Source organism: Tenrec ecaudatus, chromosome X (genome assembly GCF_050624435.1).
Source record: "Tenrec ecaudatus isolate mTenEca1 chromosome X, mTenEca1.hap1, whole genome shotgun sequence".
Classification (NCBI taxonomy): Eukaryota; Metazoa; Chordata; class Mammalia; order Afrosoricida; family Tenrecidae; genus Tenrec; species Tenrec ecaudatus.
In genome coordinates this window covers 5356651-5499980 of record NC_134548.1, presented here as the reverse complement: position 1 = coordinate 5499980, position 143330 = coordinate 5356651, and the positions used below count along the sequence as shown (strand labels likewise).

Sequence of the window (143330 nt, the reverse complement as noted above, 5' to 3'; positions counted from 1 at the left end):
GGTGGAGTCTAGCCTGTTAGTCAGGTTGCAGCTTGAGGACCTCATTTGGAGGCAGGAAGGGAGATAAATTTCAGCTGAACAGTCACATGGAGCTATGCTGATGGCAGACAGAGCCCTGGAGCTGGGGGAACCATGTGGAGATGCATATCCATGCTGAGATGCTTCCATCACAGGATCCATAAGACTTTCCACCCACTGGCCTTTGATCTTCCTGCATTCAGCATCATTGCATGGCTATGTGAGTCTAAAGAGGAATTTATGGGCTAATATTGACATAGGGGTTAATATCTGACTTATGGACTTGATCTGGACTGGGCTGGGATGTTTTCTTAATGTACAATTGCCCTTTTATATAAAACTCTTTTATACACACAAAAAAAACTATTGGGGGAAATAAAATAAACTAGGTATTTCTTTTAATAGAGTTTCCAATTAAAACCAGAAAAATCAAACACAATATTCTATAGTTGGGAGTAGGAGCTGCGGGTGTGCACTCAGCAAATTCATGTGGAAGCTTCATCCCCTTAGAGCAGGAGGCCATCGGAAATGTTTTCTGAGGCCCTCAAGGTCATCAAATATGTGCAAATTGGCAACAATTTCTCATTAAAAATCCATAAACTATGTAGGTTCCTTTCTCTTTCCAAGAACTGTGATAGCATGGTGATTGGTGACCTGCGCTTTCTTCTCTATGCCAGTTTTGATCATGAATTCTCACCTTTATCAGAAAATGAAAGTATTTAAGAAATAATTTGTGTAAGTAACTTCATAAACAGCCCCATCAGTTGCTGATGTGGGACACTGGGGTCATTTCAACTCCTAGCCACCCAATTTGACAAAGCAGACCTGGGCCACAGAGCTGTGCTCTTTCTGGGAGCCAGTCACAGAATCTTTTGTCCAGGGTAGCAGCTGGTGTCTTGGAACCGCCCACTTAACCATTGAGGCACCAGAGCTCCTTAAATAGAAAATAACCGCTTTCATCGCAGGCACATGCATTCTCCTACGGTTCCACAGGGTGGCAGCATAATAGCAGACGGAATACTTTCCAACTAGTTCTGCTGGTCTGTGGGCGTGTGCTGTGCTCCTGTGGTGACATGGGAGAATGATGCATAATGCATGATTGGCGCAGAATCATTTCCGAAGCCCAGGTGTGGTTGTTACATATTGGTAATTAAAGATTGTGGCGCAATGGTTAAGCAATGCGTTATTAACCTAAATATGGCAATCAAACTCACCCAGCTGGGAGATTACAGCTACTCTGTCACATGTAGTTGCCTTGAGTTGAAATTAATTCGATGACGCTCAACAGCCACAAATGAGGCAATTTATTGCAAACAAAGAAGTGTCCACAGGAAAGCACACCTGCCTGTGTGATCCAAAGATGACAGCAATAAAATCCAAATAGGATGAAGGGGAAAGTGTCAGAGGTTACACTGTGAACGCTCCATTCGGAGAAGCCTTAGAAGACGGTGGGAGCTCCAAGTCCATCTGCAGGTTGCTGCTCAGATTGGGCCTCTGGTAGCTCCGGGGACTTGAACCAGACAAACTTGACTATGGCGAATCGAACCATGGTATAATATGATACTTGGTCAATTGATCTCTCTCTTGACCCAACCTGAATTTGCTCTAGGCGCAAATAGTTCTTGATTGTTCCGTGGGAGACCAACCTCCACAACGGGATGGGTCCTAGGGGTGGTTGTGTCACTGAAAGGTAAATTAAAGAGACACCAGACAAGGCATGCAAGGGCTCACCTCTTCCATGAACACCAGAACCAGAGCGCGAGGGTGTGCATTCTCTTAACAAGCTTAGATAATCTTTATTTTTAAAAAGCGTTTGATTGGGGGCTCCTACAGCTCTTATCACAATCCATCCACAGAAGGAGTGGATGCATAGAGACAGTAACTAACTCACTGTTTATCAGGAAGGGGGGGGGAAGGACAAGGTGTAGGGGGAGGGAATCCGTGAATGCCGGAGGTGGGAGGCAGCTTTAGAGCTGACTGTGATGATGCATATACAACTCTTTAGAATCAGATCCTCCTCCCCTTCCCAGGTGCCTCTGCCTCTCTCCCACCCCCTGCCTGGTCTCCTGCCAAGGGAACTGCAGCACAGGAATAGCAGCCGGTCTGCAGGCATTTCCCCAGGCTGATCTTTCAGCCTCACAGGTTTCCCCCCCACCCCCACCCCATCCTCTTGGTGAACTCCTACTCTATCTTCAAGGTCTGCTCTACTACTGCTCCCCACAACTTCAAGCTCCAGGGATAGTCAGCTGCTCCCTTCTTGTGTTCTCACACCTGTCACCCTGTCCACATTGTGTTCTCTCAGATAAAATGCCCTTCTCTGGCATCCTCACCAAGTTCCTATCTATACCGCAGAGCCCACCCCTCATACTCCCTTCACCCAGAGCAGACTTTCCTGTAAATGGAGGGTAGAGCAGGCAGGCAGAGAACACTCACCAGGTAGCTGAAAGCACAGGCCATCAGTCTGAACACATATTAACCAAATGAGAATGCATCTGATTTAGGGACAGGGGGTTGTTCCTCCCATGTCTGCAAAGCCCCCCATAAAGGAGGTTGCACTGAAATCAGGCAGCCATTAGATGCCCAAACTGAGCATATTTGTACTCAAGCCCCTGAGCCAGGTGGGAGGCACACCTGGGCGGTTCAAACTAGGCTCAGACTTGTGGCATCACCCAGGTGAGCTCAACCCAGCCAATAGGGTCAACCACTACCTTCAATCACGCCTTCCCTCAGCCAGGGGGGTGGGCCAGAATAAAGGCAGGAAGCACACTCTGGGAAACTCTCTTACCCTGCTCCTGGTCAGAGGCAGGGGAAGGGGAAGGGATACCCATGAGCCCGTTCTGGGCCTACTTGGGGCCCACATGCTCTCAGCCTCTAGGGTTCTTGGGCTTCTGGTCTCCTGGGATTCCCCCCCCCCAAAGATTTGCATGGGTGGGTGCTCGTTTCCAAGTGGTTTTTCAGGCCCAGTTGTGAATTCCTGTGAGACTGTAAAACCTGACAGGTACCCTGTCCTTCATCGAAACCCACTTGGATTACAAAACGGGCAAGGGTGTGCATTCTTTCATCATGAAAAGCTGAGAACCAAGGTATCGCCCCCTCAAGAAACCTCACAGATCCACAGGATAAACCGCCATTCACCTTGTTGCTGCTGTTAGGCACCAAGTCAGTTCCGATTTACAGCGCCCCTGTACACGACACGACAAAGTCCCACCCTCACAAATGTTGGCATGTTTGAGCACATTGTTGCAGCCACGGTGTCCATCCACCTTGTTGAAGGTCTTCCTCTTATTCAGTGCCCCCTACTTGACCAAGCATGATGTGCTTCTCCAGGGCCTGGTCTCTCCTGACCACACGTCCAAAGTATGTGAAATGAAGACTCTCCATGCTTGCTTTCAAAACACAAGTCACCACAGTGACCGAAAATTTACAGAAAAACCTTGTCCTTTGTCTGGAGTCTTAAAGGCTTGAACGTAAACAAGCGGCCATCTAGCTCAGAAACAACAAAGCCCACATGAAAGAAGCACGCCAGCCTGTGCGATCACGAGGTGCCAAAGGGATCAGGTTCCAGGCATCAAAGAACAAAAACTCATATCATGGTGTTCTCACCTCCATGATATGATTGCCAGAAACAAATGGGTGCATAAACAAATGTAGCGAAGAAAGTGGATGGTGCCCGGCTTAGCAAAAGATATCGCACCTGGGGTCTTAAAGGCTTGAAGGTAAACAAGCGATCATCTAGCTGAGAAGCAACAAAGCCCACATGGAAGAAGCACACCAGTCTGTGTGATCATGAGGTGTCAAAGGGATCAGGGATCAGGCATCATCAGAACAAAAAGTCTTATCATAGTGAATGAGGGGGTGAGTGCAGAGTGGAGACTCAAAGCCCATTTGTAGGCCACTGACATCCCCTTACAGAAGGGTCTCAGGGAGGAGACAAGCCAGTCGGGGTGCAATGTAGCAACGATGAAACATACAAATTTCCTCTAGTTCTTAAATGCTCCCCCCCCACCCCACTATCATGATCCCAATTCTACCTTCATCCTTGCTTCCAAAACACAAGACCAGAGAATGTACACTGGTACAGATAGGAACTGGAAACACAGGGAATCCAGGGCGGATGATCCCTTCAGGACCAGTGGTGTGAGTGGTGATACTGGGATGGTAGAGGGAAGCTGGGTTGGAAAGGGGGAACAGATTACAGGGATCTACATGTGATCTCCTCCCTGGGGAATGGACAACAGAAAAGTGGGTGAAGGGAGACTTCGGACAGGGCAAGATACGACAAAATAATAATGTATAAATTATCAAGGATTCATGAGGGAGGGGGAGTGGGGAGGCAGGGGAAAAATGAGGAGCTGATGCCAGGGGCTTAGGTGGAGAGCAAATGTTTTGAGAATGATGAGGGCAATGTATGTACAAATGTGCTTTACACAATTGATGTATGGATGGATTGTGATATGAGTTGTATGAGCCCGTAATAAAACAATTTTAAAAAAAGAACTATAAAGAAAGATAGAAAGAATAAAACCTATTTTTTCTTAACCCCCCCCCCAAAAAAAAACCTTGTTCCTTGTTAGGTCACCAGAGTCGGGCCTAAGGGGGCTGTCTCCCCAGTGCCTGCAGAGGGCCACAACAAAGGGGTTGGGAAGAAGTCAGGCACCCATTAAACATCTATGGAAAGATCCAAACTGAACGTGCTCAGATACAAGCCCCTTAGGCCCAGGTGGGAGGTCCACCTGGGTGAAAAGACTAGGCACAGCCATGTGACATCAACCAAATGTGCTTCAAGTCAGCCAATGACATCAGTCACTACCTTCAAGCATGCCTCCCCAGCCGGAAGAGCTAAGAGTCTGCCACAGCAAGGCCAAGCCTCTTTGACTCCTCACTTGTTCAGGTGTGCTCTTACAGGTCTCAGGTCAGAGGGCAGTGCCCCTGCCCCCAGGTTCTGGGGGCTGAGCTCTCTCTCAGGACTTGTTCACTGGGCGCTCTTTTGGGATTTCCTGCTCTTGGGCCCTGGAATTTTCTGTGAAGGCCTGAAACTCCCCTTTGCCTCATTAATGTCACTTGGATTACAGACGTGCATCTGCGACATGAATTCTTTCAGCGTTGTGAAGCACAAACCGGGTCTCTCACTCCAGAAACCTAACATCCTCACCTTGTAAGCCAGGTTAGATGATCAAGATACGTTTGATGCAAAAGGGAAGAATAGGGAAAAAATTGCCTAATGAATAATTTGTTTGTGCAAATAACAAACAGCCATCAATTATAGTTGTGCCTTTGAGTCGAATCCAAGTGAGGGCTATCCAAAGTAAAGAGTCAGTCTTGCCCCGAGTGCTGAATTCTTTCTGGACCAGATCACCATGTCTTTTGTCCTGAGGAGCAGCTGGTGGTTTAGAACCGCCAACGTAATCATTGAGCCACCAGGACCCTTAGAACAAAAAAGAGCTGAATTCATCTCCACCCAAGTGCATTCTCCTATTTTTTCACAGGATGGCAGCATCCTTTCAGACACAATGTTTTCCAACTCTTTTCGCTATATGATGTGTTTTTCCTGCCCTCTTGTGGACACAGAAAGGAATGCTTCGTGATGAAAGAAAACAGATCAATTCCAGATGTTGTTGTTTTTAATATGGGAAAAAAAACAGGTTTTGTACTCCAGTAGAGGAAATCGATTGCATACCACCCAGCAGCAACCCCCGATTCAGTCTATTGGTGTATTGAAATGTACATTGCCAATTTTTTACGGAAAACGATTAAATACTACCCACTCCCCCTTGAGCATTAGACACAAGGGACAGCAATTGCTGTACCCTGCACATCTGTCTGGGCCAATACATCTTGGTATTTTGTTTTGCTTCATACAACTTCACTACACTACATAAAACTTGTGATTTATAGCACTCCATACATGGCAACAATATAAAGCAGGAGGATTCTGTTTGTCTGCTCTAGACAAAGATTGTGCTACAATGTACTAACTCTAGCTGAAGTACATAAGGAAGTATACAATGACGGCAGAAAAAGCACTAGGCCCAGATGCCTTCAATTGTATGCGCACAGGAATCCCGAGGGAACGTGTTCAGTAGCAGACCTAGGCTTCGTAGGTGAGGATTAGCCCAGGGATGTCCCATTTTGAGTGCTAATGCTAATGGCCATCAGCAGAGTGGTTTGGACCCATCATCGACAGTCACTTGAGCTTGGCTTTTATTAGGAACCTACCCCAGTGGGTTAACTTCTTGCTGCTGGGCTCATTCCGACCCCTGCTCTGTGGGGTTTGTTGACTGTAATCTTTACAGAATCGCCAGGACTTTTTCTGTAGTGCCACTGATGTGTTCCAACCAGGGGTGGGTAAACACACACACACACACACACACACACACAGAAAAAATTGTAATTAGGACAGGATGTGACGAAGGCAGGGACAGTGGTTCAGGTTATGCAAGAACAGAAACACAAGTCTGTTGGAGGAGTGTAATTTGATCCTATCAGACCTTCTTGGCTTTAAGCAGGCTCTGGAGGGCCCAGTGGGGTTCCTCAGTTCAGGTGGGATTTATCTAGTACATATTATTGGTATTTTGCAGAAAATAGTGACATCCATCTCCACACACGAAGCAGTCTCCTATTTCAGCTGCAATATTTTGAAACTATTTTGCTCTTGAGGAGCCCTGGTGGCATAGTGGTCCCACTGATCCGCAAGGTTGGCAGTTCAAAACCACCAGCCGCTCCGAGGGAGAAAGACAAGGCGTTCTACTCCAGTACCCAGTTACAGTCCCGGAAATGCACAGGGGCAGTTCTACCCTGTCCTATAGGGTCGCTATGAGTTGGCACAAGAAGGCAGTGGATTTGGGTTTGTTTTTTGGTCTTTTGCTACTATTTGTGCGAAGGCTGCCCTCTAATGCAGAAATAGAAGAATGCTTCATGAAAGGGTAGCGCTTGTTTGTGCAGTAGTGAAGAATGTTGCTGCTAATAGAAGTCACAGGGTCAAACACATCAGCCACTGTGAGGGAGAAAGAGGTGACTGACTGCTCCCGGCAAGGTTCACTACCTTGGAAACCCTCTGGGATAGTTCAACTCTCTCTTATAGTGTCAGAAGTTAGTCCCTGAAACAGAATGCCAAATTTTGACCTTTTATTAATTCCCTACCTTGAGGATGATGCTTAAGAAGCGCTAACACAGCCCATCAGTGTAGTAGATGCGTGGTGCTGGATCCACACAGTAGAAGAAACTGGACACTTAAGAAAGTGGACACTTATTAGCTGTATGATTTGGCTGGGGGGCATGTAAATAAGGTGTAGAGACTCCTAAAGGAGGAATTGGCCAGTTTTTCCATCTCAGTAGGCTTAAAATGAGCCATCTCAGAGGTGGAAGGGGGGACTTGACGACCACCACAAAAAAAGAGCTAGGAGTGGACTCAGTTCTCAGGGTCCCTATGCTGAGAACCTCCTACACCCAGGAGAGAGTGGGGAGAGGCCGGGAACTGTAACAGCAGTAATAGCTAGAGACAGTGAGAAGCAGTGGCCGAGAAACAGCAGCAACAGATGCCAGAGAATCAGGAGGCCAGGAAGAGATGGCACAGTGGGCTTCCCGGCCCACATAGCCAGAAAGCTGAGACTCTTCCAGCAAGAGGCGTGCTAGCAGCGCCTGACTTTCCAACCCACAGATGGAGAGAAAGTCTTGCAACTGAGGCTTACTGATCAAGTGACAGGCCTCTGGACACGTGTTGGTGGAGCTAAAAGAGCTTTCTAACACTTGTCTGAGCAGCACAGAGGCCAGAGAGAGGTGCGCCTCCAGGCACAGCCGAGAAGAGGCTATCCTGATGAAAGAGCAATATCCTGCTTCATCCCGGATCCTGAATTGTAATGAGTTATTTCCCTAATAAGGCCCGTAACTGTGAGTATGGTCTATGAGTTCTGGGAGGCCACACCAATGAATTCCTGAACCCAGCAAAGCTGTAGAGAGGATGACTGGGGTCAGGGTGGGTGAGAGGCTGGAGAGGAGGAGCTTCTGCCTTCTGCCCCACAGGTAGCAGCCTGAAGCTGCTGCTGCTATCTCATCCACCGTGTGACATTAGAGACGGCCAGACACCTTCACCAGACAATTCTTCCACCTGGCTCCCTTCAAACACAGCATCCACGGGGACCTACGTGGAGCACGGTTGCACTCTGCTGCACATTAGAGTGTCATGACTTGGAGTGCCACTGGACACATTTTGATGTCCCTTCTTTACATTGTATCTCCACCAGCATTTTTGTAGGAGCGTGCTCAAATAAACACCAACGTTGGACAAACTGCAGCGAAACTTGAGCCATCACCATCTAGAGGTTCCCGTTAATATGATTATTTCACCCTGACCCCCAGATCTATCCAGCCCTGGTGATGCGGTGGGCTAAGCACTTGGACTTTGGTCACTCCCAGAGAGCAAGAGGAGACCCTTTGCTCGTGTCATGACACACAGCCGTAGATACCATGCAGAGGAGTTCAACTTTGTGCCACAGAGTCGCTCTGAATCTGAAGCCAATGTCTTCATCCATCCCTCCCTCTGTCCATCCACCCCCTTCATCTCCACTTTCAAGCCTGGCAGTCCACTCGCCCTCTGTTAATGCCCAAATATGTGATCTTTTCTTAAGACTCTTCTCCCTCCTCCACCCCTTGCCCGACCCTGGCTGGGGTCTCCTCTTTTTCTCTTGTTCTTGGACAGTGAATGAGGCCCTTCCTGGACCCTCTGGTGGCCTTTCACAGCTGAGCTCAGTGACTTGTGTTTCGTGCCTGACTCCTAGAAGGGGTGTCTTCCCCCCATCCCCACCAGCCCTCCAAGTCCTTGGCCAGGCACAGAGCAGGTCTGTAGTAAGGCTTTCTTTCTCCATGGACATATGGGGTTGACCCCTACTCCCTGCAGAGAGGACTGTTCGGAGCATTGTAAGAAGGTAGACTGCCACCCTGACATGTACCCACTAGATGCCAGTAGCATCCCTGCTCCAGATGTGACAAACAAAAATGTCCCCAGACACCACTAGTGTCCCCTGGCTCTCAGGTGACAGTGAGGGAAGGAAGGAAACGTGTCGGAGTCGGTTCTGGGGATGATTCTGACAAAGCACCAGGGCACGCATGCTCCCGTGGCTCTGACCAGATTCATCAGAGAGCAAAAGTCCTCGCCAGCCAGTCTCTCCCAGCAATGACAAAACAAGCTCCCCCACCACACACACACACACACACACACACACACACACACACACACACACACACAATGAGCATCTGATGGGATGTCTGCCTTCTACATACCGTCCACCTTCCCAGTACAGCTGTTCCCTACAGAGCTCTCTGTACCGGCTCTGTGGGTCAATGACACCTATTGGTAGAGCTAAAAGAGAGTATTGACACTGGCCCGCCCGAGAGAGTGTCAACATGCCACCGAAACCACTTCCACCAAAGCCATTCACAGCCCATCCCCAGGCTTCTCCGGCTTCCCTGACACTTCTCCCCTCCGGGCTCCCCACCTTCCCCAAACAGCAGGACCCCAGGTACCTGGCACTGTAGGGACACTACATTCCTCCTTGATCCCATGTATCCAAGGGCTCATGGGAAGAATTTAGAACACAGCTCTGTCTGGGGCCAAGTCTGGGCCCTTCGAGCTCTCACACTGCGCTAACAAGCCCTCAGAATGGCTTCCTGGCCGCAGGTGCCCACCTGCACCCCTCCCTGCTCTTGATGCAGTGTCACTTCTTGACACCAGAGGCCCCATCTCTACGGCTGCCAGAAGACTAATCCAGTCCTGGTGCTCGGCTTCCTCTGCAGAAACAAACCTGCCAATGGTCAGGTCACTTTTATCTCCCTTTTGCGTTTCATCTGCTGCTCCCACCACCTGCCCTCCCACTCCTTGCATTCCAGTCTCCTGGCATCGGCACATCGATCCAGAAGCCTCCCTGGCTCTTGTTCACCAGCCCTGGCAGCCCGCTCTGACCTCCATCGGTATCACATTTGCCTTCCCTGGGTCTCCGTCCGCACCTGCCCATCAGAGCTGTTGAACCAATATCAGTTGCTGGAAGGACGAACAGCAACTGGGGCATTTTTAAAACCAGGAGTCATTCTAAGCATTTGAGCGATGGGGTCATATTGAGCAGCCTGCCTTTCAAAATGCTTTCTGGCTTTTGAAGAAACATAGTCTATGATTCCATTTTAATGATTAGTACCTCTCTTTCTACCTTAACCCCCAAACCCCAGCATAATCGAAGGGCAATGGCTAGGAAAATTGGACCCAAATATTGGTATGTTATGGTTCATTCTTACAGCTTCTGCCCCCTTTGAAGCAAAAGTCACAAGGTCAGCTGGCTGACCATTTCTAGGTGTTCTCCAGGTTGCAGTTCCCAGTGGGGAAGAAAAAAAAGCAAGAAGAAAGGGGAGTGACCTGTGGTCAGGACCCCCTGGGGATGTGTCTTCCTACTGGGGATAGCAGTGGTTTGATATCATTGTGCACGGATTTTCCCTGAGTCTGAGGCCCACTAAACAGCAGCTAATGAACAACACATACCAAAAGCATGCCAAAAAAAAAAGTTAAACTTGAAAGAACTGAATCGAAATCATAATAGGCCAGGACCCCCATAAGATAATAGCAATCTGTTTAAAGTGGTCACTGGTACTTGGATATAAGTCCTATTCAAAACTTTCCCAGCACTAATTAAAGGGCCTGTGTCATTGTGGGTCATGGTGAACAACCCACAGTAGACCACCACAGAGGATGGAATTGCCCTTGATCTCTTCTTGCCAAGTGAAGTCTTTGAGAGGCAGCGAGTACGAAGGGCTCTGAGAGGAACTGGGACGCTCGAGGGGGCTACACACACGATGCAGTCACGGTGGCTTGACAAGAATTCCTGGCTAGATCTTTAGCATGGAAGTGAGCTTTGCCTGCCTCTGAGTCTGGATTTGAACCATGTCTCTAACAAGGCATGGAGAGAGCTAGGGCTTCTGACTCACATAGGGCTGGTCAAATGACTGAGCCGCCTGGGGAGCCTAGACTATCCTTGCTCCGGGGATGGCTTCTCAAAGCATCCTTGGGGCAGGGGAGATGAGGGCCTGGCTCATGGCATGTGGTCTTTTTGTTACCTGCTCTACGTAATTTTCCTTCTCCTGGGCTTGAGGCCAGGCAGAGCCACTAGCAAAGTGGGACATCAGTTCACAGCTATGCTTGTCATAAAGAATGTTGTAATCTCAATCCTGCAATGACCCAATTTTCACTTGTGGCAAACAAATTAATGAAGAGACAAATATGGGTGTGTTCAGAGCCCTGACCATGGCTCTCAAATGCCAGGGCCCCTTGAACATCGAAGCACACATATAATACAATCATTTATTCAACTGGCGATCAGCCTGACACAAAAGGAAAACTATGGTAAGGCCCCAGTTATATGAAATATGAGGGAGCTTCAAAAAGTTCCTGGAAAAAAATTCCATGATCTTTCCACTACATTTTTCTTTTTTTAAATCATTTTATTGGGGGCTCATACAACTCTTATCACAATCCATACATACATCCACTGTGTCAAGCACATTTGTACATTTGTTGCCATCATCATTCTCAAAACATTTGCTTTCTTTTTGAGCCCTTGATATCAGCTTCTCAATTTCCCCCTCCCTCCCCACTCCCCCTCCCTCCTGAACCCTTCATAATTCATAGATTAGTATTTTGTCATATCTTACACTGTGCAACGTCTCCTTTCACCCACTTTTCTGTTGTCAATCCCCCAGGGAGGAGGTTATATGTAGATCCTTGTAATTGGTTTCACCTTTCTACCCCACCTTCGCTCCGCCCTCCCGGTATCGCCATTCTCAGCATTGGTCCTGAAGGGATCATCCGTCCTGGATTCCCTGTGTTTCCAGTTTCTCTGTGTACCAGAGTACATCCTCTGGTCTGGTCCAGATTTGTAAGGTAGAATTGGGATCATGATGGGGGGAGGAAGCCTTTAATAACTAGAAGAAAGTTGTATGTTTCATCGTTGCTACATCGCACTCTGACGGGCTCGTCTCCTCCCTGCGACCCTTCTGTAAGGGGGTGTCCAGTTGCTTGCAGATGGGCTTTGGGTCTCCACTCCGCACTTACTCTCATTTACAATGAAATGATTTTTGTTCTTTGATGCCTCATCCCTGATCCCTTGGACACCTCGTGATCACACAGGCTGGTGTGCTTCTTCCATGTGGGCTTTGTTGCTTCTCAGCTAGATGACCACTTGTTTATCTTCAAGCCTTTAAGACCCCAGACACTATCTCTTTTGACAGCCAGGCACCATCAGCTTTCCTCACCACATTTGCTTATCCACTACATTTTCTATGAACTTTTATTAGAAGACCCTTTGTAGCTAGGAAATACAAATGCATAGAAATAGAAAGCAGATTAGAGATTCTGGGATAGAGGGTCAGGGAGAAGGTAGTGATTGCTTAAGGACGGCTGAGTTTCTCTTGGGTGGTGAAAAGTTTGGAAACAAATTGTGGTGATTGTTTGCAAAACATGGTGAGTGATTTCATGCCACTTGGAAATGTCTAAAGTTGGACATTTTAGATGGTTTCCAGAATATGAAATCCAGAATTATGACATCTATAGAGACCGTCACTGGATGAATGGTTTCTTGGGGGTACATCAGGGGAGGTTGGAGGGACATGGGGAGCTAATAACAATGAGCACAAGAAGGAAGCAAATGTTCTAGTGGTGGTGATGATACAACTCTTCTCGATATGCTTGAACGATGGAACTGAATAGTTCAAAATTAAATAAAATACCAACTATAAATGAATACAATTTAAACTGTATGCCATATCTGTTTGTTTCCACAATGAAATGCAACCACAACATACATGACCGATTGGGTTCCAACCTCAGCCAAGAATGCTTATGTTGTATCCTATCTTGGGCCTCACTGACATTCCTGTTTGTCCTCTGCATTGGAGTGAAGGCTTGGGGCATCCTTTACAAGCTACAGATAGAATCATACCTGCATGTCCTTTTGTCAGCAGAGGTCCACCTATGCGCCAAGAATTAAGACTGGCTGTGCAGTAATGCCACCCTCCACGTGCTGCCTCCTCCCAGCAGTTGGAGAATGAGTCTTTTCTTTTCTCTTTTCTCTGGGAGAAAGAGATGGTGTGTGTGTGTGTGTGTGTGTGTGTGTGTGTGTGTGTGTGTGTGTGTGATCGAGAGAGAGAGAGAGAGAGAGAGAGAGAGAGAGAGAGAGAGAGAGAGAGAGAGAGAATGAGAGAGAGAGAGAGAGAGAGAGAGAGATCCCATCAAGTGCTTCACTCTAGAAGTGAAAGGAGACAGAACTCTACTTGATCCCGGTGACTAAGCCAGTGAGGGGTGAGGTTGGAGGTGCAATGATAGTTCCTTCCATGGATTTCTCATGGACCCTTACCCTCAAACCCAATGGGAATGAGAGGAGTCCACTGGTGACTCTGACCTCCATTCCACTGCTAATGGGCTCCCTGATGGGGTCAAAGTCAATGTCAGCCTCTATCTGGGGAGGAAGGGTGTTGGCATGATGCCCAGGGTACCGGAGAGCTCTACTACTTCTTGTAACATTGTCAAGACTCTTAGACCCCCTGATCCCGAGTTCCTCCAACAATTTTTCCTAAGTAGGACTTGCAGGCACTGTAGACCATCTTGGAGCTTCCAAAGAGTCTTGGTACAGCCAATCCTTTTGCAATCTAAAGTCTCAAATAATATTAGAAGTGCCAGGTAGGTAAACGCCAACAATATTTGTTGTCTACTTGCTTCTGACTCGTGGCAACCCCATGTCCCAGACTGTAGAACTGAGGTCCACAGGGTTTACTTGATTATAATCTTTATGGAAGCAGCTCACCTGGTCTTTCTCCCTGGAGTCACTGGCTGGGTTCGAACAAGCGATCTTTAGCTTAGTAGTCGAGTACAACTCACTTGCACCAAGACCCTTCAGCTGGTGTTAGTTCAGGGTTGTGTGTGAGATGCGAGGGATACCTACACCAGACACGCAAAGGAGATGTGTGTATGCTCCCCCCATTTTCACCACCGGTTTTAAAGGAGAAGAATGGTCTGCTTTGGAAGAATTCACAGAGTAGACCAGGGTGTGTGAACAAACCCAGATATTCTGGAAAAGGACAAAAAATGTGACAAAAGAGGAGTGAGCCCTACAGAAGTACAACCAGGGGGTGGGATGGCTTTCGAAGCATCTTTTGGAGAAGGTGTCATTTGAGAGAGGCTTCTGGAATGGAAGGGGGTTCTTGGAAGCTTTCCCCTTGCCTTTGGTCATGATGAGCCTGCCTCGGAGCTGGAGAGACCAATCATTTGTCTCTGTCTAAATTGAGGGTGATCCCAATCTCTGGTCTTAATGGAAGGGAGGGTGCTTGGCGGTGTCTTGTGGAGGCAGGGTTAGGCATGATGAAAGCACATACCAAAGCCTGGAAGAAACAGGCTGGCAGAGCACAGCACAGGAGGAAAAGGGGCCAGAGGGACCATGTTAAACCACCTTTCAAAACCCTCATGCCTACCAACTCCACATATATATGCGTGATTTACTTCTTGAGAATACAATCACAAAAGTGACAGCCTTTTGCAAAGAAAAAACTAGACTCCCTTCAACAAACAGCCTTGGGATCTGCCCCAGCCTGTGGGGCCGCCCACCTGGCTCTGTGGTGGCTGCAGGTCTCCCATCCATGCTCCTGGTATGCATGTGTCTGCATGAATCACGGGGGAGCAATCGCAGCCCAGTTACTGAGGACCTTGATGTAATAAGCAGCCACATTCTGATTAGGCAAGGAGGGCGTGAACGCAGGCTTGTAACTAGACCGGTGCAATGCAGCTACTACTTCCAGTTTCCCATCTGACGAGCTGGCCCCGATGCTCCTGAGAGCAACTCTGTTATTCAGATTCACCTGGAAGCGGGGAGCAACATGAGGACCAGGATACTCTGCTTCATCCAGTATGCGGGGCTCCTGGTGGCCGTGGCTGGCCATGTGTGTTCCTTGGTCACTCTCTTCCTGCCCCAGTGGCTGACTTTTTCCTCGGAGTTTCTGGAGAAGGAGACATTCATGTTGGGCCTGTGGGAAGCCTGTGTGACTCAGGATCCCGGTGAGAGCGTATGCAAGGCCTACATCAACCTCCTGGAAATTTCCACTGACATCCAGATGGCCCGAGTCCTCATGTGCCTCGCAGGGGCTATTGGGACGTTTGGATTCCTGACCATCATTCCTGGACTGACCTGTCTGAGGTACTGGGGCCATCTGGGGAGTCCTTTTGATCGAAGTATGAACATCGCAGGGGGAGCTTTTTTTTTCCTTGCTGGCCTCACCACATTAGTGCCCGTGTCCTACATGGCTCATGTCACTGTGCAGAAGTTCTTGACTCCCAAGTTCACAACCTATGCACCTCGGTGGAAATGCGGCAGCGCTATGTTTTGTGGTTGGACTGGTGGCTCTTTGCTGGTGATGGGAGGCCTTTTTCTGATCGTGTCACAGCTCTATGACAACAGACTGTCTGAAAACCCCACCTCGTTTTCTCCTAAAATGGACATGCGAAGAAAAGTGCATTTGGATAAAGAAGATGATATAATTTGTGTCTCCTCGAAAGATACGTTGAAGTCCTAACCCCCCTGTACCTGAGACTACAACCTTGCTGGGGGGAAATGGGGCCTTTCTTTGAAGATATGAGCAGTTAGATCATATCAGAGTCGGGTGAGTCCCACTGGGAATTCCTCCTGAGGGGCTGTTTTATTAAAGGGTAGAACAGATGTGGAGTCACATATATAAATCAGAGGGAGCCTAGAAACTCCGAGGTTCTCAGATCCCATAAAACACAAAGACGCATCTTCCTCTAGAGCTGATAGAGAACGAGGCACTGCCAACACCCTGAATTTGAACCTCTAGCCTCCAGAATTGTGAGAAAATAAATTTCTGTTCTTTAAAGCCACCCCATTTGGTAGTGCTTTGTTCTGGCAGCACTAGGGGACAAAGACGGTAAATGCTGTTTACAAACGGAGCATGGGCCCTAGAACTTTCTTAAGAAGGTCTCTAATGCAGGACTGCTTTTCCTTGTCTTACAGAACTTGAACTTCGTTCTCGCCTTTGTTTTCCCCCAGGTTCGCTTTATTTTCCTCTGCCGTTGCCCTTCGGTACGGAACTAAAAAGTTTCCTTCAGGGGGTTAAGGTACACGGGATTTTCCCCATTTCAGAATCAACTATCCTAGCTTGGTGGGAAAACATCCTCTGAATTGTGCCAGAAGGCTGGCAGCACCCAGGCCATCTGCGGGCCGTGCGCCTACATGCGCTGGGGCATGCGCGAGTGCGCATGCGCCACAACTTGACCCAGGGACTTGTACCTGAGGAAGATCAGGCCCTGGCGGCGGCTGAGCCGAGGAGCGCGCACAAAAGCTATTGCCAGCAAAAGTGGTCCCCTGAAGAGTTGGAGTTTAAAATGGCATCGTCATTCAGCAGGTGCTCAGAATGAGTGAGTTTTCATAGAAGTGGGTAAGTTCTAGATCAGTGGTTGGTTCTCAACCTTCATAACGCCGCGGCACTTGAATACCGTTCCTCGTGTGGTGGTGACCCCCACAACCAGAAAATGATTTTCATTGCTACTGCATAACTGCCATTTTGCTACTTTGAAGAATCGGGAGACCCCTGTGAAAGGATCGTTCGACCCCCAAAGGGGTAGCGACCCACAGGTTGAGAACCACTGTTCTAGATAGCGCATTGGTTCGAAAGTGTAGTTCCCAGATCAACAGCATCCGCCTTTCTTGAAGACTTGTTGGTAGCACAAATTCTCAAGTCCCAATCCAGGCTTGCTGGCATCCAGCAGTGTTTCATATGAATACATATGGGCACTATCTATATTAACCTCAGAGCCCAGGAGTCACTTAGGGGACAATTCGTGGGACTGATCCTTCCCTTGCAGCCGCTGTGTGAAGCTTATTCATCCCCATGCTGTGACTTGTAACCCTTCCTTCCAACAGTTTCACTTGTGTCATTTCGCACCACAGACAGAGCCGATTAAGTCAGTCTTTGCAGCCAGGAGGGGACTTGCCCTATTCTAACATAACTCCTGGAACCCAGCTGGGCTTCTATTAGAAACAAATGATAAATGTCAGTTAACTAGCTTATAAGTAAGAAGTAGGTGCATATATAACGGCATAGATCACATTTGCCAACTCAACTTTTGCAGAGTTGCTAATAGCAAGGTCAGCAGTTCGAATCACCAGTTACTCCTTGGGAGAAAGATGAGGCTTTCACTCCTGTAGAGAGGAAAGATTTAATCTCTGAAACCCATAAGGGAAGTTCTGCCCTGTCCTGTAGGGCTGCCGTAAGTCAGACTGCACTCCATGGCAGGGCGTCGGGTTCGGGTTTGATGTTTTATGAAGTCTTCCAAGGGATTCAGATGCACACTTAAGTTTAAGAAGCACCGCTTCACAGACACTTGGCCCAGATTTCCCTGAAAGCCATGCTGTTGGTTGCCTGTATCACTATGAGAGATGATTTTCAGGAGGATGCTTGGGAGAGACAAGGGAGAAGAGGGAAGCACATACAGGTGAGAGGAACTTGGCAGGGACATGCTTGGACAGCAGATCCTCCTGCAGCCTGAGAGCTGCTGATGCTTTGGGGCTTTTCTCCGCCCTCTATGACAAGGCCATTACAATCCCCATGATCACCATCACAGACCAAGACAAAGTCGAAATCTAATTAGCTGGGTTATTTCTAGATGACTGCTGCTTATTTTTTTTGGCGTTGTATTTTGTTTAAGTTTATAATAACTCGCTTAACCTACCTGAGTGTTTTGCAGCCATGCACTCATTTATTCCTGCAGGCAATACGAGGTGATGGCCTGTCGAGTGCCTTGTGTCCACCGTCCCACCCTGCTCTTCAGCTGATTCTCTGACCCAAGGGAGACCAATGGAGTTCTTTGTCATGATTTTTGAACTGAGCCGCTGGGATTGGGGGACTGAGTGACCTTGCTAGTAGAGCTTGGTGGAAGCCATTGCACTTCTAATGCCCAGGCCTACGGATCATCATGGGATTGTCCCATCACATTTGTCGCAGAGATTGTTTTGTTGTTGAGAATACACGCAGCGGAAGACCCCCCACCCCCACCCCCCAACTCACTGCTTTCTACAGGTGGAGCTTCTTTCAGGTTAAAACTACATACACATTCTGGAATTAGAGAGCGATAGTTGTTGTGTGTTGTGTGGATATTCTAAAACCACCGGGTTGTTCCTCCTGCCAGACCTGACAATCCCGTGATGGGGGTGAGTCACGTGGCGTGTCATTCATGACCGGCCCTACAGGGTAGAGTAGACCACTCCTTAGGGTTTCTGAAACAGCAAACCTTTCCGGGTGCAGACGCAAAACTCACTGCCAGCGAGTCTGTTCTGGCTCATCGGGACCTCGAGGACAGGGTGGCAGTGCCGTGTGGGTTTCTGAGCCCGTGACTCTTGATGAGCGCAGCATAGCGCCCTCTTTCTACCTAGGAGTGGCTGGTGGGCTTGAACCACCCGCCCAGCAGTTAGCAGCCCAGCGCTCAACATGCCGTGCCACCAGCACTCCTGGAGTCTAAACCAGCTCCATGGCTGTGGGGTGGTTGTTGTTCACTGAAACCAAAGTTGGTGGGGCCCTCACTGCTGCCATGCAGACCATAGGCGCTAGCTGTGATAGACATCGGAAGCCACTTGTACCATAGAGATGGTGCCGGGGAGGCTGAGGACACTGAGTGAGCTAGGGAAGCACTTCATGAGATGTTGCCATTCTGAATCCCAGGAGGAGGAGTATCCCTGGTCCCAGGGTATGTACAGCACCCTGCCATAGGGCGGTTGGATGCACGGCGTTCTAGGGAGGAATGGGTCATATTCTTCCCAGTGTTCACCAGTGTTCCCTGGTGGGAACCGAGAAGTAACTGTAACTTTCTGGGAAACCATGATCGTCAAGGGGCTTGCTGACAGCAGAGACGGGTCAGAGCCCGCTGACCCACAGCAGCGGAGGGGCGGGGCATATGGCTGCATAACCAGCACAGGTCTGAGAGCAAACCAGACCCTTGGCCCTGTGTTCCTGCAGGTCAGAGCGCAAAGGGTCTGGGCCCTGTGTTCCTGCAGGTCTGAGCACAAAGGACCTGGGCCCTGTGTTCCTTTTCCTTCTGTTGCTTCAGAAGATGTGCACAAGGCCCTGGAGGGACTCATACTTACCTACGACTATGATCAACATGTTTGGTTCCAAGAAAGCTCTAGCTGACGGTTACATAAGTGATAAGGATGTTTCAAGGAGGCAATGGTAAGACTGACCCGGGGTGGGGCAGGATGTGTATGCAGTTTGCTTGTGCAGAAAGTCTGAGTGGAAAAATAAAGAAACTTGTGTCTTATGTGTAACCCACAGTATTCTTGTTAAAACTCTTTATCCGAGCTTTTTTTTTTAATGGTTTAACATAGATTCCACATTTAATTCTTTTTTTCCTGACATTTTTATTGGCACGTAGTTGACAGATCATACATTTCAATAGTTCAATCGTTCAATCATATGAAGTAGAATTGGAGAACAATTACCACATCAATTGTAGAGCACCCCCCGCTATGATTCAATCGCCTTTCAAATGACTTATGTAATCACGATCCTTTCCAGTGCTCCTTGCCCCCTCTCCCCGCTTTTTGGAACTTGTCAGTACTTGATATTTTACCATGTGTTGGCCCAGCTCTGGCTGTTGTGAAGCCAGCGATACAGTTATCTTGGGGATAACCGGCCCTTTGGCTCCTCACCTCAGTGTTTCTTCATTGGCTTTTGTCACACCAGACCACAGACCCAGCATTTGGGGGCACCTCAGGTGGGACTCACTACTTAAGTGTGATGAAGCCAGCTGTCTGTCCCTGCAGTCTGCTGCTGAGTTCACCTGTCCCAAGGGGACCATTTTGCCTCTGAGCACTGGGGGGCCGCCTCTAGAGGAGCAATCGAGTTATAACACAGCAGAACCCGTGCACACTTCACTCCCACTCTAAGGAGAGAGCGTTTGCTTCTGCACCATAGACAAGGAGCCCTCCCTGGTAGGGGGAAGGGTACAAACTGGGCTGCTAACTACAAGGTCAGCAGTTCGAAACTCCTCGGGAGAAAGATGGGACTTTCTACTCCCGTAAAGAGTTTCAGTCACAGGAACACACGGAAGGAGTTCTACCCTGTCCGACAGGGAGTGAGACCACAGATAATAAATGCACCTGCTCCACCAGGGTCCTCAGACTAAACTGATAGCACTGTTTATTTATGTTAGCGAACCCGTAATTACATTCCAGGTCTACTTAGACCAATTGGTGTTATAAAAGGAAAGGCTAATTAAGTTATTTAATTCAATCAACCAATGAATGCACTAAGTCCAGACACAGAAAATAACCAGAGAGTTTATTTGCCACTTTCTTCCTAAAGCGATTTTGCCCTAGATCACTTAGCCCAGGAAGGCCCTGGTTGCCATGGACTACCAAACCAAACAGGCACTTCCTGCTGTGGCTTAAGCGTGCAGCTGGCTGTCCCAGGACACGTTGGAAGAGAGCAAAATGAGGCCGCTGGCCGCATCAGCAGAGAGCCCAGAGCCGCCATCCGAGAGGCCGTTCCCACCTCCTGAGTGTCGGGCAGGAAGGGCAGGGAGACAGAGCATGGGAAGCCAGACCTTTGCTCGCTGAGCATGGAGAAGAAATTCCAGGCCACCAAGACTGCGGTGCAGGAGCTGGCAGTCAGGTACAGAACCCCTGAGACCACGAATGGACTTCAGGTGGCCGCCCTATGAAGAGGCCCCAAGTACACACTCTTAATCGCCAAGGTGATGAAAGCTTTCCCACACGGTCCCAGGCTGGTGGCCACCAGCAGGAGGTTTGGGGAGACTTGGATATCAAGAGGGAGAAAGGTTCTGCTCTAGCAGAAACGGGGGCAACAGATGTCCCTGTTGCTGTTCCGATAGTACAAAGAGACTCCCCACATTCCCACACAGGCCAGGTTTGGAGTGATGCAGGGTGCCCGGCAGTCCATGTGGCACAGTTGCCATTCAGTGGGACGCTTGGCTTTCTTGGAGAGGAACCATCCAATAGTGACAGCAATGAAGGCTGCTACGTGGCAGTTGGCGCATTTGATCAGCAATGTCATCAGCGGTGCTTGCACGCCCCCTGAGTGTATATAAGCCTTGGTTGGTAATATATTCTCTTTCTCTGGGCGGATCTGGCTGCTGAAGTCATGATGGTCCCAGAGGAGAGCAATCACATGCTTTATCTCTTCTGCGGTCTCTTTAATTTTGCCCCTCAATTACACAACCATCCCTTTGACCCATTCAATTGTGGGGGCTAGAACCCCACAATTTGGCACCCCAAACAGGGCCAAAGGAAGGTCTCCTGGAGGAGAAATTATCCCGTGCAATGGTTGCATAACCCCATTGGAAGTGGAGTGAATCAGGTTAATTGTTTGAAGTAAGGATCTGGTTCAGGGATAAATAATCATCTGGTTCGCAGATAAGTAATAATAATAACAGTAATAGCAATAACTATAATATAAGTATTTTAAAGAGGATGGTGGGGCGAGGTAAAGGTAAAACTGAAACTTATGTTACTGCACTCATCCACTCACTGAAAAAACAGAGAGTAAAAGTAACAAGCAAAAAGATGCAAGGTTTTCTACAAGTAATAAAAAAAAAGTGTGATCCAAGGTTCCCAGAAGAAAGAACTTTAGATCTAGGAACCTGGGAAGAAGTAGATGCAACTTAAAGAAAGCACACGGAGAGGAGCAGAGTATTCTGCTAGAGACCTGGTCTCTGTAGGCTCAAGTTAAGGTAGTTTTAGAACCTGTACAGACAGAGCAGGAGAGGAAAGAGAAGCATTAACGTAAGGACAAGTTGGAAATAAACTACCTAGCATTGCAGAAGCAGGCAAAGTGATCCAAAATGAGTATGCGACAGTTGAGACGGTTTTGGAAAAATCTGAAGAAATTAAGACTGTTTTAGTAGGTAGCCTCTTGACAAATGCCTCCGCCTCCCCCTGAGGAACGCAACTCCGAGAGGCCTGAAAGGCCTGACCCAAAGGGAGTAGCTAAGAGCAAGGAAGACACTAAGCCTGACAGAGCACTTTTACTTTCAAAGGTAAAAAGAGGTACTGCAGAAAATTTAGAAACCAGACCAGCTTTCCCTGTTCCGGTAATAGAAAGACCACCCAATGCAGACAGGTGCCTTCCCCTTTAAGCTGCTGAAGGACATCAAACAGGCAGTGGTAAGCTATGGGCTGACTTCCCTTTCATAATCAGCATGATTAAATCTCTAGCTGAAGCTTAATGTCTGATCCCCAAAGATTGGAATGCATTGAGTAAAGCATGCCTCTCTACTCTGGACTCCTTGAAATACCGGGTCTGGTTGACCGAAGGAGCTGAGACACGGGCTTGCAGGAACATACAGCAGGGCATACCATCAGGGTTAGGTCAGTTAATGGGGAGTGGGAATTTCATCACAGTGGAAGCACAATTGCAGGTTACTGAACAAACATTTTCATAGATATGAGATGTTTGTGTGCAGGCTTGGGGGAAAAAATAATACCATCAAGAGGCAGACGGCCCGGTTACACTGCAGTGAAGCAAAAGAATGATGATGCAATGTGCAAAAATGAGGGGGACTGGAGGTAGCAGACAATCTCATTCTTATTCTAGCCTATGAAAACTCGAACTCCTCCTGTCAACCTGCTGTCTGCCCATTCAGGGAGCAGAGTTCACTCCTTGATTATCTCAGAAAATGCAGGAATGTAAGGAATGGATGAATATAAGCCGGACCTCCTAGCCTTCGCTATGGATAGCCAACTACAGCAAGCCTAGGGGGAAATGCTTTAGCCATGGGAAAGTCGCTCCTTTTCAAAGTGAATGCTGGCAGCACCCACCAAACAGCTGGGAAACTAAGAGCAGCCAGGGCCGGGACTAGGGTGGGGGCCAGGGCCAGGTTCCAGAGAACCTGGACTGTGCCCTGTTGTAAGAACAGAGCTCATTGGGCAAATCAATGTCACTCAGGATTCAACAGTGAGGGAATCCTGTTGATGAGCACTTCCCAGAGTGGAAACCTGTGGAGAGGGGTGCTCCAAACCCCACCCAACAAGCCAGAGGGACTACTCTATTCCTCCCCAGCCTAGCACACAATGCATAGGAGTCCAGTTAGCCTTATCACTCAATCACACTGGGGCGGGGTGGGGAGGAATAGCTTTTCAATTGATTTAAACAGCCAAGAAGAATTTCAGCTTATCCCAGGTGGCTCACCAGAAATTATTAAGACTGGAATTTGCGGTATGCTACCTAAAGAAGCCATAGGGCTTTTATTTGGGAAAATGAACCTAAATTCTCAGGGTGTTCAGGTTGTTACTGGAGTCATCGATTAGGCTTATAAAGGGGAAATTGAGGCGGTGGTTAAGTCTGATGTAACATGGGTTATAAAAAAAAGGAGACTGCATAGGAAAATTACTCTTAATACCCCATGTCCTGGTTAACAGAAACAGCATCAATCAGGAAAAAAAAGCCTGGGAATTCAGGGCCACCCTTGGGTCATGGGATAATCTGGAATGCTATCATGGATAAACAAGAGCACCCATTGATGGAGTTAATAATTGAAGGAAAAATAATTTCAGGGCTTTTAGATTCAGAAGCTGACTCTTCAGTTATGAGCCATCAACAGTACCAAAAGCTTGGCCACTGACCTAACATTGCTATGGGGGATATAGGAGAAGTTGACCAAGAGAAGGTGTGGCAAAGTGGCAAGATCCTACATTGTACAGGGGCTGAAGGCCAGACAGGGGTAATTAAACCACTGGAAACTCTTACCCCGATTACCTTGTAGGGAAGATATCTTCTACAGCAATGGGAAGCTAGATGATATATAGCTCTGCACAAATCTGCAGTGCAGAATATTATGAAGAATATGGATTATAAGGAAAATGGCCTTGGGAAAAATGAACAGGGAGATCCTTCCCAAATCGAAGTCACCCCCCCCCCCCCAATTGCTATGGTTTGGGATATCTAACTTTCTATTTGAGACTGCTGTTGTGTGACCTGTACCCATTAAACTAACTTGGAAATCAATTTATTCCATTTGGATAGAACAGTGGTTTCTTAATAGTGAGAAGTTGCAGGCGCTACATAATTTAGTTCAAGAACAGCTGAGAGAAGATCATATAGCAGAGACTCAGCCCCTGGAATTCCCCTGTATTTGTAATTAGAAAGAACTCAGGCAAATGGAGGATGCATGTAGACTTAAGATGTATTACTTCTACTATTCAGCCTATGGGGATACTGCAGCCGGGTCTTCTTTCACCTAGCATGATTCAAAAAAATTGGAATATGATTGTGATAGGTTTAATGGATTGCTTTTTACACTATTCCATTAGATCCTTATGATCATGAAAGATTTGCTTTCACCATCCCAGCATTAACCCATAAAGCTTCTAATAAGAGGTACCATCTTAAAACTCTGGCTCAAGGCATGCTTAACAGTTCTATGAGTGGAGACCCAAAGCCCATTTGTAGACAATTGGACATTCCCTTACAGAAGGGTCACAAGGGAGAGACGAGTCAGTCGGTGTGCAGTATAGCACCAAAGAAACATACGACTTTCCTCTAGTTGTTTACTGTTTCCACTCCACCCACTATCAAGACCCTAATGCTACCTTAGAAATCTTGGGTAGACCAGCGGATGTACACTGGTACAGATCAGAGCTGGAAACACAGGGAATCCAGGACAGATAAACCCCTCAGGACCAATAATGAGAGTAGCAACACCTGGAGTGTAAGGGGAAGGTGGGGGAAGAAAGGGGAAACCGATTACAATGACCCACATATAACCCCTTCTCGGGGATAAGGACAAAAGAAAAGTGGGTGAAGGCAGGCATCGGTTAGTGTAAGACATGGAAAAAAAATCTAAATTATGAAGGGTTCATGAGGGAGGGAGGGGTGGGGAGGGAGGGAAAAATGAGGAGCTGATACCAAGGGCTCAAGTAGAAAGCAAATGTTTTGAGAATGATGATGGCATCAAATGTACAAATATTCCGGGCGGACATGGGAGAGGGAGAGTTGGGGGGAAAGGAAGTGGTGTTAACAAACCCAGGGACAAGGGAACAACAAGTGATCCAAATCGGTGGTGATGATGGTGTAGGTGGCCTGGTAGAGCATGATCAAGTGTAATGTAACCGAGAGGAAATATTGAAACCCAAATGAAGGCTGAACATGATAATAGGACAAGAGGAAAGTAAAATGAAATAAAGAAAAGAGCTAGGAGGCAAAGGACATTTATTGAGGTCTAAATAAAGGCATGTACATTTTAAATATATGAGGATATGAAAGTAGGTCTATGTGTATATATGTATAGGTTCAGTATTAAGGGTAGCAGATGGACATTGGGCCTCCACTCAAGTACTCCCTCAATGCAAGAATACTTTGTTCTATTAAACTGGCATTCCATGATGCTCACCTTTCCGACACTATCGTTGAAGACAAAGTGGGTGCATAAGCAAATATGGTGAAGAAAGCTGATGGTGCCCGGCTAGCAAAAGACATAGCGTCTGGTGTCTTAAAGGATTGAAGGTAAACAAGCGGCCATCTAGCTCAGAAGCAACAAAGCCCACATGGAAGCCGCACACCAGGCTGTGTGATCACGAGGTGCTGAAAGGATCAGTTATCAGGCATCAAAGAACAAAAATCATATCATTGAGAGCACACCTCCATGATACGATCGCTGAGGGCAAATGGGTGCATAAGCAAATGCAGTGAAGAAAGCTGATGATGGCCGGCTATCAAAAGATACATCATGTGGGGTCTTAACGGCTTAAAGGTAAACAAGCGGCCATCTAGCTGAGAAGCAACAAAGCCCACATGGAAGAAGCACACCAGCTTGTGCAATCATGAGGTGTCAAAGGGATCAGGGATCAGGTATCAGCAGAACAAAAAATCATATCACAGTCAATAAGGGGGACTGCAGAGTGGAGACTCAAAACCCAGCTGTAGGCAATTGGACATCCCCTTACACAGGGAGGAGACAAGTCAATTAGAGTACAGTGTAGTAACTATGAAATATACAACTTTACTCTAGTTCCTAAATGCTCCCTCCCCCTGCCCTCCACTATCATGATCGCAATTCTACCTTACAAATCTGGCTAGACCAGAGGATGTACATAGGTACAGATAGGAACTGGAAACATAGGGAATCCGATGAATGATCCCTTCAGAACCAGCAGTAAGAGTGGTGATACTGGGAAGGGGAAAGGGTGGGGTGGAAATCAATTACATGAATCTACATATAACCTCCTCCCTGGGAGATGGACAACAGAAAAGTGGGTGGCGGGAGATGTCAGACAGTGTAAGATAAGACAAAATAATAATTTATAAATCATCAAGGTTCATAAGGGAGCGGGTAGCGGGGAGGGAGGGAAAAATGAGGAGCTGATACCAAGGGCTCAAGTAGAAAGAAAATGTTTTGAGAATGATGATGGCCACAAATGTACAAATGTACTTGACACCATGGATGTATGTATGGATTGTGACAAGAGGTGTATGAGCCCCATTAGAATGATTATTTTAAAGTGCTTGACACAATGGATAGATGTACGGATTGTGATGAGTTGTATGAGCCCCCAATAAAATTATTTAAATGAAAACACTTTTAAGGCTTAATAAATGTTCTATTTAAATTAAAAAAAATGGGGCCCTCTAAATGAGGCGTCAGCCAAGTTCACATGAACAAGCACACCAGTCTGTGTGATCCAGGATTGTAAGTAATAAAGCCAAATCCTGATGGGGGACAGTATTAGAGCTTGAATTGTGAACACCCAGTTTGCAGAAAGCCATGGGTGAGGGCGGAAGTCCCTAATCCATTTGCCGTGTCAACATATGGACGGGGTCTCTGACCACATTCCAGGCTGTGACTAGCCGTACTGCTGGACAGCGCACAGTGCCCAGTGGATTGTGGCAGATGCACTTAGTTCAAATGCAGCACCTGATGATAGCAGGAGAGGTTTAAGAAAAATGGGGTGGGGTGGGGGGGTTGTTGTCAATAACTCTAAGTCCAAAAACAGAGAATATGTTTTAACGTTGATTGTGGTGAAGATTGCTCTACTCTCTTTTCTTCTAGTCCTTTAACTTGGAATTTTATCATTTATATAAATAGCAATATGACTATAAGGATTTCTAAGGCTTGTACATTATCTCGAGGTGAAAAGATTCCAGATGAGTCCGCATATAATATGGCCCTACCCAGGACCAAGCAAGGTGCGGTCCAGTTGTTCCTGAAGAAGACTGCCCTTTGCTACATTCAATACTGACTTGGCCCTTTTTTCTTTCCTTTTTACATCATTTTATTGGGGGCTGGTACTTTTATCACAATCCATATATACAACTATAGTGTCAAGCACATTTGTACATGTGTTGCCATCACAGTTCTCAAAACATTTTATTTCTACTTGAGCCCTTGGTATCAGCTACTCATTTTTCCTCCTCCCTCCCCGCTCACCCCCTCACAAACCCTTCATAGTTTATAAATTATTATTTTGTCGTGTCTTACACTGTCCGATGTCTCCCTGAACCCACTTTTCTGTTGTCTGTCACCCAGGGAGGAGGTTATATGTAGATCCTTATAATCGGTTGCCCCTTTACACCCCACCCACCCTCCACCCTCCTGGTATCACCACTCACACCACTGGTCCTGAAGGGTTCATCTGTCCTGGATTCCCTGTGTTTCCAGTTCCTATCTGTACCAGTGTACATCCTCCAGTCCAGTAGAATTTTTAAGGTAGAATTGGGATCACAATATGGGGTGTGGGGTGGGGAAAGCATTAAAGAACTAGAGGAAAGTTGTATGTTTCTTTCTTTTCTTTAATCATTGGAAAGTTGTATGCTTCATCGTTGCTACACCTCACTGACTGGCTTGTCTCCTCACTGAGCTTGTTCATTTTTCTGTAGAAATGCTGACTTACAAAAAACAAGACATAGCAAAACAAAGCAACAAAAAGAAAAGAAAACAACAACAACAAAAGGTCTGTAAATAGTTCAAGGTCTGTTTACTGACTTATGGGGTGTTTTCCGGTCCAGTCTGATGGGGTGCCAAGCCCTGGGCCCCAAAGTCTTATTTTTGGTATTCCCTGGGGACTTCGTTGCCCTGTTCTCCTTGCTGTTCTGTTGCACACCCTTAGTGTTTCACCTCAGTGTGGTGGGGTCAGATTGGGCACAATTCCCGTATCCGGAATTCTGTATCCGGAAGAAGCACACCAGCTTGTGTGACAACGAGGTTGTGTCGAAGGGATCAGGTATGGCATCAAAGAACAAAAAATCACATCATTGTGAATGAGGAAGAGTGTGGAGTGGAGACCCAATGTCCATCTGCAGGCAATTGGACATCCCCTTACAGAAGGGTCTCGGTGTAGCGTAGAAACAATGGAACATGCAACTTTCCTCTAGTTCTCTAATGCTCCCCCCACCCACCCCCACTATCATGATCCCAATTCTACTTTACAAATCCGGCTAAACCAGAGGATGCACACTGGTACAGATAGAAACTGGACACACAGGGAATCCAGAACAGATGAAACTCCTCAAGACCAATAATGAGAGTAGCGCTAACAGGAGGGTCAGGGGAAGGTGGGGGAGATGCGGGAACTGATCACAAGGATCTACACATAACCCCCTCTCTGGAGGACAGATAACAGAAAAGTGGGTGAAGGGAGACATGGGACAGTGTAAGACATGAAAAAACACTAATTTTTAACTTATCAAGGGGAGGGAGGGGAAAGGTGAGGAGCTGATATCAAGGGCTCAAGTAGAAAGAAAATGTTTTGAGAATGCCGATGGCAACAAACATATGAATGTTCTTGACACACGGATACATATATTGATTATGATGAGTTATACCAGCCCCCAATAAAATGATTTAAAAAAAGAAAGACTGCCTTACCTGCTGGAGTTTCCAATGCCAGCCTACACCTGGTTGAAAGTCAGAGCAAGGGGCAGACTACCTATTTCTAGGTGGATTCTTCCCATTTCCTGGCTTTTGAAAGGGCTCCCACAAATCGTCCACAGCTGTGTATCCTTGCAACCCTAGTCAGGTACGACTTCTCTGCTGGCCCGGCCAAAGTCGAGGGCTTCGTGCGGGTAACACACAGAAGCAGCGATTCCCAGGAAACCAGGTGCGTATAGCGTCTCCTGCATTTATGAATCTCTGGTGAAGAGGACTCTAACACAGCCAGCAGCACCAGTAACACCAAGGCTTGGGGAAAATCCGGAGGTGCGTTTTGTAGATCATCACACTTCTCTACCCCGCCCTGAGCAACAGTTTGTGCCTGGGGCTCGCTGGAGACGGACATACTAATGTGTTCTTCAAGGGCGGGCCTTGGCTCCTCCACATAGTGGGATGGGTCTTCTGAAACTGAGTAGAGTGACAGCTCCTTGACATGACAGAGATTTTGCTGGGTGTCCTTTGGAGCTGCATGGGCTTTTAAGGTGAGGCACGTCAGCCTGGTAGGCCTCACAGATCTCTGAATGACCTTGGACATGTTGCTGACCACCGCAGCTCCAGAGGGTCATCCCGACTGCACTGCTTCTTAATATGACTGAAGTACCCAAGTGCATGATATGTGGGTTAAGTGCCAAGAAAAGTCTTTTTGACAGGAACGCTGGACGGACAGTCCTGGAAGCATTTGGCTGCCAACTGAGCAGCTCCTCCGGAGAAAGTTGGGACAGTCGACTTCCAGAGATTAAACCAAAACCACAAAACCAAACCCACTGCCATCGAATCCATTCCAGCTCGTTACCCGTTGGACTGCTAACCACAGGGTCAGCAGTTCAAAACCACTACTGTCTCCATGGGCGAAAGACTATTCTCGTAAAGAGTCCCTCTTTGAAGCCCACAGGGGCAGTTCTACCCTGTCCTATGAGGTTACTGTGTGTCTGAACTGACTTGCCTGGAGTGAGTTTTTGGTTATCCACCCCATGGAAGTTTTCTGAGGTGGTAAGTTTTAACAGGAGCAGTCGCCCTTGTCCCGCGGAGCCACCGACCTTGAGGTGAGCTTCCCAGTGCTGACCACACTGCGCTACCAGGGCCCTTTCCCTAGAGACCACTGGCTGAGATACCCACAGCTCTGGCTCTTCTCTGACTGGGTGAGCCAGCACTGACTGAATGGAAGCAGGTGGCATTGAAATGTCAAGCTTATGCCTTTGGGGGCCCTTAGGAGTATGTTCAGGTGGCCACAGAAAGCTCCCTTAATGGCCATCAGCTAGGACTCCCACCCCCATTCTGCCCTCTCCTGTGCCAGGTGGCATGGTGATGACCCAGGTAGCTCTGGGCTATACTGGCTGTGTGCTGTGAGGTTGATGCTGATTCAGAAAGACCCTGACAGAGCACAATAGTCGCTCTATCAGCAAGCAGCCAAGTCTTTCCTGTCACGCAGTCACTGTTTACCTCTCAGAGATCCCCACCAGGCCTGCGCTAAGCCGCACTGGGCTGGGGGAGGAGTGAGCGAGCTGTGTTCCTGTCCAACGGCATGGCATGCCGCTGGCTCATTTGGCTTTCTCATGAGGGATGCACAGGCAGAAATGATGAGGTGCCTCTGCCAGTGGGGCTCTGACCATGGGCCTCCCTGGAGAGGGGTGACAATGTCACAGAAAGCCCATAAACCACTGCTTTTACGGAACAAAAATAGGTTTTCTTCTGGTTGGGCCTGCACTCTCTGTCTGCTCTAAGGGAAAGGCCAGGCCTCCCTTCAGCTCCTATCCCCATTGATGGGAAGTCTGCATGGGGCATCGAGCTCCCGGTACGCCTGCTGCCTCATCAGCTCCTTTTACATGGCAAGGAGGTGCAGGGCACTGAATCGGTGTCATTAAAAGAACAAAGAAAAACCATATTGGCTGGTGAGTACAGCCACCAAACCAACACAGTAAACTCACAGCCATTGAGTCGATGCCGACTAACTGCCCCTATAGGGCAGAGTAGAATGCTCCTGTGGGTTTCTGACACCTGAGAATGACACAGGGGGTCAGCCCGACACCACAGCAGTCTCCTGAGACTGCATCCAAAGCTTTCTTGTCTCTCCATTTCTTGGCAGTTTCAGATCTCAGAGGAGACAGGCCTGAAGAAGGATCCAAGAAGCAAACACAAAAACTAAACCTAGTATTCTCAGCTGATTTAACTGTTGTATACTTGTCTCCATTTGAAACACAGGGTCCCTCTTTGACCTAATTTATAAGCAGATTTTATTTTAAGACACCCCACCCCATTCATCTGCCCTTCACTCCAACCAATCCGCTTCAGGACAGACAAGATACCTGTCCCAGGCCATAAGCTGGAAGAGTTAACTGTTACTCTCTAGTCGTTCCCACTGAGGATTCTGCATGCCCTGAATATCGATAGAGGAGAAAAATAGGAATGGTGGCCAATGCTTTGCCTAGCCAGCCGTGATTTCCATGCACTTTCAACAACAACAAAACCACCCACCACCTACAAAAAGCCACAAACCAACTCACTGCTTGTGAGTCCAGGCCAACTCATACACCCTGTAGGACAGCATAGAACTGGCCCTGTGACTTTCTGACATTGTCACTGTTAATGGCAGTAGAAAAACCCCGTCTTTCTCCCATGGATCAGCTGAAGGTCTCCAACAGCTCGCCTTTTGGATCGCAGCCCAACACATAACCACTGGGCCACCAGGGCTCCTTAACACACGCTCCTAAAAAATCTCTGGGTGACCAAGATTGGCTGAGTCCACAAAGGGGTACATGGGAAGCAGAAAGATGCAGCAATCTATGTGCACAAGTCGAACCACTCATTACCCGTGGGCACAGCTTTTGTGACTGGCAGGGGGTGGGTAATGGGTTGATGTCAACTTTAAGGTACCTGGTTTGGTGTGAACTCCATGTTGGTTACAGCAAGCCGGATGACTAGGAGGTAGCCAGGTCTGAGACCCCAGAGCCCAGAAGCCTAAAGGGATCTTTATCCAGAGGGCAATGACTGGTGTGGGAGGCAGGATCCACCAGGTGTCACTTCCTTACCCTTTCCAGACTCCACACACCTCCCTCCACTGAAGGTGACCCTCAGGTGACTTCTTTGTCCGATACCACCACCACCCCACCACCACTGCCAACCAGAGTCCATTCCAACTCAGAGCAATACCCCGTAGGGCTTTCCAGGCTCTAAGTCTTCACAAGAACAGACTGTCTCCCCTCTCCTGCAGAGCAGCTAAGGCACTCAAACTGTCACCCTTTTAGTTAGCGACCCAACTCCTAACCCACTGTCCCCGGGGTTCCTTCCTTGGACAATAGGTTAAAAAGTTGCCATTGAACCTGAATTATGCCACCGTGTGTCAGAGAACCATCCTCCACAGGGTTTGCAGTGACCAATTTTCCAGAAGTAGATGCCCAGGCCTTGCTTTCGTGGCACTGCTTGATGGACTTGAAATTCTGTCCCTTAAGTTGGCAGCTCAGCAATACCCTGCTTGCAGCACCCAGGCACTTGTGGTGGCAGGGCAGCAGATGAGATGCCCTCAAAGATGTGAAGAGCACCTTTGTGACTGGGTGCATTCTCTGAAGCAGCTGCCACGGACACACCATGGACAAACCCAGGATAGCCCGCCTGTCAGCCCCAAGGGAGAGGGTGTGTGGAGCGCAGCCTTGCCTGTACCAGCCTGCAGACCTAAGGACTCAAGAGCCCAACAAACTCTCCACTTACGTCACTAGGATTTGAGGTGTTTGTTACACAGCCTTATTGCAGTACAAGCTAACTGCTACAGCCTGTACCCCAAGTACAACTGGGTCAGCCTGAGCAGGATTGGTAATAAGGGGGCTCCAATGCAGCAATGAATACAAAACTCACTTCGAAAAAAAAGAAAACACCGCACTCCATGGTTGAGGGCCCTGATGCATGGTGGGGAAACGTCACATTTTTTAAAGATGGCGTGTGAGTCAATCAGACACTCTGCTTCACACCAACAGACAATTTATTACTTTGTTACAATCAGGCAAGAGAATCTGTTGATAGGGACATGGCAAGTGTCAAGCATGAAATCTGTTCACGTTGTCCACACTGTGGGCTGCAGATCGCTGAGGCAATTCCCAGAGGGAAACGACTCAGAGGAGGCTCCCCAGTAAGCTCAGACACATGGAGCTGAGGAGCTGCCCAGCTCCAGGAAGCCGGGAGAGGCCCGAGCACCAGATGGTTGGTATTTGCAAGGTTCGAAGTATATACAGAGTATCAACCTCGACTCCCGGGAATCTCTGGGCCCTGCCGACCAGACATCGATGTGGCACTGAGTGGTAGGGACAGGGCGCTGGTGATGAAATGTGCTTTGGGAAGAGGATAATACAGACAGCTATATTGCTATATATATAATAAAATCAGAAGGCTGGAGACACAACGAGATTCTATTACTCACAGTTCATACACACCATTAGGATGGTAACAATACCACATGGGTTGGGGGACTCGGGGGGGGTCACAGGTAGAAGGTTCCAAGTTTTGTCCTCACCCAGCTCGTTTTATCTGGAGAGACACTGGAGCTTGGGGACAGTTGGCTCCATCTCTCAGGATATGACCAGGTCACACAGCAAGTGATTTAAGTGGGTGGCAAGGATGGGGAGCAGGGCTGCTTCAAGGTAGAAAGTGCTGACTTTGGAGGCAATGCCATCACATGAAAGAGCACGCAGCTTTCTGGCCTTGGAGGCTGCTGCTGCTGCTGTAAAGGGACTGGCAGGTGCTCACCTTCCCCGAGGCGCCCAGGTGGGGGATGCTTACGTCAGCTCACAGCCAGTGGCAGGCAGTGCCCACTCCTGCCCCTTACAACTGCCGTGTGCTTTGGTAAGGCCGTGCTCACTACAGACCCATGGGTGCCAACCCACCTGCCGGTCACCTTCTTTATGCAAATAAGGGGGGTGGCTAAAATGATCCCTTACTAAATAACCAATGTCCTAATATCACCTACACAAGAAGACATCCCAGGGACTCAATCACCATGAACCATGCATTTAACTGGATGGAAACTTCTGAGGAAACACATCGATCTACAATTGTTTGATGACATCAGGAGGCTCTACCTCCAGGAGGCTTAAAGTCTTTCTCTGTGCATCTGCCATGCATGTGTGCTCTTTGGTGAAGGTCTATTAAAGTCTTCCGCCCTTTTCTGGCTGGCCCTTTGTGTTTTGACTGCTGCGCCTAGAACATTCCTGACACTCTCCGGAGACAAGTCCTGTCAGATTGCAGTTTGCATGTGTGTTCCTGCAACTGAGGCTTCTCAATTGGGAAGGGTGGTCAGGCTGTAGCGTTTCCACTTTGAAACTCGCTCTGGAATCCCGGCATTGCCAGCAATCCGAGGGTACCCAGCCTCTCAGGGCAGTGGCAAAGCAAGACAGAGCTTAGTGCTGGCCGGGCTCACAGGCGGCCTCCTGGAGACCAGAGGGTGGTTCCGACCAGCAAAGGAATGTTCTATGAAAGCAAAGTCACAGGTGTGGGGAAGCAGCCCCACACGGAACAGAGGGCTGGGACATAATTTAAACCTATTAACTTGGTCTCATGAAAGAAATATCTAACAAGCACAATAACACTAGACACACACAGGTAATTAGTTTGGCGGGAAAGGTCCTCTGAATTGTGCCACCCCAGCTACCTGTCTGCTGTGCACTTGTGTGCGCTGGGCCATGAGCGCGTGCGCCTGCGCCACCGCACTGCCCAGGGACTTCCGGAGTAAGAACGGCTGTTCCTTTCACATCTGGCTTTAACCAGTAGGGTATGAACCGCTTGGGCAGCTGTAAGTTTTCCTTAGCATCGCACAGGGGGCCGGGTGGAGTGCGCCCGAGTAAGAGAGAGGTGTGGCTTGCACGCATGCCACCACTGGGGCAGGGACAAAACCCACGTAGTGACTGCGTGCCCCCAAGTGACAGGCTGGGATGGCAATCGCCCCGGGAGCCCCTAGTAGTCGGGGACAGCAGACGGCCCTCCGGGCGCCCACGGTGCCCTGGGGAACAGAACAGTGAGATAAAGCACCCGACAGACAAGGGCTTGTTGCTTTCCTCAGATTCGCCTTGCGGGGCACTCTGTCGGGGTGGCGTGGGGCTGGCCCTATTTGGCGCGCTCGGGCGGCAGGCTGTCCAGCAGGCACTTGAGCTGCTCCTCGCCGAGGTGAATCTTGTCCTCCAGCTCCCGCTGCTCGATGATGAGGGCCGACTTCATCTTCACAAAGTGCTTGTGGTCCGCCAGGCTGTCCTCGCTGAGGTAGCTGGCCAGGATGTCAGACACGACGCGCTCCCGCCGGTCCAGGTTCTCCTTGAGCTCCTTAGCGTCTGCGTGCTGCTGGGTCAGGACCCTCTGCTTCTCCAGCAGTGACTGCTGTGGAGGCAGAGACACAGTCAGGCAGGGCCACAGCTCCAGGAAAAGGCTCCCACAGATGCCACCCAGCTAACTCCCAGGACCCTGGGGCCCCCTCGTGGAGGGCAGGAGATAGACCCAAAGGGCTTGGCCCAAGTCCTCAGGTGTGTGTGTGGTGTGGGCGGACCTCGTCTCAGGGTGGCTATAGGGGCCCACTGCAGCATCTGGTCCACCCCAGTACCTGTCTGCCCCACGGGGCTCCTGGCTACCCCACTCCCCAGTCTGTGGGGCCAGTAAACAGTCAACCAGATCAGCTGCTGGCCCAAAGGTGGGTAATTCAAATCCACCCAGGGGTATCAGGAAGGAAGGCTTGGTGACGGGGGTGGGGGGTAGGATGGGAACAACCACTTTAAAGTCTGTGGAAGCCAGTTGTACCGGCCAGCTGGCTGTCTCAGACCTCCCAGGGTTAGCAGGAACAGGGCAGGGTGGGCCCAGGGCCTATGACCCTGGCTTTGACACAGGCCTGGGGAGGAGTCCATGGGCAACCCCAATGGTTGAGGCCTGCAATCCCTACACAGTTCTACTGTGACACCCTCTCGCCCTACCCGGCTGGAGCTGGAGTCACTGGGTGACCGCTGGGTGGGGTCGCATGCTTACACGTGGGTAAAGGAAAGGAAGAAAAAGGGTGCTGCCCAGGAGAAGATGAGAGCAGGGATGGCCAGGGGGCACAAAAGATGTCAAGAGGAGCCACAGCTTCTCCTGAAGACCAAGGATGCCCTGCTAGGGAGTGGTGGTGAATCACGTCCGCACATCTTACTCATAAGCTTTGCCTTCAAGAAGTGGGTGGTCCTAGGTTGGGCACATGATACGGTTGAATTACCCACCCACTGGAAGGTTGGCGGTTCAAACCCACCCAGGGATGCCTCCTCAGTAAACATCCTGACAGCCTGTGTCTGGAAGGTCACAGCCTTGAAAACACATGGCGTCTCTCCTTAGTCAAGCTCAGTCACTCGCCATGCGCTCCACCCAACGAGACCCGGTTTTCTAAAAGGGAGGTCTGGCGTTCCGACAGCATCTTCCAGGAGGGCAGGCTATGTGTGAACTAGCTGGGATGCCAGGGGCTATGGGCACAGCCCCTGGCGCCACCTCTCAGGGGCCGCTCCCCCTCCCACCCAGTATACCACGCAGTAAGGTTACCCGGTCTCCAGGAGCAGCACTGTCGTCCAGGTTATTGAGCGCGTTCTCCACGCGTGCTAGGCGGCCTGACAGGGACAGCAGAAGGTTGACCACTTTGTCCAGATCCCCGACGAACATGCGGAACTTGTCAAACTCATTGGGCTTGCAGACTTCCTTGGCGATGGCCTCCATCTCGTCCCCGAGTGCGTTGTTGGCCTGGATGTCCTCCAGCAGAGCCTTCCGGGCCTCCCGCAGCACCTGCAGCTTGCGTCCAATGCTGCTGATGAGCTCCTGCTGTGCGGGGGCCAGAGAGACAGCAGTCAGCCTCCCCAGCACACCCCCCACGGGGAGATCTCCTTTCGACAACATATAAAGAAAGGACCCCTGAGCTGCTCTCCCAAAGGTCGCCAGTTCGAACCCACTGGCAGCCCCAGAGGAAAAAGGTGAGGCTAGTGTGCTTCCATGAAAACCACCACAGATGTAGAAATCTTGGGGGGTGGTTCTACTGCTGACGGGTTCTCTATGCATCAGAATGGACTCCACAGCAATAATAGGGCTCTGGGCTTTTACAATAAAAGATTCACACAATAAACAAATCCAAACAAGCAGCCAGTTACCATCAAGCTGGCTCCAAGTCCTGGGGACCCCAGTATATGTCTGAGAAGCAGTGTGTCCCAAACTGTTTCCCCTGGGCGACTTTTTGGAAACAAGCTGCCAGGCCTTGCTTCTGAAGCCCCTTCGGGGAGACTTGAAGCTCTAACCCAATGGTTCTCAACCTTCCTAAGACTGCAACCCTTTCATACCATTCATCATGTTGTGGTGACCCCCAACCATAAAATGATTTTCGTTGTGACTTCATCACTGTAATTTTGCTACTGTGATGAATTGTAAATATCTGATATGCAGGATGTATTTTCATTGTTACAAATTAAACATAATTAAAACATAGTGATTAATCACAAAACAATGTTATTATATCTTGTGAAATATTTATTTCTAATGGCAAATAAATGAAATGTTGTCTTGAAGCATGGTGTCGCATGGGTAACAGGCTTCACGCTGGGTACTCGTATGTGGGTGCATCTGCACGTGGGCGGACCTGCCTGGAGACTGATAGGAGTGGTGTCTCGGTTCCTAAGACCATCAGAAATATGTGTTTTCCGGTGGTCTTAGACGACCCCTGTGAAAGGGTCGCTCAATCCCTAAAGGGGTCATGACCCACAGGTTGAGAACTGCTGCGCTAAACTTTTGATTAGCAACTGAGCATGCTTAACCCTCAGCACCACCACCCTCAAAGGAGCCAGACCCAGCACTGTGGAGTCAATGCAAACTAAAAGCGACCTTACAGGACAGCCAAAAACTGGCCCCTAGGGTTTCCAGCATCGTCATGGAAGCACAGGGCCACAGTTTTCTGCCAAGGAGTGGCTGGTAGATTTGAACTGCTAACCTGTCAGCTGGTTACCCAAGGGCTCAGAGCCAGGTGATGATGACCCATGGTGACCCGTGGCTGTCAGAGTGGAACTGGGCTCCTTGGGGCTTTCTAAGGCAGACTTTACAGAAGTGGATCGACACGCTGTCCTTCTGAGGTGGTTAGATTACCGGCACTTTGCAAAAAACCAAGAGGCCATGTCTGGTTAGATCAAGCTGCAGGCATGGCCCATTAGTGGTACTGAAGGGTCACTCTGTTCCAACCCCGCAGAACCAACGTGACACCTACATGCTTCACACTGGGACGACTTGTCTGCTCAGACACAAAATGCCCCGCACCGGATTGCATGACCTAAAAAATGTTCCACACACCAGGTGCTAAAGGGCTTCTAGAGCCCTAACACGAGACCTGTGGTATTTGGAAAAATAAATTTTTAGTTTTCAACAAGGATCTTCAAGGCATACTTACCAACTGAGAAAAATCTCACTGCTGGCCAGTGGAACCTGACTCATCATGACCCTGTTCCATGGAGCAGAAACCTCTGTGTTTCCGAGGCACTCATCTTGATGGGTGCAAACTGCTGGGCCATTTGTCCTGTGGAGCTACGGGGTTCTGTCAACCTTTCTGTTCGCAGCCAGGAGCATCACTACGGTGGCCCAGGGCTCCTGTATGTGACTGTTCACCAATGCATGCCAGGGAGCGCAAAAGCCAGTGCTGAAGACAGTGCATGCATTTCACCTTAACTGATGAGCTCTGGTGGCAGAATGGTTACACACTGGGCTGCTAACTGCAAGGTCCGCGGTTCAAAACCTGCAGCCGCTCTGCAGCAGAAAGGGAAGGATTTCTACTGTTGTTAGCAAAGGATTACAGTCTGGAAGCCCACAGGGGCAGTGCTAGCCTGTCCTATAGGGTCTTTTTGGGTCAGCATTGAGCCAATGGCAGTGAGTTTTGAAAATGACCAAATTTTAAAGGCACAAATTAAAGAAATGCCTGGGCTCCTGAACAACGAAGTGCTATCGTGGATGAGACGACAGCCACTGGCCTTCGGGGAATTGGAGACAGTGATGCCCCTCCTCAGTCATTGTCACTGTTTCAGTCGGCTCCTGCTGGTCACCAGGACTCACGGTGACCTCACACACAATAAACAGCACCCAGCCGCGCGGCCCTGAGCTGCTGCCTGGGCCCTTCAGGCTGGTTTTCAGAACTGGCCCCACTTTCCTTCTACCCCGGGTGATGGGGATATCAGCTGAAAGCTGCTCAGGGTCACTGCAGCACGTAAGCTGCCGCTGGCAGACAGGTGGTGCCTGCACACGAGGAAGCGAACCTGGTCTTCCATACAGACCAGAAGTCCACTTGTGGCTCTCCACGGAGAGAAAGGCCAGGGGCAGCTCTGTAGGACAGCAGGCGAGCTTTCCTCACACCACTGCCTAACTAGCACAGCCATATCTTTCTGCCAGCCACACCCCCCCCCCCCACGTGCTGTTCACTCAGACACACCAAGAAAAGCACCAATGGTCAGGAGAAAAGTGCCAGGGGTTAGAGCAGCATGCCACGGCCACCAGCTCTGCGTGACATATGCTTTGCTAGACCCCCACAAACATTGGGTCCCCTCGGTACTGGTCCCGCTGCATCACTTGGGTAGTATCCCAACACCAATCCCATTGTCATGGAATTGTTTCCAACTCAGCAATTCTGCGCAGGGTTTTTGACCGTCTATCTTTATGGGAGCAGGCAGCTTCATCTTTCTTGGGCGGAGCTGCTGCTGGATTTGAATGGATGACCTAGAGGTTAGCAGCCTCATGCCGGGCCCACAGAGAGCTCACAGCCAATTCTTGCTGTTATAGGGCACTCAGGGAAGTGGCAGATTACAATTCAGGGTCAGAAATGCTCAGGATAGTTGTTCAGTCAGTCATGCCCACACACAGCTCTCTGGTCCTTAGCCTCTCCACCTTGTGTTCCCTTGGCCTTGACCCAGTTTGGGCAACATTACAAAGCTCTTTCAGCTGTATTGATAAATGTCCCAAAGGCACTCCATGTCTGTCTAGTGGTAAGCCTTACTTGGCCAGCATTCAGCTCTAGCTCCATGGATTGGCAAACCCAGTTCTCCAAAAATGTCTACAAGTAAGTCTCCTCCCCAAGGCACTCAGTTTTCTCACTCGCTCAGTGGGCCTGCTCTGTCTCACCCTCTTGGCTCTCTTCCTCTGTTGCCTTCTCTTCTCTCTCTCCTGGAGTTTCAGTGCACAGAGAACTGGGGGTCCAAAAGACTCGCTCTATTCCTTCACGGTAGTGAAATCTCAACCTCTCCTTCTGAGATGGCTCATTTTTACAATCTCTCAGGAAGGTAAACTGGCCACTCCTCAAGGTAGAGTTCCATATACAGCCCACCACCCCACGTGGGTGCCATGTTTCTGAGTTACATTATCAGCAAGCTACCCAGTCCTGTTGGGGTGGGGCCACAGACACTTCTCTTTGCAAAGGCCTGCTCAGCCATTTGGTGGGAATTGCAAAGACAATGGCTAGCAGGAGAGGCATGCAGGTGATTCACTGTACCGCCCACAGAACCAAACTCAGAAAAACAAAACACTGCCAGAGTCAATGCCGACTCACAGTGACCCACAGGACAGGGTAGGACTGCCTCCGTGGGTTTCTGAGGTGTAACTCTTGTTCTACATGGGTAAAAAGCCTCATCTTTTCCTCTCAGAGCAGCTGGAAGTTTCAAACTACGAACCTTGTAGTTAGCAAGCAGTCCATACATAACCTCTATGCAAGCAGGGTTCTTTCCACCCGTGGGAATAAGGCTAAAAATGAAATCATGGCGAGGCATATCAACCAATGTTGAAGTTGTTCCTTTTATTTAGATGCACAATTGGTGCCTATGGAAGCAGCAGTTGAGACAAACCATAAACTGCACTGGGCACACCTGCTGCACAGGACCTCTTTTGCATTTTAAGAGCAATCATGCAGCTGCCCTAAGCTATGGCATGTTCACTTGACTCCTATGCATGTGCAAGGTGGACAGTGAGTAAGAATGCGTGCAGAAGTCATACCCTGGAACGTAGGAGATGGTAAAGAACAGTGAGTGCACTGTGTCCAGCCAAGAGCCACAGATGGGTGGACGCTCCTCAGAATCAGTCGAGGCTGGTGAGACATACTCTGGACATGTGAGGACTATGAGGCCCTGGAGCAGGTGAACCTGCATAGTAACCTGGAGATAAGTTGGATGGACACCACACAGGTACTGCCATTGAGGGACTCAGACCCATCCATGGTGGTGAGAACAGCATGGGACCAGCAGCACTTCTGCTGTGCACAGGCTCCCTCTGAGCCAGGACCAACTTGACCCCGGGGTCGTAAACGGTCCATGCACTCGGTTGCTAACCAAAGGTTGGACAGTCAAGTCCAACCAGAGACCCCTTGAAAGACAGAGCTGGCAAACAACTTCCAAAGGTTTAGCCATCGGAAATCTGAGTTCTTCTGGCACACGCAGGTCACCAAGAGCTGAGAGGACCCCAGTGGTAAGTGGGTGACAAAAAACAAGATGAAGGATAGCGATTAGGATTTGTAAAGCTCACACTGCACTGGCCAACAACACTGTGTTACACACAACAGACCGCATGCCACAGCTTCCCTTGTGCAGACTGGGCCCAGACTGAGAGAGCATGTGGCTCAGCAGAGAGTGCTACATGTGTGGAGAGGGCAGGCCTGAGGTCAGAGCTGCCCTGGAGCTGCCTGGGTGTAGAAGGGGCAGATCAGTTAAACTGAAATGGAACAACGACAATTTAGCTGGTTGGGAAATGGTTGAAGTTTGGGCTGCCAACTGATGTGGAGCTACCACAGCCTGCTGCCCCTCAAGCTGAGTGAGAGCAGGAGCTGTGAGCTGCCCCCTCCGGCTCTGTGAGGTCTGTGGACTGTGAGCTGTCCCCTTGGGCTGCGTGCCCACCTTTTTCACAGCAAGGTCGTGGTCCAGGTCGCTGGCTGTGTCCTCCTCGGCCTGCTGCTGCCCCTGCAGGTCCTTCATCTTGAGTAGCATCTCTGCTTTGGCGGCCGAAGTACTGTAGTATGTGGAGTTGGTGGTCAGGGACAGGGTCGTCGCTGCACCCGACTCCTCTTTCCTGGGGGACATCAGAAGGTTACTCACTGAGACGGTCTGCCTGACCATGCCCCTAGCACCCACCCGGGTGTGGCAAGTAAGTAGCAGCAATAATGCGAGGACACCAGTCCAGGGGACAGATGCTGACAGGGAGGGGCAAGGTTACAATGACTTCCAAAGGTCATGGCAAATAGATCAAGCTTGAGGAGTCACTGGAAGACAAAACAGTTGCATGTCCAACTAACTGAGAAGTTCACAGTTCAACCCCACGCGGAGCTGCAGAGAAAGAAAGGCCTGGCTATCTTCTCCCTAAAATCACAGCCTTGAAACCCCATGGAACACACTTTGGCCCCAAGGTGGAGGGTTGCCAGACTCGGATCGGACACCACAGCCACTGAGCACAGTCTGTGCAGCGCTATCCAATCAACATCACCACCAACCAACCGCAGGCATGTCCGAGGGGAACCTGTACCCAGAGAGGAGGGTGGGAAGATGCACAGGGAGTGGGGAGCCTGGGGTCTGCACCCAGAAAGGAGGGGGCAGGTTGTCTGGTGGGCCTGAGCCAGGGGAAGGTGTGTGTCACCAGCAGCTCCTGTTCCCTATTTCTTGGGTCAGTGCAGTCCTATTCTCCTTTTTGTTCTGTGCCAATGACTGCATGGTGACTCACCCCCACCCCCACCCCCTGCCCAACCAGGAAAGGAGAGTTTGTGTCTTTGTAATCTCACTACTGCTGAGCAATGCAGCAAAGGGCTTTCCCAAAAACTAAGAGAAACCAATTCAGCCACCTCTGTGTGAATAAAAAGTAAAAACCTACTGAACACACCCCCAAGCTGGCCCTGGTGCAAATCTGATCTGCTTGACACCAGCCGAATGAACGGCCATCGGAGCCCACCCTCAGGTGCCTCAGAAGAAAGACCTGGCCACCCATTCACGACAGGGAACACCTTGGACCCACGCTTGCATCTGTAAGTGCAGAATCACCATGCTTGGGCACGCACTCTCAACAGCAACCGGCAGCCGTGCAGCTCGAGCCTGTGTGGACTGCCCCAGGCAAGGAGCAGAGGGTGTCACCTGGGAATGCACAGCATCTTTGCGTGGGCCCCACCCTAGTCCTGACAGCTGGAAATGACTGCAGGTCATGGCAGAGGCCCCCCACTTGACCACTGGCTTATGAAAGGAGACCTCGGTAGTGTTCTAAAGCAAACACCCTACGCTGACAATGCTGGGTACTGGGGGTCCTTTCTCATCTCTCCCAGGCCCTGGAGTAATGGCTGGCCCCCTACCCCCCAGGTGACACCCTCTGCTCCATGTCTGAGAGTATCATAATGTGACAAGAAGCTGGGGCGATCCTGCAGCCCTCCTGGACACCCTACCCCAAAGGCCAAGCTGGAAGCAGGTAACCGTCACACCCTCCCCCCGCCCACACACACACACTCCCGTGTCCTGACGGACAGACAGACAAGAGGGCAGCAGCCCAAGGCCAGCTGGGGGTAGGGGTGGGGGTGGGGGTAGGGCATGGTGCTCACTTTTCCTCCTCCAGGGTCCGAGGGGAGGGTGCTTTGGGGTGCAGCTTTCTTCGCTGCTGGGCCTCTTCCAGGAGGAGCTCAGCCTTGGGGAAGATGCCCCCCATCAGGTCCATGGTGGTCTTCATCTTCACACTGGGGTCCAGGACGTCAGCCAAGGAACGGTCCTTGCCGACGATTTCGCGGGCCAGCTCCTCGGACTTGAGGTCCTCCTCCGTCTTTCCTCGGCCCTTCCCATAGCCCAGCCCAGCGGGTGAGGCATGGCTCTCGGGGGCGGGGGGCTGGCTGCGAGAGGGTTCCCCGGGCTCCGCGCCCTGCCGAGTGTACACGCAGAAGCGGGAATATGGGTTGCCTGCTGAGCTCAGCATCTTGATCTGGTCGCGTCCAAGGGCGCTGGGTAGGGCGGGCGGCTCGGTGGGTCGTGCCAGGCCCTGGCGGCTCTCCTTTTCGGGCTGGCTCTCCGAGTGCACGATCTTGATGGGCACCATCTTCACTGTCGTGTTGTTGTCCATCACCCGCTCGATCCTGCAGCAAGAGTTCCAGTCAGAAGGCACTGCGGGGCTGCCCTCCCTCCCAGCCATGGGTTCCTGACTTCAAGCACTCTTACACCCACCCCCTGGTGCAGGGGCTGGCATTCTAGTCCTGGGCACATCCTCAGGGGCACCACGGCTGCATGCTTCTACAAACCCAGATGCTCTCTCACTGAGCAATGCCCAGCCCCCCTCGGACTTCCTCTCACAGGCGCCTGTGTACCTGCACCTAACCTGCAGTGCACCATCCGGCTCCCCACCTCATCTTGCTACACTCAACCCACTCTTCCAGGGCCCCTGTCCTGCATTCCAGCCTCCCTACACTGCACCCCTTCTCCTAGTGGCCGGGCTCCGCTCACTGCGCGCATCAGTGCGTAAGACTCTGCCATCAACAGTGTGCACACTGGCTTTGTGGCCAGGAGCAACTCATCCTCCCTTTTTTAAAGTCCAGTGGTGTTTCTCTGCATTTCCCCGAGGCCAGGAAGGCCCGCTCCTAGAGGTGGCTGTGGCAGGAGTGCTCGCTGCCCAGCACAGGCTATAGTGAGAGTCCTGTGCATTCCCCCAACTCCTGAAGAAGCCCTGGTACCACAGTGGTTAAGCACCCAGTGCCATCCGGAAGGAGGGCACTCTGAATCTACCAACGACCCGGCGGGGGAAAGATGTGCCAGCCTGTTGCCAAATCGATCCCAACTCACAGCTAGCTGCCCTATAGGGCAGAGCAGGGCGGCCTGGGCGCTTCCTGGAAGCCCATTGCCCACCTTCTCTCTCCACAGAGCAGCTGGTGACCTGAGCCACTGACCCTTCTTTTAGCTGCCAAGCGCTTAGCTCCTGTGCCACTAGTGCGGCTCTTCCAGAGCTGCTGCCCCTTGGACACCTCCAGGGGGTCCTTAACAGTCGCTTAGCGTAGGAGACAATTGGATGGCAACAAGCAGAGCTTTGGTTCGGGTTCCCACCCTCCAGCAACAACCAGTCAAAGAGCAAATGTCTTTATTTTATCTAGTGTTTCACAGACGTCTCAACTCTGTCCTAACTTAGGAAAACAGGGACGGCTTAAACCAAGAACCAAACTCACTGCCATCAAGTCCATTCCAACTCGGACAGACCCTCCAAGGGCAGGGAAGAACTGCCCTTGTGAGTCTCCAGAGTGTAACTCTTTATGGATGCACAAAACCTTATCTTTTTCTCTCAGAGAAGCTGGTGAATTTGAACTGCTGACCTTTCAGTTAGCAGCTCCATGTTGCCACCAGGTCTCCACGTTGCCACCAGGGCTTCTTGGAGACATGTGCAAACCTAAGACAATTGTGGTGCTGGAGGAGAATACTGAGGATTGAAAGTACCAGGGATTACTAAAAGGATAAACTGATCTGTTTTGGGAGAAGTTCGGCCAGAGTGCTCCTTGGAGGCAGGGATGACGAGGTTCCCTCTCACATATCTAATAAAAAGGGAACATGGAGAGACAGGGAGGGTCCCCGAGATGATGAAGCTGCAAGCCCCAGAGGGCCAGGAGTGGCTGCCCGGTGCTCCTGAATAAATGCTGGTTTCACACTACCAGGCAAAGCTCCCCCCTATGACACACTCCATCACTGTCCTTCGGAGCCACCCACTTGTCACCATCATGACAGTCCCTCCTGGCCCTCTGTGGAGACACTGCCATTGGCTCCAGACTACTGCGGCCCAGCTAACATCACCACACAGCTGCTCCCCTGTTCTGGTTCCCCGTCCTTATTCATGGGGCCACCTTCCAAACAAGCCTGAGGTCCCCGCTTCAGAATGGCTGTGGAGGGTCCCAGGAAGCCCCCGGGGTGGAGGGGGCCTTCTGCAAGCCCCGAGAACCCAGAGGTGTGGGGCTCCTGGTCTAGGGTTCTACCTGGTGGCGCTATCATCATGGATGAGCAGGGGGGGCTTGTCAGTCAGCTTCTGGGGTGCGAACTGAGGGGATGGGGAGCGCGAGGTCTCCATGGTGGCTGCTGGTGGCTGCCAGGCCTGCTCAGCATTCATCCGCGGGCGGTCATGCTCACAGGGCACGGCCGGTGGAGCACAGTGGGGCCTGGAGAAGGTGGGAGGGCTCTGGAAGAGAGGCAGCCGGTCCACGGGGTTGGGCGGCGGCACCTCGGCTGTAGGTACAGCCCCCTCGGCGGTGTCCCCCGTGGTGTCTTGCCCCCTGGACCTCCGGGGCTCCTGCTTGTGGGATGGGGACTGCAGTGGGGCCAGCCGCTTTGTGACAGAGGAAGCGCTCGGCAGTCTGGCGTCCCTTTCTCTGTCAGGCAGGGATGAGGGCACACTGGGGGTGGGGGGTCCCAAGCTTCGAGGTGGTGGGTGCAGGTCAGCCGGGCTCTCCTCTTCCACTGTGTATCGGTAGTCCCGGGGCAGCGTCCCGGCTCGGCACCGGCCTTTCCCGAGGGCGTCCAGTGGGGGAGCGCTGGCTGCAGCCAGTGGACACTGGTCCTCTGCACACAGATGTGGCAGCTCCGCGCTTCCTGAGGGACTATCTCCCTGACGCTGTGTGCTGGCCACTCTGCAAGACAGAAGACACCATTAGCCAATGACCCCCACCTCCCTCTCCTGAGGACACTGGACCCCACACCTATGTAGGGAGCTGCTGCCCTGGGGTCAGCTCCGACATCCAGCTCTCCACGTGTGCACCACTTGTGCAGGGCACATCTGTGGGTCTTTCAAGGTGAGCGTTCTCGGAACTAGATCACCTGCCTGACTTCTGAGACACTGCCACTGGATGGGTTCTAATCCCCAAATGTGGCCAACCACCCCCTACCCAGGGGGAAAACACATTACTCAGTGGCCCCTGGCACTAAAAGCTTTTGTATTATACCCCACCCCCATCCAGGAAAAAGCATAGGCACCTCTTTTGGAGTCCCCTCCCCCCAGCACTGCTCTCCAGGGGTGGTATCATCGACAAACACCAGGAAGTGCTGTGTCTGGTCTTTCGATTAGAAGTGTTTGTACCACCCAAGGGCCCAGGCACAGGCAGGTGGCTTAAATCCCACCCCACTTAACTACTGTAAGGCACCCACCCCTTGAACATTTCTGCACCGCTGCCCAGCCCACCGTAGCAGGTATTCAAGTGCCCTTGAGGCGACACTGGTCTGCATGCTGGCAAAGGAATCCAGGTTCACAAACGCAAACTGAATGTTCCGGTTAAAGGAAGAACAAAGCAACAAACCAAAACCACTGCCGTCGAGTCAGTGCTGACTCACAGCGACCCTGTGGGTTTCCAAGACAGGAACTTGACTGGAGTAGAAAGCCCGGTCTTTCTCCCAAGGAGCGGCTGGGTGGTTTTGAACTGCTGGCCCTTCAGATAGTAGCCAACAATTTTAGGCCTTAATGTTTGTGCACATTGTCCCTCGCTGCTACGCTCCAAGCCACTTCCTTCTAAGAGTGCTGATGCCTTCACGTGGCTCCTGAGAGACTGTCCCGGGCTTTCTCAGGGCTGCAGGTCAGGGCAGGGGTCAAACCAGTGGAGTGCGACCATCATGCTAGGGGAAGCAGAAGGGCAGTGACGAAGAGAAGGCCTTCCACAAATGGATGGGCACAGTGGTTGCGAGAACAGGCTCATGCAGAGGAACCATGGTGAGCATAGTGCAGGACCGGGCAGGGATTTTTTTCCTCTGTTGTGCACAGGGTCACTATGGGTTGGAACTGACTCAATGGCCCCTAACAACAACAACAAGGTGACAAAACCAGAAAGAAAGGCACCTTCTTTGGGGAGCTGACTACCGGACCATAAGACTGGGCGAGGGAGTGGGCGTGTGTGTGCACGCGCGTGCCCACATGTACCTGTGTATCAGCACACACACCACAGATGACCACGCACCAACAGGCAGGCCAGCAGGTCCATTTGAGCTAAAGGACCTGGGCCAACACCTGTCACACTTGTCATACCTGTCTGGAATTTGCTGAGACACCTTTGCAGAGACGCCTGCTACTTTCCGGCTCATAGGGGTCAGATGGGACACAGACGACGCATCCCCACTTCCGGGTGATAGTTCCCTGGTTGATGCCTCAGTCCTCAGAGACCAGGAGGTAGAGACCAAGGGCAAGGGGAGAAGGAGCCCGTTTGCTACCAGGCCAAACAGACCTGCCCAAGACCTGGGCATGCAGTGGCCTTGTTCAGGCGGTTTCCTCAGGTGCTTGGTGCCAGGGCTGCTCAGGGGCCGAGGCCCCCATCAGTGAAGGCTGCAGCCATGACAGAGCAGGCCCCCAGGGCCCGTCCACTTTTCCACTCACTACCCTCAGGGGAAACTGCTGACTGCAAAACCGGCTTCACATGCCTGCTGCTGTGGACAGGAGACTGGGCCTTTCCATGACACCCGCAGCTCAGTGCCCAGCCGAACAATACATTCACAGGGGCTCACTGGGCGAGGTGCTCCCCTGAGATGGGAGTGGCTGCGTGGCTGTGCAGTGTGTGCCGAGGGAAATGGTATGCGTGGCCAATGACCACGATCCAAGTATGAGTCTGTGTGTGTGAGTGGCATGTGTGCACCTGCAGTATACGTGTGCGGTTGTTGTCTGCTGGATGTGTGTGCTTATGTACATGTGCACATGTGTAACTGGGTCAGTGTGCACCTTGTGTATATGTACAGGTGTGTCTGTGTACCTGTCTGTGTGTGCAATCTGGATAGATGCATGGACTCCCCCATGCACATTCGTCTGGGCTGGACGTATCTGTGTTGTATACATAGCTGTGTCTGCGTGTACCTGCCATGTACTCATGTAGCTGTGTGTGCTGTGTATGTGTGCAGATGCGTGTTATCTGTGTGTGGATGAGCCAGGGCGCCTGTGCCTAATATCCCGGTTCTGTACTTTCAGAGATAACAGTAGAAGAGATGGGAGTTCTTCACGCCACCAATCCAGTTACCCTGGACATGCAATAGGGACCCTCACCCCTTCTCAGAGAGCACACTCCACACACGCCTTACCAATCCGCCTGCCTTAAATCTGCGAACAAATCTGATTCCTCCTCGCTCCAAGCTTCCGGGGGAGTTCCAACTGTCAGCCTGCTGCTTGCAGCCAGTGCTCAGCCATGACTCCCCCCCCACCCCCGTCCCTGGACGCTCAGACCTCCACACAGACACCCTCCTTCCTAGGAGGCTCAGACCCCAACATTCACTGCCACTGAGTTGATCCCAGCACACTGTGACCTCTTAGGGCAGAGGAGAACTGCCCCTCTGGGTTTCCAAGAATGTCACTCTTCATGGGGGTTGAAAGTCTCACCTTTCCTCTGCAGAGTGGCTGGTGGTTTCAAACGGCTGACCTTGTGGTTGGCAGCTCTACGAGTGAGTAACCACTATGCCATTGCTCCACCACGCCCTCCTGCCCACTGAGGCAATTACCAGTCCCGGCAGCCTTCCAGAAGAGGATGCCCACAATCCAAACACTAACTTGTTACTGAGAAGCCTCTGCTCTTTGCAGTGTGCTTATTTATCTCGCTACATGGCCTCGATTTGATCCCCACGACTTCAAGCCCTGATGTATCAGTGTTCTGATGTGCTTCCCGAAGTTAAACCAGGAGGACAGATGGATGAGTGTAACAGTGGCCAAGGAGAGAAAGGAGTGGCAGGCAGTGGTGAGACACGGGAAGGGGCCGACCTTCCCTCAGTGAGCAGGGTCCCCAGGCTGTGTGCCAGGTGTGGGTGTCAGAGTTGGTTTACTTCTTCAGCGGGAAAATTCATTATTTTACCAACTTAACATTGGCAGGGTGCAAGCATGGAGGAGGAGTCCGGTTCTCCCACCTCAAACAAGGGCATGGGAGCCCCAAACACTTACACCTTGACCTGCCGGCTCATCAGACAGCCGGCCCTCACTCTCACTGCAATCTTCACACATGCCCCCCCACCCCCCCCCACCCAAACAGTTGTTGAGGAGGTCATCTAACGCAGGGAAACCCCAGGGGTCATGCCTGGTTTTTTCCAAGTGCATATTTTTCATTGTGGTTTGGGAGAAAGCTTAGAAAGTCCAGTTTAGCTTTCCATCTGACAACTGACACCGATTGTGTTCTGTTACACCAGTTGCAGTCTGTAGAAGCAGCAGCACTCTGCCTGCTTCCCACCGGTTCCCTTCTCCTTCTGTCCTCCTGTCCTACGTCTGGTTTCTGGTCTTGTTGGATGGTGTGTTCCGAGGAGCCTGGTCTACATGAGGGAGAGAGGCACCCAGTCTGTCATTTGGAGGAAAGGTGACCCTGAGCGGCTTCTCTGTCAGGTTAGCAGAGTGTCTAAGGACCAGTCTCAGTGGGCCCACCACAGGCTGGGAAGCTGCAGCACCACATTCATATAAATTCCAACTTTAAATACACAGGTCAAAATTACAAGGTTGGGTCCACTTATGTGACTTTGGAGGAGCCCTGGTGGGCAGTGGTTTCCATTGGATTGTGACCCACATGGTTGGCAGTTCAAAACCAGCAGCAGCTCAGAGGGAGAAAGACTGGGCTTTCTACTCCCATAAACAGTTACAGTCTCAGACACCCCCAGGTGCTCACTAGGAGTCAGCACTATGTGAGTTTATGGGACTTCGGAGATACATAGTTACCATTACGTATGGGGCATTCTGGGAAGCCTTGCTGTGAACCACATTAAAATCTAGTTAGAACAGGGCGTGTTGTGGCCATCAGTCATGAGAAAGTCATGCGGTTCTGCAGTTTCCCTCCATCACAAATGCACCGGGCCCCAAATCCTGAAAGTGTTCCCTGAACTGATCCACATTCAGCCATGGAGCATCCCGTCAGACTGCAGCCACTCCCCAAACACAGCAAGCTGGCTTGGATTCAGCGTGTGGCAACCTCGACTCTACAGACTAGGTGCCTGCAATTCCCAGTTCTTCTACTTGTCACGGCCTTCCAATGGGACCGCTGGCACTGCTTTCTGTCCTAAAATAAAACCAATGTTAGCCAAGTTATACCCCAGAGAACCTCATTTGCCAGCTTGTGGCTTCTTAGTCTTCACTGCTGAAACCCTGAGTGGGTTGAACCTTCAAAGACACGGTCCACCCCTCCTGTCCCCCAAACCCCCCTTCCCCACAATAACATCAATAAAGGCCAATGGGAAGGACATGTAGCCCAATGACAAAAGTTAACTGCATCTGTGCAGGGATACCCCAAAGAGAGAGAGAGAGAGTGTGTGTGTGTGTGATGCCCATGTCTGTCTTTCCTTCCTATGCAGGCTGACAGCACACTACACACGAGACCTCAGTGCAGCCGAAGAGGCCTGGGTCCAGGATTTTGGGAGAAACTCATGCTCCCGGCTTCTTTGGGGAAGAATCCCAATTTTTCTGAAGGTCAGAGAAACAATATAGCTATTGCTGTGTTGTTGGGTTGTTTTTGTTTTTTTTTACTGCAGTGGTTTTAACAAAAATGTGTGGCAAGCATGCTGCCCACTCTGACAAGTGTCACTCACACCTGAGACTTGAGGGAGGGACAGGGGTCTGGAAGGCGAGGTGGCCTTGGAACCATACCAAGGTTCCAGATGGCACAGGTTTCCATCCTGCACTTCCCAATCCTCGCTACCCTCCTGGCACCCGCCAGCCTACTGCTACTGTCAGACCACAGATGTGACTGTACAAGATGGTCACTGTGGCCTCTGGTACTAAGTCAGGTCCTCCACCAGACCTTTGGGGTCAAGGCTAGTATGGGATAGCTCACCGCCTTAAGTGCCGAGCTGCTAACCAAGAGGTTGGTGGTTTGAGCCCGGCAGAGGTTCTAGGATGTGGTAGCCTGTAGTATGGGGAAATATTGCCTCAGAAACCCTAGGGAGCTTTTCCAATCTGTCCCGAGGGGCCACTTCAAGCCAGAATGGACTCAGTGGTGGTGGAGGTGGGTTTTCAATCACTTTGCTGGAACGCAAAATGAGCCCCATAGCCCTGGTCCCAAGGCCCAACATATGCATGCGGCAAGGCTTTGTGAGCAGGGAGGAATTTCTGCAGAGATCTTTCCGAGGTGACTCTTTAAAGAACTGGAGGATTCCTTGTGCCACTCCAGGAAGTTCAGGCATCTCCAGGGAATGTGGTGGCGATCAAGCCGGCCCCAGACAAAGCAGCTCCAGACCAATGTCCACCCAGGGACAGGTGGGCGGGGCGGCACGGAGAGCTTATCCAGCTTCCCCACTCAGGACTCCTGAATCCCCCATGCCGAAGAGAGGAAGAGGCGTGCATGAAATGCTTGCCACAGACGCAGAACGTGCCAGCGACTCGAGAGCAGCGTCCGCCCAGAGCAGCAGGAGCAATTGTGCATCCAAGGCCATTGTCATTGGCAGTGGGCCCCAGCCTGCATGCCGCATACATGGTGACTACGGACAGGGATGGTGCTCTGGGCTCCATGTGAAACCTGACCCGAGTGGGATCTGCTGGTAGCTCTGTGAATGAGGGCTGCCTGCACAGCATATGCCTTTGAAAGCGTGTACATCCGTGAGAGCCGGCGAGCAAGAACACACCACACACACACACACACACACAAGCATGCACACACCAGTTGGTGACAGACGGGGGAAGGAGAGAATGTGCAAGTGTTTTTTTCCTCTCTGCGTAACAAAATAAGGCGCAGGCATGTATGGCTCCTTCCTCCCAGTCTCCTCTGCCCCCAGACGCCCAGACCGTGAGCAGAACGCACCCTTGCGGCGTCAGCTTGCAAGGCAAAGGAGGATGCCTCCACTCAACCAATTCTGCACCAAACCTCCCCTTGATGGACATGAAAGGTGGAAAAATGCTATTTTTCATTCCGTCCATCACTTTCTACATCTTAAGCTGCTGGGTTGAGGCAGCAGGCTGCAGAACTAAACCACCGCCAGGTAGATTTCCGAAAGCCTTTCTCCAAGCAGCCAGCACATGCATTGCAATATGCACCCACCCTCCCACCCCCATCTCACGAGCTGGGCGACACAGACGCACACTGGGTGTGCGTGCACATGCGTGTGCATGAGTGCATGTGTGTGTCCACAGCTACGGGCAGCAGTTTCCTTGTGAAAACGGCACTCTCCCCACACAGAAAGCTGCCTCACTGAGCACAGCCAGCATTCAGAGACACGCTAAACCCAACTGCCCGTTTCCTTCATCACAATAGCGAAGGCTAAAAGCCCCATGCATCAAAAACCTGAAGGAGTAAAGGGTCTGTGTCGAGCCCGTCACCAGTGAGGGCCATCAGGGCTTAGGAAAAGGCAGAGGACAGTATGGATTCCATTTTCTGCACCAATATCTCCTAGAGACTGCGTTGAGCCCGAGCCCAGCCCACTGCTGTCCCCCTGACAAGACAGGCACACCTGATCCTGCTGACCGTTCCCTCGGACCGGCTGACTTACCATTTTCTCTCTAGAGCATCCGTGTTCAGGGCTGCAGCGGACAGCATCCCTGCTTGTCCTCGCTGCTGCTGCTGAGGAGGGACAGGCAAGGACAGGCAGATCTGTGTGTGACGTCTCCGCGGCCAGTCTGCAGGGAGGCGGGTCTGCAGACTCACGTGCACAGCTAGCAAGCAGGAGCCCAGCTCCAGAGCGGCTCTCCCTGCCTGGGGCCACCCGCTAGTGGGGAGGGGCGGGAGGCAGGAGGCCAGTGCTGCCCCTCCCAGTGCGGAGAGAGGCACTGGCCCCCAGCCCCGCTGCACTGCCAGCCAACAGTGCAAACAAAAGCTGCAGAGGCTGCATGCACACCCACGCCCACGTGACCCCATGTGCGTGTGCATGCCACGTTCCAGGGCAGTCAGCACTGGGCGGGCCGCAGGCAGGACCTGTCACCCCAGGGCACTATGCGCACTGTCTCTGCAGGGGGCCTCAGCCTCTGCACCAGGGGCTGGTAAGCAGCTGCCTCCAGAGCCAGAGCAAAACCTGCTGACAAGCCCCAGCAACAGCCAGGGCACTCAGCCACTCCTATCCCAGGTCCCGGGGGTCTCTCTCAGCTCTGGGGTGAAACCTGAGACACCCCCCCTGCTGTCTGTGCCCACACCTCCCAAAGGACAAGCTCCTGCAAGCCCATGGCCTCAGAGAGTGTGGGTCCAGTCCTATGTCAGGTCACTTCACAGGGGTGGTTTCTGCCCTCCGACAGGCTCCAGAGACGTCAAAGCCGACTCTCCTACAGGCTTGTCTTCCTAGCACCCAAAGGCCCGCACCTCCTCGTGGAGGCCCGAGGTAGCCACACATGTGTCTGCATTGTGTGGGGCCCCCACCGACAGCCACGGTGATAGCACAGCGGGAACAATGAAGAAAAGAGGACACCCCAGTGCCCCCAGCTGTGTCTGTCTATATGCCCAGGGTCATTACGCACTCATTAGGAATCTCATCCATCAACCCAGCAGCCAAGTGCTTCCACTTGGGAAGAAAACCAAGGATCTCTGGGCTACCCCGCCTTGCTCAGGCCTCCCAATCCGCAATGGTCTGCATTGAAGGTCCCTGGGGCCCCCAGGACCTCCACTCCCAGTGCAGACCAAGACCTCGCTGGGTCCCTGTTATTCAGAGACACCGCCCTCTCCCCACAAGCAAAATGCCCAAGCCACCAAATCCTGGGTTTCAGCCGCACGCCAGATTGTATCATGCCTCAACCTTAAGCACAGTCACGGAGGCTGTGGGCTGCTAACCAGGTCAGTGGTTCAAGTCCACTAGCCGCTCTAAAAGAGAAAGATGAGGGAGGCTGCAAAGAGGACAATGTCAGAAACCTTACTCTGTCCTCTAGGGTGGCCAGGAGTCGGAATCGACCCAAGGACAGTGGGTTCTATCAACCCCTTCTCAATCCACAGCAATTCTTCCCAGTTCTTGTTCATTTCACAAAACTCTGGTGCTATTTTACGCATCTCCTATATGACTATGATTATAGCATGAGTGAGTGACTTCAAGAATCTATTTTTTTAAGTCATGTATTTATTAGGGGCTCTTATAACAAGCCATATCCATTGTGTCAAGCACATTTGTACATGTGTTGCCATCATCCTTTTCAAAACATTTCTTTCTACTAGAGCCCTTGGTAGCAGCTGATTTTTCCCTCCCCTACCCCCCCCACGAACACTTGATATTTTATAAAGTATTCTTATTTGCATATCTTACACTGTCCACTGTCTCCCTTCACCCATGTCTATGCTGTTCGTCAGCCTGGGTGGGGGCGTTATATGTCGATCATTGTGATCAGTTCCCCCTTTTCCACCCCCGCCCCCCACCATGGTTTCGCTACTCCCATTATTGTTCCGGATCTACTTTTTTAAAAAACACCTACTTGATTCTTTTTAACTGTGAAGGGCACCACTTGACCCCCTCAAGAAGTCCCGGGCCGCAGTGGCCATGTGTCAGGCTGCTCCCCACAAGATCAGCAGCTTGAATCCACGAGCCCCTCGGAAGGAGAAGGATGAGGCTGTCTGCTCCCAGCAAGAGCCCCAGCCTGGGAAACTCATTCCAAACCAAACCAAACTCACTGCCAGGGAGTTGATACCAAATCATAGCGGCCCTGCAGGAAAGGGTAGAAGTGCCCCCACAGGTTTCCAAGACGAACTCTTTACGGGAGTAGAAATCCCTTTCTCCTGTGGCGTGGCTGGTGGCTTTGAACTTGCAGTTAGCAGCCCAAAGTATGTAGCTGTAAGTCAGAATTGGCTTGATGGCAGAGGGTTTGGTATTTTACTTGACACTCTTCCCACCCCAGGCCTCCCCACTCCCACCACCACCCAAACAGTTTTACAAAGCGCACACCCACGTCATGCTTAGGGACCCTGATGGGAGACTGTTGACATGCTTCCCTGATAACCAAAAGGCTACAGGTTTGAGTCTACCCGGACACACCTCAGAAGAAACCTGGCTGTCTGCAAACTGGGGAGAACAGTTCCACACTGGCCCACACGGCAGTACCATGAGCCGCGGTGGACCATGTGACAACCTAGCGGCGTAACTCGGTGCTGGGTTCATCGGTGTTATAGCCACTAAGCATTTCCACACGCCTGTCCGGGAGACTATTCGTGCTACCCCCACCAAGAAGGAATGCCAGGTGAGTAGGTTTGGCAGGACTGATGCAGCCAAACAGGGGGGCCTTGGGTCTGCATCTTTTCCCCAGGCCCGACGCTTAGCATTTGCCACACACTGTTTGGCCAGTCCAGGCTACGTCACTAACAATGCACCACCTACCTTGGGCCAGCTCCCTGATCCTCTCCACCTGGGCCATGCCAGCGGCAGCGAGGGTCAGGCACTGGTGAAGGCTGTCAGGATGATGCCTGCCAAAAGGAGGTCACTGAAAAGCTCTTGCAGGACTTCCTGTTTAAATGCAGGGGGCCGGGAAACTGAGTAAAGGGCTCCAGATCCACCAGAGGGAAATCTCTGAGGACTGTCATCTGTGTCCGTGGACAACTGTGGCACCATGACTGGATGGGGCTCTAATGGCTGGCTGCTGCACAAACCTTCCCTGATAGCACAAAAGTACCACTTTGCAAAAAAGAATGGATCTTTCAGGCCATACACGCGTTACTTTCCAAGTTCTCCTGGAAAGTTGAGAAGGCAGGACATTGATTTCTCACAGGGCTCACACCCAGTCTTCAGCATGGGCGACATCGTCCCCACGTCACTGCCAGAGCTGCAGGCTCACACAGTGCCCTGGGAGGATTCTGACTCAGAGCCTCTCTGTAGGACAGAGCAGGCATCCCCCGTGAGTTTCCAAGACCAAGACCGTCACTCTTTCCCGGAGCAGAAAGCCCATCCTTCTCCCGAGGCAGTAACAGTAGGTCTGTTATTGCTGAATCCACTGTTGCTGGACGCACCTTCTCAGGGGGTCCTTGGTGGTTCCGAGAAGGGCTGGTGGGGATGTGCAGAGTGCCCCAAACCTGGGATTTGTCTGAAGCTTCTCTCCTGAGGGTTTGAGGGCTTTCTTTCAGCAGTCAGTTTGTGGAGAGAGACCTCGTGGCATTGTGGGTTAGGCACTGGACTGCTAACCACAGGTCAATGGTTCAAACCCACCAGCTGCTCTGCAGGAGTACTTCGAGGCTGTCTGCTCCCATACAGATGGACAGCCTGGGAAACCCAATCTAGGGTCCCTAAGAGTCAGAAGTGACTTGATGGCAGCAGGTTTCGGTCAGCTGGTCTCATTGTAGCGTCTTGTATGTTGCTGTGACTTAGGAAGCTCAGCCTGTTTCACAGTTTCAATACCAGCAAGGTCATCTAGGGTGAGCAGGTATCAAAAGAACTTCCCAATGAACAGAAACCAGCAAGAAAGTCCTGGAGATCTGCTTCTAGAAATCGGCCAAGGAAAGCCCTGTGGGCCAGGACCGCTCCCAGGCTGGGGCGTGCACAGATGAGCGCTGACCTGTGTCAGCACGTGCTTTCTCAGTTATCTCCACAGCCCTGCTTCCCTTTCTTTTTAATCATTTTATTGGGGGCTCATAACCTCTTATCACCATACAGCCATCCATTGTGTCCAGCAGATGTGAACATTTGTTGCCCTCATCATTCTCAAGACATTTTCTTTCTACTTGAGCCCTTGGTATCAGTTCTTCATTCCCACCCTCCTCAAACCCTTGATAATTGATAAATTATTATATCTTTATGTCTTTCACTGTCCAATGTCTCCCTTCACCACTTTTCTGTTGTCCGCCCCCTGGGAGGGAGATATATATATATATATATATATATATATCCATCCATCCTTGTGATCGGTTCCCCTTTCTCCTCCCACCTTCCCCTCACTCTCCCGGTATCACTCCTCTCATTATTGGTCCAGCCCTGCTTTTCAACTTGCTATAATTTGCTGCAAGGGCCACGCAGAACTCAGAATTCTGGGCTTTATTGTGGAAGCTAACAGGTGGAAAGGCTCAGGGTAGAGCTGTCCAATCAGCTTTTTAGGGCTGATATTACATGCCCAAAGGGCATGCCCCTGCTGAAAGCCTCAACCTGAACTCACTCAACTCCAGCTCCCAGAAGTGAATGCCAAGAGGCACCCCACTCCACAAGCCCAAAGCACCCAGCTTGTACTTCTCTGGGCTGGGAAGCACACTGCTCTGCCTCCTGGTGCTGCTGCTGCTGCTCTGGCATCAAAGCTGTCTCCTGGATCATGGAGGCTCAATGATCAGGGATCTCAGGACACGCTGCTGGCTCTCCCCACTCCTATTTCTGAGATGCCTTGCCTTATGGCCAGCAGGGTGGCCACCACTCTCAGCTGACCCATCTAATCCAAGCAGTAGCTCCCTACCTTCTTACCAGACCCATGAGGAAAGGCTGCTTGGTGGTGACAGGAACTATGGCTACAAGACCCACCTTAAAACACACCTCGAGTGGAAGGCCCTCAAAATGCACAGTGGCCACATCCATAGCCTTGTGCATCCCTGCGATCCTCGAGCCAAGAAGGACCCGGCAGCGGTTTCCTGTGTCCCACATGAGCCAGCCAATCAGAAAGTGACTAAGAGCAATGTCTAACAGGCTCCTAGCAGCAGGAGACACGGGAAGGCCTTTCCCTTCACCCAACGCTCACTACTGGTGGTGTTCATCTCACCTAGTCAAAGGGAACTTGCTGAAGCTTCCGCACTTCAGTAACGCACGCCTCCCCTTTCTGAAGGCCGGGACACATGCCCTGTGGGGATGCAAGCTGCCCCTTGGTGGGGCGAGGCATCTAAGTGATGTGAAAGTCTTCCTCAGGGAAGACTTGTCTCTTCCCTCCATTTTTAATTTTACTTCTGTCTGGGTGGGCTCGTGGGCATTGATTCATATCCGGGTTCATAACTAAAGGGTCCAGCAAGAACACCAGGGTTCTCAGCCACACCCAGCATCCCTGACCCCTTCTCCATCTCCCTACCTAAGCAAAACATGATACCCCCCCACCTATCACCGGGGGGAGGGGAGGTGGGGCTCATTTTAGACATGATGCATTTCTGTCCCAAAAGTTTATGAACGTGGATCCCTTTGTTTGTTCTATCTCTGACTTTCTTGACCTCCTCATGTGGGCCCATGTCTGTCCTTCCCCCCGTCTCTTCCTGTCTCTAGCTCTCCCTTTCTTACTTTTGGCTGATGTCTCTTCACTCTGTCTCCCAATCTCCCCTCACCTTGCCCCCTTCACTCTCTTTCCATTCTCAACACCTGGGCAGGACAGTAGCTCTAATAAAACCTGTTCATTCAAACCCACGCTCTGGGTCCGCTTTCCTTTTCCCATTCTAACAATAACCCCAATACACAAAACTCTCACTTCCATCGAGTCAGTGTCAACTTACAGCAACTCTGCAGGACAGGGTAGAATTGTCCCTGCAGGTCTCTAAGATGACAACTCTCTTTTAAAAATTATTTTTAGGGGGCTCATACAGCTCTTTTCACAATCTATCCATCCATCCATCCATCCATTGTGTGACGCACATTTGTACATTTGTTGGACAGCAACTCTTTACAGGAATAGAAGACCAAATTCTTCTCCCTCAGAGCGCTGGTGGTTTCAAACTGCTGACCTTGTGGCTAGTAGCCTACTGAGTCATCCCGACACCACCAAGGGGCTTCAAAGGGTCTGTGGGAAAAAGCCAGTTTGTCCCATCTCTCCACTCCATTTTGAAACGCCCTCACCTGACATGGTTGGCAGAGGCTTGTGTGCACACTTTCGTCCGTTCTGACACACCCAGCTCAACAAGTACATTCCTCAGTCTTGGGAGCGGTGCCCCTTGCTCCTTTGTTAAGAAAATAGTATTCCTAGTCAAGATCCGGGCACCGGCCGTGGTCTACCATCCACCGTAAGGGAGACCCCAGTGAATGCTCTAACAAGCTTGTGTGTACCCTGTAGGTTCACGCTTCACAGCGATTCTCAGTGAGGCAGCAGCATCCCATGCTGTGTCTTTTCACGGGTTGAAACTCTGTTGGAGTGACTGCTACAACATTAAGCAGTAAACACTTGTAATAAATCACACCCCAGCCGGCATTCACCAGACATTCTGATGTTCCTGTCCTTGAGCAATTCCTCAGATAAGAAAGGCACGAACAAAGCAGTCACCCTTGGGTGCTTACATTCCATGGGAACCCTGCCCCGCAAGGCCGAGCCTCAAGTCATTCCTTGTTAACTGAGCAGTGAGCTGACCAGGCTCTTGTGGTCCCCAGGCACCGTGTCCTGGCCCATGTTATCCCTGAACAAGCAAAACCAGCACCAAGGAGGCACCGGTAGGCACTTGCGGCATACAGCGCTCCTGCCTCCCAAGTTTACAGACTTGTGCATGACAGGAGGAGGGCCACCCGTGCTCCCCCAGTGCAACAGCCACCAAGACACAGTGAACTCATACCACAAGGAGCAGCAGAGACAACCGTCAAGGAAGACTTTCAAAACACCTGACAGGTGGCTCTCCAGGCCCCGTGTTCCTGGGCCCAAAAGGACACACACGTGAGACCAACACTTTCACCTCCTAGACCCAGAAACACACTGGTCTAAGACCAACACTTCCATCTCCCAGAGCTGGAAGCACAATTATCAAAGACCCCTTCCATCTCTTATTAAACCCACACTGATGAACCAGCTGCTGTCCTGGTGATTCCAACTCAGGAGGGCTGTGTGTGTGCCAGAGTATAGCTAGGGGACTATAACAGGTTTTTTTGTGGGTTTTTATCATGGCTAAGTTTTCAGAAACCGATAGCCAGGTCTTTCTTCCACAGTGCCACTGGGTTGACCCTCTGAACTTCCCATCTGAGTGCACATCAGTTGTACCATCTTCACTAAACGCAAGAGTGGACAAATTTCCCTGTTGAAGGTCAGATATCGGGGTCAGTGAAAAGTATTGCTACTAGGGGTCTAGTGGTTCATAGCAAACAAAGTATGTTTTAAAATCTCTGTGGTCAGTGGACAAGGTGTCTCAGGAACAGGTTTATCTCATTAATGTGCCTTAAAAATCCAATCAGAATAGTGGGATGATCATGATAGATTACCTCAAAGGAAAAAGTTTTGTTTTTAAATGAATGGCCGCGTGATAAGAAAAGGGCCAGGAATGTTGCATTGAAGCACTTTTCCCGCCATAGAAACCTGCCAGGGGCGTCCTACAGGGCTCTGCCTGGGAAGCCTTGGCCGACCCTTGATACAGCCTTGATCTGCTTACTCTCCTTTAGACGTGGAGACGCACAGCATCTCCACAGGAACCAGCCAGCCCAGCCATATTAGCAGGAAACCTACCACAAACACCGTGTCAACCAACGAGCGCAGATGGAGGGAAACAGGTACTGGGCTGGACCTGGCCTGTGACCTGCCTGACTCAGCCGACCCTATACAGTCAGTCCTTCCTTCTGCAAGCCAACGTCTGCTGCCTCCTGTGCAGCCAGGACACTTCGGCTCTGCCCTCTAGGAGCACGCAGCAAGCACTTCCAGCAGGACAGCGGAGGGCACCTTCTGGGGTCTCCCAGGCAGCTGTCCTCATGGAAGCCGACTGCCCCATCTCTCTCCTGTGCAGTGGCTGGCTGGCTCAAGGTCTTGCCTCTTCACCACCTTCTCACGACTGAGAAGTCAGCCAGCCTGAACCCCACAAACCTCACTTGCCCCATGGGCCTTCTGCCTGGTCCCAGACCATTCCAGTGGCGTTCGGGTGAGCTACACCAGCAAGGTGTATCTTTAGATCCACAGAAGACCAGGACCACACCTGGCCGACTCCCACCGCCCTCAGAGGGGGAATCCGAGGCCAGCCTGGGGGGCGTGGATTGTTCCTTCCCCGAGGAAGAGCTGGAAGGGGCTCTGCATGCAGAGAGGGCAGAATGGGGGAGGCAGGCAGGCAGGGGCTTCATTAGGAAGCCAGCATGGCACCACGGTTAGGCTTCAAAGACCAGGCAGTGATGCGAACATGGGCATACTGTGAGAAAAGGAAGAATGGTCACGTCAGATCACAGAAGCACCTAACTGCCAAATGACATCGCTAACAAAACCAAACTCACTGCCCCGGAGGGTTTCCCAGATTGTCACTCTTCATGGAAATAGAAAGCCCTGTCTTTCTCCCGAGGAGTGACTAGTGGTTCTGAACTTTGGACCTTGCAGGTTGCAGTCTGATGTGTAACCACTGTGCCACCAGAGCGCCTCAAGCGACATCATTACACAGATGCAAAACCATTGACAAGCATGGCCCAGCCAGCTGACAACCATCATAACCCACATGCTCCTCACCTGACGCCGTGGTGCTGGTTACCGCCAGATGTACACGGTTAACGCTAGCAATAGAGACACTTACTGCAGAGCCCTACGTGTGTGAGACCAGGCAAGGAGACAGCCGTGCAGTGAAGCATAGGTGTACTCTTTTTCCTGACCCCTGAACTCTTGACTCAGGGTCAGTGGGAGGAAGAATAAAGTATTCCAAGTAGAGGGAATGCGGGGGCAGTGAAATATGTAACGTGGCTCTTCTGGTCAAAGTCTCTAACTCACACCAAACGGCCTTTCCTTGCAAGGTTCTGTGGAGGAACACACTGATAGGCTTCACCTTGGAGTAATTGTGAACAAGATTCCCTGGAGTGTACGCAACCCTGCAGTACATACAATGAGCCCTCTGAGAAGCACTCTGGATCCCAAGATTCCTGCACAGTGGACCTCCTGGATCCAGATGACAGCTATGCCATCAGAGCAGCGGCAGCAGGACCAGGGGCCAGAGCACGGCACAGAGTGATGGCCTTCCCAACCCATGGAGCAAACGAAGATGAACGAGTGTTTTGTTGTGCAGGCAGCTGGCTTGCAGAGTGCAGGGCCTCTGGGTACTTAACTTGAAGCAATTGGACCTGTCGATCCATGGCAGCAGAACGGAATGCCTTTGAGCTCAGGCTAACTGGCAGGGGGGTCTCTCTGCATTTAATTTGGGGAGCGGGGGTTGCTGCCCTGACCCTTGAGCTGAATGCCCTCGGATTAAGGCTTACAGCAGAGTGGTGTGCCACTCTGGGAATTCATTAGCATACCTGAAACTTTGAACACATCCTGATAAACGACTCAACCCTGAGCATTTCTCACTGGCGTTACAACTTGTCACCTTCCTTAATAAGCCCTTTAATCATGAATTTTGTCTGTGTAGCCATTGCAATGGATATTAGACCCTAGAGATAAATTATAGAACATTAATTAATGCAGTACAGGGAGGCAGACAAGTTACAAAAATGCACAGGCCAATGACAAGTAGGTAGCTGGGCCACAGACTCTCCATGCTCCATCCTCCTCCATGCCCCCTCCCTCTTCTCTGGGTTTGGGTGGTGAAGCTTGATTGGCGGTGGGGTAGGAGGTGGTGGGGTTACTCAGCATAACCTCAGGGAGGGCAGGCTGAAAGTAGCTCCCAGACCTAAGATGCTTCTCTGTGAATTCCTTAGGTTTGTGGCACGCTTAAAATGCTGCCCATTTAACGTGCTGGTGGCACAGCGGTTAGGTGATTGACTGCTAATTCAAAGGTCAGTGGTTCGAGACCACCAGCCAGGGGAGAACATTGAGGCAGTCTACTTTCATAAAAAGGACAGCCTTAGAAACCCAAAGGGGCAGTTCTACTCAGTCCCACAGCGTCGCTCTGGGTCTGCTGGATGGGCTTGGTGTTTTGTGTTGAAAAGGCATCTGGAAACACTTGAATGTACTTTAAACTGCTTGAAGAGAAAGCCACAACTCACAGACCTGTTTTCCTTTTTCAGTTCAAGTGTGTGAGACTTCAGAAAAGGCATGACTTAAGGCAGATTTATACGAATACACACACAAACCTAAAACCACTCACATCGATTCTGGGGGAAATAACTTCTGGAAGCCAAATGTCCCTCTGACTGTTGACAAATGATGAGTGTTACAGGTGGGCTCTCCTTCTCTTCTCCCGAGTCGTGCCCATGCTGTTGTTGCTGAGACAGACAGCAAGGCAATCGCTTCTGCATGTGTCATCAGGCAGGGACAGTGATGCCCGAGCATGCGCGCATGCTCACCCTCCTTTCCTGAATGACTCTGCCCATGAACACACCACCACCCAAGAAGGTGCTCATCTAGCCTTGTGAGTTGCCATTTTCCATCTGATCCCAAGTCCACCGTTCTTCAACAGCACAATGCCGAAAGCATGGCGACTCTTTGTATTGGTTAGGCTAAGCCACCCAACCCTTTTCATTAGGAAGCTGAGCCAACGGTTAATTTTAAGAAGACTCCAGGAGATGACTTTGGCTTAGTGTTTAAAGCTGATCTCGGGACAATGGTTTCAAGGGTTCAGCCAGCCTCGAGGCTCCAGGAAGTGTGCAGAGCAGGAGCATCTGAGTCAATTCTGCTGTGCATTCCCCTGCTTACACTAGTGCTCTTCTATGGAGTCATTGATCTCAATATCAGGCAAGGCAGCTGGCGGACACCGTCCCGTTCCTTCCGGGTTCACAACAAGGAGGCAGCTGTTCAGGGAGGAAAATCAGCCAAATGTGAAAGTCCCGCATTAAAAGGGACATTAAACAAAAAGCCGTTTCAGGATGAAAAGTGTCTCACAGGAAAACAAGGGCAAGCTGGCCCCAGCTGTGGACACTAGCGTGTGTGTATGTGGCAGTTCATAGGAAGGCAGCGACGCTCAGAAGGAGGTGGTAGCAGAGGCAGCCTCGCCTTGGTGGGCGTTAGATTTTCTACAGACAACGACTTCATAGCTCTGACATGAAAGCAACGTCGTGTGGTTTAGTAGTATAATTCTTGCCCTCGACTCAACAGACTCCAGTTTGACTCCTGCCAACCCACCTCGTGTCCAGCCACGTCTGGCTGTCAGTGGAGGCTTGGGTGTCACTAGGAAGTAGGAAAAGGCTGGGCGACCTACCTCTGAAACCCCGCACAGAGGCCAGCGCCACAAGCCAGGCAGGAGACGGCTGCCTGTACACAGGGTCACTAAGGGCCAACTAGGCGCAGCACACAGCAAGCACACTCTTAAACTGACAGGATGGCTCACCAGGGAAGAAGAACGTCCACCTTTCTCCAGGCTCGGCTGGCTCCAGGTGCTGGTCTTGGGGCTTAGGGGCCAAGCACCCAAGGTCCCTCCTCACTCCACTCCCCTCATAACTCCCCCTTCCAGGTGGGGGGGGGGCACAAGCACACATCCACAGCTACTGGCAGGTTAGCTTTGGTTCCATTTCTGACTAAGCAGCAAAGCCCACTAGGTTTAATCAAGAAGCGTGACTTCGGGCCTCGATGGCAGTGGGAAAGTTTGCAAAGGCTGTGTCCCAGAAGGTGTGTGCAGGGTGCCTCCCACTGGAGGAGGCGGGACTCACTCACCCAGGTGGTGGCAGGGAGGGTCAGGGCAATACTGGAAGATGGGCGAGTTATTCTGAAACAAGGGTGGTCAAAGAGCCCACCGTAGGGTCAATGAGGTCATACTAATGACCTTAATGCATAAAACATCTCAGGCAAGAAAGCTGGTACACAGTGAGTGCTCTGCACAGCAACGTGACAGCAAGGCTGGGTGTCAATCTGCCACATGGACGCACACACAGAGGAGCACACACACTGACCGAGACACGGCTCCTGTCACACTGGGCAGTCTAGAAACACCCGGGGAGCCGTGACCAAGGGAACGCTGCATCTTTAAGGTTGACCACCCAGCTCGCCTCCTTCCCAGGTTTTGACCTACTTGTCCAGGGCCTCGAGGGGCAGGAACAGTGCGGGCAGCCAGCAAGCAGCAGATGCTGAGAGAAAGGCCTGACCCAAGCCAGCCACTGGCCACCAAAGACCTGACAAAGGAACCCACCTTCAGACACCTGACCTCTGAGCAGCAAGAGAATGAACACCTGTTGTTTCAAGCCACTCCGTTTGACCAAATACAATTAGATGCCTCTGACTTGGGGGCCAGTCAAGAACACGGAAAGCAGCAGAACCAGCCCACCTGCCTTGGGGGAGGGACAGCCAGAATGCTCTTTGGAAGTGAGGTTGCTGAGACTGTCACACACTTATCAGGAGGGAGGACCAGTCCCTGGAAAATGACATCATGCTTGGTATAGTAATGGGTCATCAAAAATGAGGAAGAAGACCCTCGGGGAGAGGACACCGTGGTTACAACAAGGAGCTCTAACAGCCACAGTGGTGAGGCTGGGGCAGCATACCTCCTGCTGCACTTGGGGTCGCTCTCTGTGAGCAGAGGGGACCCAACGAGTTAGTGGCTTTTCTGTCACAGCTCCCCCAGGGCACCACTGGAAATGCCCCTGGTGAGTTCTAATGTTTCTTACTCTACTTCCTCTGGCCTCTCCCCTTCCAAGAAGGCAGTCCAGTTACTTGTCTCTGGTGTGTCAGGTGAGGGCCAGTGGATCCAATCATCTGATGGCTGGCTGGGAGGCTTGATGCTTTCCAAAAGCCATTTCTACCACAGTGGACTTTTATTCTGATCACTCCTTCTGTCTCCGACTCCATCCTGCCTGGCTTGTCTCTGAACCTAAAGGGCAGCCCTTTGGTGGTGGTTGCTGGGGGGAGGGGGGCACAAGAACCGCTTTCCTTTTCGTGCCTACATTTTGTCACTGTGTACTAACAGGTGCACCTCTTAAGCCCTCAGTTGATAACCAAAGGACCGGTGGTTCAGCCCCACGAGCAGCTCCAATGGATAAAGGGATAAAGGTTCTGGCAAAACCAAAAGCGGCAACTCCTCACTGCCGTCGAGTGGATGCCAATTCACAGCAACGCTACAGGACAGGGAGAATTTCCCCCTTTGAATTCAAGAGACTGTAACTTTTTGTGGAGTAGGAAACCCGACTTGCTCATGTAGAGCAGCTGGTGGTTGCGATGGCTAACCTTTCGGATCGCAGCCCAGTGCATGGCCCATCACCACCACAAGGCCTGGCAGTTATCCATCAAGCCACGTGCATAGGATCTCCCACCCCTCCCCACAGTTCTGCTGTCACGTAGGGCAGCTGTGAGTCTCCCGGGTAAAGGGCCCTGACCTGACCCCTCTCCTCACCCCAGCAGAACACTTCAAAAAGCATGTTGCATCACCATGTGAACACAGTCAATCAGTACTTTATGTGCTGTGTGCAGACGCTTTAAACGCCCTGGTGACGCAGGAGGCTACACATGGGCTGCTCTCATAAACCTTTTGGGGGACAGTTACATCATCTGTGCTGTGGAGATACTGTACGTCAGAATTGACTCCATAGCAAGGGGTTTCGGTTCAGCATCTGTAAAAACACTGGAGATGTTGTTTGTGGTAGGCTGCGGCTTGCTTTAAACAGGGCGATCCTTTGCTCTAAACCTCGATTCCTCTTATCTTCAAATTGCATCTGTAAAGTGTGCTATTTCTTGACGGCACCTCAGAACTGAAAGGTCCGTTGGAAAAGGTTCAGAAGGTCATTTCAACATTCGTGCTCTAAGATTTCATTGCATTTAGCCACACCCACCCACACCCATGTACTCTAAGATTTCATTGCATCTAGACACACACACACACACACACACACACACACACGCTCACTAGCTTCTGAAATTTGCTGGAAGTCGCAGAAAGCCTCTGGAATGGATTTCTTCACCGTGGTTAAGCAGTCAGCTAGGAGAGGCGCTGTAATAAATGAATCATAGAGCCACTCCTCCCCTCAGCCCCTTTTACTATAGATCATGCCATTTAACCCCCTCAAAAAAGACAGTGAGTGCATTCTATCTATTCATGATGCCGCTGGCAGTCTTCACAGCGGAGGAGCAACACTGCGGAGAACTCTGTTCAGAGCTAAGCCCCACGTGGGCCTCGGAAGGGCTGGACGCTCCAGAGAGGCAGTCCTGCGCATGCGTTCCCTGCAGCGCAGCCCGGTTCCAGCAGCGAGTGGTGGTTGGCTCCTCCATGCGCCTCGCTGGGATTGCAGCATCACAAAGCCCGCACTGTGCTGCTGTGCACTGTGGGTGTATTATGCGTCGGCCCCAGCCGCCCACGGGGCCTGCTGTCAGATGAGCTGCTCCTGAGGGCCTGCCTGACTGCCCAGGCCGAGTGCCTGCCCAGCAGCTCCACCAGGTCTCTGCTAGCCACACACTGCCAGGTCCTCCCTTTCAAGGGCAGCAGGCCTCCCCGGAGACAAATGAAACCGAGCCTGTTACACATGGCTCTTGAAAGCAAATGCTGGAATCGCTTGTTGGTACTGCAGGACCTTGAATTTCGGGGTTAATGTCTAGTTTCACGATCACAATCACCTGCGATTCTCAAGGCCCAGGTGATGCTGCTGCACATACATTAACTGCCTTTCCTACCACAGGCAGTGCCTTTTCAATTCAGCTGTTCGGCCAGAGGGGTCAGGAGCCCTGGTGGTGTAGTGGTTTTGAGTTGGGCTGCCACCTGCTAGGTCAGCAGTTCAAACCACTAGCCGCTCGGGTGGGAGAAAGAGGAGGCTTTCTACTCCCTTTGTGAAGAGTTAGTATCAGAAACTCACAGGAGCAGTTCTACTCTTCCCTACAGGGTTGCGATGTGTCAGAATTGACTCAAAGGCAGTGCGTGCCCGGGGCTTGGGGCTGCTTGGTGGCAGAGGTCATATTTATGGCAGTAAAAACGCTACATGATACCGAGATGGGAGCATTTGATACTGTCCATCTTGTCAACCTACAGGATGTGACTTGTGACTTCTCATGTGTCAACCTCGATTCTCGCTCCTATTATTGCGTCAGTGTTGTTTCATCCCAGCGAAAGGAACTGCATGCAGGGAGGCGGAGGGATATGGGAACCCGTGTGCAATGTACACGGCACAGGGATATGTGAACCTGTGCGCAGTGTACAGGGAGCGAAGGGACATGGAATGCCACAATTTGTACACCTGCACACCCACAACTGTCCGAAGAACAGTTCTTTCAGAACAATGAACCCACATGTCTGTCGTGGAGAAGTACCAGGCTGCTCTTTAGAAAGGAGTTGGTGAGACTTTGTCTCGCAAACTTGGGATCTGGAAGGAGCAGCAGAAAAAATGACCCTCAACAAGAAAGACAGACCCAGTGATGGCCACACAGGCTCAAACACAACAATTCTGAGGCTGCTGCAGGATCGGCAGCGTTTGGTTGTGTAGAGTACAGGGTCACTTGAGTTGATGCATACTTGATCCCTACCTACTCCAGTACTGCAGCTCCTGGCTGGCAGACCATTTCTCCTCTGCCTTGGGAAGGACACGATGATACAATGTAATTAATGCAACCGCCTTTGAATGCTACTCTTGTAACATCTCAAAATGAAGGCCCGGTGCTCTAACTAACTTCCCTCAGGGATCCCTTTGACTGGATCTCCACTTCACAGCTGCAGAGTAAGTGAGCAGCAAGCACAGCAGGAACAGCGTTTGCCCTGTTAGCAACATTCCCTGTGGGTAGCGCCGGTTTCCAGCAGTGACCCCACTGCACAATAGGTTGCCGTGTCCTTGCTGGAGCTGGCGTCTCATCCACAGCAGCAAATTCATGGCCTGCTGCTGCTGTCAACATGAAGAACGTGGCTCCCTGCAGGAGGCAGGAAGCCCTGCCCGAGGAAGCCCAGTGGCCCCTGGGAAGCTGCTCCCAGGGGTGCTATGGCGCACATCTGCCCTGCTCCAGCCCGCCAGGCACCCACTCCTGGGTCGGTGGCTCCACGTCACACTGGCTGGCCTCTACTCTGGTGGACTTGACTAGAATACAGACAACTGGGCTGCACCGACCAACCACCCACTCACCACAGAGCGGCCTCCCTGAGACATGTGTGTCTTCACTCCCACGCAGGCGTCACTTACCCCAGAGTGGAGCTGTCCTCCTGGGCTGGCTGGGCAGGGGTGCCGGGCTCTCCGGGCTCCGCGGGGTCCTCAGCCGGCCTCTGGGCCTCCACAGACACTCCCTGCAAAGGGCAGCACAGGGAGGTGCCGAGTCAGCGCGCCCCTCCTCCCACACATCTGTTATTATGAAACCCCTCATTTGTGGCCACGGAGCTGGTGACGCTGGCCGTGCCGCTGTGGCCATGTGACTGGCTGGGTCACTTCTGGAGCTGCTTTCAACCAGGGGGCTGAGCCCACTGCTGCCCAGGGCGGGACACAGGGCTCCCACAGGAAGTCTGTAAAGCTCTGAGACACAGCTGGCCGGGAAACAAAGTGTCAGCTGTGGCCCCTCGGGCCCTGGGGCTCGACTGTCTTTGGAGGTTTCTTCCCCAGGGCACGGGTCACCAGTGTGTGAAAAGTCCGCTCTGGACTTGAAATACAGCACCCCCTTTTCACTTGAGAGGGACGGGTGGGGTGAGGACAAGCTGACTAGCTAGTGCTTGACTACATCAAGAAAAGTTGGTGGTTTGGATCCACCCCAGAAGCCTCAGAAGCAAGACCTGGCAATTCATTTCCAGGTCACAGTCACTGAAAACACTATGGAATTTGGACTGGCTCTGGTATTCACTGGGGGGCGGCCACCCCAAAATTTTCCTGGGATCTTTGTCTAGTCTCATCGATCCTGAGGGAGGATGAAGCATGCGAGAGAGTGACAAGGCTGGGATGGAAGGAGGCGGGCTTCTGCAGACACAGCCACTCTGTGGATACCCGGAAAGTGGCAACGCACAGATGCTCAATGCACAGCTGACAAAACAGCTGCCTGCCAATGCCTTGGGGTGTGTCCTAAAAACGGGTGGCTGCGGATCCTGAGCTAGGGCACCCCCAGTGTGTCTGAGGAGAATTGAGCTCCATAAACAGTTTCGGTGAAGGACTTTTGGGGCAGTTGATGGCTTGGATGGAGGCACCTGTGGGGGTCAGGAGAGTATGTATGCGCGCTGGGGGTGCGTGGGTGCTCACCTCGGTGTAGTGCTCCGTGGATGGCGACGACCTGGACCTCTCATGCAGGTACTGTGCCCTCTCGCGCGGGTTCAGCCCCACGTCCAGGATGTCGTCGGCGGAGTGGTACCGGCCGGAGCCCCTGGCTTCAACAGGCTTCCGCTGCTCCTTCCAGGAGGCTTGATACTCTGCAAATGTGCCGAGTCTCTGGGGGGACTGGTCAGCTATCTCGCCTTCTCCTGCTTTCTTGTGAGAGCCGGCGCTCTCCCCAAAGGAGGTGGTGCGCGCCCTTGTGCGTAGCCACGTCTCCTCGCCCTCGAACCCCTGACCTGCTGTCTGCTGCCGGTCCGCCTTCTCTCGGGAGAGCCCACTCCGGGCCTGTCTGCGCCCTGGCCGCTGGGGCACAGGCCTGCTGGTCTCCTCAAAAAACTTCCACCTGTCAGCAAACGTGCCCACCGTGTCCTCGGCTGCCTCTGGACGCTGGCGAGGGCGGCACTCCCCCGAGAGCCCCACCTGGTGCATCTTCTCGGGCTCCGAGTACGATTTCAGCTTCTGTTCCACCGTGAAGCGCCTGCGGCCCCCGATGCGGGGGACATGGGACACAGCAGCGCCTCCAGCCGAAGACGACTTAGACGAGCCTCCCTCAAGGAAGTGGGGGGCAGAGTCCAGACCCAAGGGGTACAGAGCTGAGGCGCTGTGGTCCTCAGGCCTGCGCTCTGAGGCCACTGGGAAAGGTTCACCTGGGCTGGGGTCCAAGTCTCGACGCTTGAAAGACGTGGCCCTCAGGACCCTGGCTTGGGCCTCTTTCAGGTGGTCTTTGTAGGTGCTGGTGAAGGAGCCTTCTGGAGGGGCACCAGGGGCTGCCCCCAGGTCGGCCCTCCAGCCGGTGGGGTCCTCCTCCGCCTCCCCAGTCCCCGCCAGAGTCACTGAGCTCTTGCTCTTCTGCAGCCTGGCTCGCCGCATCTGGATCTCATTCCTCAGCGTGGTGGCAAAGCGGTCGCTTCTCCGAATTGCCTTCCCTACCTGGGCGTCAAAGGGGCGTGGCTTCCCCGGGCCACCCCTGTGGGAGTCCCCTGAGCCATCATCTTGGTGGTGCCCTGTGCGGCCCTTCCTCCCCTCTTGGGTCAACGAGTGCAGCATGGGCGTGTTCTGTGGCGAAATCTTGCTGCTCTCTCCGTGCCCCCACTGGAAGTCACTGTCTACTGCTCTCTTGGGGCAGACTTTCTCCACATGGCTGGTCTGGGGGGGCTCGTCAGCTCCCAGGGGCCAACCCTGCCCACCCCTCTCCACAGACTCCCAAGGCTCTCTCTCGCTGGGGTTGCCATGCTGAGGTAGGGAGCACAGCTGTTTCGGGCCCTGTGGGTGGGGGGCCGGGCACCGCCAGTACTCTTCACTCAGCGGGGCAGGCTGCCTAGGGCTGGTACTGCAATAGCGGCTCTGCCCAGCGCCGTCCACCTTCTGGTCAGTGGTGCCCTGCCACCTGCTCGTGGCACAGCTGCCATCATCCTGGAAGTGATCAGGGAGAAGCTCGCGGGCCTCCCCCAGGAAGGGTACTTGCTGCAGCACTCGGGGGGAAGCAGGGGGTCTGGGGCCCTCGTAGAGGAAGGGGCTCTCGTCACTGCACTGGCGAGGGTGCTGGTGGCCATAGGGGGACTGGACAAAGCGCAGGTCGCAGCTAGACATTGAGCCCTGCAGCCCACTGGGGGCCCTGTGGAGGCCGCCCACCCGGCCGTCAGGCCAGCGCCCCTCCAGGGGCAGGTCCACAGGGTGGCCACAGTTGCCAGGCCACCTCCTGTCTCCAGCCCGTGCCAGCTGTCGCAGTGCGTCTGTGGGGTCCGCTCTCCATTCAATCACTGGTGGGCCCCGGGGCGGGGCGGTGGCCGCCTCTGAGTACGGAGACCCTGGGGTCTTCTCATGGCCCTTGGTGGCAGCAAAGCTGTCACTGCGCAGAGGTGGTGGGGGAGGTGGGGGCGAGGCAGGGGCCTTCTTCTTATCAGGAACATACCAGACGGGCCCGAAGTTGGACCTGGCGGGGGCCTTTGGCTCTGGGCTGCCCTCCTGTCTAGGGCTTTTGCTACTCTCCTGGTGGGGGCCGGCGGGCAGATGGGCCAGTCGCTCCTCCAGGCCATGAGTCAGGTCACCGCTCATTGAGGGCTGCCTGTTGCCTCCGCCTGGTCTTGAGCTCTCCCACAGCCCCACCTTGTACAGCAGGTTCTCTGTGGAAGAGCCGTCCGCCCTGGGCAGCGTGTGGTCCGGCGTGCTGGAGCTGGTGGAGAAGGAGCCATAGGCTGAATCACGCTTGCTCGGGCCACCCAAGTGGTCGATGCTGCTGTTGGACTTGGCAGCCGACAGGCGGCCAGAGGGGCAGGGCTGGGCAGGAGGGTCCAAGCTATCGACACTCCCCAGGGAGCTGAAGTGGTCAGAGGTACGCTGCAGGTTGGTCTGCTCCCATGAGCCAGACAGGTCATGGGAAGACGAGCTGGAGAGAGAAATGGGCAAGAAAGTTCGCTGTAGGACAAGCAGCAAAGAAGACGAAGGCAGGGGGAGGGAGTACAAGGTGCTTTGGAAAGGACTAGTCCCTCAGGTACCACAACAGAGCCCCTCTACATGCATGGCAAGAGCAAGGAGGATGCTCCTGAAATTGCTGACGTGCGCACACTCGGGTCCCAGGCACACACGCGGTCCCTGGGCCTGGGGTCTAAATCAACAGGTGTACAGCTGAGCATCCTTTCTAAGGTTAGGTTCTACTCAAGTAATGCCCTTATCTTTAATTTTCTGAAATAAAACGCACAACATAAAACCCAGTAACTTTAAATGCCAGTAGCCCCTTTGCTCATGAAAGTCCATGGACTGGCCAAACTTCCCAGACAGTATTAACCAAGGCTAGCAAATAGCTCACGAGCTACATTCGGCGTGCATGTTTTCATATGGTTGGGGAAAAATGAACACCGTGGTATTTCATGACACATGAAACTTATATGGCACATTCCCATGTTCGTCAATCAAGTTTAGTATTAGTCCACAGCCTTGGTCATTCATGGTTACTGTCACACTGAATAGCTGAGACAGATGCAAGGGCTGAGAAGCAAAGAGAATTCACTACTGTCCCTTGTCAGAGAAAATGTGCGGACCCCCAGGCTAACGTTTGAAATGCTTCTGATTATGGATCATTAATTCTCTCTCTCTCTCTCTCTTTCTGATGTCTGGGACCCTAAAGGGCAGAATAGAACTGCCCCACAGGGTTTCCAAGATGGTCTTCTTGATGGAAACGGACTGCCACATCTTTCTGCCAAGGAGCAGCTGGTGTGTTCAGCAGGCGCAGGCCCACGCACACACACACACTTAACCATTCCATTAGCGGCCAGCACTTCAGCTACTACCCCAGCTTCTGTAACTCAGGGTCATAATTATGACAGCATCCAAGACAAAATAATAAATGAAGCTATCCAAGACTAATTAACAAATTAGTTATTCCGGGAGGTAGCGTGACATTTGTCAGGCTGGATGGGGAAACAATGTATTATTCAGGCAGATTAAAAGTTTCATTATAATAGGATTTATGTTTTCCATCATAAAATGATAGTGATGACTCTAAAGTGAACTAGAGGCATACAAAGGGGTATACTCCCCCCACCCCCCCAAACCTGGAATTTTTTCCTCCAAAGTTATGTTTTTAAATTGCTTTAAAAAACAACCTTCAAAGTGCTCTCCATTATACTCAATACATCAGTCAAATCTGTGATTCCATTCTTGGAAACGTTATTCAAACTCATCTGTTTGGATGGCTGACAGCACTTTCCCTCCCTTTTTTCTTCACCTCTTCTCCTTCGTCACATTGCTGTCCTTTCATGTCCCTCTGCATTCACAGAAACAAAAAGAAGTCTCATGGAGTGAGCTTAGGTGAATAAGGCACGTGGAGCAAGAGAGGCAGACTGTTTTTTGCCAAAAACTGGCCCATTGAGATGGCTGTGTGAGCAGATGCACTGTTGTGGTGGCAAAAGTAGTCCCCTGTCTGGCACAAATCAGACCTCTTTTATCACACACTAGTACACAATGTTTTCAGAAACTCTAAATTGAAAGCTTGGTTAACAGTCTGACCTGGTAGAGTGAACTCCAAATGCACTACAAGTCGACATTTTCGTCTGTTTGGGAAGTTGACGGACATCCAGAACAAGGTTTGTCATCCACATTTCACCTTTGTTGAAATTAAAAAAACACTTGTTCACTTGCGTTTTTCCCATAGCGCTGTCCTTGTCAGCTGTGTTCAACAGCAAAACAGCTTCTGCAGCATTTTTCCCAAGCAGGAATCAAAATTTCACAGCCGCCAGCTATTCTCTTACATTGGCAATCCAAAAAACAAGGTTCGAATGAAACTGTTTTTATGAAAAAATTCCCTGTGAACAGAGTGCCACTGTGTGCACGAACTCAGAGTGACTTGCTTGATGCTCACCTAGCTAGAAAATGTGTCCTACAAAAGCTCTGCTCTGCCCAGTGCAATTCTGGGGGTTTTTGGTACCTCCTTGTATATAAACCAGTGGGTAAGCACTTAATTGTCGTCCCAATCTAAGAACAATTAGTTCTTAAGGCATGGCCCTATCCAAATCTCACCCTCATGAAGATATGAGTGCTACAGCAAAGTGTGGTGAAGAACTCAGATGGTGCCCAGGTGTTAGAAAGACTACTGTCTGGGGCCTTAAGGGCTTGTCTCCAAACAAGTAGCCATCAGATGAGGCATCAACTAAATCCACATGGAGGAAGCACACCAACCAGTGTGATCCAAGGTTTGAAAATAATAAAATCCAAATCCGAAGGAGTGAATGGTATCAGAGCTTACATTGTAAACAGAAGGCATCCCTGGCAGGGTAGTGGTTATATGCTGGGCTGATAACCATGAGGTCAGTACTTCAAAATCAGCAGCCAGCTCCAGAGGAGAAAGGCGAGGCTTTCTACTCCCATAAGAGTTACAATCTCAGAGACCCACAGGGGCAGTTCCATCCCGCACTACAGCATAACCTTGAGTCAGAATTGACTCGATGGCAGTGATTTTGATTTTTTGGTTTTATGGATGACATTGGAAGCCCATAATCCATTTGTGGGGTCCCCATGTGGATTAAGTCTATCCATCTGCGGGGTCCCCATGTGGATTAAGTCTCTGGAAAATTCCCTCTATTGTTCAGGGATATGAATAGCTTTGCTACCAGACAGAGAAAAGTGTAAAATAGATGATGGCAGATGTTATCAGGTACCATCAGGTTGGTTCTGACCCATAGTGACCCCATGCACAACAGAACTAAACACTGCACGGTCCTGTCCTATCCTGTTCCTATGCCTGAGTTCTTTGTAGCCACCATGTCCATCATCTTGTTGAGGGCCTTCCGTTTTCATTGCCCCTCCACTTTGCCAGGCATGATGTCCTTCTCCAGGAACTGGTCTCTCCTGACATGTCCAAAGAATGTAAGACTAAGTCTCACCATCCTTGCTTCTAAAGAACAGTCTGGCCGTACTCCTTCCAAGACAGATCCCTTGGTCCTTTTAGCAGTCCATGGTACTTTCAATATTCTTCTCCAGCACCACAATACAAATGCATCAATTCTTCTTTGGTCTTTCTTATTCAAAGTCCAACTTTCACATATGCATTGGAAGCAATGGAAAAAACCCTGGCTTGGTTCTGGCTCCCCTTGGTCCTCAAAGTAACATCCTTGCTTTTAAAAACTCTAATGAGGTCTTGTGCAGATTTACCTAATGCACTGCATCTTTGATCTCTTGGCTGATGCTTCCATTCACATTTCATTGTGGATCCAAGTATGACGAAATCCTTGCCAATGTCAACCTTTTCTCCATTTGGCATGATGCTCCCTATTGGTCCAGTGGTGAGGATTTGGGTTTTTTTAACATGGAGTCGTAATCCACACGGAAGACTACAGTCCTTGATCTTCATCAGCAAGTGCCTCAAGTCCTCCTCACTTTCAGCAAGCAAGGTGGTGTCAACTGTACATATCAGGTTGTTAATAAGCCCTCCTCCAATCCTGATGTCATATTATTCACAGAATCCAGCTCAGCAAACAGAATGAACAAGGAAGAGTGAGGGGATACAACCCTGAAACACACCTTTCCTGATTTCAAACCATGAAGTATTCCCTTGTTCTGTTCACCCAACCGCCTCTTGATCCACATATGTACAAGTTGCGAATGAGCACAATGAAGTGTCCTGGAATTCCCATTCTTCTCAAGGGGATTCACAGTTGATTCTGGTCCACGCAGCCTAATGCTTTTGCATAGTCAGTGAAAACCAAGTAACCATCTGTCTGCTTTGAGCCAAGACCATCTGACATCAGCAACGATATCCCTTATTCGTGTTCTCTTCTGAATCCGGCTTGAACCTGTCCATGAACCCAATCAATGTTCCCCGCAACCTTTGGTGGAAGAGTTTCTGCAAAATTTTACTTTCTTGAGATATCAACGATACTATTTGAGCATTCTGTTAGGTCATCTTTCTTTGGAATGGGCACAAACATGGAGCTCTTCCAGTGAATTGGCCAAGTAGCCATCTTCCAAATTTCCTGGCGTAGATGAGTGAGTGCTTCCAGTGCTTCACCAGCTTGCTGGAACCTTTCAGTGGGTATCCCATCGATCCCTGGAACCTTGTTTTTGGCTAATGCTTTCAGTGCAGCTTGAACTTCTTCCTTCAAGCACCATTGGTTCTTGCTCATCTGCTACCTCCCAAAATGGTGGGATGTCATTTGGTTCTGTAGGGTGCAGCCATCCTGTGTCTTCTTGCCCTCTTCTCTTGATGCTCTGGGCATCGTTCACTATTTTGCCTCTAGAACCTTTCAATATGGCAACTCGAGGCGTGATTTATTTTCTGGAGATGTTCAGATCTGCTGGGAGTGTTCTTCCATTTTGGTTTCCTAGTTCCAGGTCATTTCACGTTTCATTATAATATCTGGCTTCTCTTTGACTTCATCCTTCCTTCTGTTTGCTTCAGCTACTCTACGATGAAGAGCAGGTTTCAGAGTCTCTTCTGACGCACACTTTGATCTTTTCCTTCTTTCCTGTCTTTGTGCTCTCTTCCCACAGCTCACCAGGTCTCCTGTCATTAGTGGTCAGTGGGTCAGATCTGTTCCTGGCGTGTTCTTTAAATTCAGGTGGGATAGACTCCAGGTATTATTTTGGCTCTCGTGGACATGTTTTCATTTTTGGCAGCTTTATCTTCAACTTATACATCAGCAAATGATTATCTGTTCCACAGTAAGCTCCTGGCCTGGTTTTAGCTGGGGATATTGAGCTTCTCCATGATTTCTGTGTGTTCCATGTGGAGAAGTCATCTTTTATGTTGTTATAAAGCTATCTCCTTTGAACAAGTCATTGGTCTTGTAAAATTCTGTCACGTGATTTCCATCTTCATTTGCATCACCATGTCCATATTTTCCAAGTACTGTTGCTTTCTTGATTTTCAACTTTTGCTTCCCAATTGCCAATAATTATCAATTAATGTAGATCCATGTTTGATCAATTTCCGACAAGTCATTGGTAGACTTCTTCAATTGCTTCCTCACCAGTTTTTGTGGTTGGTGCATAAATTTGAATAATAGTCGCACTGATTAGATTTCCTTGAAGGCGACAGAAACAATCCTATGACAGACAGCATTGTACCTCATGATCAATTTTGCCATGTCCTTCTTGACAAGGAATGCCAAGCCTCTTGTGTTATTCCTGAAGCAGATGATTTTCTGATTCAAAATGGCCAATTTCAGAGCACTAATGCCTAGGATATCGATTGTTAGGCATTGAATTTCATCTTCCACAACTTACCATTTTCCTAGATTTGTATATTCCAAGTTGCAACCACTAGCAGCTATTTGCAGCTGTTTCTCCTCACCTTGAGTCGTGCCCCATCAGCAAAGGAAGATCCCCAAGGCTCCACTCCCAGAGGCTTTCCCCAACTCGAGTCACCCTGGTGGACTCTACTTTGAGAAATCAGCCTCACTTCAGTCACAATTCGAGTGCACTTATACCTGTGGGCCCATCCCCGGGCACTATCTCCGACGATGTTCTGCTTCTGTTGTTCAGGCCATCAGTATCTGACACTCTCTCGAAGCGCTGCCTAAGGTCACAGCGGGTGTAGTTAGCTTGCAGTGTAACACCTTCTCATTTGATATGCATTTTAAAGTTGTTTCAGTTTTGAGGATCTTCTGCTTTCTTTTCAACTGAGGTTTTTCTGTGTTTTGTCTAGTCATGATTGTTGAGTTCTGTTTTCAATACATGCAATCCAGGGTAGGTAGCTCTCTAGGGACAGCAACTGGATTGCTAATTGCCTAGGGCATGTCAGGAGAGGCCGGGGGCAATGGGGAGCTGACAACAGTGAGTACAAACGAGCAGAAAATGTTCTGAAATGGACTGTGATGACGATTGTCCAACTCTTCTTAATATGACTGAACGGTTAAATTGTATGATACGTGAAGTACATGCCAATAAAACTACTTCTTAAAAAAATTTAATTATAGTGTGACAAAGCTGCAACCTTCAGGTTTCAAAAGGGAAAAAAGAGGGGTACATTATGTTTAGGGGCCCTGGTTTCCCAGTGGTTAGAACATTCAACTGCTTGCCGAGGTCCGCAGTTCAAATACACCAGCTGCTCCAGGGGAGGAAGTTGTGGCCATGGTCTTCCATGCAACCCACAGGGGCAGTCAGTCCTGGTTTGCCCTGCAGGGTCACTACAAGTGAGAACCGATTGGGTCACAGTGGGTTGGTTTAAGATTTTTTAGAAGAAAACCCCATGCTGAGCACCAGGGCAGGATAATGAACTGACCCAATGGCCTGAAGGAGGAAGGTGGACTGCCAGTTTTTTACACCTGTTCCCAGGTAGGAAAGGCTTTCCTGCTCTCTTCCCCGAATTCCTGGGTGACTTTTCTACATAGTCCAGGTGTGAGTGGAGGTGGGCCTTTGCAGAGCAGATCCAATCTGTTGTTGCCACAAAGAGACCAGAGGCCTCCTGCTTCAAAGAAAGACCCACTGGACTGGCTGAGGGTCTGTGGTTTGCCAGAAAGCCCAGAAGTGATTCCCTGCATAATGGCAATGCATTTCATTCGTACCATAGGCACGCTTTACTCTGAAACTGTCCGCAGAGCTGTGGCTGCTAACTGACAGTGTACTGTGAGAGGGCTGCGTGAGCTCCAGATGTAGGCGGGCATGCAGTCTCACACACACTCCACACATGTACAACCAACAGTGCCACATGTCGACATGACAGTCTCAGCATGCACTCACAAGCACACACCTGCAAACGCACACTTCCACAGTCATGCAAACGCATACATGAACTCACAGAACAAGAGGGAGCACACACCCAGGAAGATTCCTCTCGGTGTTTTCATCTCTCTAGCTTACACGTGTCACATAGCTGCCTGCGGAGTGAAATACTTTCAAATGTCTAAATGAAACAGGGGCACTCGTGGACGTGTACTTTCCAGGGGGTGGAAAGAGGAGGTTCAGAAACAAAGGAGCTGGGTGAGGAAAGGCTGGGCTGACAGGCTCAGGGTCAGACAGTTGAGGAAGGTAGTGAGGCTGGTGGACATGGGGTGGGAGAGCTGAGGGAGAGGCTGGGGCTGACAGGCTCAGGTGGGAGAGCACCTACCTCACGGGATGGCGGACGTGCCAGGATGGGCAGGTGCCTGCTGCAGAGAATGGAGTGGCCATGGACTCTGGGGCACCGTCACAGAATTTGGTGGCGTGCCAGGAGTGTGGCCTCCAGCTCAGCTCATTCTTCCTGAAAAAGAGGCAGACGGCTCAGGACTCACGCAGGCGGCATTGATGCGCCAGGTCAGGGCACATGCCCCCTTCCAGCAGGGTTGGTGCTGTACTTAGTCGCTGTGGACACCAATGGTGCGTGCACTTGGCTCCTAACCCAACACTGAGGTTTGAGTCACCCCAGAGGTTCCCCAGAAGAAAGGTGTGGCTATCTACTTCTGAGAAGGCAGCCACTGAAAGCCTGAGGTACCAGGTCCTACCCCGATGCACATGGGGTCCACTCGACAGTAGCTCGTTGCTGGTCCACGATTCCTGGGCCAGGACACTCCCATTGTCATTACTGTTCCTGATGGATGTGCTGCACGCGATCCTCACCTCCACAACTCAAGCCAATCCTTACTCTTCCAAGTCAGTCCAGAGGGTACAAACAATCCAAGAAACCGCAAGTAGAAGCCCAGAACCCATGGCACTATCCCCAGTGTCAGGGTCCATGTAGTGCCAAAGGAGAGGAACGTCCTATTGAGTGCAAATAGCTCTGACCTGGTGGAACTAGATCACCAGGCCTTTCTTCTGCGGCATCTAGTCTAGGTGGGCTTGAACTGCCAACCTTTCCACCAGCAGTGCTCCCACTTTGCACCCTCTGGAATTGCTCTAAGAAGGCGTCAGTTAATATTGTTCAGGACCCTGGGTGTCCTTGAGGACATGCAGTGGCTGGGACACATTCTCAGATTATGCATCTTCCATAATGCGCTCACAAAGGAAGTTTCTAAAGGCTGCCTGTGGCTGCCGGCAGGGTATACCTGTGCGGTCATTCTGTGTCTGACAGCAGCGTGTTTGTTACCCATGATGTAACTGTGGCCCTAGGACATCGGTGTACACTTGTGACCTCAGCTCACTCCCGTATGCTAGCGCATGCTCATGTTGTCCATGCACCCCTCTGCCAGCAAATGAGGGCCCTGCGACAGGGCAGGGTGAGTTGAAGCAGGACCTTATCTGACATGAGCTACAGGGAAAGCGCAGCACGCACAGAACGCATCACACCTCGGAGACCATCTGCAGGTCCAACACTGTACCTCATTGAGGCCCTCAGGATCCTGGTCAGACAGGCTCTGGCCGTGCTCATGTCACACTCAAATGGCATTTCCTGTGCTAGCATGTCCACACCTGCTCTCCTCTCTCTTACAGGTCAGAAAGGACGGGGTAACCTTGGATAACCAGGACTGAAGACAGAAGAAAGAGTGAAAGAAACAGGCTTGGAAAAGCGAGTGCCCTATACTTTGGGGTGATGGCATCTCAACCCTGCACCTGGAAGGACGGGGCACTGGCTGGCACCCTCACACGAGAGGTAAGCGTTCTTTTCTAAGAGGGCTGAGCGTGAGAGGTGCAGGCTGGTGATGCTCTTACACCGTAAGCTACCATGAGAACTCCTGGCCAATTCAACACTGATACAGTGCTGTAAGCGACACCATCAGTATTCCAACCACACAGATCTCAGTGCAGAACTGGTGTCAGAAAAGTGTCAGCACAAAGAGAGACGAGGAAGGCCTGGCAGAACTACCACACGTGAGCTAATGAACACTGTGCGATCCCTTGGAGTTCAGAGTGACAGGGTGCAGTAAGCTATGCCATCACTCTTTCAAGCTCCAGCTGGGTCACCGGGAGGACTGGTGGCCAAGATCCTTGACTGAGACAAAAGAGAAAGGCGTGGCGACCTACTTCCAAACATCAGTGAGAGGTTTCTATCATTGTGCTGGAAGATTCGTTAACAAGATTTCAAACACCAGCACCCTGAGAGTACAGCCGTCTCCAACTTTGGGGCTACAACGAGGCAGAAAGGCCTGGCAATCTACTTCCAGGGGTCAGCCAATGGAAACTATAAAACAGGTGTTCTCACACTACGGCCCGCGGGTCACATGTGACCCGCTGAGGATGAGGACCTTTAGCCGGCCCACCGGGTGTTTTTGCCCCGTTTTTTTTTTTACTTGAAAATAAGATATGTGCAGTGTCCATAGGAATTTGTTCAGAGCTTTTTGTTTTCAACTATAGTCCGCCCCACCAACGGGTCTGAGGGACAGTGAACTGGCCCCGTTTAAAAAGTTTGAGGAGCCCTGCTCTAAACCTTGTGTCATCAAAGTTTCAGCACTAAGGGAGACAAAGAACCTTGAGGAACAAACACCCGGGAATGAAAAGCTGTGCACCTTTCCTTACAGCACAGAGTGCTACGGTGCGTGCAACTACGACACCACCCCCCACACACCAAGTTCAAAAGATGACACTTTATGGAAGGAACATGTTCTTCTTCCATCAGGGTCTTGGTAAATAAATAGGTATTTAATTTTTCTCTTCCTTCCTTCTTTCCTTTGAATTGTGTAACAGAGCTTGGCTCAGCAAATAAACTTTAAAATAAATCATTTTAGTGGTGGCTCATACAACTCTTATCACAATCATCCATTGTGTCAAGCACATTTGTACATTCACTGCCCTCATCATTCTCAAAACATTTTATTTCTACTTGAGCCCTTGGAATCAGCTCCCCCCACACTCCCTCTCCCTGATAATTAATAAATTAGTATTTTGTCATGTCTTACACTGTCCAATGTCTCCCTTCACCCACCTTTCTGTTGTCCGTCTCCCAGGGAGGGGGTTAAATGTAGATCATTGTGATCGGTTCCCCCTTTCTCCCCCACCTTCCCCTTCCCCTCCTGGTATCGCTACTCTCATTATTGGTCCTGAGGGTTTATCTGTCCTGGATTCAATGTTTCCAGCTCTTATCTGTACCAGTGTACATCTGCTGGTCTAGCAGGATTTGTAAGGTAGAATTGGGATCATAAGAGTGAGGGGCAGGAAGCATTAAAGAACTAAAGGAAAGTTATGTGTTTCATCAGTGCTATACTGCACCTTGACTAGCTCATCTTTTCCACACAACCCTTCTGTAAGGGGATGTGCAGTTGCCTACAGATGGGCTTTGGGTCTCCACTCTGCACTCACCCTCATTTACAATGATACGATTTTTTTTGTTCTGATGATGCCTGATACCTGATGCCTTTGATACCTCATGATCACATAGGTTGGTGTGCTTCTTCCATATGGACTTTGTTGCTTCTGAGCTAGATGGCCGCTTGTTTACCTTCAAGCTTTTAAGACCCCAGATGCTATATATTTTGATAGTCGGGCACCATCAGCTTTTTTCACGTTTGCTTATGCACCCGCTTTGTCTTCAGTGATTGTGTTGGGAAGGTGAGCATCGTGGAATGTCAGTTTAACAGAACAAACCATTTTTGTATTGAGGGAGTACTTGAGTAGAGGCCCAATGTCCATCTACAACCTTAATACTAAACCTAGAAATATATGCACATAGATCTATTTCCCCACCATCATATATAAATATATTTACATATGTACATGCCTTTATTTAGGCCTCTATAAATGACCTTTACCTTCTAGTTCTTTCCTCTCTTTTCTTTTCCTTTCCTCTTGTCCCACTATCACGTTCAGCCTTTATTTGAGTTTCAGTAATTCCTCTCGGTTACATTGCCCTTGATCAAGCCCTACTAGGCCTCCTACATCCTCATCATCATCGATTTTGGATCACTTGTTGTTCCCCTGTCCCTGGGTTTGTTAACATCCACTTCCTTTCCCCTGCCTCCCTTTTTCCCACATCTCCCAAGAACTGTCAGTCCTGTTGTTTTCTCCTCCAGATTGTTTATCCTGCCTATCTTATCTAGATAAACCTACAGAGATATAACAATATGCACAAAAACAAGACAGAGCAAAACAAAGCAAAAAAAGAAAAGAAAACAACAAGAACAAAAAACCAATAACAAAAGAAAAGCCTATAGTTAGTTCAAGGACTGTTTGTTGGCTTTAGGGGTGTTTTCCAGTTGAGTCTGATGGAGTGTCATATCCAGGCCCCAAAGTCTATTTTTGGTATTCCCTGGGGACTTAGTTGCTCTGTTCCCCTTGCTGTTCTGTTGCACACCCTTAGTGTTTTGCCTCGGTGTGGTGGGGTCAGATCGGGCACAATTTCCACACTGTGTGTCCAGTGTTGTTCCCTGTAGGGCTATGGGTCAGTGCAGGATGTCATGTCTCAGTGGGGCCAGCCATATGATCCTTTCTGTGCATTGGCTTCTTTGAGCGGGGATCTCATCCTCAAGGTTTGGTGGACCTGGGTGTGTTCCATTCTCTCTTCCTCCCCCTTCATTTGCTCCCAAGTGCTCTGATCAGACATGCCCCTCTCCCTGAGCTGTAGTTTCAGTGCCATGCTCTGAAGTGAATTCTTCTGCGGGAAGTGAGGGGTGGGGGGGGGGGGTCGGGAGAGTGTCCATGTAGTTGGTATTGGGGCTGGCCTGACATTACATTTTCAAACACTAACAGTATCACAAAGAGGACTCCTGTCAGATATGATCTTTAATTGAGACAAAAAGAAAGGCCTAATAGTCCATTTTCAAACATGAGTGAGAGGTAACCCTGAGGACTAAAGAACGTTTTCTATCATTGCGCTGGAAGATCTGCCTACAGGATTTCAAACACCAGCACCTCACTGAGAGGATAGCTTCCTCAATTGTGGGGTCTAAAATAAGGCAGAAAGACTTGGCAATCTACTTCAAGTGATCAGCCAATGAAAATTACATAGCACAGCATGACAGGGTCAGATACGGTTCTAGAAGGCATGCCATCCAGTTTCAAATAAAAGTAGGGTCACTTATGGAAGACAGATTTCAGTAGAAATTCAAAATAAGACTAGGAAGCAAGTCCTGGTGATCTACTCCCCCAAAGCTGCCATGAGTACTTTCTTGAGAAATTCCACTCTGTCTGCTATAGTATTGTGAGCTACCCCATCAGTAGTCTAAGCACCACAGAGATCCCAGTGCAGTACTGGTGTCAGAAAAGTGTCAGCCCTAAGAGAAATGAGGAAGTAAGTCCTGGCTGATGACTACCAAACACCAGCCAGTGAACATTCTCTGAATCCTGTCAGGACAGTATGAATATATGCAGTAACCTATGCCATTATTCTTTCAAACTCCAGCAAGGTCACCAGGAGGACTGGTGGCAGAGAAAATCCTTGACAGGAACAAAAAGAAAGGCCCAGTGACCTATTTCTAAACATCAGTGAGAGATGACCTGATCCATTCCTAGCAGCGTCCTGGAAGGTCAGTTAGCAGCATTTCAAACACCAGCACCCTCCCTGAGAGTACAACCATTTCAAAGTTGGGCTAAGTCGAGGCAGAAAGGCCTGGCAATCTACTTCCGGGGGGCAGCCAATGAAAATTCCAAAAGTACATCACAACAGTGTCTGAGGAGGTTCCAGAAGATATATCATCCAATTTCAGATAGAAACAGGGTCATATATGGCAGAGATCTAAGCAGAAATTCCAACTAAGATCATTTTATTGGGTGCTCTTATAGCTCTTATAACAATGCATACATCAATTATTTGAAGAATATTTGTATATATGTTGACATTATTTTCTAGACATTTACTTTCTATTAGAACCCTTGGTATCAGCTCTTCTTTTTTTCCCCTCCCTCCTTCCCTTCTACCCTCATGACCTCTTGATAAACTATAAATTATTATAATTGTCATATCTTACACGGAATGCGGTCTCCCCCATGGTATCGGTTGTTTGTACCCCCGGGGAGAGGGGTTATGTGTCGATCATTGCGATTGTCTCTCTCTTCCTCCCCTCCTCTCCCCACCTTCCCCCTACCCTACTGGTATCACTGCTCCCATTTCTGTTCCTGAGGTGTTTATCAGAACTAGATTCCGTGTGTCGTGAGCTATCTGTACCAGTGTACATGCTCCAGACTAGCCCAAAGTGGAAGGCAAGACTGGGCTCATGATAGTGGGTGATGACGAAGCCTCAAGGAACCAGAGGAATTTTGTATGTTTCATCAATGCTATATTGTACCCTGATTGACTCATCCCTTCCTTGTGACCCTTCTGTGAGGGGATGTCCCGTTGTCTACAGATGGGTTTTGGGTCTCTGCTCCAACCCTCCTCGTCCTCAACAATATGGTTTTGTTTGTTTTGGGCCTTCTGATGCCTGTTTCCTAATCCTGCTGACACCTTATGATCACACACGCTGGTATGCTTCTTCCATGTGGGCTTTGTTGCCTCACTGTTGCATAACCGCTTGTTTAACTTCAAGCCTTTAAGACCCCAGATGACCTGGACACCATCAGCTTTCTTCACCACATTTATTTGTGCACCCGCGTTGTCTTCAGTGGTCATACCAGGAGGGTGAGCATCATGGAATGCCAGGTCGTTATAACAAAGTCTTCTTGTGTTGAGGCAGGGCTTGAGCATAGGCCAAAGTCCTCTTCAATGTATTTCCATATAAATATATGTATATAGGCCAGTACATATGAATTAATAGATTTTAATTAAGATTTTTATGAATTAATAGATTTAAATATGCACACACCTATGTTTATGCCTCTATCTATAGCTTTGCTTCCTAGATCTTTCCTCTGTTTCCTTTTATCTTCCTACTTTCCAATTTCAAATAAAAGCAAGGTCGCATATGGCACAGATATCTCAGTGGCAATTTCTACTAAGAATAGAAAGCAAGGCCTGGTCATCTACTCCCCATAAGCTGCCATGAGAACTCTCTTTGCCTATGTAAATACTATCTGCTACAGTGCTGTAAGCAACGCCATCAGGATTCCAAACACCACGCAGATTCCTGTGCAGTACTGGTGTCAGGAAAGTTGTCAGCACTACGAGAGATGAGGAAGAAAGACCTGACTGACGACCACCAAACATCAGGCAATGGAAACTATGTAGCCTTGCAGCACAGATTGAGATTGTGCAGGAAACACCACCAGCAAGGTCACCAGAAAAACTGGTGTCAGAGAAGATTCTTTACTGGGACAAAATGGAAATGCCCAGTGACCCATTTCCAAATAGCAGTGAGAGGTAACCATGATCTCTAGAGAAGGTTTTCGAGTGCTGGAGGATCCTCAGGCAGGGTTTCAAACATGGCCACCCTCAATGAGAGCACAGCAGTCATTGAATTTTTGGACTAAGACTAAGCAGAAAGGCTTAATAATCTACTTCCAGAGGTTAGGCAATGAAAATTCTACAGCATGACATTGTCACCACCAGCAGGGTCACCATGGGGAGGAAGTGGAGATCTGCCGGGCTCTGTGCACAGAGTAACAGGAGGCTCCAAATGCAGGGGACCAGAGCCCCTGGACTAGAGAAGGCAGGATGCCCTGAGATGAAGGGACAGAGGTACCCCTAGGCGTGAACTCGTCTGCCACCTGGTGTTCATCCATGGACACTCATCTTCCTTCTCACAGGGCTGCAAAGGCTTATGGGTCAGAAAGGGCAAGCCGGAGGCCCATCTTCCCAAACAGGAGACAAAGGGAGGTCTGTCATGTATATGCTGCTGTCAGATCGACCCCCCAGTGAGCTGGTGTGAAGCCCACGGAACTTCCACTGGTTGCTGGGCTGGCCTCACAGTTGTCGGCATGTTGCAGCCTTGCCGGATCTCCAGCAGTCTGTCGGACAATGTTCTGTTGTGACCCACTGGGCTGTCCTTGTACTACAGAAACAGATAGCCAGGCACCTTCCTAGTCCCTGTTCGCCTGGAAGATCTGTTGCACACGTGCACAAGGGGCGACCCTATTGGTCCTTGAAATCCTGGTGGCAGGGCACCCCGCTTCACAGCCACATGTGTGTGCCCCTCACCACCCACACACACAGTGTGTCAGATGGGAGCCCAGCGGCGCCTAGTCCACACAGCGACTATGTTCGTACAGGTAGCAGGCCTGCATGCCATCCACTGGGGATCCCTGGAAGGAGCGCAACACACTCGGGAGCCAGGCTGGCCCCCGTCGCATGGTGATCAGCCCCAGGCACCAGGGCACCCCTTCCTACACCTGGGACTGTGAACACCTGATGCAGGTGCACGCCAGGCTGGCATCAGGGACTTTGCGCTGGACCCCTATGCTCACACGTGCCCGGTCCTCCACACCCAACAGAAGAGGGTGGGGAAGCTGGGGGCAGGCCAATCCTGGGTCCTTGGGAGACCCCAGCATGGCAGGAAGACAGGAAGGGAGCCCTGTGGTGCCGGCGCGCCGGGTGGTGGAGGACACAGAAGGTGGTGTGGCGGTCCATGCCGCAGGCCCGCAGTCTGAGTGGTATGAATTCGCGGTGTGTGCGTTCACGGAGAAGGTGCTCTACAGGTACGGGGGGTTTCTAAAAGTGAGTGGAAAAACTCCATTACCATGTAATTCTATCTTTCCCTCACACTTTTTGAAGCTCCCTCATGGGTCACAAACACAGACAACTTCCCTGTGAACTCTGATGCTTAGGGAAAAGGACCGGGGGTGGGGAGGGGAACGTCTACTTCCCAGACCAAAGGGGCTTTGGTCCGACCACCTGTAGTCCGTCAAGTCCGCAGCACTCACAGATCGGGCTGAGATGGGGTAACGTCACAACTTACCTACCGGCATAATAGTACCTATCATCTACCATTCCACTGCACGCTGCATTTCAGCCTGGGCTCAGCACAGACTTGGTGGACCACTGCTGTATTTAACACACTGTCATAGAGTCGATGCTGACCCACAGCAACCCTCGTGGGCAGGGTAGACCTGCCCCTGTGGGTGTCTCAGACTAGAACTCTTTACGGGAGTAAAAAGCCTCGTCTTTCTCCCTCAGAGTCGCAGGTGGGTTCAAACTGCTGGGCATGTAGTTGGCAGCCCAAAGTGGAACCACTAAATGATAGTGGTCCTTCCATTGGTGTCAACAACATAGGAGCCCACTCGACTAGGTGAACCAAGAAACAGGTGGCTGGTGCGATGGGGGCTGGCACGAGCTAAGCCCAAGCTACACAAAAGCAGCAGAAGCAGACTGCCCAACACTGGCATCTACGCCAGGGCCCCCGGATGGGACGGAGAAGGCACTCCATCGGTCACCCAAAGGTTCACGCAGAGGTACTCAGAAGAAAGGTCTGGCAACCACCTTTCCCAAGCTGACTATGGGGCACCATGGGGACAATACCGTGGTGATGGGGGGAGGGGGGAGGGGGAATGGAACAAAGACGCTCCTTTAGGACGTGAACCATCTGACCGGATTACTGAGACTTATCTGATTAGGATCCCAGACTTCACTCTGACAGCCCCACCCCACCATCAGCCACTCGCCATCTCTGTGCTTGTTTGTGTACACCCAGAAACACCTGCACCGGCTTTGTTTCCACGAGGAAAGCAGCCCACAGATGCTCTGCCCAAACGCTCCACACAGCCCTGCGAGCCCTCCTGCCCCCACTCTGAACACATGGACAAACAATGCCCATCCCCCACTGGCACACCCCCTGAATGCCTGCCCCCAGAGGGAGAGGTGGGGACCGCCCCACCAATGTATGGTACATCTGTGCTAATCATGTGGTGGCCCTGAGCACCTGCTGCCAGTTGGGGGTGGGGTGGGGGGTTTGGAGGGTTTGCAAGGAGCAGAATTCACCACCCCCAGGCTCGGTGACAGCTCGCAGCAGGCTGTAGGCAGTTTCCCTCAGAACAGGGTGGGCGCCATCAAAACTTTCTTCAAAGCATTAAGCACAGCGGTACAGCCCAGCTGGCCCATACCGGCCGACCGGTGTGCCCCCTGCCCTAATCCGCTTCCCCGTGAAGCTTAGCACACAGGGCTCTCCTCCCAGGGCTTCATGAAGGCTGCTCACATGTGGCAACAGGAGCTGGCCAGAGAGGGGCTACACACACACTTCCTAACAAAGGCCCAGGCTCACGAGAAACCTGCAGGAAAAGACGGAGGAATGAGCTGCACCGCAGACAAAATTAGTACGAAAGTATACGTCTGGAGCAAAGACAGACACAGTAATTACAAGCTTGAGGAAATCACCTCAGTATATTAAAGAGAAATCATCCCTAGCTGCAGGGTAGCAAATTATTTAATGTGCCTCTTCCGGCCAAGGTCCCTGTGACTCCCACAAACACACAACACACACAACACATAATACAACTAAACAAGACAACACACACATTATAAAACACAAAGAACACACACAACACATAAAACACAACATACACAGCACACACAACACAATCACAGTATACACTCACAGCACATATAGACACATAATACAACTCACAACACACAAAAAGCACACATACACAACACACAGAACACACACAATACACATATACACATATTCAACATAACACAACACATATACAACATATCACATAACACATGACATTCACAACACACAATACACAAAATACATATACACAACAAACATGCACAATATATACAATACACAAACTACATATACACAGTACAAAACCACACATACAACACACCCCACACAACATATACAAACCAAACACACTACACACACAAAATACACAACACAACACATGTAGACAGCACACTTCGACAACACTCAACACAACATAAACACCACAAACACGACACACACAACGCAAAATACACAGAAGATACACAACACACACACCAGACATGCCCAACACACACACAACACAAACAACACATACACCTCACCCACAAGACACGCCACACACAACACTCACACCACACATATACAGCACACACAATATATACACATAAAAGACAACGCATAATACTACTCACAACACCCACCACACAACTATACAAAAACTCACATATGCAAGATCACACAACACAGAATGCACACAATACACAAGACACAGAATAGCACACCAACACATTCATACCACAAACACACAATACACATACACAACATAACAACACACCAGAACGCACATCACAAACCACACAACACGCACAACACATATAACACCTGCCATATACAACACACAACATACACACACATACACAGCACTTTCACAACACACAAGACACACCCCACACCCACAACACACATATACACAACACACACAAGAAATAGAAGACATAACACATACAAAATACACACACCATATATAACACAAAAACATATACACAATATAACACGCGGAACACAAACACCTACTCAACCCACACAGCATAAACACACACAACACACAGACACAGCATGCTTCCATAAAACTCAACACACAAAATACACACCACAAACACAACAAATTATACAAAACACAGAAGACACATAACACACAACACACATACACAATACACTACACAGAAAACACACACCACACACTGATGATACCACACACACAACACACTGTGTGTTGTATTGTGTGTGTCATGTTTCTGGTGTGCACGTTGTATGTGAGTGTTATGGAAGTATGCTGTGTCTGTTATTTCAGTAGTGTGTTGTGTATCTGTTGTGTATTTTGTCTTGTTTTGTGTTCTGTTGTGTATGTCGTGTGCAATTGTGTCTTGTGTGTTTTGTGTATGTATGTTGTTTGCTGTGTCATGGTTATGGTGTGCGTGTTATGTTGTGTATGTGTAGTGTGTGTGGTGTATGTGAGTTGTGTGTGTGTTTGGTGTGTGCTGTTTGATGTTGTGTATGGTGTGTCGTGTATATGTTGTGTGTCTTGTTTCTTGTGTTTTGTATATATGTTGTGTTTGTGGTATGTGTTGTGTCTTGTGAATGTGTGCTGGGTATGTGTCTTGTGTTTGTTTATGTTGTGTATGTGATGTGTGTGGTGTATATTTGCTGTGTGTTCTGTGTATTCTGTTTCTTGTGTTTGTGTTGCGTGTGTTGTGTACGAGTGTTGTTTGGGTAGGAAGGTCTGGGTTGTCGAAGGTGGGGGAAGACACTGCCAGGATTCATTGTGATGGCCAACCTGCTGGGTATAAAGTGAGTCATCTGAGAGCACACACCCTTTGGACCCCAAGACCCCTGGACATTGAAGCTCCTGGATCAAGAAGACAGCTGTGATGAAGATCAGCAGCAGCAGCAGAACCTAGAGCCAGAGCCCCAGACGAGCGGTGGAGGCTGGCTTGTGCAGTGGGTGCCTCTGGGCACTTAACTTGGGGAGCTGGGTTTGTGGACGGACCCACGGGGCTGGAGGTGAGTGCCTTCGGAGTGAAGCTTACAGCAGTTTCATGCCCTCCAGGCACTCATTAGCAGTCCTGAAGGAACTTTAACACACCCTGACCGAACCACTGCAGCCTGAGTATGCCTCACCTACACTGTCACTGGGTCACCAGCAACAAGGCCCCCAACACTGAGCACTGCCTGTGAGTTCTGTGTGGCCACTGCACGGAGCGGTCGCACCGATCAGGAACAGCAGAGGGGCTGTGGAGGCAGAGCTGACAAGGCTGAGAGACAGCACCATCCAAACTCAATGCTTCGGGTGGATTCCCACTCTTGTGACCCTGGGGACAGAGTGGAACTGTCCCTGCGGGTTTCCAAGAGCATAACTCTGCAGGGCAGCAGGAAGCCTCACCTTTCTATTGGGGAGCAGCTAGGAGAACCACCAACCTTTAGTTAGCAGTCCCACAGGGAACCGGCTTTGCCCCCAGAGCTGCTTCCATCCTCCCAGGAGCATCTGAAATGAAGCAGCCCTTTCCAAAGCTGAGAGGCCCTGAGTGGTGCAAATCAGTCATGTATCTGCAGCTGCGGACCAAGAGCTTGGAGGCCCAGCTCAGAGGTGCCCTGGCAGAAAGGTCTGGAGATCTACTTCTGAAACCCAGTCACTGAAAGCTCTAAGAATCACATGTGAGGTCACCACATGGCAGGCACAAACCCCACCGTGCCTTTTTGGTTTGGGAGCAGAGCCTGTGGCTTTTAAGAAAACAAACCACTTGCCTCGGAGACATGGACACAGACAAACATGTCCTTGCTGTCAGCTAGCCCGAGTCAAAATCTGGCTCCAGGAGACCTCACGGGCAACATACCCCAAACCTTGTGATCCTCAGGATCTGTCTCCCTGGGGCTGGTGTTCAGAAGGAGATCGCCAGGCCTTTCTACCTTAGTCTGGAAGCTCCTCTGAAACCAGCCCCAGCATCAGAGCCACACACAAGGCTGCAGTGACAGGCGGTGGGGCTGTGCACGACGCATGCTGGCCAGGAACCGATCCCAGGTCTCTGGCGTGGAAGGTGAGGAATCTTCTAGAAGTCACCTGGATGGGACCTGGGGCTCTCTGCAGCATTCCTACCCATGTGCTTTAGAGCCAGAATGGCAGTAACCATAACCCTGGTGACAAGCACAGACCCCATACTAGGCCCTTTCCGTCCCATTCCTCTATATCCTCTCACATATATCGGAGAGCCTGGCCCCTCCCGTGGGGGCCCAAGCAGTCAAAGGACCACCTCCCAGGCCAAGTTCACAAAAATAGCAGAGGACTGGTCTCTGGTCCTCCCTCTTTCAGAAACAACCAAGTGTAAGCCCAGGGTTATACAATACAAGTGGCCTGTAGCACCCAGCACCCAGATCCAGCACAGGCAGACCCACCAGGCACCCAAGGCTGTGTGAACCCAGCACCCAGATCCAGCATAGACACACCCACCAGACCCCTGGGGCTGTGTGACCCTAACACCCAGACCCAGCACTGACAGACCCGCCAGGCCCCCGGGACTGTGTGAACCCAGCACCCAGACCCAGCACAGACGGACCCACCAGACCCCCGGGGCTGTGTGAACCCAGTACCTAGACCAAGCACAGACAGACCCGCCAGGCCCCCAGGGCTTTGTAAACCCAGCACCCAGACCCAGCACAGACAGACCAGCCAGGCCCCCGGGGCTTTGTGAACCCAGCACCCAGACCCAGCACAGACAGACCCGCCAGGCCTGACTCCTGGTGGACCAATGCCAGTGCAGCAGAGATGATGAACACAGGGGGACTTGCCTACCTGGCTCTCCTGCAAGCAGCACCTGCCAGGTACAGGAGAGGCGAGGCCAGCAGGTGCCCGGGACAGACTCGGTGTGCCCAAGCCCTGGGCGCCTGGCTGCCCACGGACACCCCAGACAAGAGGTGGGACATCTGCGCCCTAGGCCAGGCTCGCTGTCCACATGCTTTGTCTTCCTCCCATGCTCCAACAGGGAAAGGAAGCCCCGTCTCAGGTGTCAGGGAGAGAGACGCCACGGCGTGGATACTGATCTGAGTGCCCGACTCCCGGAGGACCTCAGTCCCACCGCTCTGTGGTGAACCTGGGGCCCATCCCTCTGTGGTGGACCTTGGTCCCGCCCCTCTGTGGTGGACCTGGGGGCCGTCTGCTGGTGGATCAGGTTCCTGGCACGGCTTTCTAAACGATGACAAGATATGCAGTGGCCATAGATAGGAAACAAGAGCCGGCTGCTTTGTACACTAGCCCGTTCCAGGCCTGCCTCTGGCACCTGGCCACCAGGCCTGCCTGTTAAACCAAAGGACACCCACAAAACAAGAGGTGTATGTTAGCTGTGGACACGTGCATGTGCACATGGAGCATCTGGTGGTTTTCTGAGTTGGACGACTTAGGATTGCAGTCTCTGGAGATGACTCAATCATTGTCATAATTGACAAAGCTCATGTCCACGTCCAAGCTTAGTGAGCAGCATCCAGGGTATGCAAAGCATGCGAGCGGCCATCTAAGACACCACTGTTGGGTGCCTCTTGTAAACATCAGACGAGAAAGAAGGAGACCGAAGACTTGGAGAAGGAATGAGTCCACTGTTCTAACAGTCACACAAAGCCTGGTCTCACCTGTCTGGAGACCAGAAGAAGTAGATGGTGCCCAGCTACAGCTACAAACCCTTCTGCTCAGGGCCACTCCACACAGGACTGATGAAATCAGAGAGAGGAAAGTGTGCAAATGAGCCTCAAAATCTTAAAAATAAAAACAAAAAAGCAAGGCTTACTTGCTTTTACTATGGACTGGTTGAGACCAGACGGCACCCCAAAACTACCGTTTGGGAGTACTCTTCAAAGGCTGAACTGAAACTCCCCCGAGGTCATTTTGCAGCTGAACAGCAGAACGCCTCCCAAGACTACAAATGAGCACCGAGGGCCTTAAACGCTCACATCTCTGCAATCAACCGTCTCCACGACCTTCCAGCAAAGACGAGCATGGAAGGGGCAGAGAAACGGAAGCAATCAAAACAGAACCACCAGAACGGCCACAAGGCAGAGCTCAGTGTCACTGGGTGGCTGACAAAGGGGTCACGTCACACACAATGAATAAAGACAAAAAAAATAAAAATAAAAACACAGAACAAGAAAAACATATGCACCTGATGTGTCTTGGATAGCTCAGAAGCCTGCCTGCTAATTGCAAGGTTGGTGCTTTCAAGTGCACCCAGATGCAGCTTAGAACCCAAATCAGCCATTGAAAACTCTAGAGGGCAGTTCTGCTATCAACCACACGGGGTGCCGTGACCTGGGAAACATCTCGAAGGCACTGGCGGGTGTGGTCTTAGTTTGTTTTTTTTTAAAACAATTTATTAGGGGCTCATACAACTCTTATCACAATCCATACATATACATACATCAATTGTATAAAGCACATCCATACATTCCCTGCCCCAATCATTCTCAAAGCATTTGCTCTCCACTTAAGCCCTTTGCATCAGGTCCTCTTTTTTTCCGCCCTCCCTCATGTGCCCTTGGTAATTTATACCTCGTTATTTTGTCATATCTTGCCCTATCCAGAGTCTCCCTTCCCCCTCTTTTCTGCCGTCCCTCTCCCAGGGAGGAGGTCACATGTGGATCCTTGTAATCAGTTCTCCCTTTCCAACCCACTCACCCTCCACTCTCCCAGCATCGCCCCTCACACCCCTGGTCCTGAAGGTATCATCCACCCTGGATTCCCTGTGCCTCCAGCCCCCATATGTACCAGTGTACAACCTCTGCCCTATCCAGCCCTGCAAGGTGGAATTTGGAGCATGGTAGTTGGGGGGAGGAAGCATCCAGGATCTGGGGGAAAGCTGTGTTCTTCATCGGTACTACCTCGCACCCTAATTAACCCATCTCCTCTCCTAAACCCCTCTATGAGGGGATCTCCATTGGCTGACACTTGGGCCTTAGGTCTCAGTTTTAAGTGAATATTCGTTCCCCTTTCAGATGCCCTTGTGGCTTCACCCACTGGTGCCTCTTACAAGCAGCCAATCCCTTCCGGGTGCTCTGTAGAAAACTCTGGAACATGCAAATCTACCTAGGGCAACGGCAGCAGACTACTGGTGGCCTCCTGTTAAGGACTGAACTGTGTCTCATAAAGTCTGGCTGGAAGTCTCGACTCCTCTAACTGTGAAAGGGACCCTCCTTGGGGACAGGGTCTTTCTTTGATGCTATCACCGAGGATGTCAGCTCTTCCCAGGGCTGAAGAGCTCTCGCCCAGCCAGAGAGAACAGAGATGAGGCAGTCTGTGTCTGTAAGGCCATGCGAGTCTTCAGGTGTTTTATAAAACACCGCCCAGAAGGAGCTCTGGGTGCACAGTGAGTTACGCGTTGGGCTGTCGCTGGTTCAAACCCACCAGCCGTTCTGCAGAAGAAAGCTGAGGCCCTCTGCACCAGGTGTCAAGACGCCTCTGAAACCCACAGGGGCAGCTCCCCACTGTCCTACAGGGTCCCTGGGAGTCGCATGGACTCCAGGGCTGCAGGTTTGGTTTCTTTTTACATAGCCTGAAACCACGCCTGTTGCTGTTGCCTCGATTCAGACTCACAGTACCCCTTGAGGGTGGGGGTCTTAAAGGCTGAGAGTCCTCAGAAGCCAGCCAACACAGTTTTCTCCCTCCCTCACAGTGGCTGATGGGATCAAACTACCAACCTCTGAGTTGGCAGCTGAGCACATGCTTGGTTCCCAGCACTGAAGAAAAGTGTCACCTTGTGTTAACAACAGTCAACACCACATCATCGTGTCCACAGCACCAACTGTGGGACAAGAGGCACCGGTGGGTCCACTCACAGACCATGAGCACTAGTGAACTCCACCTGTTGGCCAGCTTGATGCCCCATTAGGGCTTGTGTGTGTCTGAGACACTTCAAGCTCTGCCACCACCCGTGTTTCAAATGCTAGCGCGTCACTGGGAGTGGGGCTTCCTTCCAGGCTGGGGTAGAGGTCTGCAGGTCGACTTCTGAACATCCACTGCAGAAACGCTTACCTCCCACAGAACACTGCCTACCTCCTTGCCCGCCTTCCTCTGTGTGGCTTGCCCCTCCACTGCATCAAGCCTGAAGGCCTTCTCCAAGGACTGGAGAAGTAGATGAGATGGAGTCTCACCCTCCTTGCCTCTGAGGCGCATTCTGGACAACTAGCTCCAAGTCAGATCTGTTTTGTTCTTTGATACAATGTGGACTCTGAATGGTTGGTGCTGGTTTGCCCAGGGATGTGATTCCACCACAAACACTCCATGCCAGGCTGTTGGCAGTGGGTGCTGGGGGCATGGCTGCAGCTGGGTGTACATCCAGTGTGCCCTGATTTCTGTGGGTGGGCCACAGTGCTTACCTCTTCACCACCAGTCTTAGGGTCTTGTGGGAGCCCTTCACCAGGCAGATGGCTTCCTGCCGGAAGCCGGAGAGCCCCACGCCATTGATGCCCACGATTTCGTCTCCAGCCAGCAGTGAGTCTACGGCTGCGGCTTTGCTTCCTTCTTCAATCTGAAACAGACAAACATGCCGTCAGCTGCTGGGCCAACACAGGGACCCCTGAGTCCAAGGAAGTTTCATGGAGAGGGCCAGTGGCAGCACCATCCTCTTCCCTCCCACATACATACCCACTCCCCATGACCTCCTTCATCAGCTGCCAGGATGACTGAGAAAGAACTGTCATGAGAAGCAGTTTCGGGAATAGGGTCAGTGGCCCAGCATCCCTGTGGCCCCCCATCAGCTGTCAGGACAATGAGAGAATCCATGATCTGAAACAATTTGGGGGACATGACTAGTGGCCCTGCAACCCCTGTGGCCCCCATCAGCTGCTGGATGACTGAGGGGTCCCTGAACCTGAGGCAGTGTTGGGGATGCACCCAGCACCCCCATGATATCCCTCAGCCACTGAGATGACCGAGGGGGTCCTAGAACCTGACAGCGTGATGGCGCCCCTGCCTCATCTGCAGAAAGCAGAGCCTTGTCGCCCCGCCCCCCCTTCAGAAGCTCCCTTTACAAACAATGAGTTGACTCTGTTGTCAGCCCCAGCTCAAGGGCAGCCTATGCACAAGGGGATTGGAACACTGTGATCCATGGGCTTTCTTCAAATCCCAGAAGCAGATCACCAGACCTTTCTTCCTCGTCCATGAGTCTGAAAGCCCGCTAGAGCCGTTCAGCCTGACAATGCCATGCAGGCTCCACTGTCAGCAGGGTGGCTGCTGTCCATGGGGGCACCAGCCTGGCAGGAACACAGAGCCTCCCGCTGCAGGGCCAGGGGCTTGGTTCCTGGTCCAGCCAAACCACTGGCGAGGTGACGGTGACACAAGAACAAGGCACAGGCCAGCGGTCCCATGGACCATCACGGGTCACCAGGCCCCTCACAGCAGGACCACAACCTGGGTTCCACATAGGTGCTGCTCCACGCATGGACACTCACTCTTCTCCCTTAAGTGAAGCGCCTGGTAGCTCCATGGGGAGCCCTGGGCATGTGTCAGGCTGCCGACCACAAGGCCAGCAGTTCAAAACTACCAGCCACTTTTCAGGACAAAGATGGCGCTATCTGTTCCCATAGAGTCCATCTCAGAGACCCACATGGCCAGTTCTACCCTATCCTCCAGGACCACTATGAGTCAGCATCGACTCAACGGTAGTGAGCTTGGTTTTGGGTTTTGGCAGTTGGTTAAACGCTCAGCAAATAATGAAAAAGCTAGTCAGTGATAGAAAGGCCTGGCAGCCTGATCCCACAGATTCAGAACCAGAAACGAGGCTGCACTGTCATCAATTCTGACTCAGTAGCCTAGGGCGCAGAGGCTGGGTTTGAACCGCTGACCTCTCCCCATTGGCAGCTGAGAGCTTAACCAGAAAGCCAGCAGGGTCCCTCTAGTAAGGACGGTGGGTGTCGCCCGTCGTGGCCCTGCATGACATGTCCTGGGCCCGCCTCACAAGGCTATGCTGTCGCCTATGGTTGCAGCTGCTGTGCCGTCCATCTGGAGTGAGAGCCTTCCTCTCCACCACTGCCCCACCACTTCGCATGTCTGAAGTACGTGAAACCCAGTCTCGCCACGCTGGCCTCTAAGAAGCATCCTGGCTCTGCCTCCCCCGAGGCAGATGGTGTGCTCCCCTGGAGTCTGTGGTCTCGCTCATACCCTCTGCCTCCCCCCCCCCCATACACACACAGAGGCAGCCGCTGCTCTCGGGGTCTCCCTTATGCACTGTCGGAGGCAAACGAAACTTCATGTCTTGAGTCAGGTGCACGTTAGCTTTCCGCATGACACTTAGCACATGGCCACCATACCGCTGGCTGTCTGCAAAGCCCAGGGAAGCTCGACTCTGGTCCGACAGGGTTGCTATGCCCTCGTGGCACCCCACAGCCCAAAAGGGGCCCAGTGAGGACTTCACTGTCCTACAGAGTGGGAAATGTCTTGCTCTTCTTTCTGAGATGAAGGCAATGCTCCACAGCTGGGAAAAGCAGAGCGCAAGAGGCCCCACTTCCCTAGAAGGAAGTTTACCCAGGCTTCCCTGCCCTGGTGGAGCTGCTGCTAGGTGATCAGGGTCCCAAACCCACCTGGCCACAGGGCAATGGGGTGAGGGCTCACACCTGGGAAACTGGTACCTGCTGCAGGAGGGTGCGAGGCAGATGCAGTGCCACAGCTGGAGATGAGCAAGCCAAGGGGACACTGTAGAAAAGGCAGAGTTTGGGTGGGCTGGGGACATTCCTGAGAGGCAGGAAGCTGGGCGTGCCTGAGGACTGAGTCAGCTCAGCCCACAGTGCAGGGGGTTTAAGGTCTGAGTCAGTGTTTAAAGATAAGGAGTCACCAGCCATAGAGATCAAGAGTCTGACCTTGCATGGTATCTGGGCAAAAGAGGGGCAGAGGAGGCAGCCACTGCCATGAGTCAGCACCAACTCAGCAACCAAAGCTACAGAAAGACCTGTGGAAGACTGACCTTGCCGTTCTACTTGGAATGGATTTCTTCTCCTGGAAACATCTGACCAGGCCCTGAGGTCCCTCACGGTGATCCCACACAGCCCAGGCCTGATCACCACACCGTGTACACCATACACCACAGGCCACTCCCCATGAGAGTCAGCCCACAGGGACCAACATTCCCCAAATCTCTCCTGAGCAGCCCTCTGCGACCAGCCAGGAGGAGGAAAGTGTGAACCTACTTCTGTTAATGCACCAGGGATAACGCTCAACTCCACCTCCACCCTTCAGTGCCCTGCTCTGTGACCACAGGAGAGCTGTGCCCTGCAGACATTTCTGGGCCAGCTGTTGTGATGCCAAGCTCTGTCAGCAGGAGGCGCTGCCGGGACACTGGAGGACGAAATGGCTCTGACACTTCCGTGCTACCAGCTCCACAGGCAGCTGCCCCAGCTGGCTCCCAGCACCTTCCATGGGGTGCTGGTGGGCAGCGGCTGGCAGGCCTTCCTCATGACCTGCTAGCTGCCCAGGGTGCCATGGGCTGTACAGGGCTTGCAGCACATCCCAGCAGCACTGCACACAGTGGTGACCTGGTGGGCTTCTCTTAGCTGTAACCCTCTGGTGGCATGCGGTCAGGGCCACAGGTCGATCCCTGCACCACAGGGCGGGCGTCATAAGTGGTCATCTTTAAGGGAGCAGACTGCCAGATCTTATTCCCAAGGAGCCCCTGGTGTGGTCCAACCACCAGGTTCCCGTTAGCAGCCAAGCACTTACGCATCATGCCATCAAAAACCTCACCACCATGGAGTCCCTGCCAACTCACAGCGACCCTGCAGGACAAGGCAGAGCTGCCCCTGTGAGTTTTCAGACTGTCACTAAGGATGGGAGCAGACAGCCCTGTCTTTGTCCCACAGAACGGCCGGTGGCTTCTCCTTACCCCTGGTTCATAATTCCTTATGTTGGGCCTCCGTCCACTTTTTCAACAAGAGGCATGAAGTGGAGGCTTACTGGGTCATGCCTACATGCCCGTGTAGCAAAAAAGCCTCATTCGCCCAACCTTGCAGCGGGGAGCCGGCCCTCTGCCGGGTCCCGCTTCATGGGAAATGCACGCACCATGCAGGGCTGGGTGCTCAGGGAGCAGGCCCTCTGCCGGGTCCTGCTTCATGGGAAACGCACGCACCACGCAGGTCCGGGTGCTAGCCGTTGGCAGCAGTCTGGAGTCCACATGCGGCAGTGGCCTGTGCCATCAGACGCAAACCTTTCCCTTGCCCACAGGTCTTGCTCTGCAGGAGCCAGCCTCCTGGCCCAGACCCTTCAAGGGGCAACAGAACACATCTGTCCCTGTTCCCGAGAGAAAGGGGCTGCGGTGCCCCCTCGGTGGCAGCTGCGTCACTGGCATGCACAATCCCATGCTGGGATGCACTTGCTGCCCTCCCCCTGGCTGCACTGGCCCTGGGCCCATGCCTCAGCAGTGCTTCATTTCTTCCCCTACCATGCAGGTGGTCAGCGGGCGGCCCACTGGCAAATGCTCGCCTTCCACGTGTGAGAACAGGGTAGACTCCTGGGCAATGCACCTGAGACATAGCCACCACCTGTCCCGTTACTGTTGCTCTGATGCTGAACCGGGTTCAGACCCAAATAAACTCAGAAGAAAGAGCTGGCGATTGCCTTCTGAGAACCAGTCCCTGGAAACCCAGAGTGGCCGGGCCTGGAAGTGATCACAGGGATGGTGCGTTTCACTCTCCACCGGGCACAGGCGTCAGCAATCAGAGGCCCTCGTGGGTTGAGCCACAGCCCCGAGACATGTGTCAACTTGGACAGACAGTGATTCTCAGTGGTGTGTGGTTTGGTGATCCAACGTAATCATCCTCCATTTGGGATAGTTTGTTGTCTTTGTGCCATCGAGTTGGTTCCGACTCATGACAACCGCACTTAGGACAGAATGAACCGCTGCCTGGTCCCTGTTACTGTGCTGAAGCCCAATGCTGCAGCCATGGTGTCACCCAGCTCGCCAAACATCCTCCTCTCTACCGCTGCCCTCTGCTTTACCAGTCAGTCCGCCCCTGAAGAACGCCTGACTGGTGTCTTCCTGGCAATGTGCCCGCAGTATGGTCCATGAAGGCTTGCATCCATGCCTCTAAGGAGCACACTGGCTGTACTTCTTCCAACTCAAGAGTTGTTGTTTTGGGGGCAGTTTATGGCACTTTCAATGTTCTTCACCAGCACCATAATCCAAATGCATAGATTTTTTTCAGTCTTTTTCCTTATTCAGGGTCCAACATTCACCTGCATATAAGGCGACTGAAAACACCAAGGCTTGGGTCAGGCGCACCTTGGTCCTCAAAGTGACCGCCTTGCTTTTCAAGCCTCACAAGAGGTCTTGTGCAGCGGATTTGCTCAATGCAACGCGCTGTTTCTCTCTACTGCCGCTTCCATGAGCATCCACACAAGGCCTTGACAACTTCAACCTTTTCTGTTTGCCATGATGTTATCATTGGGTCGTGGTAAGGATTTTGCTCTTCTTCACGTTGATTTGCGATCCACACTGAAGGCCACAATCCTTGCTCTTCATCAGCAAGTGCTTCGAGTCTTCACCTCCACAGTGTGAAGGCAAGTGGGCTGGAGGCAGTAATGTTAATGAGACAGGGTACCATCTAAAGCAGTGGTTCTCCCCTTTGGGGAGTCGAACAACCCTTTTACAGGGGTCACCCGATTCATAACAGTAGCAAAATGGTAGTGATGAAGTAGCAACAAAAATCATTTTCTAGTTGGGGGGGGGGGTCACCACAACATGAGGAACTGTATGAAAGGGTCACGGCATTAGGAAATTTGAGAACCACTGACCTACAGGATTGGGTTGTCTCCAAAGTCAACCTTTTATGAGATATAAGAGAGCCTAACCAAGGGAGCAGAGAGCAGAGGGACCTCATTTCCACCAAGAAAGAAGAGCCAGAGGCAGGGCATGTCCTTCAGACCTGGAGACCCTGTGCGAAGAACCAACTGGAACCAGGAAAAAGAGCAACAGACAAGCCTCCCCTGAGAACCAGCCCCCCTTTCTTTGGACGTCTGCACTCCTAAACTGGGAAAACCAGTTCCTGTTTGTGGAAGGCACCCCCTGTGGTGTCACAGCAGCCCTGGGTGGCTAGGGCAGGGGCCAACTCTATAGGGGACAACACGGCAACAGGAGACATTTTGGGGAAGATGAGCAGGAGGTAAGGAATCTGCTGACATCAACAGATTCGCCTGTCCCAAGCAAGTTTTCCCCTCTAGATGGCAGGGTGGGAAGTGGGGGGATGGATCCCACCATGACTCAGGTTTTCCAAGCTCTAAGATGATTTAGAAGTGCCAAGCACCCTCAGGGGTAAACACACCCCAAGCCAAGTATTTCAACTCACAGCAACCCTGAAAGACACAGCAGCACTGTCCCAATCGGGTGTCCACGGCCCTGGGGTATCCAGGACATCATGCTTATGGTGCCCATGGCCAGATGTCTCTCCTATGGAGAGGTGGATGGGTATGAAATGCCGACCTTCCCTTCAGTCACTGAGCCACTTGGGCCGCCGGGAATGCTGTGTTCCAGCCCCTCTTCCTCACAGACCATCTGGAAAGGAATCATGGGGCCCTTGCCCAGTGAATGAGACTCCCAGACATACATGATTCCGCAGTTTTCACAGTGAAAACAGCAGTAGGCAGCTGTGGCAGGCCATCCAGGAGGAGGAGGAGGAGGAGGAGGAAGCTGCTGGACGTGAAAACAGTGTCCCCACATGGCCACTGACAGCTGTTTACTCCCCATGTGAGTTCCCACCACCTCACTATTCCAAGGAGGCATGTTCCAGCGTGTTCTTCAGACAACGCCACCGTGGGAGCTGCCTGAGCTCGGGCGCCCGGCTTACATCTTCCCCCTTCTCCCGTGAGGCCAAGCATGGTGGCATCCTGGCCTGGGGCTCTGAGCACTCCTCAGGAGGATGTGCTTTCCTCAAAGGCCTGGATGAGCAGCAGGGACAGAAGGCGCTGTGCTCTGGGTCCCCATGCAGGCTATCAGAGGGTGGGGCGGGGAGGGTCTTCAGTGGTTAAGGGCCTGGTGTTCCGAGGACACAGCCCCCCCCCAAAAAAAACCCCTAAGGACCATCAGCGGTGGCCCCTGGGGAAGGCAGTGGAGGCAGGGTCTTTCCCTCTGAGGGGGCACCCATCACCCACTGCCCATCCCTGTGGCATTGTTGCTAAGGGTCCTGCGTCAGTTCCTGTTCACGGTGGCCCTGTATGTCAGAGTGCAGTGCTGCCCAGGCCTGGGTCTCTGCTTGGTCACTAGTATGAGAGGCCACCCTTCAGTGCCTGTGTCACCTCCCCTCCCCTCCCCTCCCAGGGTCTCCCTCCCCCACCGATCTGGGCCGTCTGCAAAAAGTCCAGCAAGAACAATCAAGGACAGAGGTTGAAGGGACACTTCCCTCAGGGTCACTGTCAGTCTAGTGTGTTTCCTGGTCACTTCCTCACAAGGGCTCAGGCCTTTCAGGCTTCCTGGACTTGTTCTGAAACAGACTTGGCCTCCAGACATCCCCCTAGCCTCTGCCCCCTAACCCACCCCCCAGGGCCTTGTCCTGACGTCCCCCCCAGCTTCGGCCCCTGGCCCAGTCCATGGTCACATCAGGCCTCTCTGTGGTAAGACCCAGCAACAGCTCCTGTGGGGCACAGCCCTGCGAGGACTTGGCGCTTGCTGATGCACTCAGAGGAGGGAGGGGAGCCCTTTCCCATGAAAGATAGACACTGACAAAATCTCTTCCCAAGGATTGTACAAACAGAGGAAGTGTTGGCCACAGCAGCAAGGCCCAGACCTAGCTCATATGCCTTGTGCCCTCTTCAAAGAACCAAACCCTGAGGGCATTGTGGAATTGGAGAAGGGGGAGGGAACTGAAGAAATAATTCAAGTGTCTGCTTACGGCACTGGGCTACAACACCCAGGTGGAGCAGGTGCGGGCAGGGTTTCCTTCTGTCAGGTATACACGTCACCAGGATCGCCAGCAGCGTGAGCCCAACAGCAGGTTCAAGATTCATCAGGGATCACACTTTAAAACCAGATGTACCTTTCCTCCCTGGGAGTTCGACCTGGTCCTGGCATGTGGGGGCCTCCTGGCGATTCCAGCGTGCAAGCACGGTGAACAGACAAGGGGAGGCTGCCGTGACCTTCCCAGAATGCCCCACATCATCCTTTGGCATGGGTTCCAAGTGACACTTGGCAAAAGGATCTGCTTTGGGGAGAGGATTTTGCAACAAGGTCCTGGCTCGATGTTGCTGTTTACCCTAAAAATGCACCTGTGCAAAGAATTCAATTCACTGTCTGTGCCCCTACATCAGTGCCGACTCCCCACCCCCAGCCCACAGGCAGAGCCAGGGTGAGAAGACAACCATGTGACCTTTACAGACAGTTCCCTGGAGTGGCTGAGCCATGATCAGCGGCCCACAGGCCCACTTCCATGGGTGGACCTTCCTGAGTGAACATGACTTTGCACATCTTTACTTTAAGCCTGAAAGCAATATAGGTCTGTCAAGGGGCCCGCTGCAAGGGGGAGCTCTGATTTGGAAGGGCTGGTGTTCCATTAGTAGATGCCATTGCCCCAGACATGTTTTAAAGCCTCCTCGTAGATTGCCAGGCCTTTCTTCCTGGTCTGTTGGACCCTACTTGGCAGCACAGCACACAGAAGCTCCAACTGGCCGATGGGGAAGTGGCTGCTCTGGCCAGACTGCCCTCCAGAAGGCGCTCCTGTGGAGATGAGAAGCCCGCCACTCACCACTGCCCTTGCAGCTAGGAGCAGAGCTAATGAACCAGGGGACATGGGGGCTGAGGGGACGAGGCACAGGGGAGGCGCTCAGCCCACCCACCACCCCGTTTCTCTAGACGTGAGCGAGTCATTGTTCCCAAGGAAGAGCTAAGAAAACCCCCCAGGGCTGGCAGCCCCAGCCAGAGAGGTAATGGGGACAAAGTGTGTGTGTGTCCCCGGAGGCTCTGAAATCGAGCGACAGCAGCTGGAAAGAGTGGGCCAACCCAGCTGTGGGCCACCCCTGCCCGCGCCACCCTCTGCCCAGGTTGATTCTGGGAGAAACCAACCTCCACCATGGGGAGAAGCAGCTTGGAGCCAGACCCCCGGCCCAAAAGGAACCTGTGCAGTTTCTCAGAAGGCAGAAGGTGAGTCACCAGGGAGCCCTTTCCATTCTGGGGGAAGGGAGAGAGGGAGGAAGGGGAAGAGTGGAAGGAGAGGGGCAGGGAAGACATCTTCCCAGGAGAGCATGTGCAGAAATCAAGGTAAGTAAAGCCTCCTGTCCATCAAAGCAGGAGCCCTGTTGGCGCAGGGCTTAAAGCAAGCAGCTGACAAGGATGAGCTCAGAGGCTGCAAGCCACAGCTGCTGCAGAGGAACTCGACAGCAGCCCTTGGGGGCCCGCAGGCAGCTCCTCTGTGGGCTAGAGGGTCGCCTTGGGAAGCAGGGCCGTCCTGGGGAGCAGGACCAGGGCTCAGGAGCACATGGAAACAGCCTCTGGACACACTCCACCAGGCTGAACCTGCAGAGAATGGGTCACAGAGCCAAGCGGAGGCTTGGACCCAGCCACAAAACGAGGGCGCTGCTCAGCACCCTCTCAAAAATGCCCTGTGGGTGCGCTCTTGACTGCGGCAGCAGCGCAGCAGCAGCATGGCAGCGGGGGCCAGGAGCTAAGGCAGGAGCAGCGTGGCCGTGAACAACCTGCCCCCCCTCTACACGGCAGCACCGTGGTAGAGGTACGGCTGTGCACCCTGCCCGTGACCACATCACACCGCTGCTGCTGCTGGTGATGTGGCTACCGTTTTGCAAGTGGTTGCCACTGGAGGAACTGGGGATAAGGCACATGGAATCTCAAAGCACGATTTGCTGATGACTGTGATGTGAGCACCCTTGCTGCCAACCAAGAGCTCGGTGCCCTACCCACCCACTGCTCTGCAGAAAAGGGGCTGGTCACCTGCTCCCATAAAGATCAGGGCCAAGGGGACCCATCCCCCCAGGGGTAGCTTGTGCTGTCTGCGTCTGCCAGACAGCCCCCAGTGGGCCACCCTCAGCAGGGTTTCCCGACCTGTTCATTCATGCCCATGCACCCAGCACTCGGAGACTAGGGTGCAGGGTGTCCCTCCAGGTCATGAGATCCTAACACAACCCTGGGGGCAGGATGCTGACTTTAGCTGGACGCTCACCTGAATGCAGTTACAACAAGAGAATTAAAACACTCTCCCTGCCATCGAGTCTATCACAACTCAGAGTGACCCTGCAGGTCAGGGTACTAGTGCCCGGTGGGTTTCCACCATGGCAAGTTTTTACAGGTATAGATAGCCTGCAAGGTGGCAGGTGGATCTGAACTGCTGAACTTGGAGTTAATAGCCCAAGGTCTAATCCACCAAACCACCAGGGCACCTGCAGTCCTCTGAGGCTGATACACTAAAGTATGTACTGTCCAACTTTTGCTTGGAGTCCCTGGAGGGTCTCAGCAACTCGCTGAGTGTCCAGTCCATCCAGAGGTGGCTTGGAAGAAAGGCCTGGTGATCAAATTCCCCAAAACCAGCCACAGAAAACCCCAAGGGACACAGTTCCACGTGTGCACGTCCGCTAGTGCTCACGGGTTTTCTCCACCAGGGACATCGACTCCGGGGAACTGGGGCAGTGTTTGTTGTTATTCCCTCTGCGGTAGGGCTGCATTCCGACACGCCGCTGCGGTCATGGGGCTCACTGCGTGCCGGTGCACAGCACGGCCAGGCAGCCGACTGTGTCCTATAGCTAAGTGTGCTTGCAGAGTGGGGCTGCCTCCCCAGGCACACCTGCAGTAAGCACCTATGGAGGGCAGGTAGTATCCCATCCACGGTAAGCCCCAGGTCTGACCCCACTCTGGGGCCAGCTCTGGACGGCCTCAGCCCAGCCTGCGAGGCTCGCCCAAAAGGAGAATCATCTGGCTCCATGGGCAGGGAGCAGAGGCCAAGAGATGCACAGGACAGGAAGAAAGGTTAACGGCCTCAAAAGCCAAAATGAGAAGACAACAGCTCAAAGCTAGCACAGTAGCAGCTGGATACCCTCTTACAAGCGAGACGTCTACCCAACTCCATCCTTACCTACCCCCCCAAACTATACAACCAGCAGTGCGCCTGACCCCGCCTGAGCCCCGTTCCCTGACAGTGGCAACAAAGAAGGTCCTGTTAGGCAGGCTAGTGCAGGGCTGAAAGATGTCCATTAAAGCTTGCCCAGAGAGTCACGCACGGGAACAAGGAGTGGCGCACTGCAAGTGCTCAGAGGTCCAGGTTTCCAGCGGTTAGCAATGGGTGAGCGCTAAACCTGGATTGGCCCACCTAGGCCAGTGAATTCAATTCAGCCAATGGGGTTAACCAGGGGTCGTCCACCACACCTCCCCCTGGAATCCTTGAAAAGGCAGGAGCCTAGAATCCAGGAGGAGAGAGAACTTTGTCTGCCTGATGCTGAGCAGCTTCCGCCAGGCTGCATGGTCGGGAGGAGTCCTATGGGTGCCGTGTAAACCTGAAACTTCTTCTAACTCTCATAAAACTCGCTTGGATCACGAACCAGGCTTCGGTGTGAATTCTTTCTAGCACGGAGTCAAGGACCGAGGTATAACTCTAGCTCCAGAGAGATCTAACAGTCCCAGAAGGTCGGAGCAGCCAGGCATGGTTTCTGGGGCAACACACTCACACATCTGCACCCAAACCGCAAACCTCTGCAGAAACATGAAAGGGGCCACAGGAAGTTTAGAGCCGATGAAATCTTGCCATCCAAGCTCCCTCCCCGCCCGCCTGCCCCCTCCCCCCCTTCGTCCTTTTGTCACCAGAGGCTCAGCAGAGGCTGAGCGTACTCTCCAGCTGCAGAGGACACCGAGGGCCCACCACTTGCAGCTGAGTTGACTCCAACGTGGGCAGCCCCAGGCAGAGGTGTCTGCAAAATGTGCTCCACAGGGCTCCAGGCTCCTGGGGGGAAGCAGGTCCAGGCTATCTTCTCAAGTACCTCTGCTTGGGGTCAGGCTTCCAAATTTCAGGACCCGCCCAAGACCGAGCCATGGGCATGGCCAAGGACTCCATACGAGTCTGACAGGCCTGGGCTGAGAGGGGTCCTGACAGAAGTCAACCATGTGGCAGTAAGGGAAAGCAAGTAGTTCCCCGGGGTGACCGGGAGACGCAGGTTCGATTACTGCTGATGCGCCTCAGCAGTGAGACTAGGAGGAAAGGCTTGGTGATCCACTTACAAAATGGGATCCCATGGAAAAGCTGGGATTGCCACTCTCCCATGCCACCAAGTGTGGGGCTGTCTTCTTTCAGCATGCAGAGGGCATCGAGCGCTGGTGTAACTGCATGCCCTTACCACAGCAAGCACCGCACTGCTCAGTCCTGGCCCCCCAGCTGCCTGAAGTCAAGCCTGCTCCAGCTCTCACTCAGGTGTGTCCCCACCAGTCTGTGTGGAGATGCTCTGATGGCAGATCTGCCCCTGCCCAGGTGCACAGAGATGTCCTACAAACCAGCACTGCTGTCACTGATGTCTATTTACACAGGAGGATGCCACCCGCCGGGTACTGCCCCTGGATTCTGGGCGTGTGCCTTTGACCCCCATGTCCCCTAACCCTCCCTCTTCCTGGACTATGAATATTTCACAGAGGGGTGGGGTGAGGGGAGACCACACACACCCCAGGGAAGCCCAGCCAGAAAGTCTTGGCAGAGAGAAGCAGGGATGTCTCGGCCGATTCTCGCCCCCACCCTTCCCTGCTCCTCCCAGGAGCAGCAGCAGCCAGGCAAGGCAGGCTAGGGCTCTGAAGGGATCCTGTCTTCATCAGGAATAAGCTAAGCACAGCCTGATGTTCAGGGCTCAGCAGCCAGCCCGCCCCCAGATAGGTTTGCCAAGGTCACACTTTACCCAAAGGAGCTTTAAGAATGAGACACCTTCACCTCCCGGCAGCATCAGCTATCTCTCCCATTCCTGAAAGGCCAGAGAGAAGGAGTCAGGGCTGATGGGTGAAAGGCGAGGCTGGAATGCGCCCCCGGCCAGTCCTGAGAGGAATGTGCCGCCCACTGGCTCTAGGCAGCTCCCCACCTGAGGCCTGCAGGCCTGGACTTATGCTGCTGCAGGCGCTGCTGCAGGCCTGGGTGGGTGGGTGGGCGGGCAATCCCTCAGCCCCCAAGCCAGCAAGAGAAGCAGCTGTCCATGGTCAATTCAGGGGCCAGCTCAAAGCAGCCCAAATGCCAGGGAGTATGCTTACCCGTCAAGGGAGGGGAAAGCGGTGGGGGCTCCACAAGTCAGTTCCTGTCTTCCTCCTGGGAGACCAGGACCACCTGCGGCCATTCACTGATCCTCCCACACACCAGGGCCCAGGACTCACCAAGTGAACATGCGAGGAGGCTGATACCACAGAGAAACAGCAAAAGCGGGCCACACTTGGCGGAGCCCTGCAGGCAAAGCCATTACCAGTCGGGCTGCTAACTGCAAGGGATGCCTTTCCAAACTGCCTGCTGCCTCTGTCTGCACTGTGAAGAATTAGCTTCAGAAATCCATAGGGGCAGTTCTACCCTGTCCTGTAAGATAGGATGGCTATGAGCCGGCACGGACTGGAAGGCAGTTGAGTTGGGAGTTTCATAGATACTTCTGGAGCCGGGAAGGAGTCCAGGAATCACAGCTGGGGTGGGTGGGGGGGACAGGGGGGCCACATCCGTACTGCCAACTGTTTTTGTGAATAAAGTTTTATTGGAACACAGCAGTGCCCACTTATTTCTTTTTAGCTACAAGGAGAGCCTGACATAGTTGCCAGATAAGCTTTGGCACACCACCTGCCCTAACACAATAAACCTTCCCCGTCATGCACAGACACAGACCAGGCCTCTAGGAAGATGCACAGGTAAAGCCTGGCAGGCCCACTCTCTCCCACTGTGCGGCAAGGGCTCAGAGCAAGCTGGACAGCACTGGATTGCTGGTGGTCTGCCTTAAGGTTTGAAGCGGGCACAGGCATATTTGTAGGAGTGGACAAGAGGAACGAAGCTACAGATCAATTCACCAACAAGCCCTTTTAAACCCTGAACTACTTCTCTCACCCAGGGCACAGGGTGGCGCAGAGCCCAAGCCATGGCCAGGCCATCGTAATGGTCCATCCATCCACCTCAGCCACCGTGGCCACAGGAGCCCACCTGCCCCGACAACAGTTGGGGGGACACTCGTGTGTTTCCCTTATAGAGACCTCTTCAAAGAAAGCTTCCCACCATCGGAACAGCTGTGGGCATCTGCGTGAATTCCTAAGGTCAGAAAACGTGGAGAACTGGAGTGAAAAGCAGCCGGGGGCTTTTCCTTGGGGTCTTCCTCCCAAGGTAACCCAATGCAACCAGGAGAAAGCAGCCAGCAGACCCGTCCATCCTATGAAATTCCTGCAGCCTGCCGGCTGAACGCAGCGGCCAGCCAGGCCAGCAGTTCAAACCCGCCAGCTGTTCCTCAGGACAAAGAGGAGGCTGCCTGCTCCTGGAAAGACCGACAGCTCTGGAAACGCTGAGGCCATTTCACTGTCCTGTAAGGTCCTTGACAGTCCTGGTGACACAGAGGTCCTGCACAGGGCTGCTCACAAGGTCAGCAGTTCGAAACCACCAGCACTCCAAGGAGAACGATGAGGCTTTCTACTTCTGTAAAGAGTAACAGTCTCTCGGAACCCCCAGGGCAGTTCTGCCCTATCCTGCAGGGTCACTGTGAGTCAGAAGTGACTCCATGGGAGTGAACGTGAGGGTTTGTAGGGCCCTGAGGAGTCAGAAGCAGGTGGAAGACGGTGGTTTTGGTTTTGGTTTGAAGGACGTGTAAAGAGAGCAACAGCTTCAGTGAATCACAGGAGGCCCTGCGGGGTGAAGATGACATCAGACAAATCAGGTGCTCACCCAAACAAAGGTTGAAGGTTCCACGGCAAGCGCCTTCTGAGAAGCGGCCAGTGGAATCCCGGAGTGTAGTTCTACCTGAGGCAGTGGAGAGCCGGGAGTCAGAGTCCACTCCACTCACAGGCCCCCAGCATGAAATAGCCCCGCCTTGAGGCTGCCTAGACTTCAAATCTGCACAGCAGTGGGCAGCCTCATCCCTTCCCTGCACAGCAGCCGGTAGAGTCCTCACTTCAAAGGCACAGACAGACGACCCAGACAGACAGAGTGGAATGCAAGCCAGCATTCCTGAGCCAGGGTGGTGATCTGGGCTGCTTTTTGTGGAAACCCAACCCCCCCCCCCATGCCTCCACTGACCTTCCCAGCCCCTCTCCTTCTCTGGGTGGGAGAATGCAGGGAGGGGGTGGGGGGAATCCCTTTGAAAATCCCAAAGTATGAAGCCTCTGTATTTGCAGGTTAGCTCAGCCCCCAGGAGACACGAGGGGAGGGGCCACAGAGCTCAATCTGGGCAAGAGACCACTCTGAGATTAAAAGGCATCAGACTGCAACCTTTTTTATGGTGGAGGTGGAGGAAGAGGTAGTGGTGGTGGAGGTGGTGCTTGGTGGTGGTGGTAGAGATAGTGGTGGAGGTGGAGATGGTGGTAGTGGTGGTGGTGAAGGTGGTGGAGATGGAGGTGGTGATGGAGGAGGTAGAGGAGGCAGTGGTGAAGGTGTTAGCAGTTTCAAGTAATGCTGTAGGCTTTCCGAGACTAATTTGTAGACTCTCTTCCTTGTCCATGTTAAGTGTGCACACTCAGCTGACACACGTGCACACTCACCCCACTCAGCTGAAGCCTGAGCAGGAACACAGCACCTGTGACACGTCACGAGCAGACAGTGGTGGCCGTGCATGAGGTGCCCTGGCAGGAATAAACTCCGGTCTCCTGTGTGGAATGCGAGGACCCTCCCCAAGCCCCACTGCTCGGCAGACACTATGAATCTGGCACCTATGCGAGCAGAACTGTGTCCTGCCACGGTTCAGGCTCCTTCAGGACAGCTGCACGGGGCATGTGCATCCCCACAACTCATGTCCACAGCCTCCATGGGGCCCAGCCTGCAGAAGTTCCCCTCCTCCTGCAGCCCTGGGGAGCTGGGGGAGGACAGGCTTCCTCCCAAGCACAAGAATTCAGAGGGGCTTCCTGGGGTCACGCACACACCACACTAAACACATTTTTCTAATACTTGGGGGATGTGACTTTTGGAGCAAGTCTGCAAACAAGCGTTCCTGCTCCCCCATACCCTAGTCATGGTGACCCTGCAGGGCTCAGCAGGGCAGCCCCCAGGCCTCCAAGGCTCCAAGCCCTGGTGGCGCCATGGTTAAATCACTCGTCTGCGAACCCAAAGGTTGGTGGTTCAAGGCTGGGGTACCAGCACCTCCCTGGGAGGTGGATAAGCCCACATCTGTAGAAGTATAGCCTTGGGAACCCACAGAACACTGTGCAGGGGCCATCGGGGCAGGCCTTGGGCTCCTCATTTCCACAAACAAGTCTGGAGTTTTCCATGCCCACCCTGCAGAGGTGGAGGCTGGTTTGCTGTAGTCTCCCAAGCAGGCGTCCTGGAGACTGGAGACTGGAGCCTGGAGTGTGGGCCTTGACCTCATTTCACACTGCTGCAGTCTGCCCTGGTCTTGGTGAGGCCCCTCCAGTCTGCTCTGCTGTCCCAGCCTTTCAGCTGGTGCTCCCAGGAAGACTCAGGCTCAGCTCAGCCTCTGGGCCAACACCCCCAAAATGGCTCCTGGTCTTGTGTTCCCAGACTCCAGGTTGAGGAGCTATGGTGGCGTGGAGGGTCAGACTCGCCCCTCCCCCGCCCGAGTGTGGCTGGGAGTGAGAACCGGCCTGACTGCAGGGCAGTGGGGGGTGGTGCTGTGACCACAGGCCTGAGGCCACCTGTTGGAAGGGTGGGCAGCCACCAGGGCACTGAAGGAGGGGGTAGGGGCTGAGCTGACTCCCAGGTGGCCCTTCCTCCACTCATCCCTCCTCACGCACACAATCTCCTCCTTCTGCAGCCCTGGGGACCACCAGGCTGGAGGGCACGGGCGTCAAGTCCTGGAAACATCAGGTCACCGTATGGGTGGCAACTATGGGCAGGGAAGGCTTTGTACCGGGCAGCTCTCTTCAGGGTGGCCACACTTCAGCCCACTGAACACAAGGACTCAAAAATGAACAGCAACCTCTAAGACAAAGCTGAATACTTCAGGATTAAGGCAGGGTCACCTTGAATGGCCAAGGGTAGGCACAGGACGCTGGACTCTGAGGTTTCCCCAGAGGGAGGCTTGACCATGAGCCCTGGGGGCAGACCCCACCCATCAACCAGGTGTAGGCCACGACACCTCCCTCACCTGCAAGCCCTCACTCCTGCGGACAGTCAGTACCCACCTGAGCATTGCTGTGCCCATGTCTGCCCACCTCTCGGGTCTTCAGATCAGCACCAGCCTGCTTCCTGGGGAGCTCTGCCTTACAGACGGCTGGCTCAGGGACTGGAGGTATGGTGCAAACACAGGAAGCTGGCGAGGGGTGGTGGGGAGGGTGGCTCTCCAAGGTGCCAGGCAGGTTCCTGGGCAGGAGCACATACCCAATGTGGGGCCTTTTCTTCGGGCTTCCGGTTACCTGTGGGGCTGCTCGCTGGGCGGGTGCACCTCTCGAACCATACCCTCCCTCCCTCCCTCCTCCATCTCCATACCATCCAGGGTGCCCTCTTCAGCAGTATACCACCCTTCCCCTACCCACAGCCCCCACTGAGGGGTTCCCCGAGCCCTGGCCTTGCGTGGAGCCCCTGCCAAGGAGCTACTCCCAGGCTTGGCTCTGCCCGCACCACCGTGGGTCTCCTCCCGCGCTTGTCTCTGCCCGCAGGCCCTGTCTAGGGGCTGCCTCCAGCCCTGGAAGGCTCCTAGAGCCCCAAGTGGCAGAAGGGCCAGTGGTTCAGAGTCACCCACTGGCTTGAGGGGAAAGTCCTAGCCCTTGATCTGTGAAGAAAGCAGCACTGATGGGCATCGCCACCCCCACCCCCACCCCGTCGTTCCAGGGTGCTGGAAGTGCCATCAACTCCAGGGCACCCACAGCCATGGGTGGGGCTGCTGCCCTCAGAACAATCACCCACCTATGAGATTGGACGCCGAGCAGTCTAAGGACCCAAGGCCGCCTGGCGGCGGCAGCTACCACAAACAAATCGATGCAGGCTGAGGGAGCAGGGCTGATTGCATCCATATCATGGCTGGAAAGACTCCTACATTGAACCCACACACCAACACCACTGCCATCAGGTCAACTCTGATTTGCGGCGATGGCATGGGAAGGGGCAGAAGTGCCAATGTGGGTTTCCAGGGCTGCAACTCTTTCCTGGAGGAGCTCTGGAGACGTACTGGTCACGAGTGGGGCTGTGATCCGCATGGTTGGCAGTTTGAAACCACCAGCGGCTCCATGGGACAAAGACTGGGCTTTTTACTCCTGTTAACAGTTATAGTTTCAGAAGCCCTTGGTGGCGCCGTGAGTCAGCACTGACTCCAAGGAGGTGAGGAGACCCACAGGGGACGCAGTGAGTCAGTAACAGTGAGTTTTAACTCTTTACTGGAGCAGGCAGCCTGATATTTGTCCCACAGACCAGCAGGTGGACTTGAACTGCTGACCTATTGGTGAGCAGCACAATGCATAACCACTAGAGAATCCTTTAGCCAGAGGGCTTCCTGAGTGGCTATGTTAAATACCACACAAGGTCCTCAGAGGATGATGAGCCTACCTGCCAGCCTGCCCTTCAGAGTGCCAGCCTGGAGACCTGGTTGGCTGGCTGGCTCTTGGAGGGCGGAAGGGGGCACCCACACCTTTGCTTGCCTTTGCTTGCATGTGTCTGGGCTCCAGGCTCTCCGTGAGGAGAAGGAAGGATACCTGTACCCAGGAGGGCTGCTCCTGGGTAAAATTCTCGCCCTGCACACACGCACACATGCAGCCCAGGGCCAATTTTTGAACTGAGCACCTATCACAAGCAGCCACCGTGTCAGCGAGGCTGGCATGTGCCCATGTGGCCTGGGAGTGATGAGGAAGAAAGGCCTGGTGATGCACTTCTGAAAATGAGCCCCGGAGAGCCCTGTGATCACAAGGGTCTACTCTGCAAGTGATGCTGGGGGTCGCATTGAGCCACTTTCCAGTCCCCTGTGCATAGGCTGTGGGCCAGGGGAGGGCCGCCCTGGGTCCGGCAGATATTCAGAAAGCCTACAGAAGCATACACAAAGGGTAGGAGTAAGCACAGCGGTTGAGTGGAGCTCAGAGGTGGGAGGCAGGGAACTGGCCCAAACCTGCAGAAGAGAAATGCGCGACCTCCCCCAATAGACACACACACACACACACACACACACACACACACACACACACACCCTTGGCAGGCCAGAGAGTTCTACAGCAGGCCAGGCGGGCGGACACGTCTGTTGTGGTGCAGCCCTGTGTGTATTATGATACAATCTTCACCAGCACAGACCACAAGTGAAACCCGACTTGGTTCTGAGGAGCAAGGAGGCCTCAGCAACAGTGTGTACCCCAACCTCAATATCCACAGCACAGGAAACCAACCCGCCCTCCTTCTGTCCCTAGGTCCCACCCTCCCTCCATGCCTGGGGGCAGCTCTGGCCTGCAGGCAATATGATTCAAAATCAACAATCCCAAAGGGAGAAACCTACTTGGGCAGCAACCACCTTTCAGGGACACTTGTGCAAGAGCAAGCTAGCAGGGAGGACCTTGCCAACACTCCAGAAGGAGGAGGGGGGTCCCTGAGTTGGGGGACCCTCAGATTTTGTCTACCCGCACCTGCCCTCCTCCACAGCAAGCTGGCCTCCAATCTGCACCTCTGACAACCACGCACTGAGTTCTCCTTCTGCGGGCCCACAGGTTCTCCGGGGACAGAGCCCACGCCGAAGCCAGGTGCCCAGGAAGCAGAGCCCACCTTTGTCCTGTGTGGTCATGAGCCTGTGCCTGCCAGGGGCTGCTGCGGAAAGACCCACTGCAGCACTGTCACGCCGCTCCTTATAAGAGGCTTCACAACTTTCAAACAGCCCCCACTCTGGCTGGCTTTCAGGGCAGCCCATCTTAAGTCCTGGGAGGTGGATGGTCAGAACTTTTCTCCTTGTGTCGTTGCTGTGTCCCGCCCGTTTGACTCATGTTGTAGCCTCATGGGGCCAAGGCCTGCACAGCACCCAACGGCATCCTCATTGCTCGAGTGCCCTCGCACGCACCCTAAATGAGCTGTGACTTGGGGACACTGTGCCCCAGCACTATGAGCCAGCTCTGAACAGATGTGAATGTTTAACATGGGGGACACCAGAACAATATCCATGTGGGGGAAACTATGAGTCGGAGGAGGGGGGCCCTGGGGACGCTGCTGGGTAGGCACAGGCCTGCTAACGGTTGGGTCGGTGGTTTGAACCCAGCAGCAGCCCAAGGGAACAAAGATGAGGCAGTCTGTTCCTATAGAGACCCGCAATGTGGGAAACCCTATGTAGATGGCCTGGCTCTGGGTGGAGAATCAACTTGATGGCAGTGGGATGGAGTTTCCCCATCTTAAATCTTGCTTCTGGAAAACAGGAGTAGCATGAGCATTGCACAGCAACCAGATCTCTTGACAGGCAGAGTCAGAAACAATGGTGACCAGCTCAAAGACGGCAGTCAAACAGTGTTGGCAATGATGTTGTCGCCCCCAGCAGGCTCCTGAGAGGGCTCAATATGGGTCTCCTCCAAATCTCCCATTCCAGGGCTTCCACCTGTAATTGTTCCCTAGTTGTCTCCACTCCTGTGACTTGCAAATGTCCCCCCCCCCCACTTCTGACAAATCACTCCCCTCAGACATTACTGGGTTCTGCAGCAGGGGCGGCAGGGATGAGTGAAATGAGAATACCTGGTGGGAAAAGGAATGTGGGGGGCGGGAACAGCCCCTCTGGAAACTGGGCACTGAGTTTCTGGAATTTCACATGGCTGGTGTCCTTAGTGAAATGCCAAAAGCAACTAGGTGCTTCCCACACACAACCACACGCACTCGTGTGTACACACACTCCCACAGTGCACACCCTTGACAGCCAGCACCCAAACCCCCTGACCCTAATTCCTGACACAACCCCCAACAGCCAGCACTCCTGACTCCGCCCCTGGCAGTCAGCAGCCCCCCACTCCACCCCCGACAGCCAGTACCCCCTGACCCCACCCCAACTGGAAGCACCCCAACCCCACCTCTGACAGCCAGCACCCCGACCCTGATCCCACCCCTAACAGCCAACACCCAACCTGACCCTGACCCCCGATAGCCAGCACCCCCTGACCCTGCGCCCAGAAGCCTACTCAACCCAGTGCCCACTCACCAGGTTGGACCATGGCTCCCTGCAGTGGGCGCCATCTTATGCTGCAGGGCATGGAGCAAGAGTCATACACAGTCACACCCCCTACCCCCAACATCTGTGACAACCCAATGGTCTCCAGGCCTTGACCCCTGCCCGGAGCCAAGGACAACCTCCGATGAAAACCTAGACTGGATGAACCTCCCTGGGAGACTGGAAAAGAGAAGCCAAGAGCAAAGAGCTGACTACAGGGGTGCCACTAGGGATGGCGTCCCCAGTGGCACCCGCACCACGGACACCCACCCCCCATCCACCTGACCAAGCGACTGGAGGTCCATACTTGTGCCCATCCCAAAGAAAAGAGACCCAATCGAATGTGAAAACACCCAATGGCATCATTAATAGGAGCCCTGGTGGCATAGTGGTTGCATGTTAGACTGCGATCCATAATATCAGTAGTTTGAAACTGCCAGCTGCCCCACGGGAGAAAGATGAGGCTTTCTACTCAGCCTCCGAAACCCATAGGGTCACTACGAGTCAACATCGACTCTTTGGCTGTGAGTGAGTGATGGAGCCAGGGATGGCTGTAGCAGGACATCACCAGGGACATGACAGCAATCTGAGTCATACTCAGAAGAGGGCTCGGGAAAAGGGACATAACTGCTGATGTCGGGTAAAGCTTGGCTGAAAACAGAATACCAGAAACATGCTTACTTGTGTACGCAGACAGGATGCAGAATCATTGGAACAGAGTGCGGCATGGCTTAAAATCAGGAGAGGTGAGTCGGCGCTGCATCCTTTCACCACGCTCACTCAATCTGCGTGCTGAGCAAATACTTGGACAAGCTGGGCCACCAGAGACGTGCGGACAACACAACCATGCTGCCTGAACGTGGAGAGGCTTAAAGCAACCCTGATAAAGATCAAACACTTCCTTGGGGGAAAACAAAACTCCTGCAGCAACAAAGGAAATATCAACACTGTCAAGGATTTCATTTTACTTGAAAACTCCAGCAGCACTGTGAAAGCAGGGGTCCATCCAGAGCTCCTACTGCACAGGGCGCCTCTGGTGCGAAGGAATTCGTCCAGGGTTTAGAAACAAAGGTCTCACTGAGGACTAAGGCGTGCCAGGCGTAAGTATGGGGTTTTCGATTGCCTCGTATGCACAGGCCAGCTGGACCACGAGTAAGACACACCAGAGCACCGATGCAGTAGAATGCCAGTGCTGGTGGAGAAGACGGAATTAAAGCTCGGGCCAGCCGCCGGAAGACAATCTGTCTTGGAGGAAGTACAGCCCAAATGCTCCTTGCCAGTGAGGCGGGTGGCAGAAAGTTTTTGGTCATGTCCTGGCAGGATCAGTCCCTGGGAAGGACATCATGCTTGGAAGAGGAAGATTGGTGATGGAGAAGGCCCTCCCCGCCCCTGCAGGTGGCGGCAACAATGGGCTCACCCAAGAAACAGCAGTGAGGATGCCCTTGGACCGAGTAGTGTTGAGTTCTGCTCTACATGGGTTGCTATGGGTCCGAACTAACCGGGTGGTCCCAACAACAAGAACAACAGAATTGTGATGTAAGATCTTTCTACATCCAGTGACACCATGACCACTCAGGGCACGGTGAGTAACTGAGCAAGCAGAATGCGGAACAGTGAGTCATGCACAGATGGTGCCCCCCCCGTCTGGCAGGGTCACCCAGTGAGTGACCCCTTTGGCTGGTTCTCTCCCTTGAGACTGCAGAGCTGTGGAATGGACACAGGGTGGCGGGTCACACTCCGTGGGGGATGTCCGCCTGAGAATCTAACAGGACAACACAAGTCCAATTGGGGATGGGGTCCCCTGAGGTGCTAGTAGTTGTGCAGTTGATGTCCAGTTCATGCTGACCCTCGCTCTGGCCGGCAGCAGACGGCACTGAGTTAAAAACCAGCTGCCACTTTCAAGCTGCACCCCCACCCCCACTCCCAGCCCCCCACATATATACATTATTCAGAGCATTGGCTAGGGCTGCCGGGAGAGCAGAAAGCACACACAAGAGGCCCCCTCCCCACCCCTCTGTGATGTATCTACCTCAGGAATTCCCCTTACTGAGCTTCAAAACCAGGAAGCCCCGAGGGGCCCTTTGCCGGGGAAATCATGTATGGGGGAGTCAGGGATGTCCATGTCCAGCGTATTGCCCTAATACACTGTGTGCGTCTAAAGAGTTACATTCTCAAAGAGCCTCAGGGAGGAATTTGCTTTAGAAAAACATGGGGGGGGGAGAGACAGGGAGGATTATCACAGCTAGTATTTTTTTCCCCTTTGCAATAAAGCAATGGATGAGGTTGAAGGAGTTGGACTAACTCCGAAGCCCTTAGTGGGTTCAGTCCTCCTACCTTTCGCCTAGTGGCCCAGCACTTAACCGTGTGCACCACCCACAAGGGTGATGGGGTCAGGCGGTGAGGACCTTGGGCGAAGGGTACGCACTTTGTGCATAAGGAGAAAGACTGGTCACCGCTATGTGGCGTGTGTTCCACGGGCCCATTGGGGAGACCACCACTGGCCCCCTTGCCCTCTAAGGTCCAGTCTCAGCCTCTACTCTGAGAGAGCATGCAAACTGCCCGGAGGCGGCCACACTGCAGGCCTAGGAAAGTATGCCAGGCTATGCTGCAGTCAGTGAGCGATCCCATGGCACAGGAAGCCGCCAAGCCCCACCCAGTGAGCACGCCTGAGAACCAGGATGCTCCCCAGTCCACCACAGCAAGCAGGTGCCTTTCACAATGGGGTGAGGCTGTCACCTGCCTCCTAGGCCACCTGCAGAGCCCACCCTCCATGTGGCGGCCACCTGCCGGCGGCAGTGAGCTGCTCTGTTCCTGGGCTCCAGCTGCCCCCAATGCCCTCACCCCAGGAACAGCCCCCAACCGTGCAGTCCTACACCCTCAATACAGCCAGCCCCAAAGGAGTCACTGCTCACTTGACAATGGTCTCCAGCCAGCCCCTGGCCAACACGGCAAGGCTGGTTAAAGCACAAAAAATCTGCCTGGGACCGTGAACAACTCACAAGCAGTCAATGGTGGGGACATTGCTCTACATGGAGACCCAGTGGGATGGGAATGGATAACAAAGACCGCCTGGCATTCACTCAGCCACTGAAAGCCCTGTGGAGCACAGGACTCCTCTGACCCAGGCCAGTGGCCGACACAATGCCTGTAGAGCAAGGTTCCTAACCTGGAGCACAAACTAAAAAAGCTCCGCCCCACCCTGCCCCCAAGATCCTGACTCCCCACATTGGTTATGGAGTGCCTTGTGAATTCCTGACAAGTGAGGCTGAGGCTGCCCACTGCTGGGCAGGGTGGGGATAAAACCAAACCAAAGTCACTGCCATCGAGTCCATGCCAAGTCATGGTGAGCCTACAGGTCAGGGCAGAACTGCCCCTGTGGGTTTCCGAGGCTGACACTCTTTATGGGAGCAGAAAGTCCACTACACCACCAGAGCTGTGGTGAGCCCCCTGTAAACCTGGGAGTATCAACCCACCTGGGAAAACATCTGCCGTGTCACTAGAAAAGGGGCTAGCCCCTCACCTCTCTGCCTCCAGGCTCGGACCACTGCCCACTATTGCAGCTGTGGTCTTCCTCAGTCGGCTGCTGCTTGGCAGTCACCTGCACTCCAGGGTCTGCTGTCAAGTCTCTCTGTTCCAGCCACCCCAAAGACATCCTCCTCCCTTGCCACAGTCCTCATGGCCACCCAGGGAGCCACAGCCTGGCCCTGCCCCTCTGCCCAGCCTCACAGAAACCCCGGGAGTCCCCTGGGGCTCAGAAAGCACCCCTGCTCTGGGCACCTGCCTGTCAAAAATAACCAATGCACGCAGGGGCTAGCTGTCTACTCTCACAGTCAAAGGAGCAAGCAGCACCTGATGGGCCAACAAACACAACTTGCTGGCCCCACAAGGGAGTACTATTCAACCAGGAAAAGGGATAGTCTAGGACATAGCACGAAGCTTGAAACATTACACGCAGGGGGAAAAAAGAAGGAAAAAATGACTCACTGCCAACCACTCAATGTCGCCTCATGGTAGCCCTACAGGACAGGGTAGGAATGCCAGTTTCTGAGACTGTCGCTCTTTTCAGGAGTAGAAAGCTCGCCTTTCTCCTGAGGAGTGGCTGGTGGCTCCAAATTGCTGCCCTTGTCGACCACTTTCCACCCAAACACCACCTTCTGCAACTGGCCCTCCCCTGCCCCACCTTGATAGCACCAGCTGTGGGACACGGTGGTCCTAACATGTCTGGTGTGAGGAGCAGCAGCAGGCCTGGCCTTCCAGGTGTCCAAGTCCAGCCTTCCTTGTAAACCTGTCGTTCATCAGGAAGGGTATGGAACCACAATGAAGCGCTAAGAAATGCCACGTGTACCCAAACACTCACACAATCACAGTTGTTGGGAAGACTGACGTCTGTGACCAACATAAAAGACCGGGGAGCCGGGTGGTGATGGTGGTGGTGGTTTTGTTAACACTGCTGTCCACAAAAGTCTACATTACCAGGCAAACAAACCACTCAAACACAACATGTGCCACTTTTTATTCCAAATAAACTCCCCTGTCATCGAGTCGATTCCAACTCCGAGCAACCCTACAAGACTAAGAAGAGATGACCCTTGGGTTTCTCAGGCTAGAGCAGCTGGTGGGTTCAAACCCTAACTTTTCTGTTAGCAGCTAAATGTGCATGCCACCAAACCAAACCAAACCAACACCAAACTCACTGCCTTCAAGCTGTTCCTGGCGCTTCCATGGCTGTGACTCTCTCCAGGATCAGAAGTTCTATCTGTCTCCCCCCGAGCAGCTGGTGAGTTTGAACTGCTGACCTTGTGGTTAGCAGTCCAACAAGTACCGCACTATACAACCAGAGTTCCTGTAATCTACCGCATATACTCAAGTATTTGCCACCCCGAATATCAGCCAACGCACCTAATTTTACCACAAGAACTGCCTTAAAAATGTGTTGGAAAACTCAGCTTATACATGAGTATTTACGGTATTTCAAAATAATAAAAGCTACCATTCTACGCCAAAGATCATTCTTATGAAAATTACCTTTAAGTATTTAATAATTAGTCCTACATGGTACAGAGCAAGAAATTCCATGGGGGTAGGGGCTATAATTAATATACTGGTACTGCCAGCAATGATTCTATGTTTGAGGCTACTTACTACTAATTAAACTTTTACTTCCATTTCCAACGTTTTAAATGTAGTCTCAAGGTCAGTGCACCCAGAGAAAATTTTTAAAAGCATCGAGCTAACAGAGGTCTGAACACGCGCACAATTAGGGCAGATAAGTATCTCTCCGTTTATAATTCACGGACACATGCGAGTCGTGTTTATACACAGCTACATGGACACAGTGTTTCATCACCTTTGGAATTTGCAAGTCACGGACAACAAGCCTCCTGCTCCTCCAGGGGAGATCTATGGCCAGCTCTCCACTGGAGGGACCAAGCGCCCCCACACCTCACCATTGGTCATGCTTCAGCGCTGGAACAGGAATGTCCCCCCTCCCCCCAATGCCCCAGACTTCCAGGCCTGCTGCCCCTGCCCCACGGGGCCATCGTCCACAGTGCTGCTCTGGAGTGCCTGTCTCTCCCAGGTCCAGCCGGTGTGTCTGTGTTCTATCCCCTTGGGTAAGGCAGGCCTGCCGCATTGGATCCTAATTAATACCTCTGTCTGAGGCCGCACAATGAACGATGGTGTTCACTGTAAGCCTCCCAGTCAACCACAGTCGCTATAAGGGAGAGGCCAGTACCATAGAAAGGTCCAGTCCCTGACATCAGGCGGCCACCTCTGCCCCTGGGCGGCCCCAGCTGGGGGCCAAGTCTCTGCACTGGGCCTCCCGGGCTCCTGCCCCACCTCTTCCACGGCTGCCAGGCAATCATGGGCAGGGAGGGCGGGAGTGTAAATTCAATACCCTCAGCTGGAGCCAGAAAGGCAGGCAGTAGCCTGCAGCTGTGCGTGTCTTCAGGCTCATCCTAAGTGGTAAAAATGGGTGGGGGGGCCCTCCATACTACCTGGACACCAGAGGGACTCCTTCTGCAGGCTGCCCTCCTGTATGGGCATAAGGGAGCTCTCCCTAGGGTTACCCCTGGTGGTGACCCACTAGGCTGCTATCCAGAAGGTCAGCAGTTCAACACCACTAGGAGCTAGCTCTCTGGGAGGAAGGTGAAGCTTTTGTTCGGCTCCCGTGAAGAGGTACAGGCTCAGAAACTTACAGAAGCCGTTCTCCCCTTCCCGGTGGGGTCACTGAGTCGGGACTGACTGAAGGGAGTGAGGACAAGGGTCGAGAAGTTAAAGCACGTGGCTGCCAACCCGCTGTGGGGGTGTAAGACTACAGGTCGACTCTGCAAATTCCCACCTAGCGCACAGTAGAGGTTTTTTGTTAATAGTCTCGTCACGAATACATTTATACGCGTTAATTATAAACGCACAGACCCCTTGTACCGCCCTGCCTCAGGGGGGGGGGGGCACGTGCATCCCGGTAGGGCTGTGCTCAGTGGGTTTTTTCCAGTGGCTAGTTTTTCGGTGGTATAGTGGTTACACATTGGGTTATTGACCACAAGTCAGCAGTTCAAAACCACAGGCCATTCCATGGGAGAAAGATGAGGCTTTTCTACTCCCATCGAGTTGAAGTTTCAGAAATATACAAGTACAATTCCACCCAGTGCTACAGGGTCATGACAGGCCGGCAGTGCCTGGATGGCAGGGAGTTTGAGTTTGGTTTTGAGGTGCCCTGGAAGGTGTTCACCAAGCCTTTCAAACCACCAGTATTTTCAGATCACCAGTGGTGTCACCCCAGAACCCTTGGACCAAGCACAAGAGACACATTTCCTTCTAAAAAAAAAAAAAAAGACGAAACAGAACCAGTATTCTGTGAACTGGGTGGCTTCCAGAGCAGTTCTGTTTGCCATGAAACACTTACACACGTTGTTTCATGGCACTGACTGCAGTCCTCTCAAGGCAGCAACACATGGCCCCCCTGCTCCGTATCTCCTGCTCCCTCTGTCCTCACCTCTCTCACCACACACTGTGCCACCTGGGAACCAGCAGCTCAGCCCAGAGGATACAAACAAGACTGCAGACAGAGGGTGCAGAGGCAGAAAGGTCTGCATCTCAAGCCCAAGCCAGCAGAACATGGAAGCCCACCTTCCAAGCGTGGAGGGAAAGCAGTTTACCACCGAGTTCTCCGCAGCCAGTGAGAATGGGATTCACTGCTCAGGTCAAACGGGCCCCGTTAGACAGACAACTGCAGAAACTGACCCCACCAGGTGCTGGGAAAGGAGATGGCGGCATCACTGTTAGGGAAGGCTTGGAGCAGTCATCACTAATAAACCAAAACCAAATGTCTCTCCCTTCCAGCAAGTCGGTGTTGACTCACTGCGACCCTATCGGACAGGACAGAACTGGCCCTGTGGATTTCCAAGACTGTAAATCTTTACAGGAGTAGGCAGCCTCGTTTTTCTCCCGAGGAGTGGCTTGTAGTTTCAAACTGCTGACCTTACAGTGACAAGCCCAACGAGTAACCAGAGCTACTCCAAGCATAAAGTGCAGAGGAAACGCCACAAACAGAACCACCGTGGCCCTGCTGCTGTTGCTGAGCGCCCTTCAGTGGGTTCCCACTCACAGATTCTCAGCCGTAACAGTGGACTGGGCCAGGGCTGGGAGGACGGGGCAGGCCTGGCAAGAGCTGCACTCTGGGACTAAAGGGCACGAACCCACCTGACAACATGAGTGGGCTCCTGCAGACGGAGACAGCCAGCGGTTTTCCCAAGGGCTGCAGGCTATCTCCCCCAGCCCAGCACTTACCTGTGGAGCTGCCAGAGATTTACAGATTTTCAGAAGGAATGTTCTCTACAAGGCTCAGCTCGGCCATCAGAATAACCAACAACGAATACGATTGCCGCCGAGGTGGCAGGGTGGGGGTGCATCTGGATGTACCTGCAAGACATTTTTACCTGGACACTCCTGAGACCTAGTGGGCGGAGACCAGGGATGAGGTCACACTCCCACAAGGAACCAGACAGGCCCTACAACAAAGAGCTGCCCAGCTCCCAAGGTCACTGGCATGGAGAGAAAACACCCTCATCTAACCAAAACACCAAGGAGCCCTGGTGGCATAGTGGTTATACACTGGGCTGCTTAACCACAAGGTCAGCAGTTCAAAACCACCAGCAGCTCAAAATGAGAAAGATGGGGCTTTCTGTTCCCATAAAGGGAGAAGAAACCCACAAGGGCAGCTCTACCCTGTCCTATAAGGTCATTATGAGTTGCCATCAACTGGATTGGATGGCACAACCTTGCTTGCTGAAGGCAAGGAGGCGTGAAGCAGTTGTTGATGAAGATCAAGGACTGCAGCTTTCAGTATGAATTATCAACTCTATATAAGGACCAAAATCCTCACAATGGACCAATAAGTAACATCATGAGAAACAGAAAAGGTTAAAGTCGTCCAGGATTTCGTCTTGCTTGGATTCAGTTAAATGCTTGTGGAAGTGGAAGTCAAGAGATCCAAAGACACATTGCTTCGGGTACATGTGCTGCACAAGACCTCTTTAGAGTGATGAAAAGCAAGGGTGCTACTCTAGCGACTAAAGTGTGCATCTGGATGTACCTGCAGACATTTAGAGCCTAGGATGCACCTGACCCACGCCATGGTATTCCCCATTGCCTCCTATGCACGTGAACGCTGGACACTGGACAAGGAAAGACCAAAGAAGTATAGATGCATGTGCACTGTGGAGCTAGAGACGAGTACTCAAAGCCCACGGAGTGCTACTGGGACAAACAGATCTGTCTCGGACGAAGCAGGGCCAGAGCGCTCCTCAGGGGCAAGCATGGGAGACCTCATCTTACGTACTGACATGTCATCGGGAGACCAGCCCCTGGAAAAGAACACCATGCTTGGTAAAGTGAAGGGACAGTGGAGGAGAGGAATGCCCTTGTGGAGGTGGGCAGGCACCGCAGCTGCAACAAGGAGGTCAGGCAGAGGGGTAGTTGTGAGGACGGTACAGGACCAGGCCGTGTTTCTGACTCCGTATTTTAAATACCAGCAGGGTAGAAAGGTTTCAGTGAAGATTCCAGACTGAGACTAGGAAGAAAGAACTGGAGATCCACTTCTGAAAACCAATCCATGAGAAACCGAGTGGTCACAGCGGAACCACGTATGATTGAATGTTGGAAGGTGAGCCTCCTGGGGCCTCGGACCAGTGGCTGCAGAGACGGTGCAAGACTGGGGAATATTTCCTTCTGCCCTCCATGAGATGAGCAGGAGGTGGGCAGGGCAGGAGTGTGGTGAAAAAAGCTTGCCCCTTCCCGTAGGATGTCTAGAGTGGGAAGACCATGCTGGTGCTGTTGGGAGCTGCCAGTCAATGTTTAGCCACCAACAGCACAGGGCTGGCTAAGCCACTCCTCACCCCACCCCCAGCAGGCTGCCAGACCTCTCCCTGGAGCAGCAGCCACGCCCCAGGTCTCCTAGAGCCAAGAGCTCACCACCAAGTTCTCCCCCAAGCTTACAAACCCAGGAGTTAGAGACAGACCCACACTGTCCTAAATTAGGGCTGTGGACCCAGAGGAAGCCAGAGGGATTGCTACAAAGTGGCAACTTTTGTCGTGGGGAAGGGAGGAGGGCAGGGGAAGATCAACAGCTAGCATGACTTGACTGTTTTACAAGAATCCCTTTGATAAAAATACAAACAAACCCTTAAAAGAGATACCCAGACACTCTAAGGAAGTGCGACATCGCCTTGAGGACATAGAGCCCCCACCCTGACCTTCATAAACCTTGGCTCACAGAGCCTCCTTCACCTCTGACCAGAAGATCCCAACCTTGCTGCCTCTTCCAACCCAGCGCCAGGCCCCCAGGCCCTCCCAGAGGGCCAGACCCTGCCTCCTCCCGGAACAAGTATGACCTTTGGCTGAGCAACTCAGCAGGTTCGACCAAAGCAGGCTAGCCTGACTTTTTTTTTTTTTAAATACACCATTGTTCTAACTAAGCTAAAAGAAAAACACACCCTTGCCATCAGTGGATCCGAGCTCACAGCAGCCCCACAAGCTGGAACTGGGCTGCACAGGGTCTTCAGGGCGATGCTGGAGGAAGCAGAGCCAGGCCTTTCTTCTGAGGCACCCACAGGCACTTCCAGCACCAATGTTTAGCTTCCTTGGCATGGTTGTCTGCTGTCATGTGGACTCCAATTCAGAAGAGAAGGTCCCCCACTTGGTTGCCAAGGCTGTCTGTCATCTGTGCAGCAATAGACTGCCACCTCTTTCTCCCGTGGGGCAGCTGGTGGGTTCCAACCGCTGACCTTTCAGCCAGCAACTGAGCTCTCCCCCACTCTGCTTCAGACCCACTGCCGTGCAGTCAATTACAACTCCTGGTGACCATAGCAGGAGGCTGGGGGCTGTAGTGGTTACATGCTGGGCTTCAAGCCACAAAGTCAGCAGTTCTAAACCACCAGCTGCACCTTGAGAGAAAGACCGCAAACCTAGCACCCAGCCGGGCGCCAGAATCACTAGGCAGAACCAGCATGAGTGGGCAAAGAATGGATGACAGATAACAGCTAAAAGCCAGGGAGGCAGTGAGTTCCATACCATGCCGCAAAGCCCAAGTCTGCAGTTCACTGCTACTCCCCACCCCCACCCCAGCCACTGTCCCACTGGAGGCAGAGGGGGCTATCTGCCCTCGTCAAGTTTCCTGCCTAGGGGCAGTTCTACTCTAGCCTAGGGTAGTTATGAGCTTGACCGGTCCCCACGGCAGTGGGGTTGGGGTTGGGGTTGCAAAGCTGGTTACCAGGGCAGATGTACCATAGAGGAGGAGTTTCAGCGCTGGTCGGAGAAATGGCTCCTTTGGCCACACGGAGTCTTCAAGAGGCCTTCCTTCCTTTGGAGGTTGTTCTCAGAGAGGGCTGCAAGCAATGCCCTACAGTGGGTGGGGGTCGACTGGCAGCAGGCCCCCAGCCCTCAACGCTGACAGACCAGGCACTCATTTCCCTGACAGCAGTCACTGTTGCTGAATTACACACAGAACCATCAAGGAGTGTGTGTGGGGTGGGGGAGAGTCAGTGGTAGAATCCAATGCCACCCACCACGTCCCAGCTCCCTACAGGCAGCCACTGCCCAATGGTCAGCCAAGGCTTGGGTGTTGCTGGGTTTCAGCAGAGCTTCTGGACTGAGAGAGACTAGAAAGACCTGGTTGATCCACTTCCAAAAATAGGCCCTGGAAAACCCTATGGTTCACAACAGCCCAATGGTGGGGGTGGTTTGGGCAGTGGGGAGTGGGGTCACCAAGAGCAACAGGCCCTATTTCTTCTTCCCTGGTACGAGGACAGTAATTTGGCTCTTGGGACAAATATAAGGGCCTAAGGTGCTACATCGTCTTTATGTAGGAGGTGGCATGATCACACACGTACTTACTCTCCTGCATTCATATTCATTCTCTCTCTCTCTCTCTCTCTCTCTCTCTCTCTCTCTCTCTCACACACACACACACACACACACACACACACACACACACAACACTAAGTCCTACTCAGCCTGACCACAGAGAAAGTGGCCCCTTTTCAAACCAGTTGATAGGGCTGTTCACTGGACATTAGCACCTCCTACCCTATGAACACCCAGCTCTGCCTTAGTCCTCAGGGGCCCCAGGCCCTCCAGAGCACACCCCACCTGCCTGTATGCTCCCCACAGACATGCCCCGCCCCAGCCGGGGCGGGGCTGGGATGGGAGAGGAAGTGAGGTCCTTGGCAGGAGGAGCAGAGAGCACTGGACTGCTCACCACTGGTCGGCCACCCAGCTGCAGCAGCGCAGAGACCTGGCCATCAGCTCCCGTCAGGATGACCGCCAAAAGAGCTGCGGGTGGGGCTGGGAAAGAGGCATGCGTCTGTACATTCACACATGGGGCCAGACGTAGGAAATCAGCAAGGCCACCAAGAGCAAAAGGTAGCCTGGGTCACAGTCACGGAAGGCCTTCATGCTCTGGGACCCCCAAGTGGGTGAGTCCAAGGTGGGTGCTAGAGAGACAAACCCCTTCCCCTGCCCCAGAAACTGAGTCAACCGGAGGCCCCAGGAAGAGACTGCTCTAGTTCTGGGTGGGGGTTCCAGGGAGCCAAGCAGGTCTCCTCCACCCCTTCCTCCAGTAGGTTCCTTCCCCCAGGCACCCTGGGGATCAGCCAGTGGGAACTATCCCATCTCGGGCACTGGGGCCTGGGAGGGCCTAGGACCCTCAGCAAACATTCCTCAGGCTGCAGGGGGGCGGCTAACACCCAGCTGGCAGACTGAATGCTTCCCAATGAAGTCCCAGAACCATCCCTCTGGAATGTGAGCCCCTCCAGTTACTATGGAATGCAGCTCCCTCCCCTCAGCCCTGCCTGGTAAGCAGGGCCATGCTGTTTGCTGCCAGGTCTGCGGTTCAGGCTCAGTGGCCCTGCAGCACTGTCACTGTCAGGTGAGGGCAAAGAGGTAAGGTGGCTATGGCTGCAGTAGACTGGAGCCTCCTAGGAAAGCCTATTTAGGGGGCGGAGTTGGAATTGACCTGAAGGCAGTGGATATGGCTTTCTGGGTTTCCGAGGGTCGGTTGGATGGAAGACCCGTGCTAATCACAGGAGCACCATCGATGGACATGGCTGCTGTAGCCTCAGCAATGCCAGCACTTCCAAGTGTCCGTTTTTGGAACCTGGACTGGGTGTCTGACCCCTTTATCCCCAAACCAGCTGCCACTAAGCCACCCCTAACTCAGGACAGCTAGCATGTCTGAGTGAGTCCACAGTGCCTACAGTCGAGCTCGTAGCCCAGCACTCGGCCCTCTGTGCAGGGGAGGGGGCGGGGGGGGGGGATGTTGGCAGGTTACGTGTTAGGGCCTTAGCAGTGCCATCTGCTCACAGCAGTGGCTGGGACGGCTGGCCTGCAGTGCAGTATTAAGTAACTGTGCCACACCTAATGCCAACTCCTCCTTACAGGAGGCTTCTCATCAAGCACTACGGCTGGCCCGCTCTGTGTGGCAGGGCTGCCCTGTGCATTGAAGGAAGCTGGGTAGCATCCTGTACAACAACTACCCACTAGGTTGCAAATACCAACGCCCCACCCACAAATTTCTCCAGACTCCGCTAAGTGTCCCCCTGCAACACCATTCTCGGCTCAGAACAGCTGTCCCCCGGTGCTACACTGAGTAGGTAAAAGCAGGCAATAGCCCGGGCACAATTCTGTGCCAGACCTTTTGCCACCTCATCTGCCTGCAAGGAAGCAGGGAGAGCAGAGAAGTTACGTAGTTGCCTGTGGGTGCTGGGAAGCAGAGTGGAGGCACCCTGGGCTGCCCGCCCAAAGGCAAACAGATCCATCCTGGAGAAAGAAGGACTGCCAGAAGGTTCCTCAGGCACACGCAGGGCGAGACTGGGTCTCTGTCCTTTCGACATGTCGTCAGGACAGAGGAGGCCATCACACGTGGCGAAGCAGAGGGGCTGGGAAGAGGAGGACTGACTGACTGTAGGGGGTGGGCTGACACGGTGGCTGCAACCATGGGCTGCAGATCCGCAGAGACTGTGAGGGTGCCCAGGACCAGGCAGTGTTTCCACCTGTGCACATACGGCCGCTATGAGCAAGGAACATCTTTCCTTCAATGGTTCTTTAGCTCATTAAACCCACGCATGGTTCCTGGAAGGCATGGCTCATGGGGCGGCATGTAGAGTTGCAGGCAAGGCAGGCCCGAGTCTGTGGGTCAGTGCTTTTGTCTCCTTTGTGTGGGGTCCCCCAGCCCTGGCTGTATTAATGGAGTGAAACTCAGGCAGACCCTGACTCACGAGCAGGGGCGACTGCTGGCCCAGTGCTTCTCAGCCATTCCAAGTGGGCAGTGGGGAGGGACCTTGGCTCTGGTGTGTCGGTGGACAGTCATGGGACACCAAGTCTTCTTGAACTCAGAAGGCTGGCATGCAGCCCACCTGAGACTTCACAAGACAGGGGAACTGGATTCTGACCTCCACCACCCACACACACAGGTCTGTCACAGGAAATTATACTATAGTCAGAGCAAAAAGACAAAAACACGCCGAAACCCCCTTCCTGGGCCCTGGGTGGTGCAAACCTGCAGGTGGTGACCTCACTGGGCTACGACCCAAAGACGGGAGGTGTGAATCCACCCAGAGGTGCCTCAGAGGAAAGACCCGGCAATCTACCCCCAAGTGGCATAGCCCAGAAACCTGCTGGGATCCAGTTCCCTGGTGCAGCCAGGCGGCCGTGTGTGCACAGGGGTTTCCAATAGGTGGCTTTTCTGAATCCCAATCGCTGCCAGGCACATGGATCGTGCTGCCTGACTGGACGCAAACGCCTGACCTCTCTGTGAGTGGCCGAAGGTGTTGACCCTTTGCACTATGCCAATAAGACTGGAAATAAAGGTTTGCACACAGCTGCTGGGCAGGAGTCTCGGAGGCGGTTAGATGACTCCTGGCTACAAGGTGACTTGATCTTGCACCAATCTACTTCAGATCCGCACGGTGGCTGTGCGACATCCCAGGACTTTACAAGCACCTGTTTCATTCCAGTGTGTGTGTTTGTCATTTGACCAGCTGTGACACAGGTTTCAGTTGCTGCTGGGAACAAGCAAGCCTGGACTCACCCCAGCCAGAGAGGGGAAAGCATCTGCCCCCAATCTCTATCACAGAGAGCCCCAGAGGCAGGGTGGGGAAGCACTCAGCCCAAAGGTAAGCTGTGGAAGCCCACCAGGCAGCTGGCTCCATGGAGAAGTCCAGGGTGATGAACTTGGGAACTGCGTGGGTTAGCTGCACGCTGAGTCTAAAGGGATTCCACGGTGGCAGGGGGCAGGTTGGGGAGTATGGTCCCTATCCCAGCCCGCTCCTTCCTCTCTCTACTTGGTAGTGGACGCTTTCCTCACACCCCTTCCTAATCCGTGAGCAGCTGCACTCCAGTGGGGAGGGAGCTTTCAGAAGTAGAACGCCAGGTCTTTCTTTCACAGTACCTCTAGGTGGACCTCGCCTGTCAGGGCTGACCATTCCCACTGGCCCACAGGACGCCCAACAATAGCAGCTGATGGCGGGGCTCCGGATACCTCAGTCAGATAAGACACGTCAGCACTTCTTTCCTGTGAAACTCCTGAAGGAGGAAAAGCTGAGCACACACCAAACTCCCAGTGCGGTCACAAAAGCTTTCTAAAACCAACCTGAATCACATACCCGGAGAGAGTGCCAAAGGGCAAAACCGGGAGCAAGCTGTCTGCCCCGCCCCATCCCCCCAACACCCCTGGAACGTGTCCACTGGGCAGTGCGGACACTAACTCTCCCTACTTGTCTAGAAGGGGGGGCCTCTCAGACACGGGGGGTGGGAGCTACCAAATCTTAGGACTTGGGGTACCTGTACAAGGGACCCCCGTTCTACAGATTCTGATGAAGCAGCTGAGTTTGTCCAGCATAAACTGCCCTCAGTCTTCTGAGACCGGGTGAGAGCAACAAAGCGGGCTGCCCTCTGGACAGGCAGTCAACAGATAAATCTGAGGAGCAGGGTTGGTACCCAGCCTCTCAGCTTATTGATGAAATGTGGGGGGTGCTGACAGTGGACATAGCAGGCTTTGCTTCCTTGGCCATCATCACCTCACTGTACCTCGCTGACTCACTCACAGAGCCCCCTGTGGGTTTCTCAGACTGTGACTGTTGATGGAGCAGAAAGCCTCTTTCTCCTGAGGCGTGCCTGGTGGTTTTAAACTGCTGACCATGAGCATCACAGGCCAACGAGTAACCACCACACCACCAGGGCTCCTTCACAAGGCTCCCTCAGCCAGGCAAGGGCAACCTCAGCAGTCCTGAAACTCACACAGGTAAGGGCCTGCTAACAGCTGTGAGCAAGGGGGCAAGGAGCCCACCCTGAGGCCCTGGGAAGAGCCAGCTGAAAGGCTGGGGCTCGCACCCTCCCCGAAAGGGACCTGGACGCGAGGCCTGGGGCTGTGCTTCCAAAAGGTCACCGCCTTGGAAAACTGTAGGGAGCGGGTGTGCATGAGCCCCGGAGCCGTCATGAAGGGACAGTGACTAACAGTGCACACGCTCACACTCGGTCAACTTGTAACAAAACACAGCCTCGCTCTGTTCCAGATCAATCCAACACCGTCTCCACAAGCCCCACCCACAGGACATCTCCAGTTCTGAACCTGCACACGCACAGAGAAAGGAGAGGAAGGCTTGGTGTCACGTTGGCTCTGGGGCAGCCCGTGGAAAGGCATTACCCGAGGGAGGCTCTCTGGTTCTTCCTGCTGCGGGAGGCCGGGAGCCCTAAGTCACCTTCACAGGCCTCCAACAGCCACGAATCTTAAATGGTAAAGGAAACTTTGTCCCCAGGTTGGGCAAGGCCCAGCCTTTCCCAGACAAACTGACCCACACAGGGTCGGTTGCTTATTAGGCTGTTTGTTTTCAGAGGGGTGTGCTGTACCGCTGTTAAATTCCAAAGTTTCAGGTAGATTTTTCTTTTACAAGGAAAGAAGGTTGAAAGCTCAAAAGCAAGCCCCACCCCCCCTCCTTCGTCCCTCACCCTCTCAAAACACCCTTCTTCGAACGAAACGTCGGGGCTCCCCTCTTTCCCTAGCCTGTCTAAAGGGAGAAGTTGCTGCAAGTTTCGGCAGGTAGCTCGGCGCCAGGGCTCGGGACTGGAGCCGAGTCAGTAAATATTGATGGCCGATGGGAACCCAAGCGGGTTGGCGGCCGTTTCGGGGCTGGGTGGCCAGGGCCCTGGCGAGGCCCCCACCCCAGGCTGGCAGGGAAGTCCCTGCCCTGACCTCTGGCCAGGCCGCAGGTGCAAGCCGCTTTGGCCTCGGCGGGCTCCGCCCGGTGTGGGGGCTGGGGGGCTCCCGGGCCCCTTCCCGGTGAGGGAGAGGGAGGGGCCGGGACCCGGAACCAGAGCCATACACCTGGGAGCGCCCGGGGCGCGCGGACGCCCCTTGGGCTGTCACCGGCCTTACCTTGGTGATGACCAGCGGCTCGCCGTGCTCACGGCCGCCCTTCAGGGTGAAGCCCCACGGGGCGCCGCCGCTCAGCTGCACCTCCACCAGCCGCCCGCCGTCCGCCTCGGCCAGACGCTCGGGCCGTGCGCGGGGCTCGGCGCTCTCCATGGCGCCCGGCCCCTCCGGAGCCCAGCGCTGGCCGCCCGTCCGCCCGTCCGTCGTCGGCCCAGGCCAGAGCCTCGGGTCCCGCGCCGCCCTGTACCCCGGCCAACTCTCACCGCAACTTGGGTAGAAGTGCCGGCCGGGCGGCTGGAGCCAGGAGGCGGGCGCGGGGGGCGGCGCGGGGGGCGGGGCCGCGGAGGGCGTGCGCGCGCGGCTCGGGGGCCGCAGGGCAGGGGCGCGCGCCCGCGGGGGGAGGGGAGCAGGCAGGGGCGCGCGCCCGCGGTGGGGAGATTCGGGCTGGATAGGAGGGAAGCTGGGGGCGCACGGGAGGCTCCGGGACGGTGGGAGGGCCTGGGAGGGGGAGACCCAGGGCCGGAGAGGTCAAGGCGCCCGCTCTCGGTGGTTGAGACACGAGGCCAGCCGAGGCCGCAGTGCGCGGTGACTCGGGCCAGGACGGCAGGGTGGGCTAGCAGGTGAGGTTGCGGGTGCTGGAGGAGAGGCGGCGGAAGCGCGGGCGGGGGACCGAGCGCCTGCGCCCTCCATCTTGGGGCGCATGGCCACCTGGGCGTCCCTGCCGCCACCGGACGAGCCGCCGCCTTTGTTCCTGAACCTCAGGCGGCGGGCGGCGCGTGGGCAGGTGGGCCGACCCGCTTTTCCCGCGCGGCGCAGGGCGCCCGGCAGCCGGGCGCGTGCTCCGGAAAGGCAGGCCAGAGCCAAGGGCGCCAACCTGTTCCCATAGCTCCCCGCCCGCGTCAGGGTCCCGGGAGCGACATGGCAGGCTGGTGCCTATTCTAGTTTACAGCCCAGAGAGTCCTTCCCTTCCGGCCAAACCCGGCTCTCACTCCCTGAAGGTCCGCCTCTGTGCAAGGTGTGCTACTCCTTCCTGCCTGCCTTCCTCCACTTCCCTAGACTACTCACTGCAGGCAGGCATCTGCTCTTTCCAAGGGGCTCTGTTTACTCGTCTTTGTAGCGTGCAGGACTGAACACTTGTTCCTTCAGGTACTCTAACAGGTGAGCTACTGTTAAGAGTACTGGACAGAATCTTCCAGAATCGTTGCTCCCTTTCCTCAGAGAACCCCGGTTGGACCTGGATCTACAGCCTCTGGACTCAGTGCCTCAGCGGTTAATGTCTCCTGCTGTGTGGGACCTGTGAGACCCAGAGCCAAGCTCCAATCAGGGCTGGTGGTCCCCACCCTCTGAATTCAGCCCAGGATGCCTCCACTTGGAAGTGTGAGCTACTTGTACTTTTTCTAAGGAGGCCTTCAGAGTGTGCCTCTGGGAATCAGTGGGTCAGGTGTAGGTATTTCGGTGTTGGTGGGCAGGTGAGTCCCCACAAGTCATTTAAAGGTGCAGGAGGAAAGCTGTCGACCACCTGGCAGGGGAAGTGGTGCATGGGATCACCCTGTTTTATTCCCTAAAACCTACCCAAGAATCTTTCTAGAAAGTTCCTGATCAGTAGGAAGAAGAGGCAGAAAAGAAAGCCAAATTCTTACAGGACCCTGATTTTTTTAAAAAATCGTTTTATTGGGGGCTCATACAGCTATTACCACAATCTGTTAGATCTCTCGCTGGGCTAGAGTTATACCTCAGTGCTTGGCCCTGTGCAAGAAAGAATTCACGCTGAAGCCTGGTTTGTGATCCAAGTGAGTTTTATGAGAGTTAGAAGAAGTTTCAGGTTTACACGGCACCCATAGGACTCCTCCCGACCATGCAGCCTGGCGGAAGCTGCTCAGCCTCACGCAGACAAAGTCTCTCTCCACTCTGGGCTCCTGCCTTTTCCAGGATTCCACGGGGAGGCATGGCGGACGACCCCTGATGGACCCCATTGGCTGAATCGAATTCACAGGCCTAGGTGGGCCAATCCAGGTTTAGCGCCCACCCATGCCTACCTGCGGGAAACCTGGACCTCTGAGCACATGCATTGCGCCACTCCTTGTTCCTGTGCGTGGCTCTCTGGGCAAGCTTTAATGGACATTTTTTAGTCCTGCGCTAGCCTGCCTAACAAATCCATACAGACATCCATCGTGTCAACCACATTTGTACATTCATTGCCCTCATCATTCTCAAAACATTTGCTCTCCACTTAAGCCCCTGGCATCAAGTCCGCATTTTTCCCCTCCCTCTCCGCTCCCCCCTTCCTCATGAGCCCTTGATAATTTAGAAATTATTATTCTGTCATATCTTGCCCTGTCCGATGTCTCCCTTCACCCACTTTTCTGTTGTCCATCCCCCGGGGAGGAAGTTATATATCGATCCTTATAATCAGATCCCCCTTTCTAACCCACCTTCCCTCCACCCTCCGGTATCACCACTCTCACCACTGGTCCTAAAGGGATCATCTGTCCTGGATTCCCTGTGTTACCAGTTCCTATCTGTACCAGTGTACATCCTCTGGTCTGGCCGGATTTGTATGGTGGAATAGGGGCCATGATGGGAGGGGGTGGAGGAAGCATTAAAAAACTAGTGGAAAGTTGTATGTTTCATTGTTGCTACACTGCACCCTGACTGGCTCATCTCCCCGAGACCCTTCTTGTAAGGGGATGTCCCGTTACCTACAGATGGGCTTTGGGTCCCCAATCTGCACTCCCCCTCATTCACAATGATAAGATTTTTGGTTTTTTGATGCCTGCTACTTGATCCCTTCGATGCCTCATGATCACACAGGCTGGTGTGCTTCTTCCATGTAGGCTTTGTTGCTTTTGAGCTAAATGGCTGCTTGTTTACCTTCAAACCTTTAAGACCCCAGATGCTATATCTTCTGATAGCTGGCCACCATCAGCTTTCTTCACCACATTTGCTTTTGCACATATTTGTTGTCAGTGATCGTGTCGGGAAGGTGTGCATCATGGAATGCTAATTTCATAGAACAAAGTGTTCTTGCTTTGAGGAAGTACTTGAGTGGAGGCCCAATGTTCATATGCTGCTTTAATACTAAACCTATAAATATATGTGCATAGATCTATTTTCCCACAATCCATTGTAAATATATTTACATATGTACATGTCTGTATTTTGACCTCTATAAATACCCTTTTTCTCCTAGTTCTTTTTTTTTTCCTCTCCTAGTTCTTTCCTCTATTTCCTTTTACATTCCTCTTGTCCCACTATAATGCTGTCTTTATTTGGGTTTCAGTAATTTCTCTTGGTTACATTGCCCTTGCTGAATCCCTACCAGGCCTCTCACACCCTCCTTGCCACTATTTTTGTATCACTTGTTGCTCCCTTGTCCCTGGGTGATCAATACCATGTCTTTCTCCACCCTGCCTCCGCCCCTCCCATGTCCTGGAACCATCGGTCCTGTTTTTTCCTCCAAACTGTTCATCCAGCCTATCTCATCTAGATAGACCTGAAGAGATAAAAATATGCACAAAAAAACAAGACATGACAAGACAAATCAACAAAAGAAAATACGATGACAACAGCAACAAAAACAATGACCAAAAGATAAATAAATAAATTAAGAGATAGATAGGTAAATAAATAGAATTTTTAAAACTTTTATTAAAGGAAAATCCTGTAAATAGTTCAAGGTCTGTTTGTTGACCTCTAGGTCTGTCCTTCAGTCAAGTCCAATGGGGTGCCACACTCTGGCCCCAAAGTCTATCCTTTGTACTCCCTCGGGACCTCCCTGCTCTGCTTCCCCCTCCGCCGCTGCCCCCCAAGCTGCTCTGCCCCACGCCTTTAGTGTTTTGCCTGGATGTCATGGGGTCAGACTGGGCCAATCCCGACACTGTCCAGTGTTGTCCCCTGTAGGGCCATGGGTCAGCAAGGGACATTGTGTCTCACAGTAGGACCAGCCATATGGTCCACTCTGTGCATTGACTGTTCTGAGTGGGGATATCGTCCTCCAGGTCTTGTGGGCCAGGATGTGCTCCACTCTCTCTTCCTCCCCATTCATTTGCTCCCGTGTGCTCTGATCAGACTTGGCCCTCTCCCCAAGCTGTAGCTTCAGTGCTGTCCTCTAAAGTAAATTCCTCTGGGGGGAGGGCCAGTTGTCCAGATAGTTGGGATTGGGGCCGGGCCCACAAACCCCTCCACTGGCTCCCCACTCCATGCCAGCACACTGCATTCACATCCCAGAACACCACGTTTAAGTCTGGCAGGATCCCGATTTTATGGAGCTGTATAAACCCCAATAATTATTGCCCTGGGTAAGTCTATAGAGACAGCGCGACTGGATGACTATTTCCTTGGGAATATGGCAGGGGAGGATGGGGGGAAATGGGGAGCTAATAACAGTACAAAAAGAGGATGATGTTCTAAAATTGTTTGTGATGATTGTATAACTTCTTGGTATGATTGAGCGGTTGTATGATAAGTGAATTATATGTCAATAAAACTGTTAATAAAGTATGGTCCCACATTCATGTTTAAGCCAGAAATAGCCCCTGAAGTCTTGTTGAGACAAAGTTGTGGTGTGTTCTGTGTGTTTGATTCCAGTTCATAAGGACCGTATAGAACAGATTAGAACTACCCCAGAAGCTTTCCAAGATTCCTGGCTTTGTGGAAGCAGGCTGCCTCATCATTCTCCCAAGGAGCAACGGGTGAGTTTGCTCCAAGTGCTGCCTCTCAGTTAGCAGGCCAGTGCATAAACCCCACCACACCTTCTCCACCACCACCACCCAAATCCCACTGCCATCGAGTTAACTCACAGCAATTCCACATGACTGAGTAGAACTTTTCCTTAGGGTTTCCAAGTCTGAATGAATCTGCACAGGGCAGGCTGCTTCGTCTTCCTCCCTCAGACCAGCTGGGCTGGGTGGATTTGAACTGTGGGCCCCACTATTAGCAACCACCCAAACTGCTTAAACCCACAGTGCCCCAGGACTCCTTAAACTAAATAATACTTTAGTCAAGAATGTCTACCTGAGGCACTGGAGAATCCCCGCTGACCATGGACCAGGGATGTGAATAGCCTGGCTCACATGCAGAATGCATTAGAAAGTGGATTGTTGCAGATGCCGTTGGGTTAAGATTGAGTACCCTATCATTTGATCCACTTAAATTTGTGATCCATTTAAATTTGTTCTCATTTCCAATATTTTCTGCTTCCTTTTCTATTGAGGTTTTTATGCTTTACTTTGTTATTGTTGTTAGATTTGTCTTGTTTTGTTTTTCTGTATATGAAATCCAGGATAGATAAATCTACAGAGACAGTGACTGGATTCATGGTTCCTTGGGGGTGTGACAGGGAGGTTGGGGGGAAATGGGGAGCTAATACAGATGAGGATGAGAATGAAGAAACTCTTCGAGACCTGATTGTGCTGCTGGCGGTGCAGCTCTTCTTGATGTGATGGAACGATGGGGCTGTATGACATGTGAGCTCTATGCCAACACACTGTGATCCATAATGCTATGTGGAGAAGAAAACAAAAAGAATGTGTTGAGCCTGGTGCTTTTCTACGAAGTATTTCTATGGGAACAGAAGGACCGCAGCCATTGAAAGATCAGAGGCTGTGGTGAGCTTATTAACTGAGAAGAAGAGCTCAGAGCAGAATGTAATGGATTTCACATACATGTCGGAATTGTTGTGTTGGTAGATGTTGTATGTATACCTCAACAATAATAAAAACTTTTTTCTCAATTAGAGTTTCATTAGCATGTGAATGGAATAGGACAAGTCCCGGGGAGGGACGATTCATTCCATTATCTTCCATTTCTCCGGGAACCTTTTGCAGCCCCCTGGTATATATGGGAGCCGTGGTGACATAGTGGTTATGTGTTTACCTGCAGTCTGCAAGGGCCGCAGTTGGAAACCACTAGCTGCTCTGTGGGAGAGTGATGCGGGTCTCTAGTCCTGTCTCTACTCCTGTGGAAAAGCAACAGTCTCGGAAACTCTCCGGGGCAGTTCCACCCTGTCCTACAGGATTGCTATAAGTTGGCATAGACTTGATGGCAGCGAGAGTTTCTGGTATCTATAAAAGGTTAACACCTTAACAACAAAAGGAAAATAGCCCACTCTTAAAATGGGCCAAGGCCCTGGATAAACATTTCACTAAAGAGCATACTGAAATGGCCACCAAACACCTGAAAAGATGCCCGGGGTCATTAAGCATTGAAGAGATGCAAGCCTCAGCCACAGTAAGAGGCCAGCACACTCCGCTAGGGTGGTTACAATTAACGAATAAATAAAATGCATGTTGGTGAGGATGGGGGAGGCGAACCCCGGCCCATCGCGGGTGGAGATGCAAAATGACACAGCTGGTGTGGGACAAATGGTGTGGTGGATCCTCAAAAAAACAGAACTAACATTTGACAGAGCAATTCGACTCCTAGTTATGTGCCCCAAAGACTTCAGAGACTCAGAAAAAGTCTTGTCCACCACTGTCCACTGCGACTCCATCCTTCCCTCTCACCCTACCACATCCACTGGCACACACACACAATGTCTTTACAGTCTCAGAGTGAAAATAGTTGAAGCATCGTAGCAGCAAAGGGATGTCCCTGGGCCGTTTGAACCCACAGGTTGTTCCTGTGCTAACACAAAGGTTGGTGCCTCAAGCCCAGCCAGAGGCATGTGGGAGAAAGGGCTGGTGGTTGGCTTCAGAAAGATGAGCCTTGGGAGGAAGCCTAGTGGAGCCGTCAGGGTTGGAGGCAGGCACCATCTGGTGGTGGGTGAGGAAGGAGGGGCCCAGAGCTGAAGGAAGGCTGCTGATTTCATTGGGGAAATTCCTTCCCTGGCTGCCTGCCAAGAGACTTGTTTAAATTGAATGTTTTACTGAACTGCGAGGAATGCAGGGGATTTGACGAGCGGTGGAAACAACAGGAAGTCCCAGAGGACGGCTGTGTGAGACTGTAGGGTCTTCACCAGGAAGGGTCTCTTTCCAGTCCACACAGGCGCTCTGGGAAAACCCCTAGAAGTCTTGGTAGCTGTAATTGTGGGGGAGGGGAAGTCCTCCGCAGATATTGTATACATTGCACTTTGTTAAGTAGCTCTTTTGTTTGGGGGGGGGGGGAAGCTGGCAAGATGGTGAGAACATTTCTCGTAGGGGGCTTGCTTCTCTATGATTCACTGCTTCCAGAGCAGCAACAAGCACACGTATCAGAGCCCTCTCGTGCTTCTAATTTTCTCTTCTAGGTTTTGCATAGCTTGATACGAGAGGAGGGCCCTCCTGTTGGCAGGTGCTAGGGAGTTGGCTCCAACACTCGTGTGGCAGAGAAGGTGGGTCTGACTCACGGCGGCCCCAGTGGCACAGTCCACGGGCCCCAAAGGGTTTCCTAGGCTCCAGGCTTTCCTGGGGCCCAGCTGCTGGTGGATTCAAAACCTGAACCTTGGGGTCAGTAGCTGAGCTTTCACCATCGTCTTACCACGCTTCTTGTCTGAAAGATTGTTGTTAGGTGCTCTCAACTCCTGGCCTTCCAATTCACAGTGACCGATGCTCGACAGAACGAAACGCCGCCAGTCTCAGGCCATCCTCACAACAGTTCCTGTGCCTGAGCCCACGGCTGCAGCCACTGTGCCCATCCATCTCGTCGAGGGCCTTCCTCTCTGTCGCTGCCCCTCCACTGGACCAAGCACGACGTCCTGCGCCACGGATGGGCCTCTCCTAAGAACATGTCCAAAGTTCATGAGACAGTCTCCCTAGCCTTGCCTCTAGTCTTAGGAGCACTTTGGCTGTACTTCTGAGACAGATTTGTTTGTCTTTTTAGCAGTCCATGGTACTTTCAATATTCTTTGCCGGCACCACAATTAGAACACATCGATGCGTCCTTG

The 143330-nt window shown here is 52.3% G+C and overlaps 2 protein-coding genes across 4 annotated transcripts; one reads left to right on the top strand and one right to left on the bottom strand.

Annotated features, from left to right (window-relative positions):
• The first annotated feature begins 14919 nt into the window (after positions 1-14919).
• LOC142433150 (claudin-25-like) lies at positions 14920-15612 on the top strand. Its single transcript, XM_075538281.1, has one exon. It carries the CDS (start codon positions 14920-14922, stop codon positions 15610-15612), a length of 693 nt encoding a protein of 230 aa, XP_075394396.1.
• A 17338-nt stretch (positions 15613-32950) lies between these two features.
• On the bottom strand, positions 32951-135768 carry SHROOM2 (shroom family member 2). 3 transcript variants are annotated; one of them, XM_075539455.1, is made up of 10 exons: positions 135473-135768; positions 97707-97858; positions 80258-80389; positions 70645-73102; positions 69610-69710; positions 45936-46583; positions 43542-44063; positions 41866-42037; positions 36518-36790; positions 32951-35341 (listed from the first exon to the last, which is right to left on the bottom strand). In XM_075539455.1, exons 1-10 carry the CDS (start codon positions 135620-135622, stop codon positions 35075-35077), a joined length of 4875 nt encoding a protein of 1624 aa, XP_075395570.1. In that variant the 5' UTR covers positions 135623-135768; the 3' UTR covers positions 32951-35074. The 3 variants fall into 3 exon arrangements, with proteins under 3 accessions (XP_075395570.1, XP_075395571.1, XP_075395572.1); XM_075539456.1 differs by having other exon boundaries at positions 36518-36787; XM_075539457.1 differs by lacking the exon at positions 135473-135768 and adding an exon at positions 110645-110845.
• Between the last annotated feature and the right edge of the window lie 7562 nt (positions 135769-143330).

What these genes read in the sequence shown, in the direction of transcription:
- LOC142433150 (XM_075538281.1), top strand. Translation starts at nt 14,920, where the DNA reads ATGAGGACCAGGATACTCTGCTTCATCCAGTATGCGGGGCTCCTGGTG.
- SHROOM2 (XM_075539455.1), bottom strand. Translation starts at nt 135,622, where the DNA reads ATGGAGAGCGCCGAGCCCCGCGCACGGCCCGAGCGTCTGGCCGAGGCG. An exon ending in CCACGGAGCACTACACCGAG is followed by an intron (nt 69,711 to 70,644) that starts GTGAGCACCCAC and finishes TGCCCTTTGCAG; the next exon opens with GGAGTGTCTGTGGAGGCCCA. An exon ending in GAGGACAGCTCCACTCTGGG is followed by an intron (nt 46,584 to 69,609) that starts GTAAGTGACGCC and finishes TCTGTCTTGCAG; the next exon opens with AGTGGCCAGCACACAGCGTC.